The sequence below is a fragment of the Patagioenas fasciata genome, chromosome 1 (genome assembly GCF_037038585.1).
Source record: "Patagioenas fasciata isolate bPatFas1 chromosome 1, bPatFas1.hap1, whole genome shotgun sequence".
NCBI classification, from domain to species: domain Eukaryota; kingdom Metazoa; phylum Chordata; class Aves; order Columbiformes; family Columbidae; genus Patagioenas; species Patagioenas fasciata.
This window is the reverse complement of record NC_092520.1, coordinates 164443160-164587338: the sequence shown is the minus strand read 5'-3', so window position 1 is coordinate 164587338 and position 144179 is coordinate 164443160. Positions and strand designations below refer to the sequence as shown.

Genomic DNA, 144179 nt, shown 5'->3' with positions numbered 1-144179 from the left:
CCTTCCACATTCAAGGACAAAATAACTCCTCATCAATGTTACATACTCTATATGTAAGGGGTTCTTTTGGGGTTTGAGACTTCTGTCTTCCCTTTCCTCCCCTTTCTGAAGGAACAAGAAGAGTATTTGCAAAAAAATAGCCTAGTCTATGTTCCTAAGAGCCTAAGAACACTGTCTCCTTGTGGATTACAGCTGGCAGCTGTAAGGTGTAAAGTTTTACAATTTACAGTGCTGGGATTTCTTCTTCTTTTTAATCTGTACTGCACAAAAACCTTTCGTTTTCTTGGCGAGCTGTGAAACTTTAGATTGCTGGTTAAATGAAATGTTCTGCCTGCAAATATTATAATGCATATATATGGGCTAGAGGGAGTGTATGGTAAATGAATGCAGAATGCATTAATATTGTCTAGCACAGAGAGAAAGGGTGAAACTATAGGAAATTTTAAAAAACTACAATAACTGTCATAAGGATGAAGGATCATTTAAGATGTGAGTTAACCTTTCTCTCCGTATAGAAAAGTCCTGTTACAGTCAGTATAGAATTAGCATGCACTATTCGCAGAATGGGCATATTGCTCCATTAAATTCTTTAGATTGATTTTAGATATCTTCAGAAATTATTTCCATACCCTTTTAAAATATTAATTTTATCAGAAAGAGCAATTTAATTTCCATGCCATTCCACTGCATTTGTCCCATTGGTTTCATTATCATTATTTTATAAAAATACGTTTTAAAACAGCTGGACCACATCACCCCCTTCCATGCTACGATCCTGAGAAAAGAGTTCTAGAAGACAAAGACTCGATGAGGACCTCTTTGCAGAGACACTTGCTGGAGGGTGTTGGTCTCTTCTCCCAAGTAGCAAGTGATACGATAAGAGGAAATGGCGGCAAGTTGTGCCAGGGAAGGTTCAGATTGGATATTAGGAAAACGTTCTTCACAGAAGGGGTTGTCAGTCATTGGAACAGGCTGCCCAGGGAAGTGATGGAGTCACCATCCCTGGAGGTGTTTAAAAGGCATTTAGATGAGGTTCTTAGGGACATGGTTTAGTGCTAGAGTTAGGTTATGGTTGGACTTAATGATTCTGAGGGTCTCTCCCAACTGAAATGATTCTATAATTCTATGCTCTCCCACTGAAGGGCCCAGTTTTCCCTCAGTCCAAAAAGGGTACTGCACTATTAATTCGTTCAAACTCTTAAGCAGCTGACTTTGTCTATTCCTGCTTGCTTTGGCCTCAGGCAAGCCTTCTGGCTTATTGGCAACGTTGCTGTATTGTACCTGCACTGTATGGGATTTCCTCTGGCTCCGCCTGACCCTAATAAAAGCCTGAAGAGGCAGAGAAGAAATAATAATGCCAGAACCCTAAAGCAATTGTGGCTAGAATGGATGCTTGCCATTTCCCTAAGCCCCATCCAATTCAGTTCTCCTTTAGCCTGTCCTATCTTTCCTTAATCCCCACCTAGGAACCATGTCTCCTCCTGTCAGTCCTGTCAGCAAATGAGAGTGTAGGACAACCTATCACTTAAAGAAGAAAACCTCTGTGTGGAGATCCCACATGCATACAATAGGTGTCCAACCAGAGTTTTTCAGTGGAAAAACAGACGCATTCCCCCCCTTTCTTTGTTAGGAGAGGGATCCCACTAGCTAATTTCTACAAGTCTAAACTGATTGTTAACAGACTTTGCGCGGATCCCAGTTTTACTTTCATTTAAAGGAATGTTTCAGCAGTGTTCAACCTAGGGTTACCACAACGGCCAAACAAAAAACTTCCATAAATTAGTCGTGGCTACAAATCTCAAAGCTAATCTATGTGTCTGTGCAACCGGTCCCGCAAGGCTCCTCACTGACACGTACTTGGTCACTCCCTCTCCTTCAGCCTGACTGCTGGGCTTCTGCGCTGGTGTCAAAACACACAACATAACCTAAGGACAGAAACACAGCTGTACTTGCAATTTCCTCGTCTTTATGAGATGGGAGCCACATCTTGACTTCAGTTTAAGGCTGGGTCTTCTTTCATCTTATGCTTGTTTAAAAAACAAATGGAGAAGCCTCTTCAATGAAAAGCGTTAGTAGACATTACATACAAAATGTTTCACCACAGTGTTTTCAGACAACATACCACGTGGGCAACATAGTGTTAACATTTTCATGGTTATTGCACTTAAATTATTGAATCCTCCCACCCTCCCCCAAGATAAGAAAAACAGTATATTGGACATCACTCCAGAACAACTGGTGTAATACCAAAATAGGTAATTATTACAGAAGAATAAAGGAAATAAAGCACAGCTGCAATGATTTAATCTTTCTTTTCTACTCGCTGTTTCTTAAAATTGCCAAACACATTTTACCTAATTTTAGGGGAAAAATTCTTTCTATGCTCAAACTTGGTAAAAGTTACCTGAAAGTGTTGATTATTTGTTTCAGTCCATTTACATGGTACCACAAAAAATGTTCTAGTGTTGAAATAACAACTCCGAAAGGAAAATAATAAAAGTTTGATACAAATGCATCATCCATGCAAAGAATGAGGTTGAAATTGCAGTTCTGTTAAGTCAATAAAGCTTCTATTTACTTCAGAAGAGCTCAAGATGCTATCCTATTATTTTTATAAATTAACCTACACGCTTTTGCCATTGTCATGGATGTGACCGCATCAAAGCACAATTTACAATGTAAGGTATGAAAGCATGAATTTTCCCTATAATTTGTAGATATGGTTACTGTTGTCCTTAGCCTGAGAACGTTTCTTCTGCAGACTCTCCATGGAAATACCCAAACACAGTTGAGTACGTCATGGTATCAGCAGGGAGTTGTACACTGTTCACAAGGCAAGATACAATAGAAGACATTAATTTTAAACTTAGTGAGGGTATGTTCTAGTGAACATAGTTTACTCTTTTCTTCACCAGCTGGACAGCTATACTTAGCATCATGCCAGTTCGTATATTATCTGTAATTCTGCTCAGCATGGAGCTTGAGCTTTACTTTGGAGCTAAAATGAACATATTTGGATTTCACTTTGTTATTAATGAATTTTAAACGGCAGTGATCAGTCATTTTGCAATTTCTTTCAGAGGTATTACACAAATTACAGGGACTAGTATAGGATGACTAATTAAGCAGGATAGTTTTCAAAAACGTTTTGAATTAATGGCAAGCATCTTGAAATGATTATTAATTATAACTACTGTATTATTTTTTTCCTGAAGTCATCTACTGCTACAGCAGTTACAATGTTCCTCCCTCCATATGTGGTCACTTGCTGTCTAGAACTCTTGGAGTTTTAGATCAATTTGAGTCAAGTTTAAGGGAACTGATGCCCAGCCCAGTTCCCAGCTTTAGCATTGGATGCTGGAGGAGCTTGATGCACGGTGACCTCTGCTGCTTCTGCAGTGCTATAGTCATAGAAGGCTCAACAAAAGCAGAGCACTGTGACAACTGTATGTGTTTCACCGTGGAAACACCAACAGAATACTTTTTCTGCAATTCTAGCTTGGACTGCTTTGGGATAGTCTCAAGTAACCAGCTGCACAATAAGCCACTTGAGTCTAGAAAAATCAGTGTATATCAAAGGGTGTGTGTCTCTTTTACAGATTTATAAAGTTGCTATATAATTTCAGCTGAAATATTATTTATTGTAATTCCAGATGTTTGGCTTCCTCTACTATTTACCAGCATGAACATTGTGAATATTAATTGAAATATACTGTGTGTCATTTCATTTTGTGAAAAAAAAATTCATTTATCATTAATATCTGAACCATATATGCCAAGATTTAGCATACAATAAAATAAAGAAGCATGCCAGGAAGTATTTTTTATGTGCAAAACATTATCAACACCGTAACAGCAACCCACAGATCCTCCATACAACCATCGCTCTCACTTCATACTATTAGCATGGAAAGAAAACTGTATCAGTACAAAATTAGGACACCAAGGACTAATACAAAGCCTGACACAAAGTAAGGTGACTTACTAGATCCATGACTTGTACTCACAAGTGTTCTGTTGCAAATTTCAGACTTTCTTTTTTTTAAACCTGAAGCGACAGCTACATGAGAAGATGGAAGTACCCTAGTCAGTGTAAACAGTGCTACCATTTTCACCCTCTTCTTGGAACAAAAGATTTTCCCAGGCTTTCTTTTTTTCTTGTCCAGTCAGTAAAATTTATATCCTTTCCCAGAAGGTGTGACACCAGCCAGTGTTGGGCCAGACTAAGTAGCTGGGACTCCGGCTTTTGTCCAGTAGTCTTTGATAGATTCAAGATTAAAAATATCTTCTCACATGTTGTATCTCTTCCAGGCACCTTTGGCCTGGACGATGTCATTTTGTGTTGGTAGAGGCCTAATAATAAAATAATTGAATAAAATTTCATTCTGATCAAAATATTGTGAAGAATTAATGTTGCCTTTAAATTCCCAGCTTTGACACTTGTCAGCTCTCTTCTTCTACCTGTTCCTTTCCCCTTTTTAAGTGTCAAAAGAGAAAATCAAAGGAGCCAGGGAAAGAAGGTGAAAAAAAGAAGAACATTTCTTAATCCTGAAACTCCCAGCCTGGCTAAGAGCTTGAGGTACATGTATATTTCCACAACGCAGTTGCAGGTCAGTCCTTTGTACTTTAACTCCAGCCCTGTTTCATCTAATATAAGGTAATCTTTAGGGATTATAATGAGATCACCTCAAGATTATTGTAAGACCCCAAAGGAGATTTCAAATGTGCAGCACCTATGAAGAGCTCACAAATGGTGTCTGGAACTCAGCTGCATCCCACAGATGATTCCAGGCTGCACCATGGTCCCTGCAAAGACTGGCACAGGAGCCCTGGTCCTGCATGTACTATGGCAGCCCCTGCTCAGACTGTGTGTGCTATGGCATAACGGAGACACCCAGGGTTGAGAGCACATAAAGACATGATTTCAAGGTAGGTAATATACCCAGAGTTTACTTGTGGGTGTTTTTTGGTTGGTTGGTTTAAAACAAACCAAAACAAACCAAACAACAACAAAGAGAAAACAAACAAAAAAAACAAAACACAAACAAAGTAAAAGAAAATCACATTCACAGTAGGACAGAAATAAGGAAATATTTCCTTTAGAGAACCTGTAAGGTGGCTTTAGTGGAAGAAAGGAGTGTTTTCACAACACTTCTTTCAGCCCACAGACTGAGTACACACAGGGTGTATCACATTGTAAGAGGTACAGGGGAAAAAATATGCTGTGCAGTAAAGAGGTATAACTGGGAAGAAACTAGTCACATCAGGATACCCTCTGAGCAACAGTTGTAAGTGAAAACTGACCAAGAAAACCTGTTTTATTCAAACCTATTACAAATGCACAGTATCACAACTAGAGGATAGATAGTTTAACCAGGATACTAAGCAAAATTGAGTATTATTGCTATTGCTTCTATCTTTCGGAATACAAGTCAAAGTTCCTTAGGGCTTTCCAAGAGACATTGTAGAAGACACTGTAGTGTAGAAGACACTGCGGTTACTTTTGATTAATAGTCTGCACTTAAATCAGGAAAAAAACCCCAAACAATTGTGGGAACATACAGTTATAATACAAGAGCTCATAGTTAAACTCAACAAAGAAATTTTCTTAGAGAGAATTTTAAGTCACTTTTTAAATATAATCAATTTTTAAATAATAATTTTTTAAAAGGTAGCAAGACTGTTCCCGTTCAGCTTCCCACTCAGACTTTCTCATGCCTGCTACTGTCTAGGCAATGAATATTCATGAACATAAACATGATTTGTAACATCTGTATACCATTGGTAGAGTGTTAGCCAGATATTTACACTCATTTGTTTGGGATATATACATGTATACAAAAGAGAAACTTTCCCTTGTGATCTTCTCCAGAGATGATTTCGCAGTCCAAAGTCTGGCCTTAAAAAATTATAATGGATATCATATGATTCTGCAGAAACAAAAAGGGAAGCAGAGTGTCTCTCAGCCCACAGCCAAACCTTCCTACCTTGCCAGAAAACAGAAATAAAAGTTTAGTCTGTGAATCCCTTTAGCAGCCCTCACTCCTCCTCCAAAAAAAAAAAAAAAAAAAGGTAAAAAAAATGTAGACTGCATCTGGGTTTGTCAGTACATAGCAAAACTCATCTTCTGAGTTAAATTTCCCCTTTTATATGGCATTTCTTTATTCCCATTAGGCCAGTTGAGTTAGATGAGGTGGCAGGGCTTGTTACATAATAAAGTCATACTGATTTACCCAACCATCTCTCCTTTAAAAATCACTTGTAACCCACATGAATTCTGTCATTTCAGCTTCCCACTTGTTTTGGTTTGTCTTAAATTAACTCCAAATTGTGAACTTAATTACCCTTTTAAATTAACACCTACCCTTTTGTGACAGGTCCCACAGGTTTAAATTTGTACTTTCAGTTAAGCTGAAAGTTCATCTAAATGGGAAGTTCCTCAAGGTAAAAATCAAATGTAAACTAATTAGTTAACAATCGCTAGGAAGGGTGGTGCAACACTTCACAGTGTGAGGTGTGTTCTGTGATGTTCTAATAAAGACTAAGAAAACAACCACCTGTCACCTCATGACAGTATCTTTCTGGGCATCTGGGAACCAGCTAAACCTCTTAGAAAGTTTTATCAGGTAGCTAATATCCTCCCCAAATGTAGGTGTGCATACATGCACCTGGACATCTCATCTGCTGATGAGTTATCTAAAGCTACCTGACCAGAACAGCAGAACAGCATCTTGCTCAGTAGCCCCTACACACTTTGTAACATGTAGGTCACCCAGCAGTGCAAAAGAAGCTCGAATTTGTCTATTGACTTTTAGCAGTTCAATTGCTAACGTGAAGTGAGTTGGTAATTACAGGTCAGTCACTCAGCTGGCAATCTTTCCAGACTCAGAAGTGAGAGAGAACTCACAAATGCAGGATTCATTGAAACTGAAATGTATGAAGATATAAAGGACTGATGGCAGAAGGCACAAAATTACACAGTAGTTAAACACTTATCACTTGCCTGCATAGAATGAAATATAGTCTGTGATGCACCAAAAGGCTTCCATGGCAGATTTGAAGTTTTACTGCAAATGTATTTCCATGAGATAAAAAGCAGTCTTCCTGTGGGTGTTTTGTTTGATTTTTTCAAACCAAACTGTGCCTCGTGTTATTGTGGTGTTCTATGTGATTTTGCAGTCAGCACACCCAGTAGTCTATCCAGTTTCTTTGCAAGGAGAATTCTTTATTGAGCCTTAATCTTTAATTGGTATCTGAAGCATTTCTCTTCTGGGATGTGAGCTGTTGCAAATGTGCTGAAAAACGCCATTAAAAATTTCATCTGTCATACTCCTAAATCTTAATCTGAGAAACTTTCACATTCAGACTTCTCAGTCAGCATGAAAATAGTCTATCTTAGCCCCTGTATAGATAAGAGAGGTAGGCTTGAGTGGAACATTACGTCTTTTTCTGGTCCTTAAGTGTTGCTACATACAAAATACAGATTCTTTGCTAGATATAACTACATGCTATGAATAGTCAAATGGCTCAAGTTATCCTACTGTGTCCACATTTCAAACTGACTCAAACCTTCTCTTCTGGAAAGCCTGTAAAAGAAAGATGAATGGTAAATAGAAAGCTTTAGAAAACGTAGACATCTGGAAGTAAAGATATCATAATGGTGTAAGCCACGGTGGAATAAAACATTTGTTTAATTCAGCCTTTAGTCTCTAAAGCCAGTAAATGGGGAAAGAGAGCCAACAATTTAATGGCACACATTTGTTTATGTAAGGTCTGCTGTGCAGAAGAGCATCCAATTTAGTTTGCAAACTCTCCAAAACAGCAGGTGCTGGGTGTGCTGAGCTGTCAGAGCACCCAGTTACAACGGGTAAATAGACATCATCACTCGCAAAATCCTTGAACCTCTTCTGTTTGGCTGATGGTCTCTGTCACCTGCACCAGCCCCTTCTTGCTCAGCCTCTTGCAGCAGTGCAGGGCCAGAGAGGGGCAGGGAGGAAACCAGCAGCACCAGTTCCATAGGGATGGCCCACATCTACTCCTGCTCAATGCAAACCCTACAGCATATCTCATCTGGATGTGCAGGTGCTGCACTATGGCAATAGCTGGCATAGGTTGCTGCAAAAAAAAATCAAGTGCGGATACGCAATAATATTAACATAAAACGTTTTGAACATTTTAAGTTATTTTGCTGGTGATGTTTACATTGTACTGCTTTTAATTTCCCACTCAGCAGGATGAAATATTTTCTTCCAGACTGTCTTTCCCCTTCATCATATAAGTCTGTTTCTAATTAAAGCTGATATTAAAATAAAGTGATTTTTTTTCCTTAATGTCAGTTCATGCAGTGCATTAGTGTTCTCAAACTACAGTAGCATTGTCAGTAGGTAGTAGAACAGCTAGAAGGACAATATTTCTTAGCATCTTGATTTGCAACCAGTTTTGCACCGTGAGAAGAATCTCCAGACTCACTTATACTCTGTGATCCTTTGGTGAAGAACAAAGGTACAGCTCAGTATTTTTTAGACTTTCTAAAAACAAAAAGACTTTATCTAGTAGATGACTTGGTAATAGAAAGTACATTAGACCATCAATAAATCACACTGACGGATGGAACCTTGTCAGCTACTAAATTTAACTTGTGTTAAAGTTAAATCCAATTTAACTGTGTGTTAAAGTTAAATCCAATTTAACTGTGTGTATAGGCAAGGTTTGAGAGACCAGCTGTGAATTATCAAATACTGGTCACCGTTCTGTAATGCAGAGTATCACCTCCATTTTCATTCGAGTCAATATAAGTCAAGAGGATTTAGCAGAACTGAATGACAAGATGAAGGATTATTCTATGAGGAAAGAAAATTAACTGTTTAAAACTCATGAGTCTTTTTAAGAAGACTCAAGACCACCTCTCATTTTCGCTATAACCTCTTTGATTAGGACATATTCCTATAAAAAAATCTTTATTTACTGTCAGAGAAATAGAAAAACCTCTTTCCTAAATGCAAATCAAGGGTGAGGAACAGCAACTCTTTTAGCCATTGCTACGGAGTACTATAAGATTATGGATCAAAAGATTATGGCCATTCTGGTATCCTTATATAACGAAACAGAGAAGCAACTGTGGAGCATGGTGTAATAAAGGAGCCAAAAAATCTCTTATCAAGGCATCTTTACCTATGTGAAAGACCACAGTAGAGTCTATTTCTTTTTGAGATGAAGACTGAAGAAATAATATTGTCAAAAGTTTCCTCTTGCAAAAGGTGTGTGTCACACAAACAAGCATTTCTATTTGTATGAAATCCTAAAGCAGTCATGGAGCTCTAGCTCCAGTCTCGCTGCAAGCTTATGATTAATTAAGCGAAACTGTAATGTGTATATTCAGTTTGGGTGGGAAAGTGGGTACAAATATGCAAAAAGAGGAAGGATGCAACTAAATTGCATGGAAAGAATACTGGATGGGCAGCAATTTTGTAGCCTGAAGTTTGCAACAGAAGTTAGCGAATTTCCAGTGTAAGCCTAAGAGTGCAATGTAGACATAAAATCTCATTTCCTTTGTTCAGAATCCTCCAAGCTCATTTGACATTTTTCATCTTATTAATTTAATCAGAAGGAGAAAAAAATAGACTACCAATAGCAATTAAACAGTTCAACATCTTAAATAAGTTTTACTTTATCTGAGAGAATGAGATTTTTTTTTTTTTGCTTGAGAATTATATTTGATTTCTGAATATAACATAAGAAGCAAGTGGCAAAAAATAACAAGGTTAAAAATGTATTAGGACGGACTGTAAAAGATTGATTATTTTACTTTGAGCAATGCCAGGTTTTTCAAATGCATTGAGAAATTCCCAGCAAATGAAAGCCAAGTATCATGTAAACTGAAATGAATGTGTCATAACTTATACCTCTCAGTTACTACATGCTTCAAACCATGAATGGAGGCAATTTAGTAGAATTTCACACTTACACTTCTAGGGTAGCACATGGTTAAATTATAAAATGTCTCAATGTTACCCATTTCTTTGAGAAACAGTGCTGGAAGGGGAATGTGATACATTTCCATTTTAAAGGCTCAAGAATCTCTTTGGTTTTTTACTTTGCTGAAAGGACAGTCCTCACCCTCACAGCGGGATTGTGAGACCCGGCCTACAAGGAATGAGTTGCTGTCTCTTCTGGTGTTAAGCAGTCAAAAATCTTCTGTTGGAAGGAAGTCAAAGGTACAATTGATAAACCAGATACTTTCATTATATAATCAGGATGTCAGTAGAAATGTTATTGCCAGTCTTCTCTGCTGAGTAAAAAGTACAGTTTTATCTCTTCACACAAAGACATAGTAAGTAGATTCTGTTCCCCACAAACACATTTCTCACAGACGTTCAGCTAAGACTGCTGTAAACTAAAAAAAGTAGTGAATACATTTAGAAATTATTTTTAAACTTCCTTTTGCTTCATTCCCCTCCCCTTCTGTAACATTTCTATCTGCATAAAAGTCTTCCACCATCTCTTGAGAGCTATTCTTGGGCTTTATCATTCCAGAAGTGCTTATATCACATGCTAATTGGCTTAATTAACTACAAGTCATAGCTCCAACAAAAGCATTTCCTATCTAGTCAATGTGACCATTAAAAAGTGATTTGCATTACATTTGGAACAGCAGACACTTAGCTTGTGAAAGAGGCTAATGAAGCATGTGTTCTGGGCACACAAATCAGGTGCTAGAGGTGTAGAAAGCAATACACAATTCCTTTGCAGGAGTAATTTAAAGAATTTTAACTACTGGTTTTCCAATAAAGACTGACATAATTTTTTTGTAATGATAAAATAATTAAGAGAAATGGAGAACATCTTCCTCAAGCAATTTGACAATTATAAGAAAAAACGCAATCTTTATTTGTAGTAGTTCACAGAAGTGATTCAGCATGTATTAGGTCAGAAATATATTCTGTAAATGTTATTTTGAAAACAGAATTTGGAAGGGCAAGTGCAGCATTCAAGTGTTGCTAATGAGCTGCAGAGGCAAACCGGCACAAACACATGGCTCTGCTCTTATATGCAGTAACAATGCAGCACCACACACACCAAAAAAGGACACCATTTCAAGTGAAATTTAGGTCACATGTAAGTGCCAGTATGCAAAAATATAATCCCGTAAATCTCCACACAGCTGCTAATAGACCTTGGACTTGCTTAAACTCTGTAGGCACTCTTGTTTTCAATACAGAATTCCATCGATATCTGTAGCTCTTATTCTTGGCATGCGCATATATATTTCATGTTGGCAGGGCTGAGCAGTGTTGCCTGTGGCTGGTGCTAGATCTAAATTAGATGAGAGGGATGGGGTTCGGAGCCTCTGTCCTAGGCTCCAGCACAGGTCTGGGAGGTATTCTCAGAGCATACTTGAAATGTACACACTCCACACAGCACACAGGTGAAGGTGGGAACCCCTTCAGAGTCCGACCAGGAGAAAGAAGTGTTTGAATGTCTCCCTCTCCTTTTCATCTTTTGCCATTTGGCTGTTATGGCAGCCCTGCAGATGTGAGGAAGGCTAGACTGAATTCCATCCACCTCCTGAGGAACTCAGGCATTCTGGCCACTCACATTATAAATGGAGACTGCATCTTCTTCATTTCAACTTTCATCTGACTTTGGCATTAGCCCTGCTTTAGGGTCAGACCTCCAGAGGTCCCTTCCAGCCTAAATTAATACATCATTATACCATCTCCTATTTGTGTTTTAAAAAATCATGAGTAGCCCTTGCTAATTTTCTGGAAGAAAAGCTGTAGACCTATTTTGTGAGATGTGTCCAAAATGAATAAGGGATAAGTATGAATAAAGAATAAGAAAGAAAGAATAAGGAAAGTAAATCCTGTCAGTGGAGTTTTCACACTTGTGAGCTGTAGATGGTTCTCTGTTCTCTATGGGTTCAGGCATTCCTTAACTTTCTCAGGTACTGCTTAGGCACCCGGACCTCCTAAATTTGCTCATGACCCAAAATCTCAGTCCCTACAATTCAGATGTGACACCAGTAGGATTGCCCCTGGGAAAAGGGAACTCCAACTCCAGATGCTCTGGAGTACCAGCTAATGCAGACTAGTTTCTCAGAGATCCATTAGTCAACGAGTCCTTTTCTGATTTTGCTGAGGAGAAAAAAGGGTCTGGTAGAGAGCTCTTTCACTCCTGCCCTATTTTGAGCCAAGCAGCAAACCATAAACCAAGTGCCCATGCCCAGAGATTATGGTTCTGGTTATACAAGAGTTAACTGAAGTTTTAATTCCTCACCTCTTTTCTTCCCCAGCTGAATGTAAACTGAAAATCAACAACTGCCCCCAGTGGGGCAGCATTCTAAAACAGATGAGGACCGGGTGGCCTCCTGTGCCCCTAGGGAGAAATTGGTGTGCTCTGCTCGCTCCCTGAAATGCCTGTACACCAATGCGCGCAGCATGGGGAATAAGCAGGAGGAGTTAGAATCCTATGTTCGGTCGGGAGATTATGATCTGGTGGCAATTACAGAAACGTGGTGGGACAGTTCACATGACTGGAATGTGGTCATGGATGGCTACGCCCTTTTCAGGAAAGACAGGCCAGCCAGGCGTGGTGGTGGAGTTGCTCTCTATGTGAGAGAGCAACTGCAATGTACTAAATTCTGCCCAGGAGCGGATGAGGAACGAGTTGAGAGTGTATGGGTCAGGATCAAGGGGCAGGCTGGCAGGGGTGATACGGTTGTAGGTGTCTATTATAGGCCACCAGATCAGACTGAGGAAGTTGATGAGGCCTTCTATGCGCAGCTGAGAGTGGCCTCACAGTCGCAGGCCCTGGTTGTTGTGGGTGATTTTAACTTCCCTGATGTTTGCTGGAAGGACCATTCAGCCAGCCAGCCACAGTCCAGGAGGTTCCTCCAGTGCATTGATGATAACTTCCTCATGCAGATGGTGGAGGAGCCCACCAGGAGAGGTGCACTGCTGGATCTCATCCTCACTAACAAGGAGGGTCTGGTCGAAGCAGTAAAGGTTGAGGGCTGCCTGGGTTGCAGTGACCACGAGATGGTGGAGTTCAGCATCTCGTGTGGCAGGAACAGAATAGCAAGTAGAATTGCAACCCTGGACTTTGGCAGGGCTAATTTCGGCCTTTTCAAGCAATTGCTGGGGGAAATCCCATGGGCAAGACTGCTTGAAGGAAAAGGGGCCCAAGAGAGCTGGATTGCATTCAGAGATTGCTTCTTCCAGGCTCAGAGCATCCCCACACGTAGGAAGTCGAGGAAGGGAGCCAGAAGGCCTGCGTGGTTGAATAGGGATCTGTTGGGTATGCTCAAGCAGAAGAGGCGAGTTTACAGGTCATGGAAGCAGGGACTGGCCACTTGGGAGGAATATAAGGCTGCTGTTAGAGGATGCAGGAGGGCAGCTAGGGTAGCCAAGGCCTCCTTAGAATTACAGCTGGCGAGAGGGGTCAAGGACAGCAAGAAGAACTTTTTCAAATACATAGCAGATAAAACTAATACCAGAGGCAATGTAGGCCCACTGATGAATGAGGTGGGTGCCCTGGTGGCAGAAGACACAGAGAAGGCAGAATTGCTGAATGCCGCCTTTGTCTCTGAATACTCCGCTGGAGGCTGTCCTGGGGAACCCTGTACCCCTGAGACCCCGGATGAAGCCAGGTTAATGGAGGAGTTTGCTTTAGTCGATGAGGACTGGGTTAGGGAACAATGAAGTAGTCTGGACGTCCATAAATCCATGGGTCCAGATGGGATGCATCCGCGGGTGCTGAGGGAGCTGGCTGAAGTCATTGCTAGACCGCTCTCCATCATTTTTGCCAAGTCTTGGGAAACGGGAGAGGTGCCCGAGGATTGGAGGAAAGCAAATGTCACTCCAGTCTTTAAAAAGGGCAAGAAGGAGGACCCGGGTAATTATAGACCGGTCAGCCTCACCTCTGTCCCTGGGAAAGTAATGGAACAGCTTATCCTTGGTGCCATCTCAAGGCACATCAGGGATAAGAGGGTCATTAGGGGCAGTCAGCATGGCTTTACCAAGGGTAAGTCATGCTTGACCAACCTCATAGCCTTTTATGGGAATGTAACAAGGTGGATGGATGATGGCAGAGCGGTGGATGTGGTCTACCTTGACTTCAGTAAAGCCTTTGACACAGTCCCTCACAGCATCCTCACAGCTAAATTGAGGAGGTGTGGTCTAGACAATAGAGTAGTGAGGTGGGTTGCAAACTGGCTTAAAGAGAGAAGCCAGAGAGTGGTGGTCAATGGTGCAGAGTCCGGTTGGAGGCCAGTATCTAGTGGAGTGCCTCAGGGGTCAGTACTGGGGCCAATATTATTCAATATATTCATTAATGATTTAGATGAGGGAATTGAGTGTACTATCGGCAAGTTTGCTGATGACACTAAGCTGGGAGGAGTGGCTGACAGGCCAGAAGGCTGTGCTGCCATCCAGCGGGACCTGGACAGGCTGGAGAGTTGGGCGGGGGATAACCTGATGGAATTTAACAAGGGAAAGTGTAGAGTCGTGCATCTGGGCAGGAACAATCCCAAGTTCCAGTATAGGTTGGGGCATGACCTATTAGAGAGCAGTGTAGGGGAAAGGGACCTGGGGGTCCTGGTGGACAACAGGATGACCATGAGCCAGCACTGTGCCCTTGTGGCCAGGAAGGCTAATGGCATCCTTGGGTGTATTACAAGGGGGGTGGTCAGTAGATCGAGAGAGGTCCTCCTTCCCCTCTACTCCACCCTGGTGAGACCCCATCTGGAATATTGTGTCCAGTTCTGGGCCCCTCAGTTCAAGAAGGACAGGGAACTGCTGGAGAGGGTCCAGCGTAGGGCAACAAAGATGATTAAGGGAGTGGAGCATCTCCCTTATGAAGAAAGGCTGAGGAAGCTGGGGCTCTTTAGTTTGGAGAAGAGGAGACTGAGGGGTGACCTTATTAATGTTTATAAATATATAAAGGGTGAGTGCCACGAGGATGGAGTCAGGCTCTTCTCAGTGGCAAACAATGATAGGACAAGGGGCAATGGGATCAAGCTGGAACACAAGAGGTTCCACTTAAATTTGAGAAAGAACTTCTTCTCAGTGAGGGTGACAGAGCGCTGGAACAGGCTACCCAGGGAGGTTGTGGAGTCTCCTTCCCTGGAGACATTCAAAGCCCACCTGGACACATTCCTGTGCGACCTCACCTAGGCGTTCCTGCTCCAGCAGGGGGATTGGACTAGATGATCTTTTGAGGTCCCTTCCAATCCCAAACATACTGTGATACTGTGATAACTGAAAGTCATGTTAATGCAGCAGAAAACTTCAAACTGCTCCAGCCTATCTGTAAGCTATCAGCAGAATGCAACTAGACTTGAGACCATGTCTGTATTAAAAACCAGCAGTAAGAGGACAGAGGTTCAAGCCAAAGTCTTAATGAAGCAGCTCTGGAGCAGCGTTGGACTGTGCGGTCATGGCTTCAGCTATTGTTCAGGGTGCCAGAGTGCTGTGGGTGCTGGGGCTCCCATCCCACCCCCATCCCACCGCCCCAGCCAGAAACGGGGCAGCTGAGAGCAGCTCCATGCCCCTTCCCTCCATGTGGCTGAGGCCACAAAATGGACTTGTGGGTGGGCCCAACTCAGCAGGGCCCATGGCTGGGCAGGACAGGGCTATGGGGAGCTGGAGACCAGCCCTGCTGCAGCATCACTGCTGCAGCAGCTGACAGCCCTGGGGGGTTGACTTGAGATCCTGGGGCATGTGTGGGTGTGGGAATCTTTGGGGAGTGGGGTTCAGGACCGTGGTGCCCTCAGGACCCTGAGATAAGGCCATGGACCATTCCAAGTAGGAAAGCATGGATGAGGCTGGTTCTTTCGGAGCAGAAGTCAGCCTTGTGGCTACAGGCTTTGCAGACCTTCTTCTCCTGAGGCCTGAGTTCATCTTTTTCACTAGAATGAAAAATAAACAGACATAGTTGAGATATCATGTGGACATCTCCTGTGACAACAGCTGTTGCCTGTTGTAAAGTTTATCCTCTTATGCATATATACAAATCACAAAATCATAGATTGCTTTGGTTGGAAAAGACCCTTAGGATCATCAAGTCCAACAGTTATCCTAGCACTGCCAAGTGATCTTCTCTTAATAATCTTTGAGAAACCCAAAGCACCTTAGGCCTGGCCCTTCTAACATGTTTTAGAAACCTTGCAAGGAGCTGCCTGTGTGCTTTATCATGTTCATTCCTTGCTTCTGTTCCTTATGCTCAATTTAAATCGGGAGGTTTTAGATCTGTATCTTTGGTACTGTTTGGAACAATACAAAGCTTCTGGTCTTCCTCATATGTTTGTTTCTGACGGCTAAGATGTCTTGCGGGGATCCCTAACAGTAAACAGAGCTTCACTGGAGGTGTGAACTGTCAGTTCTGCCAGGCTTGGCACTTACTGCTTTGAGAAATACATTATCTCCTGGAAAGCATCCTTAAACTCTTCCTCAATATTTGTTTCTGTCAACAATGCATCTTCTCAAGAAGACCATTTGAAAAAAGGAAAAGCTTTTTTTTTTTCCTTTAATTATGAAGTTTCCAAGTTCCTTTTACCTATATACTTATTTTTCTTGCTTTCTGAATAGGGGAAAGATCACTCCTATAAAACTGTGAATCTAAACATCTTCTACTAACTGTGGTTTTTTTTCAGTGATATGATGGTTTCTGGCAGCACACAGGCTTGTGCACCTGTGTCCAACTTAAAATGAATAAATGTTTCATTTGCTCTTGGCCTGGTGGTTAATTCATCTTCTGCAATTATGTCCAAAAATCCCTCTTTCTTCATTCTCTCTTCAGACTCTCCTGGCACCGGTAAACTCTTAGAAAGTGATGTAACTACTTACAGTTTCTGCATTTTCTTCTGAAGGCCAGACACTGTGTTGTTTATTGCAATGCATGGAACTGTTTCATGTATGCTGATTTTCATTTCCACATGCTTTCCTTCTCTCATTGCAGTAATTCATCTTCTTTGGCATCTTCTGTGTCAAAATTGTCTTCAGCCTTTCATGTAGCTCAGCCCAGACTGGATAATAGATTTGCATGTTCTGTTGAAGTAAAAATCTAAGTAAATTTTTTAAAGAGTTGAAACTGGATCTCCTATTAATTACTGTGTTCTAATTCAGATTTAAAACATGATTTGCTATACAGTAACTTAGCCTCCAAGATTTCAGGTGTTGCATTCCTCTGTAAGTCAGAAAGTTTTGTATCTTCTCCTTTCATTCACTTTCATTCAGTGATTAAGAACACCTCTGTCATTTCATCTAACATGAAACGGAGTATTCCTCCATCTCTGTGAAAGCGCTTCAGAGTCTGCCTTCTCCATCCTGGTGTTTGTGAAGACAGTCAAGTTTTGCTCAAAGTACTTGACATTTCAGATAGTTTTAAATAATTCTATTTATTATTCAAGTTTTGTTTGGTGGGGTTTTTTTGTGTGGTTTTGTTTTGGTTTTGTTTTGTTTTTTATTTTGCTCCCCTCCTGGCATAATGCATTGATCAGAAATCATAAAAATCAAAGTGCTTGACAAATGTCTGGTTTAGGCTTTAATATCCCAGTCATTAACACTTGATCAGTTAATTTCCAGATCAGCCAGTAATATATTTTTTAACTAGATCATGTGTGGGAACGCAGACACTGTTTCATAAAATTAAGGGCATGCAACATGGTGCTAATGCTGTCTTTACATTGCAGGATTTTTGATCTTGCACTGTAGGCTCTAAACCTGACTTTAATGTGTAGTCAGACCATGACCTCAGCAGCTGAGTTGTTCGCTAACAGCACCGTGTAATGTGAGCCTCAGCAGAACACAATGTGTTCCCTGTGGCTTCTGCAAGAGTATCTGAAGTGTATAACACCCCACTAGTTTAGCTGAGTTACACAAAGGAACCATGGTCAAAGATGAAGGTGTGTAACAGTGTAGTTTTGTCCACACACAATGATATAGCACCTCTTGACTCTAAATCTAATTTTTTTTTTTTTTTTTTAATTTTTTAGGCTATTTCTCGTTAGTCTGGCAGTTTTTTTCCCTGCCTACACGTTTCAGAATCCAGAATCATATCATCACATTGGTCTGAAGGCCAATTTAAATATACATTTAATGAATGTCAGTATATACTTAAATTGACTTTCAAACCCAAATAATTAAAATGCTCTTTAATTATTACCAATTTGCTCTTTCTTGTGAGCTATGCCTTTTACTTATATTGTAGTTTTAATCTATGAAGTCACTGTTGTAGACAAGGAGAAGATTGCAGGTTAACCAAAGAACATTTTACTTCAGAAATCCTGTCATGAAAAGATTAACATAATTGTCCTCAATGTGAGCAAGTGGATGTGTAGGAGGAGAGCATCTATATTTTTGTATCTCTTCTGCAGAGCACAGTTTATTATATTTGTCTCCATTCTCTCATTTACAAAACAGGTGTGGAAATGTATTTGAATATGCTTAGGGTGAGAATCTGGGAAGAAACACCTATGAGCACATTCTTTATGTCACTGTAATTCCAATACTAACCTCATTTTATAACTTGCAAAAGTCCTCAGTGGTCAACTAGGGGGTTGGAATATTTGAAACCTGACATTGTGGAAATTGCTGCTTCCAACTTCAACAAGGAAAGTAACTTTTGGAAGATGATATGCTGGGTCAGAGACATAAAAATAAGGATCTGATAAGGGTCTCAAGAAATCATTTAGCCCATTTGTTTCTAGTGGGTGAAAGTCACCTATTAGATTGGATATGAAGCTTCTCCAGGTCTGTGTTGGCTCTGTGCCAACTCATAACCTTCAAGGCCAGCATTTTTGCATAAGAGTATCTGATTGCAGTGGAGCCTGAGCGCCCTTGGATGCACAGGGAATGGATTCAGTGGGGGGTGAGGATGCAGGGGTGGCAGTCTCATGTGTGGAGGTAAAGCGGCACGCAGGATGCAGAGACAACGCTGAACTGGAATAGGCTGAAGTGAGCACTCGACCCGTATTAATGCCCATCTTATCACTGGCTTTGTCCTCATTACTGTGTTCTTTGACAGGCTGCATGCTTTGAGTTACTGCGGACAGAGCTGGAAGACAATCTTACAAACTAGGGGATGCGAGGTGTTAGAACCCCGTGCCTTTGAAGTCAGATTGTATAGAGAGATGTGGGAAGCCTGGGGTTAGGTTAGAAAAAGCTGATTATCTATGATGATCAATCATCTACTGCACACATCACTATGAAAATCATTATTTTGATCGCTGTTAGATGGTCCTGTAACATCTCCCTTCCTTACCCTCACAGGAGAGCTCTGCAGATTTTCTCTGAACATTCGCAGGTATTCTGCCTGGATTTGGGGGAGAGAATTTGTGGATATGAACAGGAAACTTTCAGTTCTGAACTAAATCTATGTGCAAATGATAAAATTTATATTCTGTGGGGAGCTAAATGGATTTCTGAGGTCTGCAAGCTTAGAAGACTGGAAAATTGCCAGAAGCCTGGCAAGGTGATGTTGTCATCATTTTTCAGTTACTGCGGTATAACATAACCTAAGTTTTCTTGAGGGGAAAACAATCCATATTGAGCTTGTACAATAAGCCTCTGTCAAGAACTTCCATTTTCTGCAAGCTACAGTGTAGATAGAGTTTTGAACCAGCGTAAGCCATGAGGTTAACAGAGGGCTCTGTGGAACTTGAGATCATAGTTGAAGAAATTCCAGTGGACCAAGAGCAACCTCTCAAACATTTTGAATTCATAGTTTTCTTTTCCGGGAAGACTTTCAAAGCTCAGCTAGGACTTTGAAAATATATAATTATACCGCACGTGGTTACATGTACATAAGCACAAAGGTGAAGTCTAAAAGAAGGGAAAGCTAGCAGATAGAATCTACGCTTTTCTTGGCAGATGTAAGGATTTTACTTATCTTTTAAGATAACATTCCTCAGTAATGTGAGGTGTCGACTTTAAAAGCTAATGCCTTGAAGGCGTGATACTCTGACATTCAAAATTTGTTTTATCCAGTGAAAAAGATATTGTGCCTACGGGTTCATTTTCTTTATTTTACTTATTACTATAATAAAAGGATAATTTGTATTAAAAAAAAAATCCTTAATTTAACTTCCTGTGACAAATGTATGAGAACTAGACTGACTATTGATATTTGTTTGTAAGAAAAAATGCACTGGCATCTTTGCTACATGCCATGTAAAAAGTATTAAGATGAGGAAAATTCCTTGTATTTTCCACTGAGTAAAGGAGTTTATAGGTCACACAGAGAAGAACTATGTCCTCATCACTTCTCTTTTTCCTTAGGCTGTACAGGAGATCCTGGACAGGTAGGAAAACAGAAAGGAATGCTGATTATTTGGCTGGTGATTAATTTTCATACTAATAAAGGAAAATCTAAGTATGTTTCAAGAAAACTGTAAAAAATTATTCAAGAAGAGTATCCACAAAGAACTACATGAAAAATATATCTTTCATAAGGTTCAGGAAATCTTCTTTCAGTAGTTACCTAATTTCAGGAAGAACCTGAATTTAGGAATTCAACCACTTATCTCTGTTTCCTAAAAAAATTGCAAAAATCTTTGTAACTGGTTAAAACTTTGAAACTAATGTATATCCTTTGCGCATCCTTGGTAGAAGTGGTTATAAAACATTATCACAAACATTCTTGTCTACAACTTGCTAACATGCAATGCTTCATACATCAGGAAATTCAGGGTGACTTTCCTGGTACATGGAAGTTGTTTAGTGCAGGAGAAGATAAAGACAAAGACCTCATGAACTCCATTCTTCCTCTGTCAGTATTTTCTGCTTTAAGGTGCAGCACTACTAAATCACATTCGGCAGTTTTCCTTGAAATGCCAGTACTTGGAGTAAAGTGGTTACTAGGGAATCTCTTCTACTTTTTAACAAGCATTAACCTACTTAACGAGTGACTGAGCTGAACCATGCAGGTCAGAAAGCAGAAGATGCATTAAAATAAACAAACAACCAAATAATAAATAACATTTTTCTTCTCACCACTGAAAACATTGACTTCTGAACGCGTGATTGTCAGAAAGAGAGGGTAGGCTGAAGCAGCCTCTGCTCCTCCTTAGGTGTTTCACATTTTTAGTGCAGAAAGGCAATCCAAAAGGACTCTCTCATGCCCAATAAATACAAAAAAGCATGCTCAGACACTAGCCATGGATTTGTCACAGGAGTTATTAGGAAAAAGAGCAGACAGAAAATACATTCTAAGAAAATCCAACAGGACTTTCAACATTGCTCCTTCCCTGAGTGTTCCATATTAAAACAGGCTTGTGTAAGGGGATGGGAAATGGGAAGAAAAAGGCTCTTGGGGTTACTATGTAATGACTTTTAGATTCATATTAATGGTTGATATAATAGATTGAAACTGAGAAGATATTGCTTGCATGGCAGTATTAACTCATCTCATATTCAATAGAGAGCAGTGGGAATATTTACTAAAACAATACAAAAAGACAAGGTGACTCTCTTTTCCAGGAATGAAAAGATGAAATTGAAAATAGAGAAACATGGGGAAACTAAATAGAAACATTATTATGACTTTACCTAAATTGCAACTTTCACCAAATCCTGGCATATTTGTAAAAAAACCATGAAATATAAAACTCAACACAGTAGAATCAACGATAGAAATTCATCATTCTGTGCTGTTCAAAGTACCATGCTGCAAGGTATGTATTTATATACCGTGACAGTACAAGCACAATAATTTTTGTAAATCGAATAGTTATAATCAAGCAGAATTCAAACATGTTGCTTCACATCTTTAACGCCCACTGAGTTGGCTTAGAGTTTTCCCATTAGAGATAATTACTTATAAAACTTCGTGTGTGTTGAGCATACAATGTGTAAAAATAGATACACTAACTGGAAACAATTCTCCTTTCCATTTTGTTCTATTATTTTGGTTTACATTTGCTATGTTCCAAGTGGTCAACATCTTTTTTTCATTAATTAATTAAACTGGTCTTGCTTTTGTTTTCTGTTCTAGCTAAACAAAGTCTAAAAAATTTCCATTGTTTCTGTTGCTGTATTTCCAAAACATCCTGTGGTATGTCCGATTCAGTACATATTTGGCTATTTTTTGTGTGCTCGCTTTGAACGTTCAGTCTGCATATCGTGCAATGTTCTTTCTGGCATCAAATATCTGAATTTCCTTCCTAGCCTCTCTGTTATTGGTTCATGGCATACTAATTTGATCATTATATGAATATGAATATTAAATGTATATATTACACATACCAAATTTATCTTGCAGAGAAGTCTGTGGTAAATATGTTTCAGAAATGTTTACTTTAACTATCGATTTGATTTTTAAAATATATTTCTCTGGCTTTGTTTTTGCCTATTTTGTGTACATGTTCCATAAATACTTCTATAAATGATCTTCATTAAATGAGTAGTTACAACTGCTAATTTTCATCAGATGCTCTAATAGTTGCCAGAAATATAGTTCATAATTCATATTCTACCATTAATCCCCCCTGTCAATTTACCATTCTTGCTGCTCTATCTCATGAACCTCTAAGATATTCCCCACATATTTTTACTGTGATGAAGTGCCTCATGACCTAAACAGGACTAGAGTAGTGAGGCTAAGCAGATGAGCCAGTGTCTGCAGAAACAGATCTTGCTTTGCTGAAGAAATTATCCCGTCAGAAAACAAAGCAGTGGAAAATGTAAATAATAATTCCATACCATTTGTGAACCATCTGCAGGCCAACAGTTATTCTCTGAAGAAATTAATGTATCTTTCAAGACAACAAATCTGACAGATAAATATGATCTGTTACTACGATTCACATCAGGGGGAATTCAGCCAAGCAATGAGACAGAATCAGGTAAGTATCTTGCAGGCTGATTTTTAGCTCTTCAAATGAGGTTTAAATTAGGTATAAGTAGTTCCTGTGTTTTACACCTAGGAGTGGAATTCACATAAACCAAGTAAAAAGTCAAATGAACCAATTAATCTGCCACATACACACTCAGTGTAAAATATTCTTTTTACAAAGAAAGATAACATTCAGTCCAGAAAATGAGAATGTTTTGTAGTATACTTCTGATACTGTTTACTGAAGCGCACTTGTTTTGTTAAGGGAAGTAATTTATTACCTGTGGGCATTTTAGGGCATCTTCTTAAAAACTAATTGCAGAGCTAAAAAAACCCTGTCATCTTAAGCTGACAGCCAAATACAGAATTTTCATGAACTGAATGTAAACACCTCTAAGATCACTTTCAACAGAAGATACATAAAACTTCCTGTCTAGAATAAAGTTCCTTGTTTTTTGGGAGAGTGGACCACTGGAATTCATAGTGCTCAGGACATCACTGTTTTGTTTTTGTAGGCCATACAAACTGCAAGAAGTGACTGCATATATTGGCATTGGAACTTTTTAAGTCTAAAACCATTTGTAATAGGCACAGACGTTCTCAGCAAATACAAAACAAATTTCAGATTTCTGTATGAATGCTTATTCAGATTACTTGAAAAAATATGTTGCAAACTTCAACTGGAAAATGGCACTTCTCTCCAACACTCCATTATCACACAACTGAAGAAAATAAACCATAAAGAACAGGTGAAAAGTCCATGGAAGATAAATATTAAAGATAAAAATGACATTTCTAATAGAAAACGATAGTTTCCCCAAGGAGATGTTTCAAGAATGAAGGTCAGTTTTTGAAAAGCACTTCAAATAACATTTCGTTTTGAAGAGGACTGTCAGAATGCAAATGCAGTGATAATGCAGATAGTGTACATCCAAGGTGCTTTTCTGCCAACAAAGGGGGATGTTTATGATTTATCACACATAATAATACTTACCTGTCTGAACAGATATTGGGTTTATTTATTTATTTTTTGGTTCTTTTTAATAATGTCCTCTAGGCAGTCTAGGAACAATAATATGCATGGCAGTGCTCACTGGCAAGCCTGTGAATTAGCTGTTCAAGGGAAGCACTCTAGTTCAATTAAAAAAGCCCTCAGAACGACCTGGAATTGGATGCCCCACTATATTGCAAAGCAGCCTGTCACCTCTCCTAGAAGACAAAGCAAGTCCTGCAACAATATTCTTGGGAAAGAAAAAGACAATTAGAGAAAATGAAAAAAATTCAATTATTTGCAGTGAAAACTTAGCAGATTTTAGACAGTATTCAGCCCCTAGAAGAGGTCCACGCATGTACTTTAGTTTTGATAATACGTGATACATCTACCTTTACAGAAAAACTTTTAGCATACTGAGCTCCAGATGTTGCTGCTGATATACAGTTGTGCTTATATCCTTCCCAGCCTTCCATGAGAACAGTAAGTAGAAAAAATATTAAGGAAGCAAGGAGAACTAATGAGAAACGGTGTCCAAAAATGAAAACTGGAGTAAGGGTTCTTAGAGCCATATTTACCAATGGATACACCAAAGCATATGTATTCAAACTGAAGCCCACCTACTTGTTCCAAGAAAATAATTGTTTTCTGATATAACACTTTGTTTTAGTTTTAGTGATGGAAAAGAGACATGATGCTTAGACCTGGAGTGTTCTAATTGAAGGTATTTTACTAAGACAGAGAGCCTTTAGATCACCAGATTTTTTTATTATAGTGCATTTGTGTTTCTGTCTACAGTGTTTAACTATTCTCTCACCAGCTGGACCCAATCATCTGTACGAATATAGTGAAAGCATAGAAAAGAAAATATTGTCAGGTGAGTACGTGAGGTGCTCAGCTTTCAGGACCTTGACATTCCCATGCCAAAAAAATTCCTGGAGCTAAGATACAGAAAACCTAAGCCATTCTTAACATGAGCTAAGGACAGGCATAACTTGGAGAAGTTCGCAGTAGAAGATGAGAATAGTTCCCTAAATGACTGACCACTCTGCTGCATTGATAAGGCTACTTGCTGCAATGACTGGACAAGTCAGGTACAAATCAGAATGACTTCCACAACTGGAATTACCTGGTGTTTGGTAGCAGCATGACCCAGACACTAATTACATGAAACAGCTCTACAGGGGCCGTGCTTGACCTGCTCATCAGCCACACGCATCGTGCGAGCTGTTCCTCACTCCTCTTAGAGAGTAAGAGAAAGCTCTTAGCCCAAAGTGCTCGCAGACATAACACAAGCGATAGAGGGGAGAACAGAAGTAATAGAGTTCTTCCTTTATTCCTCTAGAGTAGGGGTGTTAAATTCATCTTCAGCAGGGGCCACATCAGCCTCACGGTTGCCTTCAAAGGGTCAAATGTAATTTTAGGACTGTAGAAATGTAGGAGTACATGCTTCTGTCTTAAAGCCTTTGACTTGAGGCTCAGAGGACACATGTGCTCCTCCCCTGTATGATGCAGGGGTACAGCCAAAACAGGGCAGCCACCATCTCCACCAGAGTCAAGTGGTGATGCTGCAAAGCACAGAATTCATTTGTGGCAATACCATACTAACAGGTTTACGTAGCTTCTGGTACACAAGGTAATAATACTGCAGTTTTACATGGTGTAAAGCAGATCTATCTTTCCTTTACTGAGCTGGAGAATCAAAATCTAAAGCTGGTCTCAAACCTTAACTGACTAAAAAGCAATTAAGTTGACATTAACTTCTGATGACAGACTGGTAAACAAACTAAGTGCTTACTATGAATTGTAATCTTCTCTTGCATGTATCCAGATTTGTTTTGGCAGGTGTTTTAATGGAGAAACACTACATTATTTACCATACCACAACACTGCTAGTTAATTCAATGAAATTGTAGAACACTAATGCACAAAAATAATGAATGTTCCTAGATTTGCTCCTCCAGAAACTTAGATACAGTTTGCCAAGGAAAAATAAATTAGCAACATGTGAAACTGCAATATTTCAATAATACGCTAAAAGTGACTGAATACTTGGGATACACTTTATGCTTAATTAATTTATGTTGCCTTAAACCTAAATGCTAAGTCATAACAAACAGGAAAAGAATTGAAAATTATTTCCACTGACAAACTGAAATATTATTTTCATTCTTCACTGAGAACCTGTCTCCAGTTACATAATTTCCAAGTCCTGCTGGAAAATATTCTCAATAAAATCACATTTAAAAATTTTTTTCCATAGAAATCCATTCTGAAAATACATTTTTCAAGGAATTGCAAAAATGAAACAAAATTTATGTCTCACAGTCTACATTTATAGGTTCTGTATTGAATTCATGGGTTGTGCAGTAAGAGTTATTAATTAGCCTCACTTTCTTTAACACATAGTTCATGAATAAGGGATGCACTCCCTGTAAAGTGCTGATAGAGGTGGTTAATTAGGGAAATGTACCATTTAAATAAATTCAGTTCTTTGTTTTACAATGTTCTATAAAATTTCTGCACAGAGGAAGGGAAGGAAGGGAAATATTAGTTAACGGTGAAATCTTGCTATGAAGATATTCTGTAAAATATGTTGCTTCTTGAAGAATTAAGGCTGAATCTTGTCTTCCCTATTGATAAAATCAGTTACAATAGAGTTCACGGGAATTTTACCATTGGCTTCAGCGAAAGCACAGACTGTGATGCTTGACATATACTTAGGAACAATAAGTGTCATTTAACTATGTATTTCTGTAATCAGTGCTCCCATTGTTAAAGGACCAGTGAGTGGAGAAAAGAAAATCCTGAGAGTTTTAATGCATTAAAAACATATTATCTGAATTAAAAAATAAATAAAAACGTATTTGAACCTTCTCTTACTATATGTGAGGAAAATTTCAGTGATGAACCAGAGTTCATGATAATTTCTATACTGTTCATCTTCAATATGTATACATAAGGGAAGCATACACAATCTCTTTGCCTCTACAAATGTACATTTAGAACTGTCTTTGTACAAAAGATATTTGATCATCCACACTTTGTCTTCAGCAAATGCTTTTGTATCCAAGCCTGCTCCTATGGAAACAGCTGAAATTTGCCAGTGGCTCAAATGAAGGTGAGCCAGGTCTTCACTGCATCAGTGTATGTAATGGATTGTTTCACATTAATATCTGCTAATGTTTTATCTATGGACTTTTTGTATAATGATGAATGATTGGAATTGTCCTTCTTTTCTATACAGACAAAATACAATTATTCAAAGGATGTGGATGTCTTCAGAGAAGTGATGATTTCAATTTCAATGCTATTTAAATGTCTGATTTAGGAAATTATCTTTTCTCCATAACTCATGGTTTCAATAACTTTTGTTTAGATAGATGACAATGAACTTGATTCATGTGATTAACTAGTACAAGTGGAATGGGTATCAAAAAAATCACCTCTTAAACACACTAGTTACATTTTCTCTCACTTCTGCAATACTGTTTGAAGATAAGCACAGGAACAAAGTGGAGCTTCTCAAATTTTTTTTTTCTTTGAATGCCTTTTTCTAAATAAAATCAATTGAACTCTATTTATTAAAAAAAACAAGTTCAACATCACTACAAAAGTGTGACTTTTTAAAAATAACTGTGACTCTTAAAGTAAATGAGCAATTCTCTAAAGCTGTTGTTGGCCAGACATTTTTTGTTTAAATCAAGAATCTGTCTAGGGGTAATCTTAATGGTATAGATTTTCACCACATGACTCTGTAGCATTGTTCTGTGAAAGTAAGAGTTTGCATGGTTTTATTTGCTTTTATTTAAAATTCTTTATTAGAAACACCATAGAAGCAATTTTGGTGAAATCACCTTTATAAGCCTTGCAAGCTAATAACAGTTTGCCAATAAATAAACACTGAAGAGCTTAAAATGGATAAAACTTGGTTTGTATGCTGTCCATCGAGTATTTTGTGAGTTGTCGTCTTTGAATTGATACCCATGCCTTTGAGTATAAAAAGGCTAACAAATGGCACGTTTATCCAATTAAAATACAACTCCTACACTTTTAAACATCTGTGTGTCCTCTTCATGACTTCAGCCTTTCTAAGACTAACAAGCGAATTTAGGATTTATAGTTGAGAAACAGCATGGCTGCTTCTGCTGTCAGTTTTTATTCGTTACTCTAATAATAGGAAGTGTAATAAACAACACAGATTTACAACTGTACATTTTAATTATCGCTTCTGAAGGTTTACATAATCAAGAGAGGTGATCACTGCTCCTTCTTATTTGGAATTTTCTCTTTTGGTTCCAGACACTACTGAGTTATTCAGTAAGCAGACAGCTTTGCTCTTTTCATCAGTGATTCATGAAAGAGTTGACAGTTTGTGTGCTAAGGCAATCCGAGCTTCAGTCTAACAATCTGATTTGTTGGCTCGGTAGATTTACTGCTTCTTGATTTTCTTGATAAATTCCACGTGAAACCCAATATCAGCTGCCCTGACAAAACCTTTATCTACATGAGTAAGTTCATATTGGTCCACATGCAAAGAGAAAGAGACATAGAGGGTTCACATGCAAATTTTTTAAATCCACAGATAAACTGTAGTTAAATTTAGAAGTGATATTTTGCTTTTGGACAGCCTTTGTTAATTCCAAGCAAACATATTAAATACCTGTATCTTGTTAGCATGTGTTACATACACAAGGAAATGGAAAGTTCTTGCTTACTATACATAGCCACTGTGACTGTAATTGTAAGAGACTGAAAAGACATAATCTAATGATAAAATATATTTTTAAGAGCAAGCATAGACCAAAACTACGGATCATAAAACAGGTATGAAAGAAATGATAAAAAGTAGCTTGATTTCCTGGGTGAACAGTATATCAGATTGTTGCCCTAAAAAAAAATGTTTCAATTTTGCAGCTAGTTGGGCAAGTTCAAAATCTGAATCTCCCATTAACTTGTTGAAAGTTCATGCTTTCCTGTATTTCCATTGAACCACTGAATAAGATAATTACATTTCTTCCTACAGTTTATAAAGTATAGTTATACACTTTACGGTAACTGCAAATCTTTCAGATATTTTGTCCATATAATCTTGCCTATGTGTTTTGTATTTGTGAGTGTAACAAATTCTGGCCAACAGTGTGCCTCATCATGTAACCTGTACATAAACTGTACTTTCCTACACAAGAATACACTTATGTAATACAATTTTCATTTCTTCTAAATTTCACTGGCAATCTAGAAACCATTTTCTGATTTCCTTCAAATCCACAGTTCTGAGGAAATGATGGTATATAGTAGAATTCCACTCAGATAAAACAGCTCAAAATTGTTGTAAAATCAAAAAATATACATATTTAGAAGTAACTCCCACTCATAGCAAATAGTTGAAGTCATTTACTCTTTTGATGAGTAAAAAACATGTATTAGGACAAAGGTCCATCTGTGGGGCATAAACCATAGGACAAAATTTTGTAGACTCGTTAATGACAGTCAGTACTGACTGAAGTACCTAGCAGACTGAACTGACGAAGTCTGGTAAATGGATTTCAATAACGATACCTGGAGAAAACTTTGGATGTTGGACATACCCATTCTCAAAGTTCCGTTGCCTTTTAACACAGAGCAGAGAATAGAGTGTCATTGTCCTGCAGATTTCATGAACGGCATCACTGGGATGGTGAGAAAAGTGTCTTTTTCTCTCTGGTTTGATACAGACAGCGCAGACAGCCTTAAGGAGGATGTAGGTGTATACTGGGAAGACTGGGGTACAACAGCATGTTCTAACAGTTTGAGGCAAATCTTCATTACGTTGGTGGGTTTTCGTGGATGTTTGAGTTTAATGATAATGTGCACTCGAATTTCTGTGAAGAAAATGCCTCAGAGCTCTTGAATCAAAAAAGACTCCTTAAGAGAAGATACTGTACTTTTAAAATATTTTTTTAATAACCTATGCCTCTCAGGCTGTCTGGTGGTTATTAATCTGTTTGATCATCAGGAAATCATTTCAAGGCTTTAAGGGAGAAAGCAACAAGAAGCATAACTGCAGTGTAACTTCACTGAGGCTTCCTAAATCGCAGAATGATTTTACTTCTTTTCTGAGAGTACTCTGAAACACAGCATTGACAAAGATAACAACCAGACACAAGCAAATTCAAAGTAACCAACTTATGCGACAGTTGCTTGGAGATAAAAAATATAGAGCCACCAAACTTAGCTGGTTATTATATTTCAGATGAACATGGTGAGGGAACTGCAGCTGGATCCCAGAGAATTAGGCTGCACTCCTGTCTGGCAGGAAATATAGGAAACTTGGAAACTGCAAATTTTCAATGGATCTCAGAAACCAAGGAAGCCAAAGTCACAGATCTAAGGGTCAGGTGTCCAATTTAAATGTCTGGGCAACCATACTTCAGTTCTGGTTTGATTACTGCCACTTAAATTTCTTCATGGTTCATAGCCTAGCATGTATTCCTCTCCTTTCAGAACACTAGGATATCAGCGAGATGGAGGACATATATATGGGTAAAAATGATAAAATGCATGGGATAAAGAGATTTAAAGATGCTAATAAGGACTGAGTATTCACCTGCCTCCCAGAGAAAAGGACGTCTGAAGCACCATACTAAGCTGGCTGTTTCACAGGTAAGCAAGGCGGACTTTCTCGGTGCTGGTCCTATTTTACTACTTGCCATTAGTATTAGTTATCTCTGTAAATATGACACAAAGTAAATCTGAACCAATAAATACTGATAGGAAAGAATACTCCAGTCATCAAAGAGATATATAGCTGCCACCAAGCCAAATACGTTTACAACACTTGCCCTGTGCAGATTTTAAGTCTTCATAGAATGCAGAGATTTTGAGTCTCAAGATTTTAATTCCATCATGACATTGCAAAAGCATTGTAACTCTTAGCACATACTTGTTGTTTTAACAGTAAATTTATGAATAATGTCAATGAAGAAGATAGCTTGTAATAAAAAAATACTTAATATTTAATCAGAAAAACACGTGAAACTAAAATCCCAGAAACTAAAACAGTGCCAAAAGTTTTTGTGGTGTGCTGTTCCAAGGCATGAATCAGAACTGCAGAATTAAAGTTTACTGTCACAAAAGCAGGCTTGGAGATCTTAGGGTTACAACATACTCTTGGATATTAAGGTTGCACACATACCCTGCATATACTCTTGTTCCTCCATCCAAGAGCGGGTTTCAGCCCTAAGGAAAATAAATAAAACACTCTGAATCTGCTACAGAATGCAGAGATGTGCCACAAACAGTCTCAGGTAAACACCTGAGGCAAAGCAGGCATACCAACTATTCCTTAGGAAGCACATCAAGATAGATAGCTCTCTGTCACACTGAAAGAAAATGGAGATTCTTTTCTATCAAAAGACTTCATCATATTTAGGATACGGTTTAGATTATGGAAGAACTTTCGGCAATAACCATGAAGAAAAATAGTTTTATTCATCTTGATTACTGTCAGGAAGTTTTCCATTATGTAAACAATAGCTCATAGGTATTCAGGCATCCAATGCTTCCACACAGCTTTGAGAGCAGACAGCAACTGACTCTGCTGAGTGTAAAATCACCATATAAACGTCTTGATAGTTATAATTCTAAGAAGCACATCGCCTCTGTCTTTGCCTGCATAGACTACAAAGTGCGTGAAAAGTACTGAAAGAGCCTGAGAAGTTGCTGAGGGGGGGGAATGCAAATTTATTCAAGCTACTTTGAATCAGTGAAAAAGCACTTGGGCTAATCCTAGAGATGTGCTTGTTATTCTAAACTGTTGCAAATGTCCTCTTAAGATAGCAATAAGAATTTAGCTTTGTATTTAGATAGCATTACGCACATGAAAATATCACATGAAATTACCAGTAGTCCAAATACCCTATGCAATTTTGACTGGCCTCAAAATAAACCAGGTGGAGCTTGGTAAAACATATTTCTGGGCCATAAAAGGGTACTTTTAAGCACTTGCTTTCAGTGAGAAACTGTTCTTTCTTTGTTTGGTCATCATACTTAGCCAGTTTTTAATATTTATTCTGAAAAAAAACAGAAGAATCAATTTGTGACATGAAAAAAGGCAATTTCATCCCCAAGTAAATTATTCCAACAGCCCATAAGATTGGGATGACAACACTCTAACATTTCACTAATAATTAGTCATCATGTCTCAGTAGAACATAATATAATAAAACCTAGCACTTTTGTTCACATCTTTTTCTTTTTTGACATCATGCACTTTAGATTGCCTTTTTATATCAGATAGTATTGAGGTTTTTTCCTTCCAGATGCTTAGAGGTTAGGAGAGGATTTTATTTCTTTTGATTCCTCTCCCGGGAAAATAATCTACCAGCTTGTTAGTTTCCTCAGTACTCCCTATATAACAAAAAGACACACCTATGAAGGGCCTCATTTTCTTTTCTTAGCTCTGCTCCAAAGACCCTGTGAGCACCTGCAACTTCTCTTAATTTTCTTGGGTATCACAGGCGCTCAACAGCTCTAAGAATTGAATGTACTGGGACCAAAGAAATGTGAGAAGTTCATTCTGGATCCATAGAGCTAATAAGGACTCTGAGTCCTAAAATAGGCAGCAGTGAACTTTCACCACCGAAAACAAAAGTATTTCTTCCAAGAGGACACATCAAGAAAGATGTGACTTGTTAAAAAAATACTTCTCTCTTCTTGAACAGCCATGTGCACAAGCTCTCATATTTTGCCAACTGAAACAGAATAAGATTTATTCCTACTCACATCTGAATCTCAGTCTGATTCCCATAACTATTACTATCACTATTCAATGAATATATTTTCTGTTATTTTCATCTTCCGCCCACCAAAGTTGAATTCTCCCCTTTTCTTAACACTGTATTTTATTATTTATTTGTTGTTCTTTTTTCTTTTTCTTTTTCTTTTTTTTTTTTTTTTCTGTGCACTGGTAGTTAATTATATTTAATATACTGGAAAATTCTAATAAAAGTACCAAGACTTAAAATAGAAACTTTTTTTTTTTGATTTATGGAAAATCTGCAAGTTTAATTAGGCAACCCGTTGGGATAAGTGCCTTGACAAATAAAATTCCCACTCATGAATGCAGTACAGCCAACGAGAAAGTGCCTAGCAAGTTTCAGTTCACTTGGGTACCAAAGTATTTATACTCAACACATTTGGGTCAGATAACAGCTTTCTGATAAAACCCAAGGATTACAGAGTGAACCCCAGCAGGGCAGCTGGCTCTTAAGCACTGGGAAATCTCTTGCTGGATTAGAGCACACACATATTTTCTTTCAGAGTGACAGGCGAACAAGTCCGTGCCAGGAACATCTCTGAAGGAAAACGGGGTTAATACAAAACTGCTCTTTGCAGGTAGTTCCTATCTAGGCTCTTCTAGGTTGCTGTATAAATAAGCTGGTCCTGATGACTTGGAGAACAGGGAAGCACAAAGACCTGTTTAGTCTATGAACCTCTTGTTTACAGCGCAGGTTATTTTTTTGTTTAGACTATGCACCACCTGAATCCAGAAAAGAAAAAGGCGAGGTCAGTCTGAGACTGCTGATGCCAGCCACTGGTAAAAATCGAGAAGGTATGATCTTGTGATTAGAAACATCAAGAGAAAGGGTACTGACACATGGTAAAGGGCTTAAAAAGAAGAAACTTAAAATTATTTAAAAATAATAATCACATAATAGGGGTCATAACTTTTATAATAAAGCCAGATGTTCAACATTGCTTAATAACTGACATAATGAAGCAATGGTATTTATAAAGAAGATACAACTCACTATTTATTTCTCATTATTCAAAAAGGCATGGCATTTTTTACTTTTGCAGCTGAAAAGCAAACAGTCAGTGTACTTGAGGAATCAATTAGAAATAACAATAAAAATGAGGAAACAGCAGTATCCGTTCAGAGCTTTCAACCTATCTGCAATTTGCTTCCACTTGAAAACACGACTGTTTCTTCAGAGCAATAACTGCATAGCATCTGGGGGATTTCACGGGATCAAATAACTTCACAAGTCCAGACCAGGCAATGTTGTCCTGTAAAATGATATATGATGGAAGTACATAAAAATGTGTTTGACCTAAAGGCTAAGATATGGTAATAGGTCCACATTTTGAAATATGAAATTGAAAAAAAAATATCCATAATGCAAAGCAGGAAAAACACTTATCTAACAAAAACAACACAGAAAGTTTGTTATGAAATAAAGGATACCCTCATCAGAACATATTTTAAAGTCATTAAATTATTTCTGTCACTACCAAATGATAGTTTACCACCCTCTTTATCAGTAAAGCTTTTTTCAGTTGAACTAGAGCAAAGAAATTAAGGATCAAGTCTCATCCATTTTATGCAGCACATTCTACTACTGAAGCTAATTAACTGACTTTTCAAATGAATCAGGTCAGCTGGATCTGGCCTTCATGTTGCATATGGCTTTTATAATTTTTATTTTTTCTTCCTAAGCATGTGAATCAACCAGTACAAGATTAAATCAGTGCTTATATTACATTTAGAAAAGGTAAATTAATACTAAATGCAGCAAGTCTGATCTCCTGTCTCGGAAATCATACAGATCTCTATGTGATTTATAACTGGTTGGCATTCGAGAAAATACATCATTATTTAAATATTTCAAGTTGCCTTTCTGTAAAAATACAAGTGAGAAGAAAAGCATACATTTACTACAGCTCAGTTGTTCCAAGTGCACTGCGGCAGAGAATAAAGTGAATTTTTACTTATGATAAAATGGAGCTGTTAAAATGAAAGGTTTATGGTGGAAAAACAGAGTTATTCACATGAATGGGTTTAAAACTTATTTTAAAATTTTATTTTGACCATGGCCCAGAGCAGAAGCTGGAAGACACAACCATTTCCTCCTGGCAAATTATTATTTGTCAAAAAAATGTTTACTGGTGCAGAGAAAGTATGGTTGCTGCTTCTGTGTTAATCAGACCAAGCTCCATATCAGCGTTAGAAGAAACATTGTAGTATCAATAATTATGGAGTAAATATAGTAGCATTTGATTATTATATCCCAGATCTACACTTGTAAAATATATCCAGGTTGTATGTTAGTCAAATGTACCTCAGTTGACCCATACAGTTGGAAAAAGTGCACCCTCTCTGATAATTGGTCTTAATTAAGAAACAATTAAAAAAAAATCATGAACATTTTGGACATAATTCAAAATTTCTTGAATTATATGTTCTAAAACATATTCATGGGGAGCTCTGGCATGTGCAGCACAATGTTTATTTAGCATTTCAAATATTCTTTTTAATTATTAAATATCCCAATATGTTGTATAAAATGAGATTTGTTGCATATTTAATTAATTTATTTTTACTGTCTATTGACTAGTAATTACCACACAATTAAAAGAACATAAACTTTACTGTTGCTGCGTTGCTGAAAATAAAAACATCTGCTGGGCATATGTTTATACGGAACGGAATGAATGCTTATACTTTTGCAAATATGATGAGAATAACAATTCTGCAACAGAGACTTTTGGTCTGCAAAGTAATAAATTGGTTGAAATAGTCTCATTTCACTTATGTAGCCTTTAGGTATCATAAAATATAATGCAAAAATACCTGCTCCTTGAGGTAGCAAAGACGATCCAGAAGTATCAAAACTTCTATGCAGGGAGCCAGAACAACCTTCAGCTGAAAGAAAGATTAGATACTATAATGATTTTGGGAAAGACAGCCAGTACACTTCCAAATGGCTACACTTCCACAGAACAATTCCAGGAAGGTCAATCATTTGCTAGTGCTTCTGTTGTACAAATGTCACCTTGCCAATTTTCCCCGTGGGATGGACATCTTCAAAACAGATTATATTAAAGATCAAAAATACACGGGATGCCATAAAGCCAGGAAACTATGTTATTTATTTGGTCCAACAAGAAAATGATATTATATGAAGCAGAACAAGTTTAAAGAGGGAAATAATGAATTTTAATAAAAAGAATTTTTATGAAATAACTGCGTGGAGACCACTCTAGGTTTAAAAGGAGACTGACATTTCATTTTCCAGGGTAATAGTCCCTCTTGAAAAAGAATCTTCCACGTGTTTGCTTTATTATTTTACTGACACCTAATATAGTTTTGGAATAGGATAAGCTCCAAAGTTTGGAAGGTGGAGCTGCTTTGTTTTTGTGATTGCATACCACAGTGTAAGACAGTCCACCTCCATATAAAACTTAACAGGACTTTGTTCTAGACTAGCACATACATACAAGGTAATAGTATTAATCCTATATCTTTTACCATATTAAATGCTTCAAGCTCATTCATTCTGTGCTTGTATTTTTCATAGTAATCCATTATACAGCTGTCTGGGATCTGCAAGGAATATAAAAAAATATATCAGAGTCATTCTAGTTACATTTTCAAGAGAACTTTAAAATGAAATATTTTTTTCCTAATTGAGAGTCACACTACAAAATCAATTTTCTGTTTTGTTTTTGAAATTAGCACTTCCATACGGTTTATAATAATTTTCCAATGCCAGTTTCTTAGTTCTCATTTACAATAACTGTTCTTCAGAGAGCATTTTGCACTGACATGAAATACTGGATTCATTCATTATTTAGAAAGCTCCAGCCATTCTTAAATTAGTGTTACACAGTAAATTGGAGATAACATTCTCATTTCTTTTGCCATGTATCTTATTCCCACCTCACCCCTGTACCCAAGAGATTTATTTAAATAGCTGTGGAGTGGATTCTGGTGTGAGAGTAACAGCCTTCAGTCAGGACTTCCGGATGGTATTTCACATTACAAAACCTGCTATCAGATTCTGGAAATCATACTTCGTTCCTTTGTGCCTCAAGTTACCCATGTTTAAACCCATGTTCAACTTTTTTCTGTTTACTTTGCACCACTCCATGTTCCCCTCTTCGCAATCACCTGATGCAACATTGCCAGGACCGCCACTGATTGCAAATGCTGTGATTTGGGGTTAAATCTGACACAGAGGCAGTTCAAGAATCCTTCCTTTTTCAGCCCTTAGTGGCCACTGCCCCACCACAGGTAGCCAGAGCTATGGCCATACCTGTTCTTCACAAAGTATGTTCTCTACAAGGCAGCCTGACCACAACATTCTCCAGTTTTTTAAGGTCGTGACGTCTCTACTCCTCTGCTGTCCACAGTCCTGGATGCTAAAGAAGATGGTTGAGCTGGGCACTTAAGAAACCTGCCAGAGGGGTGGGAACTAGGTTTGCAATATTACGGGTGATGGAGGCTGCTGGAAAGAGCAGTGCTGGAAGACTCTGATGTATTTCTGCAGTACTGGGAGTTTGCAGTACGGCTACTCTGTTATGGATATGGAAAGAGCTAGTCCACAGCTTAGTAGAAAAGTAATGGTACTGACAGAAGACTAGGAAAGCTGAGGTGTTTAATACATTTTTGCATACTTTCATTAGAAGAATCATCTGAGATCAGGTGGCTAATCCAGATTCAAAGCAGCAAAATCTCACCCTAAGATAGGAAAACAAACTAGAAAGCATTTCCATAACTTATAAGTTTTCAAATCAGGTATGTATTATGAACTTCATCCTACGACAGGAATGAAGTGACCTCCGAATTAGTACTCATTGTCACTGAAAAGTTCTCAAAGATATTATGTCAGACAGCTAGTAGAAGTTTGTCATTTATTATAGAGCAGTCAGTTCAAATTCAATGCGCTGGAAAAAAATGGAACAAATGAAGAATATAAAAGCACTAAAAGATAAGCGGACAAGTAATAGCCAATATGAATTTGCCAAGAACAAATAACAGGTCAGTCTACTTTGTTTGGAAGGAGGGTGAAAGGATTTGCAACAGCAAAAAACAACTGCTTGTAATATATTTTGATTTCAGCAAGATTTTTGACACCATTTCACATAACAATTTCATAAGCAAATTTAAGAAACAAGGTTTAGATTGAAGTATCATAAAGTGGCTGAACACTGAATGGCCATAATCAGAGGGTACTTACTAATGAGCCTTTGAACAACTGAAAAGACCTGCTGACTGGAGGTCCATTACAAAATGCAGCGTTTCCATTAAGAACTCAGACAAAAGAGCAGAAACCACATTAACTAAATCTGCAAATGTGCCACAGGAAGGCATTGCTGGAACTTAAAATAATTTTCAGAAATTGGAGCATTGCTTGGAAAAGAAGCCTGAAATGCTGTACAGAAAAGCAGAAGGGACTACACTCAGGCAGAAATGATCAGCTGTTCAGCATGGGGAACACCAAATGACGGTCTGGAGATGCAGCGCCATGTACGGGAGAGCAGCTGCAAAGCACAGGAAGCAATCCCTCAACTCTGCTGGGCAGTGGCGAAGCTCTCGCTGGGACACTGCATGCATTTTGTAGTATTAGATTTCAAAGAAAGAAATGAACTGTCTGAAAAAGCCCTGAGAGAGAAAGATCAGAGATCTAGAAAACATGACCTATGAAGTAAGACTGAGAGAAGCAGAAGGCATCAGGCTAAATTAGGGAAAACTGAGAGTGGGCATAATAACAGTTTTTACAAGGCTATTGCCAAGAAGCAGGGAACAGTTTGTTCACTGTGTCTGTGGTGGATAGGATACAGACTCCTTGCAGCAAAACCAAATTCAGCCAAAAACTTGAAGGAACTTTCTCTACTTGAGGTTAATTAAGGACTGGGGAGGTTTTTAGTCTCCATCACAAGCCACTTTAAGGTTTGTCAAATATTTTTCAGGAATGATACAAAATTCTCACTCTGTCTTAAAACAAGGGGATGGGTTAGAAAAAATTTTGTAGTCTTTCTGTCATTTTTTTTTTTTAATTTAGAAAGTACTTTTTTACAACTACAGAGGCAAGGTTGAGTAACTCATCTGGCAGTACTAATGTGGACTAACAGGATTTTCTTGGTTTTGTTGCTATTTTATTTTCAGTAGAGCTGTGTAAATATCTGAGTGGTTTTTTTTTTCTTTTCTCTTCTGAAGAGTCAAACCAACTAAAATATATCAGTCATGAGATAAACAAAATAGTTTATTTAACTTCTGCCCTATAAGCTTTTCATTTCAACGGAGAATTAAAAGGGTTTTAGTATAATGGATTTTTGAAATTACAGGCTATTTGGAATTAAAATACAAAGACCTGTATTTGTAAAAATGCCATCATGAAACCTTTCTGCTTTTGCTTCTTTTATGTTTTTCATTATTCAATATGAAGCATTCAAATTAAAAGCAAACAAGCTGTGAAATGTTTGGCAAATAAAAGGCCGGGTCAAAAATGTCTCTTGGATGTTGCCATACTCGAGTACTGAGCCTTTTGCACTCTGTCCTTGCTTAATACACATTCCGACTGAATGCATCCTGCTGTCATGGATCGATTAGGCAGAATTCCAAACTGTGCCTCAGTTAAAAGTTTGGTGGGGGAACCAATTCAATGCAACAGCCCAGCTGGAAAAGAGAGAAAGCGTTCACCAAAAAGCATTGATAGAAAAGGTCATGAAAAGGGTAACTTGTAGCTAGCTACGTGGTCAATTTACTGGACAAAGACTAAAACACCGGCTTTCTCTGAAACTGCAGCAGCTTCAGTTCTTTAAAGGTACCCAACACAATCTTCAGCTGCCCTTCCCAGGTGAGGCAGGAGTGGATTATTGTTTGTTTTCAAGACCATGCAAAGCAAGTGCCATTTAGCCACTGGAGCTGTCTGTGCAATTGTTCTCTATGCAGGGTTGCCACACGTTTCTATACCCCAAAAAATCTCATGCACTGAACCCAAATACATATATCAGGCACTTGTCTTAACAATGGTTCTGCACTCAAAGATCTAGTTTACGCTACTGATATTCAAATAACCTTCAATACATACAGAGAGGGTTTGGCCAGTATTTCTTTGCTGATTTGGCTACAATGTCTTCTGGTCTTTATTGGGTTGAGAACAAAAGCATCTCCTCTCTTTGCACTGTGATGGTGGTACATGCATCTTTTCAAACTCATTTCTTTGTGGATTGAAATGGTTGCTGAGGGGTGATTACATTAATGTTTATAAACATATAAAGGGTGAGTGTTACAAGGATGGAGCGAGGCTCTTTTCAGTGACAACCAATGATAAGACAAGGGGCAATGGGTACAAACTGGAACGTAGGAGGTTCCACTTAAATATGAGAAGAAAATTCTTCACAGTGAGGGTGACAGAGCACTGGAACAGGTTGTGGAGTCTCCTACTCCGGAGACATTCAAAACCCGCCTGGACACATTCCTGTGTAACCTCATCTAGGTGTTCCTGCTCTGGCAGGGGGATTGGACTAGATGATCTTTCGAGGTCCCTTCCAATCCCTAACATTCTGTGATTCTGTGATTCTATGATTCTGTGATTCTATGATTCTGTGATTCTGTGAAATAACTGAGACAACCAAGCGAAACTGGTGGACAGCAAGGTCTCCATTGACTTATTTATAAATATACCATATGCTGGAGATGGCACTAAAAGTATACCATAGGCCAGACTCATCTGCCAATGAACACTAGGTGACTATCAACAGAGGCCTGAGAGCACAGGAGATACTACACACCTGAGCACACCCAGGTTAGACTGTGACCCCACAAACATGCGGAGTGAGCACAGGATGAAAAGAAAACATTAAGGTACAAGGTGTGTGGCAAGTAGTGACACCACACTTAACACATCTCCAGAGAGTTTCAGAGTTGTGTCTTTCCCTAGACTACAGTATTTTGACTGAATGGAAGTCTTTTACTGTCCAATACTGCACATGTTCTACAGAGGACAGACAGAGCCCAAGGATGCTGTTCCACGTCTGTTTAAACAGATATAATTCCTCTTTGCTGCCTCAAAGGGACTGCTTTGCCCGGCACTGACTGCACATTTCCATGTTTCGTCTCTCTTCTGGTACCAGCATTATCATGAACATTAGCAAGAGTACAAGAAATCAGCAGGGCAACCCTTTTAGCAGAGCAGTGTCTTTGATCAGTTCAAAACACTTGGGAGACCATACCATGCAGAAACTTCGTACAATTTTACCATGACCAAAGTAGTTAAAAATAATGTAATGTAATGTAATGTAATGTAGCATAATGTAAAAGAATGTAAAACAGATAATGGAATTACTGAGAAACTTAAGTTTATTTAGAACTTTGTGTAAAATGCATTTCAAATGAATACAATCTGTTATTTATATCTAATTGAAATAAAAGTCATATCTCTTAAGATTCTTTGTCAGACTAAAACATTACACTACCATAATTGGGGTAGCATTTTGCTTGTTTGAAAAACAATTATACTTGAAAACAGTATTATGCACATACACTTTATAGGCTGTAATGCAACTCTTAGCTGCGCCTTCATTCAGTTTTTTCCTGACTAACAAATGACCCAGGAAACCTGTGAGCTCGAATTCCTTCTATTTAAGAAAACATTGAGAATGTCAACTCTTCAACAACTGTAAAATACATTAAGTGTGTAAATTCATTTAGTGCCTTCATTTTTGACTGTTTAGACTCAGTTAATTGCCATGTTAGAATTCATGGGAAAGTGGAGAGTATTGTTTTGGCTTTGGCTCCATGTTTGCCCAACAGCTGTACACAATAAAAAGCATCAAAATCAGAAATAATCTTAGAAAAGACCAAAGAGTCTGAGGTATTCACTGTCACTTAAAGATATCAACATTGAATTTGGTGCAGGGTAGACATTAAGGTTATAATAAATCTCAGGTTAAAAGTCCCTCTCAAAATTCTCCTTTTTAGTTCCCAATATAGTTGTATATATTCAGGTTAGTTCCCGTGTTAACATATTATACAATTCCACTGCTGACAGTTCTACAGTCTTAAGTGTTTTTTCAACACTTTTTAAAACACCAATAAAATTAAGCCACACAGTAAGATTCTTCCTCTTCTCTTTATTTGCAAACTGCATTTTATGACACTCTACTAGTAATTGCTGAGGAGACGTTACAAGTCAAGGGACACTCACTGGTAAGCTAAGAGAAGCACATATGCTTTTACCCAATGTCATCTTCTCTGTCTTATTGAAATAAGTTGTTGTAAAGAATTGTTCTCTATGAAACACTGACCAAAATGATATCTGCATTTTTTCCTCATTTAACATGTTAATAATTGGTTAACATTATGACATTATTCAAATTTTCAGGCAACCATGGAAACAGAATGCATTACATGATCTGCAGAAGTTCAGGAAGATCCAATGCAGATCCCACAAGACACGTGGCACGATTTTATTGGATCACCAGTTACAAGATCTATATTTTTCAGTATCACCCCAGGATGACTTCCTATAACCTTTGTTGTTTGGGAGGATTAAAGTAGTGAGGGTTGTAACACATTAAGTCAAAGTGGGCATGTTATTAACTTCATAATAGAACACAGTGCAATGATGCTCTTGAAAGACACCGATAAATTTCAAAGAAGGGGGGAAGGTGCTTTTAAATATTTTGTCATAGCAAAAGAGCCAGTCAGACTCTTTTCAGAGTAGCAGCAGTGTTGTCTACCATAATAATATTTAATTTCCAAGAAAGTAGCTTCTTTCAATGCAATTCAGCTGACAGAAATGGAAAAAAAAAAAAATGAAAACCATCATAAAAGCCACCAAGTTCTCAGAAAACATTCTGGTGGCACTCAGCATTCTTTCAAAAAATCTATTTGAAAAGAAAATTGGTTTAGCCCACTGGTATCTCAAATAGCACACCACACTAAAACCTAAATTATGAATTTGCCAGTAGTAATCCTCTCGTTAAGACTCAATTTTCAGAAACTGAGAAACATTACAGATGAGAAATCAATAACATATTAAACCATTTGAATTTAGGAAGCAGAATAAATCCAGTTAGTTAAAGAGTTCATATTGGTGCAGAAATTTAGCTTAGAAATTTTTCTCTCAACTAATCCTTTGGGATTAGAGAACACCACGCTGCTTTGGTCAAAATCTTGTAAGGTCGGTAAATCAGAAATTCATATGAAAAACTAGTTTTGCCTACAAAAATTTAAACAAATCATCACATTAAAGGTAGAAGAAGTAAAATCAGTCTATCACTTTAGAATGTTCTCACATGACTGTGGAAACCTTATTAAGCATTTTCTAGGAAGGATGGAACTGCCTAAACACCTCATTTTAAAAAGTGAATCTTTCTAAAGACTGTAATACAACTTATCCTGACAAGCTCCATAAGGACAGATGCTTTTTATCTTGGCCCAGGCTCACCTGCTCATTTAATTAGATCATTGCTTGCCAATGATGTGTACAGAGCACTGTGTCTCTTAATTATATGGTTTAAAATTGTGAAAAAAACATGTGAAACATTCTGTTCAACATATTTTAACATAGTTTGTGAGCAATGAATCAGAAGAACATTAGAACATCTGAAGCACAGACGGTGTAGGACCAGACTAGGAAATAAATGTGATAAATTGCACATGGTTTTGTACGAGATGCATAGATTTGGAAATGGGAAGGAATCTCCTCAAAGCCTACTCACCATTACATGAGTAGAACATGATTAGGGACTAAAACCAGGACAGCTCATGACATAGGTCAGACTGAGAGCCAAGATGAGGGGGACAGGGGTTCCACTTGCATGTTCCTCTCATAGGGACTACAAAGTTTGTACAGGCTTCTCAGATGGCTCCTGGTTTGATCTGGAAACGGGGAAAACATGATCTCATGGACAGATCCCAAGAAACTCAAGAGGGGTTTCCAAATATTTTTCCAGCCACTGACTGAAGTTATCTTAAATGTACTTTTACCACTTCATTTTCACAAAGGATATATGGAATCAGGACACCTCAGTCTCTTAGCAGAAGTCCCTGAAAGTCTCATCTTTAAGTTCTTGGCTCTGCAGTGCTTTAACTAACGTGTTTCCATCTAATACTGTAGGAACCTGAACAAAGCAAATTGGAACTATTTTTGTATTAATTTAAAAAAGAGCAGTGTTATCACATAAATGAATGCAAGAAAGCACAGCATAATTTATGTCTGCTGAAAATTTATTTAGGACTGAGCTCAATAAATTAAATATAGATTTAGCTAACATGAATAACTGCTTCATCATAAAATAAGAAAAGGCATCTCCTTAATTCATGTTCACTCTGACATCTGAGCAATTATAAAAAAGAAACATATTAAAACTAAAGTTCGAAAACAGTGATAAATCATTGTAACCTGTAATACAACCATAGTTATACTCCAGGTGTAAAACCAGTTATTTTTTAAATTAATAAAGCTTTATTTTATTTAAAAAACAGAATCACTTATTTTTTTATTGTCTTAAAAAACTCTGAGTTTTAACTTTACTTTTTACTTGATAGTTATAGCACTGAGAGATCAGCTCAGCTACTTAGTTTTCAGGCTTTACATGTATGCCAATGCTATTGGTAGGCATTTGCATCATCAAGATGAAATAAAAAAGTCTCATTTGCATGCTCTTGTGTTTTCTTAAAAAGTTTCACTGTTTTAAAAGAACACTACTCCTATATGAAACATATATCAAGTATTCACACTAACTATACAAAAAATGTCCAAAGACACATGAAAAAAAAAAAAAAAGTCTGACAAAAAATAACCAATTCATGAAAAAAATACATATTCTCACACTAATTCTGATTTCAGTATTACTTACCAGCTTTACCACTCAAAATTAAATAGTCTGGAGTTTGCAAAAACACAAAGTCAACGTAGCAAAGGAAAGTACCTGAGGAATTCCAGTAAAACTGATCTAGTAAGCCAAATGTATATCAGTTACCTTTGGATTTATTTGATTATATTAAAAATGTAAGCATAATATAGGAAAAGGATTACTTTACAAATGAATTATATGTAATATTCTTATAAAATAAGACAAAACTATGTAAATTAATTATTAATTATAAACAAACCTAAAAGTTTTTGGTTTTGTAGAGAAAGCAAGCACTAACACACTTCTTTAATTAGATATACTTGTAAATACTTAACCTTTGCAGAATATCCAAGACAATATGACTTATACCTAAATTTAGCTGCATAGCTACATCAAGACTTTGAAATATTTTTAGTCGAACATTGATAGACATAATGTATCAAATATCAAAGTTGTTTAAATTACTTATGATGATAAATGAGCTTTTTAGAGGACATGAGCTTCTCTTACTGTGTCATTAATGTCAATGCTACCGTGATGGGTACAACACCTCACAAAAGGGTCCAGTGCCCTTTACTGACCCACTGGTTGAGACCTGGCAGCTGCACATCATTTTGGGGTGCTCTACCTGAAGCACAGGATCATAAGAAGACAAATGGGCAGCAGCTGTTTTTAAGAAGTCTGGTCAGGGTTAAAAAAAATGGGGATGGTGGAAACTGAGCATTACCCATCTGTTTATTGTTGCAGATCTCATCTCAGGCTGTTAGATGGGGCACCAGCCAAATAAATGACTTTTTCTTGGTAGGGGAGGGCCCCAGCAACTTCAGGTTATGTGCAGACTGTTTGAAACTGAAATACACCAGTCATGGGAGACTTAAAAGCTTCATTAAACAAAACCAAGTGAATTTGCAACAACACACTGGCAGGCACAGAAAGGTCTCTTTGTGTGTGAAAGCTTAAGGTGACCCTACCTCTGAAATTGCTATCGTATATCCCCAGCATAAGCCTACATTTGAAAGCGTTAAGTGAGTCATGAAGTATTTTGACTAAGACAAAGTAACTACCTTACATGCTATTAGCCCATAGCAGTAACTATAGTGTGAACATAGCAGGAGATGAAATCAAAGTGACTAATAGCTTTTCTTTGTGGATGTGTCAGGAGCGTTTCCAGCCCTGTATATCTTCCTGCAATTGGAGGTGGCATTAAACAGCATTCTCTCCTTACTCCCAGACTGCACTTTACATGAATCCTGGCCAGCTTCTCTTTGTCCAACAGCTCCACCCGCTGAGGCTCTCACTCACTCACCCACCAGCAGAAATGGATCTGAGCTGAGTCATGGATCACAAAGTTTGCCAGACACACATCCAGGCCTCAGCCTTCTAAGCACTTTCTCCCTTAAATCACCTTAAAGCCAGGTTCTATGAAAGACCTTTTACTAATCTACTCCAAAAAGCACAGGACACCAGGCAACTTAAGAATGTTTAAGAAATCTATAAATACTTATACAAGGACTTTTTGCTGTGGAAATGCTACAAATGCTACAAATAGAGCTGGAACATGTTCTGCTGAAGAGGAAGGAGTGATTGCTCTTGCTGTTTGAGAGAAGAAAGGCTAAAAACTGATAGAGTGGCCAACTTCTGTAGGAGAAAGAACAGGGATGAATGCTTCATTCTCTCAAGTGAGAGTCCCACAGTCAAGTTAAATTAGTTAAAACAGTGAATGAAAAGGAAAATAAATTTTCTCATAAAATCATTTCAGTTGGAAGAGACTCTCAGGATCATCAAGTCCAACCATAACCTAACTCTAGCACTAAACCATGTCCCTAAGAACCTCGTCTAAACACCTTTTAAACACCTCTGGGGATGGTGACTCCACCACTTCCCTGGGCAGCCTGTTCCAATGACTGACAAACCTTTCTGTGATTTTTTTTTTTTCCTGATATCCAATCTAAACCTCCCCTGGCGTAACTTGAGGCCATTTCCTCTTGTCCTACTTTGGAGAAGAGACCAACACCCTCCATGCTACAACCTCTTTTCAGGTAGTTGCAGACAGTGATCAGATCTCCCCTCAGCCTCCTTTTCTCCAGGCTGAACAGCCCCAGTTCCCTCAGCCGCTCCTCACCAGACTTGTGCTCCAGACCCCTCACCAGCTTCATCACTCTCCTCTGAACTCTCTCCAGTACCTCAATGTCCTTCTTATGATGAGGGACCCAAAACTGAACACACGATTCAAGGTGGGGCCTCACCAGTGCCGAATACACTGGCACAATCACTTCCTTAGTTCTGCTGGCCACACTATTTCTGATACATAGAAATAACTTCTCCCGTATCTACTCGACCCTGAACACTCTGCCCATATAACATGGAGTGTATAAGAACAGAGTGAGCTCTGACAAACAACCAGGAATAAAATATTGTCTGGGTGTAAATCCACACCAATGACTAAAGCCCTGTGCAGGTATCCATGGCCCACAAAGAAATTCCATCAGTTCTGAAGTCAGAAGCAATATAACCATACCTGTGAAGCATCAAGCTCACACTAAAAGACCTTCCTCTGCCCTCACAAAATGAGAACATTGTGTCAGACATTCAGCAGTCATGGTGTATGTCTCAGTTTTATTACTGAGATGGAGAGACGTGTGAAAGGAATGATCCTGTACTGAAAGGCAGAAAAAAATAATTCATTTGCATCTCAGTGTTTAATCTGGACTTGACAGGCTCTTCCACATTGAAAAGAAACACAATGGAGAAAATTATTTTTCTAAGGTAATAGGAAACTTCAGTCCCTGTACAGTAACTTGTAACAATGAATGGCCCTAGGTGACTGATAAATGCTATTTTTTGGTAGAAAAAACTATTCTACTATTTTGTCTCACTCTAAGTCACTTCTGATTGAAAATCGTTTCACAAAGGGCCTCGTTCTCATTTCAAATAAGCAAGAACTTATCTTTACTGAAAAACAATAGCAAAAATTAGCTTACTGTTTGGATATCTATACCTGATAAGGGTCTTCGTCAGTTCTATATTTAGCAAAAGCCATAAATGAGTATCAAGGCAGGTTAGATGTCTTATGTGCTTCGTCTCGTTATCCTGCCTCCACATTTGTCCAGACTGGAAAATGACTGGATTGCACCAGGGTTACCCCTTGATCAGAAAAGAGATGTTGCTGTGTATAAAGGAAGCAGGTGTGGAGCTCACCATGAACCATGAGTTTGGAAAGATCTTTATGTCCCACAGCCCAGATTCAGCCACAGTGACCAAAACCATCCATGACTTTACCATGCATGCCAAGCTACCAAACCCTGGCAGTGACTCCTGAAAACTTAATGCCAGTACCCCTCTACTTCTCAGTATGTGTCATGCGGAGATTAAACTGTCTTCAGTTTTCTCATGAGCACAGTAAAAGACCTGTGACTCAGTTTTCAGACTTATCTTTTTTAAAAAAAATATTTTTGTGTATGTAATCAGAGATTTGTATGCAAACATTTTTTTTCTCACAGTTCTCTGTTTGTACTACACAGTGTTACTAAGTTTTAGATGTTTTTTCTAACACCACCTAAATAAACTTATGCACAAAGACAATTATTACCTTCTTTTTTCTGTGAATGACAGGCACATTTTTGATTATTCTGGAAGTATCCTTCATATATGCTTACCCTTGCTTTGTATTCTTCCCAAGACATCAGTATTTGGCCACTGTCAGAGACAGAGTAGACATTTGGTCTATGCAGTACAGCTGCTCTTTTGTTAATTTTTAAAAACAGAGCTTGAAAACAAATTCTGCATAAATTTCTCTTTGATTTTTGTTGTCTTTGAGAGCAAATGTTTAGGCTTCATCACATTTATAGCTATGTAAGTATATTTTTTTCTGAAGAGAGGAATTTAACACATTCTCCAATATTGTGTAGATATAGTGCTGACTCCACCATGAAAACTGTGGTGTCAGAACCACTGTTGAGGGAGCAGTAACAACTTTCCTCTCAGTAGTATGAAAATAGAAAAAGTTTTGTGCTGCTGCAAATTTCAACATAGCTGGGAAATAAGAAATAATATTGTTTAGATCAGCATAAAATTCAGTCTTCAATATGCAGCCAGCTCTACATAAAAATACGGAGAAATATAAGCAAAAATGAGCATTTACTTGAATCAGGTGTTTAGCAACCACACAAAAGTGCAGCCTGAAGCACTGTTGACAAATATTTTTCTCTCAGGGCAACTTGCATTTATCCAGACACTTTCTAGCAGAAGGTGGTGTGTCTAAAATCAGACATACGGATACAAAGGTTCTATGCTCACTGGTTTTAAAAAGAAGGTATAACTCTTTACCAGCAGACTTTAGTCATTGATATAGTGAACTGATTATTGCACAAACATTCCAATTGCTTTTGAGTGATTGTACACATAATGAGGAAGACACCACTTTAGTAGTTACTTTCAGCTGGGGTAAATGCATGATATTAGTGCCTATTTATCCAGAAAATCATATGGGTAACTCAATTTGCAAACAGAATTAAATATAACAGTTCTAAAATACAGTGATGTTCATATACAAGTCGTTTTCCTAATGCTGTAAGCATGATTCGAATGTCATTTCCATTTATGTATTTATTTGGTTTTTCATTTTTCTCCTAGTTCATGGTTTGGTGTGCCTGGTAAATGTGCAGTGATATGAGATTTTAACTACAGATGTTAAGCATTGTTTACTACTACAGCATTTGCCTTAAGTATTTTACATCCTTGCGAGTCCCACTTTTTCATTTGCACTAAGCTTTTTAATAATCATTCTAATACTCTCCAGTGTCTCCATTGCTCGACTTCTTCTCACAGAGTGGTTGTGATCGTCACACAGTTATATTCCATGCCTAATGCTTTGTTGCCATCTGTTGACCAATATAGCAGTTGTAGTACTAAGACAGGACACTTAAGAACATAAAAAAATCTCTGGAAGATTTTATGATTGTAAATCTCAATTTTGTATTCACTTCTTTTTCTCTATCTAGGGTAGTAATCTAAAAATCTTAATATTTCTCTTTAACATTTTTAAATTAAAAGACAAAGAATTAGGTCTTCAAAGACCTTCAAAGGCTACTTAAGGAGAGTGTCTAAAGGCTGAAATAAATTTGAAATACTTTGGGAACTAAATAGTAAGAGAAACATACTGGACAGAATCACCTATCTTGCTCTAATGTTGCATTTTTCAGTTTCAAAAGGTGTCTAAAGGGATCAAGATAATATTGCTGCAGAAAAAAATGAAAATAAAAAGGGGTCAAAGTGTTTATTATGAGATTCATTATTCATGGTTTTTTGGATCACTTTCAGTTTAAACATATGTACAGACAAAAAAGTAGCATGTTTGTATAGGATAGTATTTCAGCTGGATTTAAAAGGGTTCAAGAGTTTTATCAGGATGTATAGTATCAGCATAGGCAAGAGGTCCTTCAGGACTGCTTCACTTGGCATCTAAAAAGTATATTTACCTCTAAATGAGAGCGTGTATAAAATAGAGTATGTATACATTTTTTTTTTTTGTGTCAAAGGAGATTTGTAGGATTAACTTCAGAAATACAGGAAAGGCTTAAAAAATTCTGATCATGAGCACCATGTATAAAAAAGGATTGTTTTTACATCAAGTGATTAGAATAAAGTTATTTTAAACCAAAGTATTTTAAATAATTTATACACAGAAGTCTATTCTGAAAAAAAAAAAAGAAGAAAAAAAAGAACTTTTATATGTTTTTAAATACATAAAAATATGTATGGATTGGCTCTGTCAGTATCAATAAAAATGAGAATGCTTTGGATTCATACATCAATACACAAACTAAATAACCTCAGTGGCTTAAACATTGAGTTGTGGTGCTGACTTCAAGAACTTACATGGCTATAAGAATTTTATGCAGACTGTATGTAGTGACTCACCTTTGAATCATCCAGTTCCAGCTTTTTGAGAGACTTTCTGACATAGTCTATGAAGGAGGATGATTTGGAGAAAGTTTTTCCAACATGTCGATCACTGCAAATACAACATTGAGATGCACGCTTTTGTATATCCAGCAACTGAAATTTACACATTTTTTATTCCCTTTAATTAAATTTTTACTTCAGGAAAAAAAATCAGCTATGACTGCCAAGTTAGCAACAACTTTCCTTTCTCCCTCTTTTACTTAAAACAAGCTAGATACCATTTGAAGAAATGTCTACATACAGCAACTGTACAATTGTACAGTTATTATTTTACCTAAAAATTGGAGAGTTCAAAGTTTCTTTTTAATTTCTCCCTAGCATTTTTATTTTCCTACATGAATGACAAAATTCTTGTTTCCACTGACAGATATTTCCTTCTATAGTTCTATAATACTTCTGTAATTCCGCTGTAATTTATTTACTATCAACCTCTGGACTGAGTAAATGTCAAGTTGGAGTAAAATTTCACTTGTGTTTGTTACCTTGTGTTGTTACCCTCACTATTTTTATTTCACTAAGTGATGCTACAGTTTTCCCCTGTTTACAACTAAATGGCCTACTTTTGAAGCCAGCCAGAAATGTAGATTGTTTCAGAAAACATGTTAAAATAATGCATGAACACTAAAAAACACATATGAAGACTGAATCCTAACAGGCCACTTACATTTGTTCTCTGTGTTTAAAATATCTTGGAGAAACAAGACATAACTTTATGTTAGTCTGAATTTGCTTTCTTGACTGTGTTTTAACTTAATTCCTCTTCAAGCTGTGCAGTGCAGGAGTTACTTTTTCAGCTACAGTAGCTGTTTGTGAGTATTCTATTGCTTAAGAGGAAATACACTTTCCCCCCAGTGAAATACTAAATAGAAATATTGTGGGTAAACATTTCCCCCCTCTTTATTCTCAGTAAAACTCCTTTCTCCTTATTTGAGCATAAGGATTAACATCTACTGACGTCAACAGAGACTTTTCCTCAGTGGCAACTCTAATCTCTTTAGCTGGCAGGGTTCCCCACTCACTGAGTATCAAAAGTCACATTTATTTTAAAGAAAGAATTAATTTCTCTAGTCATACTTAATATTCAGACATACCTAAACATTTGGGCTGATGCAGTCTGAAAATCTGTTCATGATTATGCCATTATGTCATTCTTTAGAAGATCAGCATCTGCCTCCTAATCACAGGTTACTGGGGGGATGCCAGTGTCTGGGCCTGGATGGGATGGAGGTAACTTCATAGTGCTCTGCTTTGGATTAGTGACTAAACCAGTGCTGGTAACGCACCGATGTTTCAGCTATTGACAAACTGTGATTGTGCAGTATTGAGGCCTTCTCTGTTTCTCCCTCTGCTCCCCAGGGAGTAGGCTGGGGGTACACAACTGGGGTGGTGGGTAGGTTGACAGGGAGTCTTTCCAGTGTAGCTACTGCTTTTATTTCAAAACTAAGCGGGTGAAAGGTCTGGAGCACAAGTCTGATGAGGAGTGGCTGAGGGAACTGGGGCTGTTTAGCCTGGAGAAAAGGAGGCTGAGGGGAGACCTTATTGCTTTCTACAACTACCTGAAAGGAGGTTGTAGCATGGAGGGTGTTGGTCTCTTCTCCCAAGTGGCAAGTGGTAGGATAAGAGGAAATGGCCTCAATTTGCACCGGGGGAGGTTTAGATTGGATATTAGGAAAAAAATTTTCACAGAAAGGGTTGTCAGTCATTGGAACAGGCTGCCCAGGGAAGTGGTGGAGTCACCATCCCTGGAGGTGTTTAAAAGACACATAGATGAGGTTCTTAGGGACACGGGTTAGTGCCAGTGTTGGGTTAAGGGTTGAACTCGATGATCTTGAGGGTTTCTTCTAACCAAAATATTTCTATGATTCTATAATCTTAATTACTTCCTCCAAAGTATACTTCCTTTTACAAATGGAATGTATTATCATCTTTCTCACACTTCTTCTTTACAACTTAGTCGCCATGATTTTATATGCAATATTTTATACAATTTAAAAATAAAAAAATCTTTGTTCTTTGAGGAGTTTGACGTTCTGAAGGGTAAGCTCTCTGGCTCTACATTCACCAAAAGATTTGGGAGTATCTGCATTAGCAGTTATTTGAGATCAGGAGTATACTTCTGAAGAGAATTTTCTGTTTTTCCCTACCTCTCACGCTTTGGTTGACACTGTGGAATAAGATTAGAGCTCAAAAAATGGGTTCTTTTCAAATTAAATTGAACTCCAAGGCGTACTTCTGGATATGCCCCAAGCACTTCTGGATGCACTCCAAGAATTAACAAGCATACATCCCACAGAATAAGAGAAAATCTAATCCAAGTACAACTCCAGGAAAAGAAGATAGTGCAGAAGTCAGGTCCTCCGCACCGGCTCTCCAGATCCCACCCTATGAGCGCACAGTACTTGCCAGCGTAGGCACAAGCAGTAAGTAGTTCTTCACAGATATGCTGGCCATTGAGTTTTTAGCAGTTTTTCTAGGGAAAAATGGAAATGTCTGTCTGCTGCACTATTAAGCTGCCAGAACCTCTGCATAACAGGGTAGCCCAGGACCAGGCTGACTTTTTAGTGAATTTGCAAGGGGTTCTCTGGTGAAGTACGGTTTATACATGTTTCCAGTACAGAAGGATCTATTTCAGCTATGGGTAAAAGAAGGGCAATACATTTGAGATGTGGATTTAGGATGAATAAATGTTTCTTGCATTTTAATATCAATATGTACATACCGACTGATTTTTACACTCTTCTGCTTTCTAATAAATACCTTCTCTATAGAATAGAGGTGGCAGAGAATCAGAGCTTTAGTTTGTTACCTATGAATTCAGAGCTTCTTACCTTTTGGAGACACCATACATTTCTTCTATAATAACCTGAAGAACAGCTCGATAAAACAATGATTCTGTGGGCAGCTGCAAAAAAAAAAAAAAATTACAGTAGCAAGGATTTAAAATTGGCATTGAAATGAATATCAGAGTAACAAAAAGAGTATTGGCACCCTCAGCCTCTTATTGGCTTGTATTCTTTACAATCAGTTATAACAGGTTTAAAAGTACAATTTACTAGTGTTTCTGCATCCAGTTAAAATTATGGTTTGGGGTCAGATTCTAACATAACCATGAATGAAAGAAAAACAATGAAACCCACACTCTGAAGTAGAAGTCCAAAGGTTGGCAGAGGGAAAATGAACAGAGGAAAAATCTACTGATCATGATCCAAATTCTACTATGCAAAATAAATCTAACAATTTACTTAACCTGTTTTGAAGGCAAAATGCATAATTTCTTAGCTTAATCATCATACGCCGTAGTCTGAACCATACGGAAGATACTATGCTCATAGAACTAGAATACACTGAAAACTTCATACCTTTGTGTATGAAAGATCTGTTTCATAAAAATAGTTAATGCTTGCCAATTAAAAATTCACAGTAAAAGGCATTTACAGTAAAAGGCTACTGGGGTCAGTGGACTTACATATGGAAATCAGAGGTCTCTCAGACTTGCCTTTTAAATATTTGCACAGTTGGTGTCCACCATTCCCAAAAGGATAACTTGCACAACAATAATTCAAAGTATTCACAGGGGAAAAATATACAGGGATTAAAAATGAGAATGATGATGTTTCTAACAGGTTCAAGCCTTTGTCATAACAATTTCTATTTTTACATTAGTTGATAAAACACTAGGAGAGTGATCCAAACCAGGGATATCAGAAGACATTTGTACTGAATTTATGTATTAGCTTAAAGATAGCAAAAGACATTAAGAAGGGTAGTTTAATGCCTTAAACTGTGCTTTTTTTACAGACTTTTAATTGTCAAAAGAAAACAGATTCGCTAAGTACAATCACAGCAATAAAAAAGTGATTTCATGATGACACATGCTATCTATCAGGATTTGATATAGTATATGCTAGTATTTTAGATTCCAGAAATGCAGAAGTTCAATAAAAGGTCATGGATTAAAAGCATTCAAGGAGGAAAAACACATTTTATCTTAAAATGGCTAAAATAAACAATACTACTTACCATTTGGCCAACTGCAACTCGCTCCAAAGCCTTTAAGAGTGAAGGAATTAAATTGCTGATATGTTTATTCTTTATCAGAACATTTAATAAACACATTGTATAAAAGTCAGAGGAGATGACATTTTAAAAGATTAATAGTGTGACATAACACGAGCTTGCACACTTTAAAGTGTTAATACCTTTAGGGACTCATAATCAGCTCACTCCTGTTACTTTGGTTTATTTATAGGAGAAGCAATGATAACCAACTGTATGGAAATAGATGCACGAAAAATTTGTTTGTTTTTCTTAGTATTGTAAAAGAATTGCAGAGGATTAGTTTTTACGAAAGTGCTAAAAAGAAATGCATTTTCCTTGAGTCTGTTTCTACCAAAATATAAATAATTCACTTTGCATATTCAACCACATCTTTAAATACTTTTAGTCCCTGGTATTCAGACAAACTGAGCTTCCATATGTAAAGTCAAATAAAATACAAACTCCAGAGGGACTGCAATTTAAGACGCTTGTTCATTATCTTTCACTAGATTCTCTATACCATAAATCCTGATGTAGGTATGAGAGTACTTGATTTTTATGATCCATGGTGACAAAGAATGACAATTAGAAGGGTGAAATATTTTAACTACAGTTGAAAAGATACTGTACCTACAAAAATTTCAGCTGAATATTAAAGATAGTAGTATAAATGAAGATAAAAATTCAATTATCTGACACTACAACAAACTAGATAGCAAACCAAAAATGCCTCGCCACTGGTGGGTCATCATCACCTTTATTCCCCAGACTCCACTACAGTCAACAGGACTGCTTGTCTCTGAATGACCCACTTCTCCTTCTCCTAGTTTTAGAATCCATCTTGTATTTCAGACTGATCCTCAGACACGGTCCAAGTAGTTGCAGTTCCACCATTTCATCACTTTGCCCAACTCTCAGATTTGACTTCTGCTGTAGAAGCTATGGCTCTCACACCAGCATATATCTGCTGCTGCTTAGAAGATGGATGTGAGTTCTAGCATGTGCTGTAAGGGCCTGAAACTAAAACTCTTGTCCAGAACTTTTAGTCCTTGGAACTTTAACCAATTTGAATGATATGTACTAATGAACATCAGTAATAATGCTCATTGATCAGCAGACTCAGTTTGCCCTACCCAACCATTCCCGCTAGGAAGATGAGTGCCTGGCTGCACTGCATTTTCTCCCTTGTGCCTCTGAGAAGGCAAGGAAAATCCTAGTCATGAAAAATGCAAAGAGAGGGTTACAAACGTAAGAACAGTAGGTGTATCTGGTAACACAGGAGACCTCTGCCTTTCATGAGTGTTTTAACTAAAAAAGTTTTTAACTGCCAATTTTCTGTGATTTCTCTGAAATCTAAAATAGATGTATATGGCAAGATCAGTACTGTCTCTTGGGAGTCATTTGCTTACAAAATTTATCTTCCTACCAAACAGCCTGAACTTTTCCTTTCCAAAAGAAATGGAATGGGAAAGGAAATAGCTAATGTGTCAGCTGAGGAAGAATTGGTGTTTTAAGACACTGACAAAAAAAAGAGAAAAGGCAAATCCCTTTTAGAAAGAACTTCTTACGAAAAGTTTTACAGTGACATCTCTAAAATGAACAATTTTTTTCTTGTACCTTGCCAAGGGTCACACCTTTCAGCCTTATGTATACTAAATAACTGGCATCTTATACTTTCTCCTGACAGCACTTAATTATCATGTTGGTTCAAGTTTACATAACCTTGATGCATTAGCCTATACTGAGTCTTCAGTCTACACTATCCTCCATAATGAAGGTACAAAGGCAGCAGCAGGGGCTAGCCAGAAACTGATGTGATTCATCTTGATACCAGAAATTAAAAATTAATAGAGGAAAGGAATAGTGGTCTTCTAACTGAAACAGTGGATGAAATTTTCAGTACCTATCTGTTTTTTCAAATTAGACATCAGTTCATCATCCTGCCTTGATGAGGTTAGGTCTTTAAAAGCACTTCATCTCTTGGTGCAATGTTAAAAAGATATTTCCAGGCCCTTAAGCCACATGGATATTAGAGCTCCTCTAGTTTTTGGAATAGGTAGGTTTGTTTAGGTTTTAAACAGTCAGAACATTCAATATTATGAATCATGAAGGTGTTGGGGGAGTTACTGATTGCAATCCTTCTACAATTACCTTGTTCCCCCCATAATCCTTGGCCAGGAACTATTACCCTGAGGGGTTACCTTGTTTAGGATTTTACAAAGGTTTGGCCTTTCTGTCCACTCTTAAAATACGTTTCTGTCAATACTCATTTTTTCATGCCTTCAGCAAGTATAAAATATATAAAGCTGGAAGGTCAAGACTATTTTTTTTAGATATAATTCATCAGGCTTACAACATTAATGATGTTATTCTGTAGAGTCTTGGATTAAAGTCATGGCTTTAGGATTAGAAGCCAAAAACAATGAATCCTATAACATCTGGATAAAGCTCTTAGTAAGAAAAAGAAAAGAAAGGGAATCATACCAAGCACGCTGACATTCTAGCATTGCGACCACAGCACCAGCTCTTGTCCTTCAAGTACTGACACAGGGGAAATCCCCACACTTGCTCTGGGCGATCTGCAAAATGAAGGAAGAAAAAACAGTCACAGCTTTCATGGGCTATTTTTCTCTTTCTTACAGAATACACAATGTATTGAGCAAGATGAACAGTAGTTAATGGTAGCAGAACTGCTTAAATGTTCTAGTCCAGTAACAAGAACTGTGGTAATGTAATAAAAAACATTTTTTTCCCCAGATGTTTTGTGTTTATGTTGAATTTCTGATAATTTCACATTTTCCAAAACATTTTTAAGTGAGTGCCTTTTATGAAAATCCACTGAAAAAATCTTCCAAGGGACAAGAGAAGTTTCCAAATCCTCATGGCGCCCTATGTCATGCCATGAGTCACAAGATGTAAGCTGGGCAGCTGTTCAGTGTAGCAGGACTTCAGTATTGCTTCTCATTGGGTTCTTCTTCTATCATAAACATCTTTTAAACATCACACAGAACAATGCGTATTTGTTTATTTCAGTTCTGAAGGCCTGTGCTTTGCTGTGAGGCAGAATGTTTGTTTTCCAGAAAAGAGCAGCTGCAAAGTTTCTTGCTGTTTCTTCCTAACACCAAGAAGCATTTGCATCACAATCCATGCTTGGTTTGTTTCATTATCATTAATATTTTCAATAACAACACAATTCTTCATGTTTAACACTCATGCAAATGTGGAAAAACTAAAGTATGGGGATTACTTTATAGATGTTCATAATATCCAGTTTTCCAAGGAAGAAAAACTCTACAATGTTTTGAACTTTCCTTAGCACATTTGTAAGCTGATTATTTAGAACACTGAATAAGAAGTTTAAAATTAAAAAAAAAATAGAAAAAAAAAAAGAAACAAAACCAAATTGGCTAGCATCCTGGGTTTTTAGCATAGAAAGATGAACTGAGGGTATTTCAAGATAAATCCATGCAATGGGGTTAAAGAAAGGACAGCAGAAATACGACTCTTCAAATTTACCAAAGGACTGAAATACACACATGTAAGTAGAATTCATTTTGTGAAAGCTAAGCAAAGAAAAACTACATGGGATACGACCCTTCTCCCACAGCAAAAACACTCGGTTTTCTGTAGCAGTCCCCAGTCTTTGCTGCCCTCTAGACAGCAAGAGCAAGCAGATCTTCTGCAGGCAACCTCATGCTTTGCTCTCCTTTTAGCCCTGAGAAATGTCAGAGGCTCTTAGGGGATGAATACCGGTTTGAGGACCATGATTTAGGAGTAGGATTTTAATTTTGCCTAATTAGCAGAAAGAGAAAGAAAAGAAAAATCCTTTAGATATAAAGATAAAATTTGATAAAACATATTGCAACTGGCTTCAGCACTAGGAATGTACTAAGAATTTGTAAGTGCCTCATGACAAGCTCTGAAACTTTAATTAACTTCAAGTCTAGTTACTGAGTACATAGAATAAAACTGAGCATTTCTACTGCAGGGATGGTAATAAGAATTCTTTTTTTTTTTTTTTTTTCCCAAGTGAAACAATCAAAGGCCATGGTTTCTATTGTATGATTCACACTAATAAGTCTTTCTAACATATATGTTACAATATTTCAAAATAAAAATTTGCAGGCTGAGTTAGAAAGCTGAAATCATTGGTCTTTTCAAGTAATTCCTTCTAATTTACACCCTGTTCTCTAGGCAAACTTATCATCCATGCAAGTGAAAGTTGCTTCCTGCTGAGCTACAATCTCAATATTAGTGCACTGTACTCATGCATAATTCTGAGAAATTTATGATACCTTTGGAAAAGTACCGTCTTCATTTAAATTATTGAACCTGTAAAGTAGGAGAAAAAGAGAGGGAAACTAATATGTAGATTTTTTTGTGTATATCCAAAGTTGACCATGTATCTACAATACTGCCTTGAGTTCTATTTAGTTTTCCATATCCAGGCCACTCTCAGGCATACTGCTGATTATAAAGAGAGAAATTGTAGGATGACTATATTGCTATGACATTCATTTATTTATCAGATATATTTTAAAATCTGATAATTCTTTTAATGCCTGCAACCGTTTTCAGATATGTTTAATAATATATAGATCACAAATTACCATATTGTGTTTCTATCTGACAACACAGCAGCTGTTCTGTATTGTATAAATCTCCAAAAACATTCCAGCAACATTTTAAGTATGGGTATTCTACGGAAGATTTGATACCAAACAGCTTAAGTGTTCAACAGTGCATGAAGCAATCATGTTAGAATTCAATGCAGAGGAGCCAATCAGGCAGATTTCTTCTTTCCACAAAAGTTTACAAAATGGGGAAGTTTAGGTAATCATTTGATAAGCCGAACTGAAGCTATGCTTGGGTGTAGTCATAGAACCTATTAGTTAAATTGCTATGACCTTACTTCTAAACTAACCTCTTTGACAGACTAGGTCACACATTTAATAAAATGAATTGCTGCAAATATTGCACCAAAACAAATCTTTGCAAAAAATAGTAATGCTGTTACATTCTAGGACTAAATCTATTAATATAAACCAAACTGTAATTTAAATGTGAATCATTTCAGAAGAAGAAGAGAGGAAACACGATAGATTTAAAGTAGCATCAAGAACAACATGAAAATTTGTATCCTAGCTCAGCTTTGTGGAACAGAGTGGTTCATTGGAAACCTACGCAGATACAACACTGATTAAGGTAGCTTGAAGATCTGTGCTGTTATTGTTCACTGTCCCCATAAACTGGATACATATGGTAAGAGTGAGAAGACATACCTATCAGTATCACTCAGTTACACAGAGCAAGGTAAGACAAAGTGTAGATTACACAGAAATGTATAATGCTGAATAAATCAGAAAAGAACAATTCCAGCCATTAGTTACAGAACAAATTCATATCATTTCCCTCTGACTGAGTTTACTAACATTCATAGTTTCATGGAAGAGCTGTTTAAATGTATATATTTAAACAAATTATTCCTTTCCTCACCATTGTTTTTTTCATAGTAAAGAACATTTTTCTGGTAGACATAACATCTCTCCTAGAAAAGGAATTTAATAGGAACTTTCAAAAATGTCACCTATTTTTTCCATTACCATTTTTTTACGTCTTTTGACAAACAAAGGAACTTTACAGGTCTTTAAACATAGGCGGGAGAATCCTTTTAAATATTCACACACTTTAAGCAATCCTTCAATGGATTTACTAACTTGATGTGACCACATAGATGCGTCTCATGACTAACCCTTCAGCAGTTCATTTCTCACACTCCTCTAACATGCAGGAATGTCATGTTTTGAAAAGAATATACTATATGGAGAAGCTGTCTTTGGTTTATTACATATTGCGGAGGATATTAACACTTTGAGAAATAAAGTTATTATGATATTAAAATGTTAATATTAAAAATTTGAAATGTATTTCAAAATGGTATGAGTATTGTGAATAGTTCCTAATAATACCATTCAGCGATTTATTATTGCAGCATAATATTGTCAGTTCTAAATGCCTAACTATATCTTTGTTTCTTATGACTTGAAATAAAAACACCTACTTCTACATTTATTTATGAAGTGTGATCCATATCAGCCCATGTAAAATATTGCATGGAGCAATGTAGTCAGTTAATGTAGAAGTACTCCTAAGAGAAATTAAATTTCCTTTTTATATTTTCTTTTTTTTTTTTTTTAATTACATTAAAACAGTCACAACTCCTACTCATGCTATTACTTTGATATTAACATCTATTTCAGCTGATTCCTTCCTGATGCCTTAGTGACTCATATTTGTTCATCCTTACAGTCTGTACCTCTAATTTCCAAAGCATTTTTGGAAGTATAATTGCCCAGCATGCTTCTCTACTTCAGTGCATGATTTAGATATTTATGATGGTAATTCCCACTGATTCATGGAGATGATTTTCAAAGGCTTTCTTGTTGTTTTTTTTTTTTTTTTTTCCATTTTCTTAATATCAAAGCACGAGAAACCTGGAGTTCAGACACTTGTTAATTAACTTCAGTTGCATTTTTGTACTTCACATCCAATGCACTTGAGTATCTATGATCTCTTTCTGTGATCATGAAAGAAAAACAAAGTTGAAAATAAAAGGAATGTAAGACTATGTGAAGGATCCATTTTGAACCACTCCTTGGCAGCTAGAGAATACTCAAGGCAAAAATAAAAGGAGTGCCAATTGTACAGAAAAAGTACAACTGACTGAAGATCAGACACAGCTGTCAGTGTGAGGTAATTGTGCAAGGACTGCCAAGAACATTGAAAATTCTCTGTATTAATCATATACCCGTTGGCCAACAATGCTTTGAGACTCTTGCCAAAGACAAGTAGATAACGGTAACATGACATGGCATCTAAAATCTGTACATGACTCAGTCCACAAGGCTACCACTAGGATCTGCTCTTCAGTTATTTTATTCAAAGAGCCATACTTGAGAGGTAACAACCATAAGAATCATGTCCTTGCTTGAGTAGTTCCTGGTGTATTGATGGCGAGATAAAAAAAAAAAAAAGCTATAATAGACAGTGAGGGGCCCAAAACTGAACACAGTATTTGAGGTGTGGCCTCACCAGTGTCTAGTACAGGGGTAAGATCACTTCCATAATCCTGCTCACCACACTATTTGTTATCCTTTTTTAAAATTAATCAGATTCCTTAAAAATATTCTTACTAAAATGTTCTTTGTAGAGGAAGGGATTTTTGTATCTGTTACTTTGAACATAATAACACATCCCCCCACTACAAGAAAGACATTGAGGTGCTGGAGCATGTCAAAGAAGGGCAATGAAGCTGGTGAGGGGTCTGAAGTACAAGTCTCATGAGGAGTGGCTGAGGGAACTGGGGCTGTTTAGCCTGGAGAAAAGGAGGCTGAGGGGAGATCTTATAACTCTCTACAACTACCTGAAAGGAGGTTGTAGCATGGAGGGTGTTGGTCTCTTCTTCAAAGTAGCGAGTGATAGGATGAGAGGAAATGGCCTCAAGTTGCAGCAGGGGAGGTTTAGGTTGGATATTAGGAAAAATTTTGTAACAGAAAGAGTTGCCAGGCATTGGAACAGGCTGCCCAGCGAAGTAGCAGAGTCATCATCCCTGGAGGTGTTTAAAAGACATGTAGATGAGGTTCTTAGGGACATGGTTTAGTGCCAGTGTTAGGTTAATGGTTGGACTTGATGTTCTTGAGGGTCTCTTCCAACCAAAATGACTCTATGATTTTGTGATTAATAACAGAAACATATTACTGAAACCTAAAAGGAAATCTTGAAGGGCAACATCAAGTGAAAGATGAATACATGGATAAATGGTTACTGACAGTTTTATGTCAGTACTGGAATTTCAGTAGGGGCCACAGTTAGGTAGGGAGGGACATCTGTTCTTCTAGACTTGTTCCTACTTGCAGGGTTTTGAATAACTTAAAATCCAGAGAAATCAAAGCAGCAGAATGAGGATGGAGACGTCAAGCTCAGGCTGAGAAGTAGCTCAGTGAAGAAGAAGCCTGGATCCCAGGAGAAAAAAGAGTTCATTGCAGTACTACCAACAAACCCAGAACTGCCATAAAAATTGAGGTTAGTAGCTGTGACAGGAAATTAAAATAAATTCTTTGCTAACACTGTATTAAAATATTGCTTTTGAGATCTGTTACCTTATTCTAGGAACTTGGTGCTAGTCATATTAAAAATCAACAGCAGAAGCACAGAACTCCAATTTGAACACCCAGTGAATGAGAAATAAATATGGTCTTTGATTTGAAGATACATATATATATATACTATAATAAATACTATACTATTTCCACTAATATGATGATTCAAGAGACAGTAGTCATTTTCCAAATGCACAAACCAAAATATTTACTAGTAAAAAGAACACTACATTCTGACACTCAAAATTGTAATTACAATATTAAAAACTTTACATTTTTTTAAAGTGCTAATTATAACTCTATTAAACAGGAAAGGAAAATTATCCCTAATTTTTCAGCTAAATTACCTGGAAAAAATCTTATCTTGATTGCTAAATATGGTGAATGTATAAAGTCTCTTTAGCATAAAAATAAAATGGGATTATAGGATACAACATTATACATTTGGAAAAAAATGTAGAAGCTAAAGGAAGAGTGTCTTTATATAAACTCTTTATATGGTGATCAAATATTTTTCTCATTTTTCTTATAAAACATTTTCTTAGACTGGACAATGGAATATCCTGCAGTTCCTTGTAATAAACTCAAAACAAAAGGGAGATGAATTTCAACACTGGCAAAGGCTGTTTTATACACTAGACTTGTCTACATCTTTCAGTTAGAGAAAACTCCCACTGAAGCCAATTACTGCCTTTTCATACTACCAGACATCTCTCATAGCACTCAGTCAGCAAAGTGTGACACAAATTTTAAATATGAAAGAATTTGTATCTTAAATCAGACAAGTCACATTTGCAAAGTAGAAAAAATAGATGTAACACATGCATAAATACAATACGTAGCTATCATTTATATATCTTTTAATGGAACTGGTAACATTAATGTAACTATATTTTATACCACCTACTTCTAATTCTCCTCATCCCAGTCATCATTAGCTGGCAAATCTGTGTCTTAGTGGAAATAGGTCTTCCATAACAAACATGAAATGTGCCTGTGTGAGAACTGTAGTAGTGGATATACCATTATTATAATACATAAGAAGTCTTCTGCACGTCAAACCCTGTAAGAGCCAAGTTGGAATTAACACTCAAAGGTCACACTGTACATTAGATTTTTCTCATCGAGGCCTTGAAATTGCAATACTTAGTGTAGAATATTATGCTTAAAAGGAACCCTGCTGAAGTAATTCAAATTCTACAAAAGGTTTGGCCTACTTATATGCTGTAGACGGAGTGGAACAGATACAGTAGTATATTTATGTTGACATTATACTACAAAGATGTGTAAAAAGGTAATATCCTAAGAGTTGTAAAAATCAATCATCATCACTAAAACTGTGGAAGATATATTAAATGACTTCATAGAAACTACATTTCAAGATGGGAAAAAGTTTTCTGAAGTTCTGTATTTGAAAATGGCCTTTGCTTTCAAAAGAAAGCTTTCTCTTTTTCTTATTTCAGTTTGAAAGATTTTTTTTTATTTGTTCTCCCTTGTCAGTTACGAAAATGTGTTTATTTGCCTAGTTTGGTGTAAAATGTACAAGGTAAGCGATTTTATGTTGAAACAACCCATTTTTTTATGTTTCAAAGAAGGTAAATAGACAATTATTTGATACTTTATTTTTTCAAAAGACTACTATTACATTCCTGCAGATGTTACTGAAATAAGTGGTATATTGAACATGTGCAGTTCATCATTTTAATGATATTTTGTTTCCAGAGAGTTCATGTTAGAGCCCCGAATGACTGCTGGAGAAACAGGCATTAGTTCACATACCATAAGCTCTCTGCTTTTGACAAACAAAGGCTGTCACTGTGCACAGACTCAATTCTTACACAAGTCCGGGAAGGAATTACCCTATTCAGACCAGCAGAAAATATACAGCGACATTATGCTTCAACAATGTTATAAATACTACCATCCAGACAGGAGAGTAAACATGCCTATTGAGGATTTACAGCTTTATAATTCTTCCCCCAGTATAATTAGTCTTTTTGTACTTTATCTCAATAACAGTCATTATAAGGAAAAAGTGAAGGGATTTTTTTCTTTTTGGCTATGTAATTTTTCTTATGTTCTAAATATTCTGACTCCATTTCAGAGCATGAAATTGTTAGGATATTATTCTGAATCTCCTTGAGAGAGCACAAGCTATTCAACTGTGCTCTGCACAGTGGCAAGAAAACAGGTTATTAATAGATAACTTTCTTAGGTCAGTAGTGTAATTGGCACAGGCAAAACAAAACATTTTTCTTTCAATGTTTATAAAAGTAAAAAATAATTCTGCATGTTCTTTCAATAACAATTTGTATGGACCTCAATTTTTCTTCAACTTTAATCTCAAATCTCTCGACCTTTTGCAGATATCTGAGTGTCTACAGACTTTTTTATAAATAGATAGTAGTTACAGGACTACCATTGTGATAAAACTCTAAAGGACTGCTCAAAGAAACAAAGCATGTAAGAAAAGCTAAATGCAGTTCTTAGGCCACAGTCCTGCTTCATAGAACAAACTCATCAAATGACGTATCTAAAATTGAAGGATCCCTAGAAGAAGTTATAGAAAAACAGAAGTGGTAAACACAAAAAAAAATTGCCAAGGCTATATTGCATTAATCCAAAAACTAAAACCAGGATGAAATTGCCAAACTGTAGTGCACAGCTTCTTGATGAAAATTCTTTGGTTCTAGAGATCTGAAAAACAGGTAATGTAATATTAATGCTAATGAAGAGCTCTAGGCAAGGTCGAGGGAGCTTCCAAACGGGAAGCCTCACATTTATATGGAGAGAAGGTATTTTAAAGAATAGACTCATTGGATATACAAGCAAATACGACATATCTGGAAAGAGTCAATGTGACTTTCTTAAAGGGAAGAAGTCATATATCACAAACATATTGGAATTTTTTTAAGGCTTCAAGTAACACTTAGACAAGAAAGATAGAGTGGGTTTCCAAATGGCATTCAACAAGACCATTAGAGAAACTATCAAAACACAGAACAAAATAAAAGGTTTTCCTATGGGTAAGTAATTGACAGAAACAAAGGATGGAAATAAAACATCATTTTTCACAGAGGACAGAGATCACCAGCAAAGGCCTAAGGAGACTTGTGCTGGAACAGGTTGTTGATCAAATTCATAAATGATCTGGAAAGGTTTATGAAGAGTAGGAAAAGTTTGCTGATGATCTTAAGTGCAACAAAAAATAGTGCCATTTCTAATAAAAAATAGAGATGAAATGGCATCTAAAATTCAAGGTAGATGAAAGTGATTCAAACTGGATAAAATATTAACTTTAAACATACAATGAATGGCTTTGAACTGAGAGCTGACAGTTCAATAAAAAGATAAGCCCAATACTAAGAAGAGGAAAACAATATTAAGAATTATTAAGGAAAAAAACCCACCATTATGCTACTATATAAATCCATGCTGCTCTGAATCTTGAATACTGCATTTGGATTTGTTTTTATCACCTCTGATAACAAGTAATACCACCCAAAAAGGTGGAGAGAAGACAAACAGGATTGTTACAAGTAAGGAACATTTCAATAACAGGAGCAAGTAATAGAAAAAATTCAAGCTGTAAAACAGATAGAGGGAATGAAAAATCTGTAAAATCATGAATGGGATAGAGAAAATTAATAAGGACAGGGGTGTACTGTATTTTACACCCAAATTTAAGGAGTATAATAAAGAAACTTGCAGTTAGCGGCCCTAAAACACGTAAAGGGAAATGCTGCTTCATACAACAAGCAGTTGATTTCTTACTGCAGCAGGCTATAGATGCTAAAAGTTTACATATGTTCAAAAGTAATCTGAAGGATTCAAGGAATAAAAATCCATCAAGGGTTGTTTAATGCAAATGTATCCCTTTGTTCCAAGAAGCTCACGACCCAAAACATAGTGGAAGCATGAGAGTTTATTTGGAGGAAGGAAGTTCCTTATGATTTTATACATGCCTGCTATTGGCCTCTGTGCAAGACAAGATACTGGAATAGACAAACCTTTCATGTTAACAAATTCCATTATTTCCATGTCTCTGTTAAACAGAGGCTGAAGCCGGGCTCGCTATTTTGTATCTTCATCTATTGTGCTATCAAAATAATATTTTAAACAAAAATGAATTAGTCTTCTTTCACATGCTGATGCCGCATCAGTCAAAAAAAGGTCTAAGAATGTGATATAAACAATGTAGACATTCAAACTACACTCTCAGGTTTACCAATGTAGCAGACAGAGTGTGAAAGCAAGCTAATTCATTAACATATGAAATTGTATTTTGACAGAAAAGCAAAGAATTACAGATATTCATCACCTGTAGAACTGGAGACAAAGAAGTTTGCAAAATTCTCAGCTATTCCAAGTACTTGCGAACCTTGAAAAACTCAGGTAAAGATGCTTCTAATATAACATCATGAATATGATTAAAGTTTGGTGTTTATTGGAAAATTGGGACTATCTCAGTGGATTTATGTCAATTTAATCAAAGATCTGTTCCATAGTGTGTTTCAATCATAAAAATAACACAGAAATTATGTCACTCAATCTCTTCATTCCTTTAACAAAATCTGTTAATATAATAAAATTACCACAAAACTGTATTCAAAAGTATTTAGCTTGGACCATAACCAAGGGACAATTAGTGATTTTGAAATCCTTGAGGATTCGTATTGCAAAGTGACACCAAAATCTTGTATGTATTTACCGGTGCTGGGACATAGACAGAGTAACTATTGAGTAAAGATTATTTAAGAAGAATAAGTAATTCTAAACAATGATAAAAATTTCTTGATAGTGTCTTCTGAGATTGTCATTAAATAGAATTAAATGTCATTTTTCCTTCCCCTGAGATTTTTCAGTGGAAAGTAATCTTTATTACCCTCATCAAAATCCTTCACGCACAGCCTACTTTGTCTCTTTGTACACACTGCCAGACTTAGGCAAGGCACTACTGAAACACAAATAACTCAACTTGTCTTATTTTATCCATGGCATCTATCTTCCATAGCATAGTAGTATCTCAGTCTACTTCTAGGATTCCAAAGAAAGCAGAGGAACTACTTAAACTGCCATTTTCCTTCATGGGAAAGATTAAATCTTCCTTGACCAAAGACTTCACAGTTCCTTGAATTCGTATTATTTCTAAAAACCCCACCACTAAATGGGATTTTACTGGGGGAGTGAGGGAGAAGAAAAATGTTACTCCATTTGAAGTAAGAGAATCAGTTGTCAGCAAAATAATTTAAAAACGCCATACCTAGGGTACATGTAGTTACTGTGCCTTATACAAACCTTGGCTTTCTCAATTATAATCTCTTACTGTGTAAACACACAAATGAGAGATAGTTTCAGTTTTTAATATATTTTTGCTACATTTATTCATGGAAAATACTTTAATAACTTAAATAGGTAGTGCTGTCATTTAACACCTGTAAGATTTACCTATTTAATATTTTTTTCAAGTTTCATATTTTTTTTCAGGATCAATTTTTATAGAAAACATCTGGGTTTTAGTGACTAGTTAGCTCTGTCACAAATCCATGGAAATGTGCCCTGTGCAGCAATGTCTAAAGATGCCTTGGGAAGGAAATCAAGCTTTTTGATCTTTTGCTTGGAAGTGTTTTCCTGTGTTGCCATGGTATCAGTGATAGCTATTTTAAGACATTGGCTATGGAATATCTTTGAAAATAAACCTAGGCAACAGACAAATCACCTGTCCTGTAATACTTCTGAAACAGAGACTAATCCTTCCATATTTCCATGGAACAGGGTGATATGAACCCATTATGTTTGTCTAAGGAATCCTTTAGAAAATCCAGTTTTGAAGTCTTTGTCCATGGAATCCACCTTATTCAAGGTCTTTTCAATATTCACAAATGTGATAAAATTCTCTATGTGAATTTTGAGTACCTTTTGCATCCCTTTCAGTTCTCTTAATTATGTTCACTAGCTTTAAAAAGTTAGATCATAACAAATGTATCCAAAGTTTGTATTCAAATAACTTCACAGTCCAAGTCTCTCACTCTTCTGGAAATGTTTGCTGACTTCTTCCAAAGTGCCCTATCGACAAGATACTCTTCAGAGCTTCAAGATTAGAAGTTCTAGAGTGGCTCTAGAACTCCTCTAGCCAGCATATCTCTTCCTAGAACTCTTCTTCCTAGAACTGTGACGTGACATTTCAAATCTGTAAAAAAGCTGGAATTCAAGATGGGCAATACTCAAGCTAACCTCAAAAACGGTTTCTATCACACAGCTGTCATTGAAACTACCTGTACAACTACACCTACGTCGTATTTCAAATTAGGAAATGCTTACACCCATATTTCCTTATCAATAAGTAATGTTTATGTGCTTTTTCCTCAAAACAGAGAATATTAGACCGAAGAATTTTACTGCTTTCTAGACCAGTGCTGATGTGTTTGGTGGTACACAGGATGAAGGGAAGAAAATCAGAATACAGAAACACATCAATTCCTTTTTAAGGAAAGCCAAGTCCTTATGAAAATATCTTAAGTTTCCAGTTACTGTCTGTTAACAGATAATTACAGTCCAGCTGGTACATTGCCCCAGAAATGCATTAGTTGAATGTAAGATAAAACAGCTCCCAAAAATCCTTATAACTGCTCCTGAATAGATGCTCAGAATTTGTTTTAAACTAAAAATCATTAGCTAACTGATTTTTTCCAGAAAAATTGCCATAATGGCTCACTGTGTAAATAGGTTTATGTAAAAAGTCTCTAATAAATAGTAATATCCTTACTATTCTGATGTAATTGACTATCCAATGAAGTAACAGTGAAGAAAAACCCCAAAGGAATCAATTATACTAATGGCCAAGTGCATTTTATCCATAGAAGAATCTCTGTATAAACAGCCAATTCTCCTTAGAGAAAGCCAAAGTAAAACTACTTAGAATTTTCCAAGAGTTGTCATAATATTCCTTATTAACTGAAATTTAGTATTTGGTACTGCTCATAACAGCAGTGAAATTTAAAGACAGGTGTTAAAAGTCACTGGCTTCAAGTTTTTCTAATTGAATTGAAATCTGACATCACACAGCACCTCTTGGTTGTTGTAGTTACTAATAAATCAAAACAAAGGATTTCACAATCTTGAGACCAAATTTTATTCCCAGCATAATTGGAAATGTGGTCCCATTACAAAAATTTCCAGGTGAATTTAGCTTATTTATAGACACATAGAAGGACACTGCATACTGATTGTAATAGTCAAGACTGTGACTCCTGGCACCTACTTTCATCAGAAATGCTCCCAGAGTATTCACTGCAGGACCAATGGCAAACTGAATCAGGCAATCTTGCAATATCTTTGCTATTTTTAGAATATAAGAGAAATGTAAGGCATTATTCCTTGTAGTCAGCTCCTCAGAGACAAAAAAAACAACCTTGTGATAACCAAGGTGACTCAAGAGCCTGCCAAAAATAGCACAGCAACATTTTTTTGATATTTTGTCAACTCACCACCTCAGAATTATAAACGCTACATTAACCACCAAAACGAGTAAAACTTCTTCCCATCAATATAAATTAACCCCAGTTAATACAATGTGGAAAAGCGATTTTTCGCTGGCCTCAAATAAGACTGATTTTAGTATTAAATAAAATGCAAATGCCAAACAACATACAGCCTGGCCATCTCAAGTTATGGCAACCATCAGTCCACAGAAGCTTTTTTGTGAGCTGGCACATCTGCTTCAACTAGGCTTATGAGAACAACCATCTGCTTTTACATAAAAGAAAAAGAAGCAGCAAAGATGGAAAATGTTGCTACTTTGTGGGAAAGAGCTTTGAGATGAACTTTCCTCAACCTTGTCCTTAAGGGTGAGCTTTTAAACTAGGCAAACCAGGCAAACTAGGCAAAAGTTTAATATAAATATAAAATAAAGCAATCGCATTTTTAAAATACATTTTTTTTTAAAATCTTCAAAGCCTTGAAGCTACTAAGTCAAGATAAAATAAGTATAAAATGCTTTATAACAGAACTTCCCACTGTGTCCTCACAGGTGAGCCCTTGCTTCCTGGACTGATTTCAAACATATAAGTGATTTCCCGTGTTGCAGCAAATTCTCTCTGTATTTTAGGAAGATCTTCTATCCACCATTGTAAAGATTTAGCTCTCAGTCTGCATCCTAACACTCTAACTGGTCTCTCCACGTGAAGGCTTCTACAGGTCTCTGCAATTTCAGGTTGATGCCTAGATTAGCCAGTAGCTTCCCTGAGTTTAGCGGTAGAGCCTAGGTAAGTGAAGGACTACCTACAGTAGAGATGATAATGGGTCAGGGACCACACAAGCAAACTGGAAATACTCAAGTGAGTGTGACCAGATAGGATGGATTTCAGTGAGTTGGGTGGTCTCACATGAAGATGACACTTTATAATATTTGACAGGTTATGTATGTCCATCAAGGGAAGTTCCTGATGACAGGACAAAGGTAAACCACACCCATCCTCAGTTTAACCTCTCTTCTAAATAAGCTTAGGGAGCAAGTTTGCCTCGAGGCCATGCCCAGGCCCACAAAGACCAAGAAGAAGATCAAGGGACTGACAAACTTTATTGCCTTCTGTGGTGCAGTGACTGGTTCCAGGAACTAGGGAAGAGCAGTAGTCACAGTTTACATTGACTTTAGCACAACTTTCAGCAAGGTTCCTTTAGTGCCTTCATAGCCAAGTTGTAAAGGTATTATTCAGACAGGTGGACTCTTAGGTGGGTAGAAAATGGATAGGACTTTGATGCTTAACAGTGAAGCCTGCAGGTTAAGAGACGTGTTTATTCTTCCTTTTTAGCACTTGTGAGAACGAGAGTATCTAGAGTGCTTCTTTGAGCTCTACAGCCCACCACACTGACTTAGTGGAATGAGTTCAATGGTGGCAAGAAGACTGTGGCGCTAAAAAGAAAGTCAAGGAGGAATCTAACTACTATCTTCAACTACCTAAAGGAAAGGGAACAGAAAAGATTAAGCCAGACTCTTCTTGGACGTGTACAGTGAAAATACAACAGATAATGCATGAAAGCTTTAAATTCTGGATACAAAGAAAAAACTTTGTGGTGAGGGCAAACATTGGAATGGGCTGATTAATCTCTGCCTTTGAAAATATTCAAAACATGGCTGGACAAGGCCCCGGACAACCTGATCTAAGTTGCCCTTGCCTTGTGCAGTGATCTTGACCAGATGACCTCCAGAGACAACTTCCAAGTTAAAATATTTCATAAAAATTCTATGATTTGGCCCATTTTGGCAGCAGTACCAAAATTCACTTGCCTCAGGCAGCTGTAACAGGAATTAGATTCCTTCTTTTCCAAGAAAATTCTTGGATCCATATAATCTGATTAGTTACAGAGTCCTCTAGCATCCTCTAGAATGCTTTGTCAGTTTGAAATCCATAGCATAGGAAGTGTAGACACAAGCTATAGTCATAATTCTTTCACGTTTTGCCTTTGAAGAAATTTTAGCTCTGAAATAGTCAGTCCTTGTGCTCTTACCCTTCCACTGTGCATTTACAAACAATTCATAGAGCAGATAACTCTTCCAGGGGAATACAACAGCATTATAGATTTTAGAATATGTACCCTTATAGTACCACTAAGAAAAATCACTTTTTTTCACTATGTACTCTCATAGTAATAGTAAAAAAACCTTATTTTTTAATATCACTGAAACTACTTATATGTGTTTTCCCCCAAAAAGAACACTGTAATTTCCTTTTATTCTGCCTAAAGGTTCTTCTTTGAGAATAATTTTTATCCTCCAAGCTGAGGAAAATCAAACAGCTAGAAATTCCAACATGTGACTTGGCTTCATTTCCACACTGCTATGAAACTGCAGTATCTCTTACCACCATGCAGGTACATCTGTTTGTTTGAACTTAGATTTGTTGGTGCCGTCTGAGTAACAGTAATTTAGTAAAGCTTTATGCACTGGTCTGGAAAGAGTAATCCTACAGTTAGAACAGGAAGTCTTGTCCTCTTCACAATAACAAGAAACAATGAAATGTTTCAGACACACAACCTTAATGACAAGTGTCTGAAAAGTTCATAACTTTTTAAAACTCTAATTGCATTTCTACGATTTCCACTGTAGCTTCTTTTTCTTTGTTTTTGGGGTGATCTGAAATATTGTGAAATAACTGAAAGTAATACATTTCAAACACTCTTAAAATTGTTGCAGAGCAAGAAAAAACCAACGTGGATGGATCATTAAAGCAAGCAAGAGCCAGCACGTGTCATGGTCAGTCTGGAGCTGTGCCTTAGCTGCCTGAGCAGCCAGCAGTTAAAGAGGAGCAGCTGGGTTCCACCTGTCTTTCTGTCCATGGAGTTCCTCAAAAGAGCTGAAATAAACTTCGCCAATCCACCCCCTCTGAAATTTGGTGGATATGATGATCAGGTTCTAGGACTTCGGCAAACGGTCATCTAGACAGCTCAGTTACTTTCCTCAGGAAAGCCAGCTACTTAATGTTCTTCATTCTGTAGATTTTACCTTTCAAGTAAAGATATCAACTTTCTATAAAAAAATGAAAAAAACCCCACACTGGAAGGAAAATTTGCCTGTAGTGTGGATCCCCAAATAATTTTCAGGTTGTTTCCCCAAGAAAAACTGTTAAATAGGTACTCTTCCACAATATTCTAAACTGGCAATGCCTCAGAGCATAGAACTCGGATGAGTGTTTTTGCGAGTAATAACTTACATTACAAGGACTTAGTTCTGCTTATAGTTGTATATGTACAACTCAACATAAATGGATGTTGCACGCAGACAGCCAAGGGCAAAATCTAGTACAAAATATTTCAAAAGGATGAAAACATTGGACTAAAAAAGCCCCACATTTTACAAGTGAAGTATTGGAATAAAACCAGCTGTATTCATAATCATATAAAAACATTCTGCATTAATGTCCCTAATTTCAGGAAGGATATTAGGAATAACAGAAAAACTACAGGGCATCTGGGAGTGAATGACCCACAGTGTAATTAAAACCAGTACTAAATAAACCACTGTAAAGGAACAAACACAAGAAGGTTATTAATTAAAAGGTATAATACTCAATATGCAAATGGGCAGCTACAAGTTAGGCTCAGAAGAATTACCTTCTTGGTTTTCAAACTGTTCTGACAACAGATGGTAGCAGCAGCCTACACTGCAAACTGCTTTGATTTCAGGTTTGGCAGTAAAAATTCGTAGTGTATTTGCAGCAAGATCGCCACACGTATGCAGACCCACTATCATAGAGTCCTAAGAAGAAAAAGAAATAAAAATAATCAACAATAAAGCATCTCCCTCTTCAACTGAAAGAGCAAGAGTAACAACAAGAAACTCTAAAACCCAAACATGCTACAAATGGTTATTGAGCAGCAAGGTTTAAATACACAACTCAGTGAGGACTCCTGGTGCTCTGTTCTGGAATTTTTCAATGCATAATAAAAGCTCTTCAGTGCTAAGACAACAGGGTGCATTGCCTCTGAGGAGCACCAGACTACCCTTTGCTTTGCTCAGGTAAGGAACTACACGTCTCTGCACTTCACCTTCACTACCCAGGAGGAAGCAGAAGTTCAAGACTATAAATAGCAGCTGGTTTACCTGCATAAAAGGGAACATCCATGTGGTGACTGGACATGGGCCACTTTCTTGTTTTTCTGAACTTTCTTGTTAGTAGTATTATTATTACAACCACTGCTACTTCCTTTTGTTCCTTCAGGTTTACTGCTGTAAGTCTGGCTGGACCTACCTACGGCATTTCTGCTACTTTGAATTGCTACAATCAAAACAATTTCCTAAATGGAAGTGTAGTACAAACAGCAGGCCCTTCTGCATCTGTTTTGTTATTTCCAAAACTGCAGTACCACTGCAGTTTTGCAGTGTGCCTACTACTATTCAACAACAAATTATCCCTCTTCTCACCATTCATGAAAAGATTTTTCCTTCTAGTGTTATGAGTTGGAATATACATGGTCAAATACGGTGTTGCTTTGAATTTCGGTTTCATTTATTAACAAGGTTATCAACAAGGAATTAGCCCAGGGACATTCAATTGTGACACTTTTCTATAATCATTCTGATTTTGCTTGCACATCTATTTTTGCTGCTCTATATTTGATGTTCTCACACATCTGTATTATATATGTACGTGTGAAACAGTAAAACCTCCCCTTCATTCCTGTTTTGAATTCTTCATGTTCCCCTTCTCACCTTCCACCTTGTGCTACTTCTTTGTGCTTGCCCTCTCCTTGTCTTAGGATCCAAAATTTTAAATAGCAAAAGTTCAGTTTCAGTCCAGCTTAGTTTTTAATGACTTTTTTCCTATCAGTCAGCTTCAGCTCACCGTTCCAGGAAGGCTTTTTTTCCACATGCAATTACAGAAATAGTGGAACAAGAGTAAAGTTTGGAAGCTAAGGGAAGATGTGCACTTGCAAGGGCAGCATCTAAACCTCAGGACAGAAAAAGTTAAAATTTTTTCAGGAGAAATGCAGTGGAAAATAGCTATCACATGCAATATCAGGGCAGTCTGTCTGTGTCAAGTACACTTTTGCACCACATTGACTTCATTGGGGTTGCCTGGGCATAACTGAAAGTACTTTCTGGATCATTGGTGTAAGTGCAGCAAAATTTAATCTCTCAATATTAGGCCTGGGCTACATACAAACATGCATTCTTTTACCCATATTTCATCAGACAATTAATTTCAGAACTTACTGTATAAATCAGTAAATCCTAATTTTCTCCATTTCCTATTTGTCTCCAGTTTAGGAAAAATTGAGAAAAAAAATCCGTTTATGGTTACAATAAAAGCTTGTAAAAGTTTACAAAACTATTGCTAAAAAAGATATTTTATCCTAAAAAAAATCTCAAAATACTTTTAAAACATGTAAATGATTGCATATTTTAAAGTGTTTTAATTAAACACATTCACAACATGTAGTGTGCAGTTTGGTTTTTACTTTTTTAACACAATGAGGCTTTTACCTTTTCTGACAGTAATGTGTGAGGTTTCTTGTTTGTGTTTTGTTGTTGCTTTTTAATAAAGTTTTTGTTTTAATAAAGAAAGGCAGTGATACAGGCCTTCTGTCTTTTACATCAAACAGATTGAATGCTAAGAGGATACAAAATCCAACTGTGCAAATGTAAAAGCACATGCTTCATCAACAAACCCTGCTGCTTGGGATGTCTTTTGCAGACAGACATGAGTTTGCTCCACACGTTCTCAGATACTCAGTCAGATTTATTAGCTCTAGTTACAAGGCCATCAGCATAAACCTATGGTCTTGAATCAGAGACTAATTATACCCCTGAATATAATGGTTCAGTGACTACTGAACACAGGCATGTTTTTATCTTTCCATAAAAGACCAAAGGTATCTACCCAATTAACGTGTGTTAGCTCAGGAATAGGAACTGAACAGCTTCTAGACTTGTGTCACTGTCTGTTTGAACACAACCCTTGCCAGCTAGTAAATTTCTAAATGAAATCAAAGTAGTCCTGAAATGTCAAAATATAGAAAACTTTCTTGGGAAATAGGGCTCTTTACAAACTCTCTATGTTGAGTACTATATTAAATAAATTCTCTTATGACTTCCAAGTTTAAATATATAACTTAAAAAAATCAGCATTTTCAGGAAAATTGAAATTCCAGTGCTTAATACATCCATCTACCTGGTAATTATAGCTCTTTTCATAATAAGTAGATGTTATCTATAACCACAACAGTAAAATACCTGAATGTACTAATATATATGCTGTTAAGTTTGACAGCTGATTATTATCTCTACCCCATAAATTCTAAAGGCTGCTTTACATAATAAATATTTTCAAAATTATCCTAACACATATATTAAAAAAGAAAAACAATCTATATCTGCTAGACCTACTTCTGCTAACTGGTTGAAAAAAACATTACTGGGACAGAATATTCATTTTTACCACTGACAGCACTCCACATGAATATGGCAAGATAAAAACAATGGACAATCTACTTCAAATATTAGTAAAGTAACCTCCAGATCTGTTATGATGTCACTGAGTTCTGTTTCTGCTGTGATGCAAGAGGTCAAAGGAAAATACAGGTTTGATTCACTTGATTTGCTTGCTTTAGCCTTGAGAGATGCCATTTTTCTTTGTGCCTTTTCCTCTTCACAGAGTTCCCTGCAGTTACACTGAGATGAAGAAGAAACTTCTACAGCATCAGCAGGCAGAACATTTAGAATAGCAAGAACCTCTTCAGAAAGTTTGCTCTCATCAGACTGTGTCCGAGCCACCAAATCAACTTCAGTTTGTTTGCTGGTTTCAGATGTAGCTACTTCTGTGAAGCCACAAGAAGGAACTAAATTTTGGATAGCCACTTGATCCTGACTTTGAAGACTGCTATCATTATTTAAGGGTTTTTCAATGACTGTTTTACATTTAATTTCACTTTCCACTGGTCCGTCATTTGACTTTTCCAGCGGTCTTCCTCGACTCTGATATGCTCTCCAGTGTTTCTTCAATTTTCTGTTCCTTTCATGAGCACCATTTGTGTTGGTGTTTGAGGAGTCAATTCCATAAACTTTTAAGTTATATTGCATGGACAAAAATGAACTCAGGTAGCCTTTTCCAGAACCTATATCAATCACCTAGATAATAGGGGGAAAAAAATTGCTATATTAATGAGCAATGAGACACACTTCAATCAAATGCAAAATAATTCCCTAAAAATGTAAGCATGGATTTCATAATTGCGTTATCAGCTAACCCTCTTAATACACTTAGTTCATTTGCTTTGTCGATCCACCTTCTGGCTTTAAAATATAGAATTAAGTCTTAACTGATTTGCTCCAGAAAACAGACACTGCAATGCTAATGTGATGCACATTTCCTGACACTTCTGCAAAAGACTTTCAGTATATTTTTTGACACAGAACTTCCTTCTGCTAAAGAAAATAACAATAAACATCACCAACACTGCCTGCCCTTGCTAAACTAGGTCAGGACACAGACTTGGCAAAGAAAGTATTCACAGTATTTAGCTTTAAGCAACTAGCTCCGGAACTGAGGAGTCTGTGTTTCACTAGGTATATGGAAATAAGCATCTTCAGATTTGCTGCCTAACTTAACCACTTCAGATGTGACCTAAAGAGAGGTGATATTAATATCCTCCTTTATGTCAGAATGCTTATTTATACCACTTTCCCGTTCTGTAAAAACGATCCATATGGCTTTGATTAAAATAAGGATGCTTTTGTCATAAAACAAAGGAGATCAGTTGTCAGATGTGCTTTACACTGCTTGTTCTGGAGGAAGGAGAGAATAGAGGGTATAACGAGCTGATATTTTTGTTTGTCTCTTAGTTAATAGTTTGTGCTACTTCAGTGACTGATATAGCACAGGAAGAAAAACACTATATAGAGTAGTAACAGAAAAGAGGCTTTATGTCATGTGTTTCTTAATTTGTAATAAATATGTAATAAAATTTTTTACAAGAATAGGCAGAGTGATATTTCTTTAAGGAAAGAAAATTATAATGTTCATTTTCATTCAGATATCTACCAAGAATTATAATGACTAGATATAATGACTTCTTTGTAGATGTTCCTGAAAGTGTTTGATTCAAGAACATCATGTCTTGTTCTTGGTCTGTCACACATTCATAAGAAAGCTTACACTGATATTTGTAAGTCCAAATAGCAGCATACACAACACAGATCCATCTTAAAGTCAACTGCATGGTTTTTTACCAAGTGAGAATATTCAGTACAGCAACACTCTTCCTGAAATGAAAAATTTATTCCTTACTCTATGAACGTTAATGATTTGTACATTCATGGAATTAGAAAGAAAAAATTGAACCAGTGTCACTAAGAACTATGTAAAACAGTGGAGAAGACACACTATTAAGTAAAAATTGTTTAGCCAGACCGCATGTGGCTTTCTCATCTGCTCTCTCAGTGTGATATTGCTGCATGTTTGCCATCTAGTTATGGTATAATTCTCAAATTTCTTGAATGACATCAGCATAGGAGTGGATTTAGTGAAACAGAACCAAAATAATCCAAGCAGACTTTTAAAAATGTCATTTATTTATCTATCACATTTATCACAAATATTCTCCTAGATTATTTATAAATGAAGGAAAGAGAAGTGTGCAAGGAATAATTTTACCCACTATTTTATGTAACAGATACTACTGTTATGCAGAATATGCACATTTCCACTTTGCAAGGCTTTTGTTTCTGGGGAAGGCAGCATTTGGACACAGAGTAAACCGGTGAATTATTCCTCGCTCCTAAGTGTGACCTCTAGTGGCTCTAAAGACAAACTGCCGTTTGGGTTTCCTTAGATGTTTCCAAGTCAAAAGAAAACAGTCATATATTGTTAAATTAGCACTGGGAGAATAGTTTTAAACCGAAAGGAAAATTTGACTAAAAACAAGCAGGCAATGATCTTGTGCTAAACAAACAGACTGCATGAAATTAATCCCTGCTTTACATTCCCTTGATTACATAAGGAAAGGCAATCAGCAATCCATAGCGTATCTGCCAAGCATGAACTTTTAAAATGAAATTTCCATGATACAATGAACTCCAAAGGTCTTGTCCATAGTGAGTTGGGTACTATGCTTAAACACAATTTCTGGCACAGTACAATCCAGAACTTTGTTTCTAGAAGAATTCCGACATTTCCCAGCACCAAATTACAAATTCAATGTGATGCTGAATGCAGAATTATATCATATTTACTTTACACATTGCAACTCTTGCTGGACATGCTGAAATTTCCAAGGAAAACTTTCTCAAATACATTAAAGAAAACAAATGTGCATTTAAAGAAAGAAAAATCACCACTAGCTTCTTCTCAGAGTTTAATCAGAACTTTTTTATAAAATAAAGTTCCACTTGTACCATGAGAACAATGCTTAAAAAGGGTGGTAAATAACTGAAAGCCCCCTTTTAGGTAGTTTCGTTTAATGTTTTAATTCAAATCCCTAACCTAGAAGTAATTACGCTAGTAATATTTTTTTCTTTTATTCTCATTTTATTCTTCATTATACTACATTATAAAACAACACAAAAGAGTAATATCCTCTACCACCCATTACACATCATGGGACGGAGGCGAAATGGAGGGCTTTTTTCAAGCCGTCAGTGATCTGTAATATCTGAAAGAAACACCCTGAGGACACGTGCTGTTGTAAAGCATGTGTTGTGTTTTCATAGCTCCAGATCTTTTAATTAAGTGCTGTATATATTTTGTTTTGTGAGAAGAACAGAAAAAAAATCAATAAGAAAAAAGCTCTCCTAAAACTTTACAATTTCTATATCTTTTTATGTTGAAAGGTAACCAAAACCAAAAGAGTCGCTTTTTTAATAACTAAAAAGAGACCTTTTTTTTTTTTTTTTAATGTAACTGGAAAGCTCTTTTCATATATTAGGGATTTGCAACTTTGCACAAATAAATTTTGTTACAGTGTATGGCTAAAATGGAAAAAAATAATATAGAACAGTCAGCATTTCATATTCAGTGATATATTGCAATGATATTTTTCATTAAATGTTACAATTTTTTCAAAAAATAAACAGAAAATAATCCTTTGTCTAAAGACATTCCAAGTCATCTGATAAAAGTGCATAATCACTGGATGAAATGGCAGCATATTGACAGATACTTAATAATGATTGGTTTGAGATTTTATTGGCAACCAGCTACAAGGGGACTTAGGCTAGGTCATTAAGGTGGCTCTACTTTTTTAGTGTCTGAATATGGGTTTTCCTTTCCTTTCATTCCTGAATCTCACAGGAACTATTTAAAATCTAAATGAAAATGCTATATGAAACACCACCTTCCAGCAAATGCAGGGAACATTTTGTATTGCATTATAAATAAACTACACTCTCCGGCAGCTTTTTCAGTATGTGGAAGTCTTCAACACTTAAAGGACTAATACTTGCCTGAAGCAAAGGTAAGCAAGGCAAAAAAACCTGCTAATGATGGCAGAAACTACTTTCACAAATCTGCTGCTACTGGATTTTTATTCTTTACAGAGTGCATCCACTTAACAGCTCTTGAGGGCACCCACACTTGTCACTGCGGGTGGCTCTTGAAAGACCTGTGGGAGAGATCACCTTCCATCGCTGTAAGCCATCGCAGATGTTCACAAATCAATTGCATCTCATACAATAATACTTGGCCTTAACTGCAGCTCTCTATTTACCTGGTAATCCTGGTTGTAAGGAGAAGACTGCCTAAAACTCTGCCTTCATCAGTTGCTCCCCACAAAACAGATGGTCAGGATTCAGAGTTTTGATCTCTGTTTCCAAGGATGCCACAGGTCTGACCCGAGCCTATTGAGAGTACTGCATCATTTATATTTTATCTAAATTAAACTCAGTCTGAGCCAAACAACTTCCAAATCAAGGCTCAGCTTCAGAAACTCAGAGCCGATTCCAAGTTTTGGGGCCTGACCTTCAGTCTATGGTGGCAGCAGCAGTAACTTGGGATGCTGCAGTTACACCCCGGTACTAAACTGAACACAGCACGGCCATGTACTCCACCCCAGTGCAAAATTGGCCATACCATTAACTTTTAGCAACCCCTCTGGCACAGGTATGAAGCAGACCAACGAGCACCCTCCCACTGCAAAGGCCAGGCACAATGTAGGGAACAAAATATATCAGAGACCAGAGTAATATGGAGTCAGCAAGCCCAACTGCAGCTGTCTATCCTCCCTTACCCACGTCTGACATTTTAATTCTAAACCACACTCAGACATACTCAGGGAAAAAAAAGGCTCAGAGGGAATATGTTTAGAATAAAATCTGGGCAGATACCTTATTCATCTTTGGTTTTAAACAAATGTAGTTTGTTCTCCACAAATATTAGTGGGAATGAATATTAGGCTGGAGAAAACTGGTCTCCATTTATACTTAAAGCCCTTTGTACAGAAAGCAAGTGCAGCTCAGATGTAGAAAGGAATCAAATGCAGTGTCCAGAGCCACTAGCCATCCACAGTTTAAAGGGAGGATGAAGGTAGACTAGCCAGTTATTAGCATTACAGAGATTAAGATTATCAAACCAACTCAGTTGACCCAGATACTTGAAAATTTAGTCTTGGCACAACAAAGGTCTAAGATGTGGAATAAAAGAGAAAGTTTAACATTGAAAAAGCTTACAGAAAAGTACATGTATGTAAACCAAAGAAATGGTATTGCTGTTACTTTTGTCACAGAGAATGTGAAATACAGTATTGTTGTGGTGCTTATGTTTTGTCAACAGATCCATAAGTAAACATCTACAATGTTCTAATGCAACAGTGATCTAGTGCACTGTGCAATCATTAAGTACCTGTAAAAAGGTAAGTTTGAGAAAGGAATCCTGAAATTCTTCATGATCCAAGGATGAACTTGCCATCTGATGTATGAAATGCCCGATTCATAACTGCTGGGTGTGTTATGGTGTTGGTTGCTCAGATCTCACGTGTTCTACCAAATATACTTCATGCACACCCAACTACATGAATCTCTGCCTAATCTGGTCTCTCTTCAAACTGAAAAAGTCCTAAATGAATTTCTAATTGAAGATATCAATCCATGTTAAAGAAAGGTGGACAGCATTAAACAACAGGAAACACTTTAAATCCCTTGTACCAGAAGAAGACATGCTTTCATAATTTCTCAGATTTTCTGCTTTTGTCTCTATGTGACAGCCCTTGACAGAAGAGTGGTTTTACTCTGATGTCTATGGTAAATTGCCAGTAATATGATACTGATAAAAAAGGCAGTACCCATGCATAGCAGAAAGCAGTACAATTTTTAGCTGTTCAACATATAGAGGATTATTACAACCCATTGAAAGGCAGCTCCTTTGGAATGACACATTTGTGCATAAAATGGGTCTTCAGCTTGGCCCTAAAGACTCTTCTTAAGCTACAATTATTTCCAGGAAAAACAAGAACATCAGAATATAAATATGGAGTATTCGAACACAGTAAGGAGAATAATATGGAAAGCACACAGTAACATACAGTAAGAACTGCTTCCTTACCTGCTTTATACCACAATGATTTGCTATTTTGTCTACCAGCTCTGACATCACCTGCACTTCATGTGATTTCTTATTATTCATAAACTCATCAGTTTTGATACCTGTACCAGATTAACAAAATAAATACACATTAATGTAATACATAACAATAGAGACTCGCAATCAATCAGAAAAAAATGCCAGGCTAAAAACATGTAATAGCACTTTTATATTTTAAGGATGGTAATTTTTAATTAAAAACTCACCAGATTATTACAAGATTAAACTTATGAATTATAGATGAATTAGTAACATTGAACACGCTGTAAAACTTAGCACTGTGAGTTTTCTTAAGATGCAGCATATCTAACACCAGACCAGATACTAGACAATAGGTACTACTATAAAACTACTATTTCTTCTTGTTCATGAAAATATTTGTTTTCATGTTGTTTAGCTCATTTACTTTTACATATATGAAGTATAAGAGCAGAGATAATTAATCACACTGTACAGCTGTGTACAGCTGTAGATTTGCTCACAATATTAAATGGCAGATATCTCAATTAAAATTTATGAATGATCCTGGGGAAATTCAAAGGAAGATGAACATTCTTTTTCTCTTTATTTATCCTGTGGATGGGCACAGGAAAGACATGGACCTGTTGGAGGGGGTCCAGAGAAAGGCCACCAAGATGATCAGCCAGCTGGAACAGCTCTGCTGTGAGGACAGGTTGAGTTGGGTTTGTTCAGCATGGAGAAGAGAAGGCTCTGAGGAGACCTTATTGCAGCCTTTCAGTACTTAAAAGGGGCTTATAAGCAAGATTGAGACAGACTTTTCAGAAGAGCATGTTATGACAGGACAAGGGGTAATCGTTTCAAACTAGAAGAAAGGAGATTCAGGTTAGATAGGAGAAAGAAATTTTTTACAATGAGGGTGGTGAAACACTGGCACAAGTTGCCCAGACAGGTGGTAGATGTCCCATCCCTGGAGACATTCAAGGCCAGGCTGGAGGGGGCTCTGAGCAACCTGATCTAGTTGAAGATGTCCCTGCTTATGGCAGGGGGGGTTGGAATAGATGAGTTTTGAAGGTCCCTTCCAACCCAAACTATTCTACGATTCTATGGGCTATAGAACTGCTACGTCTTTCCATTAGAAAATTACTGGAGAATGGGAACAAGATGGAGTCAGTCTCTACCATGGGTTTACTGCTCGTGGAGCACACCAGGCACCCACATGTTGATCTCTACATCCCCCAACCAAAGGAGGAGCTCAGAAGTTGCTCCCTTGTATGAAACCCACACATTTCTCTTAGGCCACCAACACTGCAGGACACTTTGCCCTAGTTCAAATGGATGGAAATTTTTGTACGTCTCAGTGAGGGTAAAAGAAACCAGACTGCTACAGATGAGCATGCTCCTAGAAAACTAGACTTTTTTTTTTACATGACTAGGCAGATTAATGTATTTTCCCATTCTCTGCTTTTTACGCAGTATGTGTTCATCTGTCCAAAAACTGATCATTAGGCAAAACGCATGTGCATTCCTTGATCAGATCATGCTGGGAACAGAGCCAAGTGCGTTACTTCTTTAAAAGAGAGTGGGGAATTGAACGGAGCTCATGAGAAACCTAGTGTTTTCTCTATTTTTTGCGAAACGCGTAGGATCTCTCTGTTTCTTAAACATGTGGTTTTTTATAATAAACTGTTAGGACAATACTTAAAATCTAATATAGACTCTATGAACTGACAGAAGAAAAAAGAGACTAAAAGACTTCTAAACAAAACAAATAGCAGAAAAAAGTATTTGTCATTTCACTAAAGAGTCTCCTTAATTTTAAGATGGTGAAGATCTCCACTGTCTCCTAAAAAAGTCCTCATTTGTAAGCATTTCAGATGAAAGAATAAAACCTAGAAAACAATCAAAAAGTTCTCCTTTTTTGTTTCTACTTGAATATTTTTGCTGTGTGAAATAGCATTTCACACACCACTTAAGACAAATTCAGTATTTAAAACATGGAAGGAATTCACAAATCCAGTAACAAGACTCAACTTACAACTGCTGAGGTTCCAGGCAGAAGAAATTCTTATACTAGATATGTATTTATCATCTTAGCTACTGATGTTTCTTTAGTATTTTAATTTCTTAACTATTTTTTTCCTACTTTTTGTAGAATGAACACTCCACTTACATTTCAGCTCAGGGAAAATTATGCTGTTTACAGAAAATTATGGATTTTTAATAAATTTTATTGTTGCTACATTTTCTGTAAAATTCTGATAGTTCTTTTTACATAATTTTGAAAAACAAGCAGACATATTACAATCCAATAGAAAACCATATTTGAGGACTGTTTTATATTGCCAAGACATTTCCAAATTTGAAAAAAAAAACCCTGTGTAAATTCATTTTGCTATCACAAAATTATTTTCTTGAAACAAGTAGAACAAACACTAATTTCAAAAACTATAAGAAATTTAGAGATCCAGCTCCTTTTATGATGAAAAAAGAAAGCGGGGTTCAAGAACTTCACAGAAGTACCTGGATATAACAGAAGAAAAGAAAGCTTAATGTTACTAGTTTTAGCTAGTACTGAAATGTTCCTTTACATTGTGAACCCCTAGCACAGGTACCTATTTTCCATTTGAAAAACTGCTTCAACTCTATAATGTCATTTACACCTACATCTTCAGTTGTGAAGCTGAACAGATTGAGAGAGACTTTCATAGGGGGCTAATGCAGATTTGCCCAAGATCTCCTATGGTAGTATCACAGAATCATAGAATAGAATCATAGAACAGAATCATAGAATAGAATCATATAATAGCTTGGGTTGGAAGGGACCTTCAAAGCTCATCTAGTCCAACCCCCCTGCAATAAGCAGGGACATCTTCAACTAGATCAGGTTGCTCAGAACCCTGTCCAGCCTGGCCTTGAATGTTTCCAGGGATGTGGCTTCTACCACCTCTCTGGGCAACATATTCCAGTGCTTCACCAAGATCAATGTAAAAAATTTCTTCCTCATGTCTGTACTGAATCTGCCCTCTTCTAGTTAAAAACCATTACCCCTTGACCTGTTGAAACAGGCCCATCTGAAAAGTCTGTCCCCAGACAGTATGCAGGGTTTTTACATCCCAGCTACCTATGGAAAATCAGAGACACCAGATAAAAAATGAAATTCACAGTCCACAACAGACACCACCACCTATACAGAAGTTGCACTACTATGATTCAATTCCACAGGCCAGACTGAGGGACTGGGATAACCCTATGCTAAAAAAAAAACATCGAGGAAGACTGATTCTGTCTGCCTCACGTGTTCCAGTATGTGGAATTTAACAATGGGTTTATTAACTGTCACTGCATGACTATTATTTTGGCCATATACACACGGCAAAGGTAGACAGTAGTCTTAATCAAATACTCTAGCAGCCCTTGCTTCCTATATCAAACATGAACCCTCCAACAAGAAACTGTCTGTGCTGGCTTCCTCCCCTTGGGCCAGGGTCTTCTGGATCCTGTGTGCTCAGTGCAAGAAATGTGATGGTGCAGCAAGGACCACAGTGAACTTCGTTACAAGCAATGGAGAAAGCCCTTTAGACTCAGAACTCCATTCTGAGCAGCTGCATCCACAACACACCTAAAATGTTTGTGGTTACCAATTATTCCAAGGAAGGAGAGCAATATGTCTACATGAAGATGGTGAAGAAGTCAGAGAAGTATGCAAGTACGCAAACTGTGGGAATAGGCTCATAAGGATGTTTGTCTTAGAACAAGAAAATGAATTAAAACCATCTGAAACATAAACAGAACTATCCTGATGCATACTTTTCAGAATAAGAGCAAGGCCATCGTAAAGTTGCCTGTTTTCTCAGATTTACACTTCTCTTGACTTGCAGGCTTTAGTATGTAGGAAATAAATACATTTTCTGAAACACGCAATTAAGTCCAACATATCTGAAATAGCTTAAAGTTAAAAGATCACAACTCTCATTTGGCAACTTGCACATTATGAATCCATAATTTGGTATTTTACTTCTGCCAAATGATTACCAGAAACTTCAGTTAAGTTACTTTAACTGATACTTACTGCCAATTCAACACAAAGGTTTTGAATTATAATACCGATGTATACATTTGGAATACATTTTATTTTTCCTATGAAGTATGATTTAGAATTACTACATCACAAACCCAGGCCCCAGCTACCCAACCGAGCAGCACTCCTTCAAGACACAAATTAAAATATTTAGCAACTGTCTTATTCCTGATGTTCCATTCTGCATGGCAAAAAGAAGAATGAATCCTTGCATTTTTGTCTAAGAAAGCTAATCAAGGTATGAACTCAACTATAACAAGGTGTAACTACAGAATTACAGAAAATTAAGTGCGAATTGAGAGGATCATAAAAATGAAAAGAGCTAAAAAGCAAGCAAAAGAAAAGCAGCATGCCATTGTCAAAAAAGACAAAAGGGCTTCAGATTAATTAATAGTGAAAGGAAAGAAGTCAGACAGTAAACTTATAGTTTTAGACCAATACAGAACCAACTATCAAAACTATCTCAGCTATGGCATCTTAGCAATTCTGAAGAAATGGAAAACGGAGGAATCAACCATGTAAAGTAGGAAAATTAGAAAGGAATCGCTGTAGAAAATGGGAGCAAAAGTCAGAGTTTTAACATATTAGAGAGAAAAAACACACTAGAAATCAAAGGCCGAGAGCTGTTCCGTCTGTCTCTGAAAAATTAATGAGGAATCTGAAAGACAATAACAAATTTATAATGACTGAGGACACCATGAGGAGCACACTTTCAGTGAAAATGACAGTAGTCAAAGTAGGCATAAATGCCAGTTTATCATCTGATACAAAAAACGTAATCAGGGGCAAGACTTCCAGAGTCCAACTTGATGCCAACTTGAGAGTGTTTTAATTCAATTTCTTTAACGATAGAAAACGAAATCACTATAGTTTTATGACATCATTTTTTTTGGAGACATCAAACACTTATTGGGCCACATTCAACTAAATGCCAAAGCACATATTCAATATGAAACACCAGATGTAACAAAAATACCACTTGCTAGATTTTAGGGTGAGACTTTTTTTAAAAAAGCAAGAATAGGAGCCATGATTCCTGCTGCTCAGGGAGAAGAAAAACAAAGAGAATTAGCAAGCAATCTCAAAAAATGATGTGTCTGCTTGCCTATCTCATCCCCTTTAAAACTGAATCTCAGAAAGAGTCTATAGGTAATGAATGCTGTGGCCCCTCTGCTGAAATTTCAGCAAGAGAATCCATTTTCTAAACAAAAGCAATGAAGAAACTATCTAGGAATACATGAAAATTGAAGTGAGAAGCATGTAGGGGGAAACAAACAAACACACACACAAACACCCTCCAAAACCAAAACTCTGAAGGTCCTATAGTGAAAAATAAAAATTTAAATACAAATGTAAATGTAAATATACCTGTTGTTCCTTGATTGTCTCCTCTCAGTGCTTCAAGCACATCTTCTAATGGGGTACATACTCCAAGGTTAGCAAAAGAATAATACTGAGCAGCCAGGGCAAATAAATGTACATTGATAAGCTTCCCAGAGTTTTCACAAAACACATTGGAAAAAGTGTCATCATCTGTATGGAAAAGAAAATAATTTCTGTTAGCAGAGCTTAACATCTCTGTAATAGTGCTGACACAGAACTACAAGTGATAAATACAGAGTGTCAGACAGAAACAACCATTTATTTTGCTTGCACCAGTGGGAAAATTCATTTTTTTTCTTCAGCTGTATTCCCTCATCAGAACTGAGGTCAAATTTTGCTCTCAGTTTAACCAGTGTAAATGTGGAAAAATCTATTATTTTAGCAGAGCTACTTTAGTATAATCGACAAGAGAATTCAGTCAACATTATCACTTCTCTTTGTTTGCAAACTTGCTCATTATATATTTCCTAGACACTCCCATCTGACAATATATACTACTAGAGATTTTAAGAAATACAGATGTTCAATATGCAAAATGATTTGATTTACAATCACTATATTCACATATTTTCCAAGCTGTTTTGTAACTCGTGAATCTGCCGGGAGAATCAAATTAACTTTTATTACCAAACAGGTGTGAGCCAAAGTTAGATTCCAATGCATATTTTGACTCGGGATGAAATGCTTCAGTAAAATGTATTTTTAAGTGAAACATATTGGTATGAATAATTTATTTAATCTGAGATTGTTTTGCATTGTTTAATTCCTCTCAATTTTAGTTAAAACTATCGTGAATCCTAAACAGTTTTGCCAATAATTTTTAAATATTTGTAATTCTGTGAAAATACACAAAACCTAGCAAGTCCAGCAAACAAAATTGTTACAAAGATTTGGAAAATGTCTCCTGGTTTCCCTTGTGTCTCATGGGTAGATGTTGAGCAAGTGGATACCTAACACGGTCACTTTCCTGAACCTGTCCTACCCACCTGCATGGCAACAGACAGACATGTTAGTATTAACCTCACTTCTAATGCTCTTAATTTTCTTGCATGACCACTAGTACTGGTCATGCATATATTAGAATTTGTTGAAAACAGTCTCAACAGTGTCAACATATTAGATTTCGTGGTATTAGACTACAAAGCCATGAGTCCAGCAAACAAATTTTGGACCTAAGAAAGAAAAAATATTGTCTAAGCTATGATCAGAATTAATATAGTTTCAGTGTTTGCATGGCACTTCTTACTGTACTTCTCTCTGCTACAAAATGACAAAACAAAGGTAGTTTTCTCTACAAATGACTTATTTGAACGTCTGAACATACAGCAACTTTGATAGTGAACCTGCAAGAATGATAAGGGTGTAACATGCTGCTAGAGAACAGAAATGAAGAGAAACACTAAACCAGAATAGAACTGCAAAGTTTTTGTGCAGAAGGGGTAATTTTGCTTTCCAGTGCCTCTATAAGATATGTTATAGAAAAACAAGAAATCTTATGTTCTCCTTTTGAAATGACTGAAGAAAAATAAAATTCCTTTCTGACAACACCTTCAAATCAAGCAAATAATGGAAGAGATTAATATAATGGCATAAGGTAATCAAATGCTTTTGGACAGAATAGTAGAATTGCTTTTTTTTTCCCAAAAAAATTTTCACAATGATAAAAAGCGGTGAATATCTACAAAGACTATTTTTGCTTTCTGCTGGGTAAATTATATGCAAGGAGTTCCTAGAAGAAACGGTCTCAGCTTGAGTTATTGCTGAAGAAGAAAAATTACAGCTTATTTTTAAGGGTTGTGCAATCATTTCACTCATTTTAGATTTTCTAGGAATGAACAGCGTTCCAGAAAATTTAGACATTCACAAAACGAATGTGCCTGAATCAGTAAAAATACATAGAAATCTTTAGATCTGGTGCAACAGGCACAAATAATTAATCTGTCAAGAAAAAAAACAAGGTTTAAGAAGGGACTCATCAAGCAAGTATGTGCCAACAATTACTGAGAAAGCGATAGAGATGAGACATTAAGTCAAAAGGGGCAGAGGGATAATTTGACCAGACACACATTCAGCAGTTTTGCCAGGTGAAGAAATCTAATTTTCTTGATAAGAAGTTGCATTCCCCTTTGTTTCATGTATACCACAACCTCTCTGAATTAGTATTTAGTATAATACACTTCAGAAAAATTCAGCTCATTCAAATATACATTTATGTTGCTCTTTATCTACAAATCTTATTTCCTCACTGACCAGTATGTTGGTTTAAGGTGTTTTTTGTTTTGTTTTGTTTGTTTGTTTGCTTGTTTGTTTTGGTTTTGGTGTGTATGGGTTTGGTGTTTTTTAAATTTTATTTTATTTTAGAAAATTGAGGCACATTACAGTGAAACATAAAATATTTTTAGCAACTCGTACACTTTTTTAAATATACTGGTCAATCCTGCATGACGAAACAAAACAAAAACCAGTCAAGTAAAAACCTTTTCCCAGGAAGTAATTTATTTTCTTCATGACAAAACATTATACGAAATAAAGGACTTTTCAAAATACATCAGAATGTCGTCCTTTTACAAAATATTTATTTAATATACGTGTAATGCAAGAGAAATATCGGAATAAAATTTATTTTCATAATTTTCATTTCCATACATGTATAGTACATATCTATCAAATATATTTTGATTTCTAAGCAATATTATTTCAAAATGTCTGGCTGGATATTATCTGTTTTTCATTGACTTTTATATTTTAAATACACTGAACTGCATCACCAGTGGAAAAAAAATATGCTTTCTATCATTACACTGACATCAGATACTCAAGGCTACAAGAAGAAATACTGTCATTCTTCTTCCACATAACAGGATAGCAATAAAGTTCATTAAAACATGTCACATCACATAAGTCTATTAGAAGATAGTTTTGTTGATGAAAAGTATATTGATATATGCATTCTTTCAGAATAATTAAGCAGCTTAGAATTGTTTTAATGTAACCTTTGTAGCAGTATTAGTAGAAATAAGCAGAAAAAACCCCAAAACACCTGGAATATCATACAGATGTCACAAATACTACTTTTATGTATTTGGTTTAGTTCAAAAGGCAGAAATTAATGCAAACTTTACTGGCAAATCAGGTACCTATATGTCGTTTATAAACATCTATCTATAAAGATCTATATCTATTTTGATACGTGAGACATGCTTGTTTCACTACATTTCCTTCATTGGAAATAAACTTGCTATGCCAATGTTATTGCCAGTCCTCCAAGGCATGGTATGAAAATAGATACTGAAAAGGTTTGTTTCAAAGCACCAGACTTGCCTACCATCTCAAACCAGAATGGCATCCCAGTCCAACAGAAGCTTCTTTAAGGTCCAGGCCAGCGTATTTATGTCTTCATCCAGAAAAGTGATTCTGAGCAGACAACAGGTAAAAAAATGGGCAAAAATACCCCCACACAGGTGATAGGCCTGCACAAGCTACCACGAGTTAAATATTTTCTTTAAGTAATTACACCAATACTGTACTGAAGCTACACCTGGAGTGAAAGCTAGGGCGCTCTCACCAATTTCTACTCCAAGGTTATAGAGACCTTTCTTCAAACTGGATCAACATCAGCTTCTTGGATACTGTAATGGCCAAACCCTTCACATCTGCCAAAGGACTCAATGCAAGAACGCCACTGACCTGAAACATCTTGCTTCTACAACACCTGCCATCATCCAAAACACGGCAAAAACAGTATCTCTCATCCCTTCTGCAAGGAATGCATACTATATACCTCATTGACAACTTTCACCCAACAATCAATGAGGGTGGTGAGACCCTGGAATGTTGCCCAGAGAGGTGGTAGATGCCCCATCCCTGAAGACATTCCAGGCCAGGCTGGACAGGGTTCTGAGCAACCTGATCTAGTTGAAGATGCAGGGGGTTGGATTAGAAGACCTTGGAAGGTCCCTTCCAACCCAAACTTTTCTATAATTCTATGAATCACTGTGGAAATAAACATCATGTGAATTACATAGACAGAAAAGAAAACTATCATCAACCATGCACATATCCATCTGATACCACACTACCCTGACACTGATATGGAAAGTGATGAAACCTATACCCTGAAGAAATTTACCCTTGCTTTTCCCATTGAACTTTCTAATACCTCACCAAGATCCACAGCATAAATAAATATTCTGCAAATTAGCAAGTATCAAGTGAAACCACTATCATGCTAAGAAGTAAAACAGCAGCCCACACAACCAGACCCTCCCCATACTAACAGGAGTGTCAAAATCCATGGACCATCCATCGTCATCCCAAACCTCAAACTGTTTATTCTGATTTTTCAAATTTCTCTCAAGGAAATTATGCAAGTGAAAACAACTTCCTCAATGCTTCAGAACGAACTCACACAATCATTTAAGAGAAATCAGTGTCAGTGAGATAAATTATTCCACAGAATCAAAACCTTTCAGTTTTGAGTTTAAAGAGAGACAATTACATTTCTTCGGGATACAATAATCACAGTATCACAGTATCACAGTATGTTTGGGATTGGAAGGGACCTCAAAAGATCATCTAGTCCAATCCCCCTGCTGGAGCAGGAACGCCTAGGTGAGGTCACACAGGAATGTGTCCAGGCGGGCTTTGAATGTCTCCAGGGAAGGAGACTCCACAACCTCCCTGGGTAGCCTGTTCCAGTGCTCTGTTACCCTCACTGAGAAGAAGTTCTTTCTCAAATTTAAGTGGAACCTCTTGTGTTCCAGCTTGATCCCATTGCCCCTTGTCCTATCATTGTTTGCCACTGAGAAAAGCCTGACTCCATCCTCGTGGCACTCACCCTTTATATATTTATAAACATTAATAATGTCACCCCTCAGTCTCCTCTTCTCCAAACTAAAGAGCCCCAGCTCCCTCAGCCTTTCTTCATAAGGGAGATGCTCCACTCCCTTAATCATCTTTGTTGCCCTACGCTGGACCCTCTCCAGCAGTTCCCTGTCCTTCTTGAACTGAGGGGCCCAGAACTGGACACAATATTCCAGATGGGGTCTCACCAGGGCGGAGTAGAGGGGAAGGAGGACCTCTCTCGATCTACTGACCACCCCCCTTGTAATACACCCAAGGATGCCATTGGCCTTCCTGGCCACAAGGGCACAGTGCTGGCTCATGGTCATCCTGTTGTCCACCAGGACCCCCAGGTCCCTTTCCCCTACACTGTTCTCTAATAGGTCATTCCCCAACCTATACTGGAACCTGGGGTTGTTCCTGCCCAGATGCAGGACTCTACACTTTCCCTTGTTAAATTCCATCAGGTTATCCCCCGCCCAACTCTCCAGCCTGTCCAGGTCCCGCTGGATGGCAGCACAGCCTTCTGGCGTGTCAGCCACTCCTCCCAGCTTAGTGTCATCAGCAAACTTGCTGATAGTACACTCAATTCCCTCGTCTAAATCGTTAATGAATATATTGAATAATATTGGCCCCAGTACTGACCCCTGAGGCACTCCACTAGACACTGGCCTCCAACTGGACTCCGCACCATTGACCACCACTCTCTGGCTTCTCTCTTTAAGCCAGTTTACAACCCACCTCACTACTCTATTGTCTAGACCACACCTCCTCAATTTAGCTGTGAGGATGCTGTGAGAGACTGTGTCAAAGGCTTTACTGAAGTCAAGGTAGACTCACTACTATTGAGAACTCTACTGGATATTAAAACTGTGTACTCAGTAAATTGGTTTTATGGTGTAAAATAATATATCTGTTGAGTCCACAATATTGAGCAACCCAATCTTCACCTTACTTCCTGCTGATCCCACTATGTCGCACAAATGCAACTTACCTTGAAACTTCATAACTTTCCTGGGTTACAGACTGATTATTGAAATTCAGATTTTTCTGTTTCTTTTTCAGAACTCATTAAAAGCTTGTAAACCCAAAGCTTGCCTGCTTTCACTTTTTCATCACCTGATGGAGTAACCGATATTAACACTCCTTACAAATCTCATTTAAATAAAACGCAGTAATACCCACATTCTGTAACAACCCTGAATTCAGTTATCTGATAGAACACAAGCAGAACTAGTTGGATCTCATGCAAGATCACGAGTATATCATCTGTAATAACACTCCCACAAAATTTAAACTGTTGTCACAGGTTGCCAACTAAAAGAAAAAAAAACAACAACATTAAGGTAATCCACAGCAGGACTTCAAACTATGGAATGGCAGTTGCCTATGTATTATCTATTAATATTAAACATGTTAGTTTTCTCAAAATATTTCTACTTTGGCTGCTCATAAGATGAAATCATAAGATGAATTGTCTTTTAACCAGTCAGTCCATACAGTTGCAAATAAATTTTCAGAGGAAAGAAACATATGCAAAAAAATTGGAATTATATTATAAACATTAATTTACAGTAAAATATGAAAATACTTAAACACAGATTTTCCTGTGCCTGTGTCCAATTTACAGCTATGACGTGATAAAGAAGACGCAATATGGCAAATGTCATCTTTTTGATGTACATAAACATTAAACAGTTTTCTGTATCTAAAAATGGATCTGAAACTTTTCTGTAGGGTACAACTGAAAACCAGGATTCCACCCTTTATATGGTCATTATGGTGAAACATCATCTGAGGAGCATCTGAAAATATTCTTTGAAACTGATTTACGGAACGTGTAATGTTCTATAACATGCTTATCTTATTGTATATAATACTGTACAACTGAATAGTAATTTCTTGCTTGCTGGCTTATAAAACTGCAGTTCAGCATATGTATTTGTCAAAACCCCTATAGTAACATAAAATAGTGTGCAGAATAACAGCTTTGTGCCAATCTGCAACAATGTTATTTTTAAGTTTGCAGAACTATGTGAGCATGAACTGACAACTTCACATTTTCAGATCAATTCTGTCGAAAGTAGCTTATGTTTCCATATCATTCAATTTGGGATCCCTATTAGAACAGATTCTAGAAAACATTTCATAATAGTTTGGGGATTGTGCATGTATAAATGTAAAACTTCTCAAACTCTCAAGAAGCAAAGGTTTTGCCATATGAAATCAAAATGTCATTTTACAAATATTTTGACTGAGGTATTTGGGGTACATGACCACAATGTCATTTGACCACACAAAACAGATCTATTCTTATAGCCACACTCCAACAAAAGGCAGTTCTACTAATGACAGCATGTTATGGGAGCCTTTTAGTATCCATTTCAAGGTATATATAAATAACATTTACATATCTGATAATTTTGAAGAACAAGCACACATCCATGTAATATTTTAGGGGAATATAAGAAAAAGTGATTTCTGTTTATGTTGGGTTTCAAGATCTTTAGTGGTTTCTGATCTCTGACGTTATTAAGTTGTACTAATGCACTCAAGCTACAATATTAAATTTCTCAATCCTAACTTTAATACAGATTAACAGTGCATTAATTTGCAAATATAGGTAGATGTTCACAGTCATCTCCAGTGAGAAACTCATATCCTACTATTAATACAATGCATTTGTGTCATATGAATGGATGGACAGACACCATGCAGTCAAATGAGCCAGGCAGGAACCACCAAATCAGCAAGCAGATGCCCATTCCATTACAGTGCCTTCAATTTTGTCATGATACTGGAGAAATTTTGAGCGTGTCTCAAAACCTTCCAAATGTTAAATTGCATACTATAATTTTGAGGCTAGAAAGAAAGGACAATTATTATTATTATTTTTAATTTATTTTTTTTCAGTGAGGAGAAATAATCCCTGCAGAAATCAAGGAGAAATCTTATATTTCAGGCACAGCACGAAGGTTTCATACCCTTTTAAAACACGTTTCATTTTAGCCATATATCATGTCTTTTGTTCCAGTAATTTCTGTATCAGATTCTGTAATATGCATTTTGAATAAAGATCATTAAATGATTTCCCAGTTTTAAAATCTACAAAACATTACTCCACCTTCCTGATTCTCCTTCTACTCTACAGGCCACCACTTCAGTGTCCCATAGAAATAGGTAAGATCAGGGTAATATTTCTTTACTGTTTTTTGTTTGTTTGTTTTTTTTTTTTAATGACTTCATCTAGTAGTTAGTTTTGTTCCAGCCTCTGTTTGCATTTAATTTTATGTCCCATTGCTCTGAATTTCTTCTGACTCTGACATTACCTGTCAAAAACATTAAAAGTCTTTCCTCACTGCTTCCCAACACTTTTGCTTGCTGACTGGACCACTGTCTTGTTTCCATCTGTCTCTCAAAGTTAATTGATAATCCAGTGTCTTTTTCACTTTTTCATATACAAATAAATTCTGGTGGGGTTTTTTTTGGTGTTTTTTGGTTTTTTGTTTTGTGTGTGTGTGTGTGCGTGTGTGTGTGTTTTTCCCCTAGATATCTCAACCCTTTAAAATGAGTCTTGCAGTTAATATTTTGGAGGTCTTTAGATCCAAGAAAGAAATGTTGCAAATGATGTAGCAATTCACAGTTCTTCAATCTCTTTCAAATCCAAATCATTATCTTAGCTTGCCTTCTATGCCAAAAAGTATACAGCTCCATATGATACTTTTTGTGGACCTTTCTGTTACACCCAATGAGCTTTTCTGTCTCACATGTCATTTCATGTAGTATTTCAGAGCTAAGGCTACACAAGAGCTATCTACGCTCCATAAGCTTTGGCATGATGCAGATTTTTCTCAGCTAAGTCCTTTTTCAGAGATATTACCTTTAGTTTTGAAACTGATCTCTTTGCTGGGGCTCAGTCCCCCCAAATAATGTACCTTTCAGATGCTTTATCTTCATTTCTGTGCTCTGCCTGAACGCATATTGCTGGTATGCTTCCCTTCTACTTGGACTGCAGTAAATTCAGTAATACAGTTTCATAGCTGGCTTCCTCCTGAGTTACTCAGAAATAACTAAAAATATGAAGTGCTTCTTAAATAGGTCTTGTCAGAAATAAAACTGCTTTCTGTCTTCCTTTGCCAGACATTCATTATTACAGACATATAGGAAAGTGGTGTTTAAGCCTTTTCCAGCTGTTCTCCACATTTCCAGAGGTTCAACATTTGGAGGACTTTTAACTGTTACCTCTTTCCAACTCATGTGGAGGGGTCTTTTTTGGCTAATTTTACTTCTCCTCTTCAGAAATTAGTCACAGCAAAGGAGTTTGACAGTTAGGAGCTTAATTTCCTTTCTAAATGAACAGGACAAAATTTATAAAATGAGACCATTGTCACAGCTGTCAGTACCAAGACCCTCCTGAAGTGCAATTCCTCCCACCATGGCTATACTTCATCTGAACCATGACGGTTCCAAACACACCCCGTCACCCTGCAGAAGATGAGCGCTTCGAGGGCAGACACAGGCATGAAAAAGAAGAAGTGGCTTCAGCTGAAGCAGACGTATGGAATGAGAATATGGGAATGGCTGTGGAAAGGCAGCGAGTAAAGGCGCAGGGGGAAAAAAAGCAGCTCAGCAAAGTGGTGTGAAATTCTCTCGTTTTATTAAAGGAAAATAATTTTAAACGTAGAATCATAGAATGTCCTGAGTTGGAAGGGACCCACAAGGATCGAGTCCAACTCCTGTCCCTGCACAGGACAACCCCACAGTTCACACCATGTGCCTGAGGGTGTTGTCCAATCTCTTCTTGAACACTGTCAGGCTTGGGGCCGTGACATCTCCCTGGGGAGCCTGTTCCAGTGCTCCACCACCCTCTGGGTGAAGAACCTTTTCCTCATGTTCAACCTAAACCTCCCCTGGCACGTCTTCCTGCCATTCCCTTGTGTCCTATCAATGGTCACCAGAGAGAAGACAGGCTGAGAGGGGATGTCATAAATATTTATAAATATCTCAAGGGCGGGTGTCAAGAGAATGGGACCAGACGCCTTTCAGTGGTGGCGACAATAGGACAGGGGGCCACGGGCACAAGCTGAAGCACAGGAGGTTCCATCTGAATATGAGGAAAAACTTCTTTACTCTGAGGGTGACAGAGCACTGGAACAGGCTGCCCAGAGGGGTTATGAAGTCTCTTTCTCTGGAGACATTCAAAACCCCCCTGGACACATTCCTGTGTGATTTGCTCTGGGTGAACTTGCTTTAGCAGATGGGTTGGACTAGATGATCTCCAGAGGTCCCTTCTAACTCCAACCATTCTGTGATTCTGTGAAGAGGAAGTGGGACTCCAGAGTGAGCAAAGAAGCCGCTGCCATGAGGAGGGTCTCCCCCCGCCCCGCTCAGGTCCCTCCCGTGGTGCCCCTGACCCCTCGCCCCGCCCCGACTCACCCCACAGCGCCGCCGGGGCGCCGGAGGCCTCCGCCAGGGGGCACCGCAGCGCCAGCGGCCCGCGCGCGCGCAGCGCCTCGAGCACGGCGGCGGGGGGCGGCGCCACGAGCCGCTGCCACAGCCCGCGCGTGTAGAACTCCACCGTGTGCGCGCGGCACAGCGGCAGCGCGCGCCCCAGGAACCGCGCCACGCGCCGCAGTGTCCCCGCCGCCGCCGCCGGCGACAGCTGGGGCGGCACCGCGCCGGGCGGCCGCGACATGGCGCCGCGAGGGGCCGGGCTCCGCGCTCGACTGGTCGGGGCTGCCGGCCGGGCTGCCGCCGGCATATACGAAGGCGGGTGAATCGAGCGCCGAGTGCCAGCGGCGCAGCTCGGTGACGTTGACTCGCTGCGCGGCGACGGGAGAGCGATGGCGGCGGCGCGGCGGGACGGGCCGGGACCGGCAGCGGAAGATGTGTCTGCCACGGGCCGCGGTCCCCGCCGAAAGCGGCCGTGGAGGCCCTTCTTGCTGCGCAACGTCGTAGGCAGCCTGCAGGAGGGTGAGTCGGGCGGAGGAAGTTGCGAATGGACCCAGCGGGGCTGAGGTGGCGTCGTGGTGGGAGAGACGGCGCCGAAGAAGGCCCGGCCCGGCCCGGCCCTCGGGCTCTCAGCGGCCGCTCAGGTGGCTCCGCTCTGGCTGCCCGGCTGGGGCCAGACCTGCTGCCTTAGTGCGGGGCTACGTGTCGCCTGGAGATCCTTCCTGCCAGCTGCCTGAGGAGTAGTTAAACACTCATAGAGTTACAGAGTGGTTGGGGTTGGACAGGACCCCTGGAGATCGTCTAGGTCAACACAACTGCTAAATAAATCATGTTCACCAGAGCAGATTGCACAGGCATGTGTCCAGGCAGGTCTTGAATGTCTCCGGGGAAGGAGACTCCACAACCTCTCTGGGCAGCCTGTTGCAGTGCTTTGGCACTCTCAAAGTAAAGAAGTTTCTCCTCGTATTCGGATGGAACCTCCTATGCCTCAGTCTATAAAGTGGTCTGTTATTGTCAAAGTGGCTCTGTGGCAGGTCAGGGTCGATGGCTGCAGGGTTGGTTGGTGGCAGCCTGTGTCCAGCTGCAGCTCCCGGACCTCGACATTGCAGAGACTGCTCTTTGGTGGCGTGCTCAGGCCAGGTAGTGACAGTTTAATGTAGTGACAGCTCTTCTCGGTGACAACCAGTGATAGGACAAGGGGAAACGGGTACAAACTGGAATACATTTAAGTGTTCCTCCTCTGGCAGAGGGATTGGACTCGATGATCTTTCGTGGTCCCTTCCAATCCCTAACATTCTGTGATTTTGTGATAAGCTGTTATATAATGACTGAGGCTGAAACAACCATTATTTGGTGTTTTCTTTAAGGCTGAATCATTCTATGGTGTAGTATACTTCTGAAGTTCTAGAAAAGCTCTTCTTGGAGAGGTGGAGGAAGAAGGTAGTAGCAATAAAAATACTATTTGTGTGAAAAGCTATAGTCGAATAATTGTATAGTATAATAGAGCAGTTTAGCGAGTCTTTCCTGTGTCACTGCAGCTACAGAATACTTAAGCAACCGGTACTACTGTTATCACTGTCTTCTTTAGACTGTATTCAGGAATCTATTTTGATGTTGCTTATGAAGCTGTTAAAAGTAGGAGAGAAGTGAAATGTTAGTACGTCTTTTGACTGGATTTGAAAGGCATTGACAAAGGTGTATAATGTTGAGTGTGCATTAAGTAGCATGTTTGCAATGACCTGTTCTCTTAAGGGTTTAGGTGATAATTGTCAGGAAATCTGTACAAGCTGGAATGCGACGGTCGGGAGCAGATTTATAACAATGTTTTTTCCTTGAGTTTTTGACTGACCCTTATTAAAACTAGCACAACTAGTGTTTGTTTTTATTTTGGAGAGAAAATGGATTGAAATGGTCCTGGCAACATTTTGGTACTACTTCAGTGCAGGTGTGTTTAACGTTTTTCCCTATGTTTTCAGGACGAGGATTTGCATTTCGGAGAAAACAACAGATTGAAAGACAATACAGGAAATTACTGAAAAAAAGAAAAGTCCCTTCACAAGAGGATAATCAGTTTACTGATACTTATCCAGAGCACTTGAAGCATCTTTATCTGGCTGAGGAAGAAATGCTTAAGAAACGGCAGAAACGGCGCAGGGCTCCAGATGCTGAAGTTTTGTCAGAAGAAAAGCTTAGTAAAGCAGAGGAGTAAGTTTTTGAAATAGGTTTTGAAAAACAAGTAATTGTTTCCATCATTAAAGAAATGTTTGAGCTCTTATACTTTACATGGACTTCAGTTTGGTGATTTCCTTTACTAACCTATACCATTAGTTCTTAAATGTTTTTCCTAATTGTTAAAAAATGTAAACACACAGCTTTGTTGTGTTGCATCAAAATCAGAAAGCAAAATTGGTAATGTTTAGGGCTTGATTCCATTAAATAATATGACAGTTACTATCCTACTTTAAGGATGGGCTTCAGCCCAAGAGTGTTTGACGAGTTTCTTACCACATTTGTACAGAGAAAAACCTGTTTTTCAGGTAGTATGCTTTTGAGTCTACAGAGTGTTCCTTTGAGTGAATTCCAGTATTTTTAAATTAATGTCACTGTTTAGAAACATTTTGTGCATTATCTTTCTGTTCCCAGTTTGACAAGGTATTGTTTTATCTCACTTTTTTCTACTGGAATGAGTGATACTGTGTGCAGTTACCTTTTTGTAGTATGGCTAGTTTGGGGGGAATTTTAACGATGAACTTTAAAAAAAAATGAAATTCTATGTCAGTGAAGTGTTCTTGATCAAAGTAATAGTAATAGAAATGTTGCAATAGTTTGCTGATGGTGTTTGGGTTTTTTTTGTTTGTTTTGAATTTGATTGTAATAACTGTAAGAAGTTAAATCGAGTCTCACTAGTGGTCTAACAAATGTCAGACAACTGAAACCATTTTTTCCTTATGTGACAGTAATTCCTCCTGAAATTTTGGTTAGGTATGTCAGTAAAATGAAAAGCCTAGTTACTCAGGTCTGACACTGTCATGGCAGAGTTTTTTAAAGAGCATTCAAGTACGATGATTTGAGATAATGCCCTTTCATCCTCAGTAGAAGGAGTGTCACACGTCTTTGAATTCCACGGTGTGTCTATATCTAAACTTTCCTGGGAAGAACACTCAGGAGATGGGGAAAGGCAGTCAGGTCTAAGCCCACCACTGGGAGAAGAGTAGAGTTTTGTCTGCAATAGGCAGCTAATTCATGGGGATGTCTGAAATAGGACTGATGTTTTCCTTTAAACCAAAGGGGTTTTAATTTTGTTTAAACTATGGTCATTGTGATTGTTACCCAGAATTAGTAACTCTGCAAAAATGTGACTGGTAATCCGTGAGGTGGTGTGATGTGTAGATGCACTTCAGTGTTGTATGGCAATGTAAAACAAGTTTTTGGTTAGATAATTCTCTTTTTAGCATGCATTGCAATTGAAGTAGTTTTGTACTTGAGACAGTGTGTCATTACACAGTATTGCCACAAGATGGAGATGAGAATAAAGATTTTTTTTTTTTCCATAAAAGAGTAGTGTTTCTGAATGAAAGTATGAGCAAATACCTTATCTTTCCTTTTTGATCATCTGTTTGAAATCTCCCAGATGATGATGGCTAGTTTTCAACTTTTTGTAGTGTGGTTTATAGGGTAATCAGAAACTTATTTTGTGAAGAGTTGTCAAATATATAGCAAGGCTTATATTTTTGAAATGTGGAGTGTTTTTGCTACCACACTGTTTATGTAATGGCTTTATCGTGAATCAGAAAAAACAGTAATTTAGAGCTAAATAACCAGAAAAATCCACTCAAAGTAGTGTGACAGTAAATGGCACTCATGTTCTTACACTGGTTTTGTGGTGAAAGATAACTGGGCAGTTTTTTATACTGAAATTTGGAAAGAACATCATTTCAGTTCCTAATTTCAAAACATTAAGGACAGTAATATTCGCTTTCCTTCAAGAAGAAACTTTTGGAAAGGCTTTGTTACTCCTCTCCTTTTTCACCTTGCTGTGTCAGGCTGACTTCTCTGGCAGGCAGTCTGCTAACAGCTGCCTGCCTTCCTGTCTCTGCAGTTGCATCCATATGTCAGAACTAGAAAGAGATAATACAGCTCTAAGCTAGTGGTTCAGTTTTTCTAGCTCTGAAGAGCTCAGATGGTGGGGAAAAAACCTCTTTTAGACATTCTTTAAACTTCATGAAACATCATCCATGTGAAGATCCAGAAGATAAGGTGTATATGTTGCTGAAAGTTGTGTACAGTCCGGTCTTCAGTATGCTCAGCATTGGAGGAGTTTAGTTTGCTATGTTTTCATGCGAGCTGCTCACTACATTATGTGTGATGGTGTTGGCTATCGTGTGAGAGTGGTGCAAATAGGTATCCATTCAATGCAGAAGGACGAGCCTTTTGAAATCTGTATTTCTAATTAACTTCCACAAATATATGAAAAATAGCAGAAGAGTGGAAGACTGTGCTCTGATTCTGCAGTGACTGAGGGATGGATGGTTATGTTGGCTTGATGACAGTCCATATCTGAAGTACATATACTTTTTCTTACAGGTCGGTTATGACTGAAGGGAGGTCTAAGAAGAAAACGTCCAATCAGAAGGCAAAAGAAGAGTATGAGAAAATACAGGCTGAGCGTGCTAGAAAGAAAGAGGTAAATCTTAAATGGAGATCTTTCTTGATTGTAGATGAAGACTAGATTAATATCATTTTTATCTGTCAGTCTCAAATAGGACCATAGGAGAGGAACACAGGTGTTGGTTATTCTTTTTCAACTTGACAGTGATATTCAGACATGCAGGTATTCAGACTTATCATTTTCTTTATTCTTACTGTTTTGGTTTGCAGTGGGATTTTTTTATGTTGGTACATCAAGAAAAGCTTCAAGCTTGATCCCAGTGGATTATACTAGACTTCTTAAATATTGTAGAGGAGGAAGGAATAACAATACCATCATCTTGTGATGAAAAATGAAATATACATCCCATTTCTTATGATGGTACCATAATGCAGTCTTCATTTTACCTTTTATCTGCTTTGACCAACATTGAAACAATTAAATGTATCCATGACCAAAATCTTTAGTAATTTTTCCCATGTTCTAATTTAAATGGACTTCTTCTTATAGAGTGTATCCTAATATTATAATTGTTAAATAACTCAGTTGAGGTATTCACTTAAAACATCCTGATTTAAGTAATTTTATCTCTCAACGCATTGTTCGTTGCATTGTAAAATTACACACATAACATTGTAAAAATTGTGTAACTTGCTGCTGACAGACTAGATTTCACTAACTACTGTATAAATATTGCATAAACTTACAGCTGGATAAAACATATTTTTTTCTTTGGTATGGAAGCTGATCCATGATTCTGGGTGGGTTACATTGTTGTTCATCTGGGAGCTTCTTTTTTGAATATTAGATACAGATCATACTAACAGAAATGGATGTAATGGCCATCTTATTTAGAGGAAATAGAAACAAACAATAACCCAGCAAGACTGCAAGGATTTTTCGTTTAGCAGCATGTAAAAGTTGCCTGAAGGGAGGTATTAACATCTTTGGCCTTATTGAAGATATTTAGGCAAAATGAGCAGTAGCTCAGTGCCACAATAACAGTAATCATTCATGTGGAATACTGGTATGATGGTGACCTACCTTACCCTCATATATGTTAGCAAACACTGGATTTGCTGTTATTTATTTTGGGTAAAGAAATAAGCTTAAAGGCACAGTTTTGGCCTCCAGACTGTATAAAAAAACTAGGATTTAGTAGAGATCAGAAAAAATACAAATGTTAAGTAACAACTGCCTAAGATGAATGTTCTTGCGTTAAGTAAGCTTTTGGTTGGTAGCTTAAATGGATGTTTGCAACAGTACGCTGAGCAGCAATAATATTATTACGTACGATCAGGTAGTGAGGTGGACTGTGAGCTGGCTGAAGGAAAGAAGCCAGAGAGTTGTGGTCAATGGGGCGGAGTCCAGTTGGAGGCCTGTATCTAATGGAGTTGCTCAAGGATCGGTATTGGGACCAGTGTTATTCCTGACAGTGCACTCTATTCCCTCATCCAAGTCATTGATGAATATATTGAAGTTTGCTGATTACACCAAGCTGGGAGGAGTGGCTGACACGCCAGAAGGTTGTGCTGCCATCCAGCGAGACCTGGACAGGCTGGAGAGTTGGTCAGGGAAAAATTTAATGAAATATAACAAGGGCAAGTGTAGAGTCTTGCATCTGGGTAGGAACAACCCCAGGTTCCAGTATAAGTTGGGGAACGATGTCTTAGAGAGCAGTGTAGGGGAAAGGGACCTGGGGATCCTGGTGGGCAGCAGGATGACCATGAGCCAGCACTGTGCCCTTGTGGCCAAGAAGGCCAATGGCATCCTGGGGTGTATTACAAGGGGGGTGGTCAGTAGGTCGAGGGAGGTTCTCCTTCCCCTCTACTCTGCCCTGGTGAGACCACATCTGGAATATTGTGTCCAGTTCTGGGCCCCTCAGTTCAAGAAGGACAGGGAGCTGCTGGAGAGAGTCCAGCGCAGGGCAACCAAGATGATTAAGAGAGTGGAGCATCTCCCTTATGAGGAAAGGCTGAGGGAACTGGGGCTCTTCAGCTTGGAGGAGACTAAGGGGTGACCTAATTAATATTTATAAATATGTAAAGGGTGAGTGTCACGAGGATGGAGCCAGGCTCTTCTTGGTGACAACCAGTGATAGGACAAGGGGCATTGTGTGCAAACTGGAACATGGGAGATTGCCCTTAAATATGAGAAGAAATGTCTTCACAGTGAAGGTGACAGAGCACTGGAACAGGCTGCCCAGAGAGGTTGTGGAATCTTCTTTGGAGACATTCAAAACCTGCCTGGACACCTTTCTGTGTAACCTCATCTAAGTGTTCCTCCTCTGGCAGGGGGATTGGACTAAATGATCTTTGAAGGTCCCTTCCAATCCTTGACATTCTGTGATTCTGTGATAGGAAGTGAATTACAGGTAGGTTAGAGTTGATGCTACTCTGATTTAAAAAAAAAAAAAAAAAAAAAAACAAATAAAAACCAACAACCACAAAAAACAAAACCAAAACAAAAAACAAACATAAAACACTCAAAAAGAACAAAAAAGGGATGGATTATAATAATTATCATTATGGTAAAACAAGTGAAGCATTCTGAACAGAGAGATGTTATCTTTGTAGGCTTTTTTTCTCCCCCCTGCTTTCTACTTATTTTTACTTATTTTCTTATGTTATTTCTGGTTAATTTTATTTTCTACATTATGGAGTATTCTTACTAATTTTTGTACATCATAGAAGCTATCCATGCCATGGAAACAAGAACATAATTGATAAATTATCCTCTCTCTGGACATTCTGCAGAAACATTTGTGGTGCCTTTGTGGTCAGCATGGCCCAGCATTTCAGATAATAAATTATGCAAATAAACTCTGATTTGTGATGTCTTGCATTTTTTGATAGAACATAATACAAGTGAATCAAGCTAATTAGTTTTCTTGTTGTGGATGTTTGCCCAAATTACTTACTAAAATTACAATACTAGAGAAGGGGCTGTAAGCTGTTTGATTAAAATTTGAACATGGTATCATGGTGATTATCCATATAGTGCAAATGCCTCCGTTAGTCTTTTGGTTGCATGTGTGCTGTCCCCTCAACATGGAAAGTTCATACAGTTGAACATTTGGTAAGGTTTGGTTTTGTTTTTTATCTCTTAGTCTGTTTTTTATCTCATCAATCTGTGTTGCTTTGAAGAGGATGGGTCACTAATAGTTTGGTCCTGATTAAGTTGCCTTGGGTAATGCTGCTTGTGATGCTGCCCTCATATCACAAACCTGTGCAACTTCCAGCTCCAGATAAATCCCATATCCATCTGCTAGTCCCATGCAGATGTGACCAGTATGTTAGCATATCTGGATTAGCAAAACATTTACATGGGAGCCGCTGGATCAAACTCTTTCTCTCTTTCTTGGACTCGAGGAGAAAGTGAGAATTTTTTGCCACTCATTTAAGGAAAAAAGTCAAGGAGCTCATTTCACATAAAGGAAGTAGTACACATTTTAGTGACAAACATTATAGCGAGGTGTTAATTCTTAGGAAAACTTGGCTCTTCTCTTGGAGCTTTAGGCAATATAATATGTTTTGATTGCTGAAAGAGAGTCCTGACTAAGTTTTTAGGAGTAATGGTGTTCCTAGTGTCAGTACAATACCTAATTGCAAGTATCTTTACAAAAAGAAGTTCTGCTGCTTATAGATGGCTTCATAGTTGTATGAAGTGTGTAATTATTTCATAATCATATCTATTTGTTTAATTTCAGGAAGCAGAAAAAAGAAAACAACTAAGGGAAGAAGCTCAGCGGTTGTACAAGCAAAAGAAAATGGAAGCTTATAAAATATTCAGTAAGAAGACAAAAAGAGGACAGCCAAATCTAAACTTACAAATGGAGTTTCTTCTACAGAAAATACAGCAAAATACATAAACATCTGCATACATCTTAATTACAGATTTCGAGTTACCTGTGGACATTTTGTTAAATGACTTTCAATAAATAATGTCTTTTTGCTTCTTTATGACTTTTGTCACTGACTTCATTTATGTCATCAATCCAATAGTGGAGGATATTAATCCCGAAAATATGTATTGTATGCTGAGAGTGAGAGAGATCTGGTACTTTAAAAATATCCTGAATTCCAAATCATTAGGGCCTAGTACCAACTGAACATGAATCTACATAGTGGGGAGCATTTACTTTGTAGCTCTAACACTTCTGCAAGTATGACTACTAAATTATGCTTACTTGAGTAAAATACATAATATGTGTAATGTAATGGATATCTCATAAACTGCCAAGGATAGGAGTATATTTTGTGTGCTGTTGGGTAGGGTTTGGCACGTGAAAACAAAGAACGTAAACTATACTTTGATGTTTTTTATTTATCATTCTCCACAAGGAAGAAAACTTAACAAAGGTCCAAAAATGGTTTGAATGTAAAGATTGTGTGATTTATACTTTGCTGATGTATTTTGTTTGTAAACTAAGTGTGACTCTAGCTATGATGGATCAGGTAGATGGGTTGAAGTTTTGATATGCTGAGTACATGAGGTTTCTTATTTTTGTTCTTTGGAGCATCTTTAGAAAAATAATTATTCTAAATCTTGTTATGGAGATGGAATTGTTGATCTTTGGCCTAATAAAATGAAGGCATTCTTAGTAAAACTGAAAGTTTGCAATAAAGCAAGTTAACTGTTTTCCTTAAGTTTATACAGGAGAATACTATTATGCTTTTGCCTCAGTCTACTTTGGCAGCCAAGAAATAATACTGAGCTTTTTTCTGCATATAATAAAGTCTATTTAGGTGTCAAAGTAAGGAATGTCTTGGAATAAATTTCACTGGACAATGCAGTATTAAGTTACTTACAGTATTATCTCATTTAGAAGTTGATGTCAACTGCAAAAAAATGCCTTATTTGAAATACATGAGAAAAATAAAACAGTTTTGAATTGTGTGACAAGTGCTGTTAAATGAGGAATAGTTTAGGAGTGTGAGTTAGCTAGTGTGTTTCTTGTGTCAATATCCTGAGGCTTCTTCCACCTCATCTTTTTATGCTTTTTGCAAGGATTTGAATTCTTGTGCTGTGAAGTCATTTAGGAAAAACTGAACACAAGTCAAACGGCAGTGCACCAACAGAAAATGTGGGAGCTTTGCTTGAATTGGGCAGGTCCATTCTAGGAGAGAAAGGGAGTGTGAATTTGACATGCTTATTTGGTTTTACACTTTTCCTTCAATGTTATTTTTCTGATAATTGCTGTAATTGCCAATTTTGAATGGCTCCACACTGAAACGCTGCAAGAATCTGCAAAGTGCCCAGAAAGTGGGAAAGCAAGTTTTGGCATTCACAGTATTTTTCGATTCTTGTCATTCTTGGCTGTCAGCTCTCATTTAAAAAATGAAAACTGCACTATTTGCCATTATTATTTTTCTGTCACTAGTGCAAGAGACTTAAAACATTAGCTTCATGTAACTTGTGAATAACGTGAAACTATTTCCATTGTTAATACACGATTGAAGTGCTTCGATTTTTTGTTTATGTCTGTCTTTTACTCTGTATGATCTTTCATTGTCTTTCGTTAAGGAAATTATAGATGCAAGTACTCTGAATTGTCATCTTAAGAAGATATCTTCTCAGTTTGACATCAGTTCCTTTATAAACCTGCTAGGCAGATGTTTGCTAGGAAATCAGCTGGCTGGAAAAGTTCAGAAAACTGTTTATCTTACACCAGTTATTCCATTGGTCAGCAGCCATTCTGGATTACTGATGTCAGTATAGGTACGGGTATAGTCTAAATCCCAGTGGACTTGGAGATAAGGGATTTATCTGCAAAGCATTTAGATTGCTTGAATGATGCATTTGAAATCCAGGTTTTCTTGTGTTAAATGTTAAACTGAGTGAAAACTTTACTTTCAAGATACTCCATATACTTGATTCTTCCTGGAGAACAGGGTAGGTAAAATGCACTAGTAAGTTAATCTTTGTGAGTTTGGGGTTTTTTTTAGGACTTATGATATAATTTTCCTGTATAAGTTGTTTTGCGAATTGACTCTAAACATACATGTGTATCATGTAACCAGTTAGCATTCTTAGTACACTCAAGTAATTTAGTGGTTTTGTATCATTCCTCCTTAGCAACGAGAAGTCTCAGTGGTTAATTAGTGCAAAGAACAGAATTCTGCTCTGAAATCTCTCTTTTTACTGGCATTATTCTCTGGTTTTAAGAATTAGAATTCTGAGAGAAATTTGGGATTCGTAGTATCTGTTCCACAGTATTGGTAATGAAAATTAAATCTTACCTCATTCTGACTGTAATTGTTGCCCTTTTCTTTAGTCTTTTTATTCCGTGATCTTGGTGGTAGCTAATATGAAACAGACCAGGTTTGTCTGAAAGTGCCCCCCTTTCTCCCCAGTGCTTCAGCAAACCTCACCAGGCAGAGCACTGGATCAGAAACCAGTGCAGTATTCCTCTCGTTCCTCCCCGTCACTTTTTCTCCTCCATTGCTTCGTTTGATTTGGAGACAAAAAGAGGCGATGACCAAGCCCAGCTTCTCACAGACATTTTTCTCCCCACTAGAAGTTAATTCTTGATGTAAGAGTTCTGAAGAGGAAGAAGTTAAAATTACGCATTTCTTCACGCTGTGCTTTGCTGATTATGAGCAAGGAGCCGCCCAGGACAGCAGGAGAAGCCTGTGCGCTCCGGCGTCTCGGCTGCTGCCTGAGCCCACGCTCCTGCCCTGTCAAACCTGACATTAATTCAGTGTCACTGGATGGCAGTGACAGAGCAGCAATGGGTGGCTCAAGGTCATCCAGGCAGAGAAGGGAGTTGAACCTTTCATTTACAGAGTAGCACTGTAACAATTGACCCATCAGCTTTTTATTGTGGAGTCTGACCTTTTCATTTACGTCCTGTGCTTATATTTATCGTGACCATAGTGACTAAACCCTTTTCTTCCTGAGAACAATGCAGCAGCTTGAAATTTTTAGCGATAGAAGTGACCTGTGTCACAAAATCATGCAGCTCGTTTTTCTAATTGGGAAGTCCACGGAAGTGCACAGAGAGGGACTAATCTGTTTAATCAGATGTGACTTCAGGCAACGCTGAAGATGATAGAAACTACAAAATGGGCATGAATAAGTGTAGTGATCCCGTAGCTACCAGCAGGATTTCTCTTTGAAGTAGCTGTCACTAATAATTTGGGAAGCAGTGAACAAATACAAGCATTATGGAAACATATGCAGGTATGTTCATTCAGGAACTGTGGATGAGAATTCTTCTATAATACCCATAAACAGTACAAGTGTTGAAACGTGGCATACAGGAGCCACGTGCTGTGTTCTGCATTGAAGATTTAATTCCATGGGAGCTCTTCAAAACAACACTATGGTGCAGTATGGATGTGGATTGCCCTGTGATACTGATGCACTTTTTCATTGTTTCTGTGTTACTTGGGAAAAAAAACCCAAAACCATAAGGGAACTACAAGAGTGTTGTTTATTATTTTTGTGTACTTTAGAGATCACAGTTTTACAGCTGCTGGCCCTGCCATGTAGTGAAAGGCATTCCGAGACGTAAGAAGTAGGAAGTAAAAACAACAATCAGGGAATTCCTGAAATGTTTTTTAACAAACTGAAGTTAGTTTTATTTGTCCTATTTTAAGAATATAAATGTAACAATCCAACTCTAGTGTTCTTAAGGTTTTCTGCAGTCAATGAGGATATCATCAAGGATCAAATAATCTTATCTGAACAGAAGTGACAGGTATTGCTCTTAGAGATACATACCTATACCTAGGGAGCTTTTGGTGCCGAGTTTTGACATCTAGACTGCTAGAGGTAGGCAAGATGAATCCTATCTTGGGTTTTTAAGAAGCCTTTGCAAAGGTCATTCAGCAACAATGCTTAATTAGAAGTCTGTGATTCACAGAGGAGTTCTGTTGAAATTCAGACATGGAGATAATGCTTTCTGAGCAACAGAACAGTAAACCAGCCCTGAATGTATCTCACACAGCTGACTGGGACAGGGCAGCAGGGTACTGTGTTCCTCAGATCCCTTTGAGCAGGGAGCTCTTCATTTTGTGACGTTAGTTTCTCTCTTTGTCCCTAGATTTATTTTTGTTAGACAGTAATGATTTGCTACAAGGTAGTTGTGTTGGTTTGGTTTGCTTTGTGTTTTTTTTTGGGGGGTTTGTTTCTGTGTTCTTTTGTATTATTTTGTTTGTTGTTGTTTTGTTTTAAAATTTTATTTTTTACTCTTTTATTTCCTTCTGTGATATAATAGAGTACGAGGACTTAAATTAACTGCCTGTAGCAGATGGAAAGTACATTGCTGACACATCATCCTAATCTAGAAGTCAAAGACATACTGACATGAAACTAGAAATAATTTTCCTTTTTGACATTTAAAAGAATTAAAACTGTACTTTAACACATAGCATATTTTAGGTCAATGGCCAACCCAAATCAGTTACATATGTGGTTTACAGTGCTTTAAGGAGACCCAGGCAGTGAAACACATACAGTAGCAAGTTAATGTTATGGTAAGGCCTTCGCATTCAGTTTTTAATATTTATGTCCAATTTCTTTTATTGTCCAGTTAAGTCAGATCAAATATAAGGTAAAAGAAATATATACATATATATATTTCAGAATAGAATCCTAATTGAATATTTAATAATGAATTTTTTAGTTTGTTCTTAGTTTCAAGGGCTGATTGTAGTTTTGTATGTAGAAGTATCCACCACACTAATCAGGCTGGCGCTGTTAAGTGTTCTTTCCCCAAGAGCCATATACACCGAGTGTTTATGATTAAAACAGTCTTCAGGCTGAGATAATTTATGCTTCCTACCTACACCAGTTTTTGGTTTGCTCCCTGATGACAGGACTGCTGTATTTTTCTGGAGGATTTTCCAGGGAGGAATGGGAGTAGCTGCCCTCTACAGACGGCTGTGTCATTAGCAGGAAATTCATCTGGTCTCAGCATTTAGGATTTACTGTGCGCACACGAAGTCTGCATTCCTTGCACACATAGCATGTCTGATCTGGTGCAGACTCATCAGTTTTATGGCAAGAAGCTTTACAGATGATCTCTACAGATAGTGAGCATTTGAAGCTTCTAGGAAATTTACTTCATGTTTACATATATGGCACAAAACTGCTCTACTCAGCATTCCTGACAGATGGCAACAGAGTGTTCAAGTCTGGATCCACCCTACTGGGTATTTATCAGTCATGTGAAAATGTTAGGTCATGAAACTTCATCAGACAACATTATTAGATACAAAACCCCTACTAACACCAAATATTTCAAAACCCTTTCTGTTAATAAATTGAAGCCAAGCTTTTTCTTTTTTTTTTTCATAATTGTGGTTGCTTTTGTGTGTCCTTTTCCAGTTTTGCATCTTATTTTCTAGTGATAACTAAAAAAAAAAGCAACATTCTGCACTTAGGATCATAAATCTACTGAAGGTAGGACATCTCCTCTCAGTTTTAAAATTGTAATATATGATATTTTATATTCTGCTATCATCATTTATGTGCATTTTTGTCATCTCAGATAAATATCCTGTAATATAATTTCTGCTCTTGAGTACAACACATACATTTCATTCTCTAAAGACAATGCAGTGAAAGCTTTTTAATGTACTGTTTTGATTTCTCCAAATAATGGCCCGTCTGCAGAAATTATAGATATAAAAAGAATTAATTCTTACTGTGTTACAATTTCTACTGATGTTTATGTTTTTTTCTCTGCTACTTTTTTTTTTTTCTATTTTTTTTTTCTCCTTCTAGATAGTATAAATAAAACTGGTGCCCTCAGTGGAAAACGGTGTCTGAGTTTAGTGAGGTAGACAGAGTTCCTTTTAAAATAATCTGGTATGCGTTAAAATACATTTTGCAGTTGACAAACCAATACACATTAAAATATCAATTTATTCAAAGTGTGATTTTTATAATTGTCATGTAGGTGTCAACATGTTCAATTGCACTGCAGATTTGAAAACACAAAACAGTATTTCATGTGCACGGTGCTTAAGATTAAAGCTAAGGAAAAGGGATATAAATTACACATCTATACCCACACACAGGTACCTGTAAACACAGGTCTGATTTTCAGGCAATTCCTTAAGATGGCCATTTTTTTTATTTTAAAACTATGCCTTATTGTCCAGGTAGTAGTGATTTCTATTGTCAGTGTTATTTTTAAAAGTAATTATACATATAATTTTGTGGCAATTTCACTTTCCCAACCTGTAAGTATAGGAGCTGTTGCTCCTCAATCCTTTTTTAAAGTATTCTGCTCTGAAGGCAATCTGCTCTTAGATGAATGGAGATAATGTATGGAGGTACACTGATAAATTGCCTTTGCTCTAAGAGCAATAAATCGTGCCAAAAATGACAAATACTTTGTAGTTAACAGATGCTTTCATTGGGAGTACACAGAGAGGACAAAACACAGTTAAAACAGACAGAGGGAAATCTTCCACTTGTTAAAATTCCAGTTGTGTAAGTGGGGGCAGGACAGATCTTCCAGCCCATGTCCTCATTTCCCGTCTTTGCTCAGAGTAAGCACACATAGAAATGGGTTTAATCTTAAATCAGTGGGGCTTAAGCACATGCTTGAAGTTGATCATACGAAGTAAGAGAAACTAAAAAAGAAAAGGCCACCTTGTTCATCCTCTGACCTCTTCTGTTTTGGTTTGTTATTGTTGTGTGTGGTCTTTGTTTTTTGTGGTGTTCTTTGTGGTTTGGTTTTGTTTTGTTTTGTTGGTTGTGTTTTGGTTTGGTTTGGTTTGGTTTTTTTTTGTGTGTGTGTGTTTGTTTTTTTGTTTGTTTGTCTTTTTTTGTTTTTCCTGAAGTTGGAACCTTAGTCTTACAATCTGCAGTTATTTCTGACAGAGTACTTTTCATTACATCATACCTGAGTGCACCAGAAAAGCAAATGAGCAGTTACACAGTGACAGCAGCAGCACAGCAGGAGCTCATTAAGAACAGTACTATGTTGGAAGCTTTTTGAAACACCAGATTTTTGAGGCATTGTCAGAATTAAGCATATTTCTGTGGGAAGCCTGAGCTAGCACAGGCAGTAACTAGGGAGGAATTTTTCACAAATGTTTCGCATTTTAAGTAAATTCTGAATATTGCTTATAACTTCAGCCTTTACAACTGACAAAATCTTAAGGCTTTTTGAATAGAAAATGGACTTACATTTAATGTCCTGTATATGGTGATAATGAAGATTGTTTGCCAGCTTCCTTGGTTCTGAAAGGTAGAGGTATTTTGCAAAAGTAATATATTGCCCCAATTTTCCCAGTAGCACCCCTAGTTTTTAAATATTTTTAACTTTCTGAAGATTCTTGGCTGTATTGTGAACTCTTTTACAATAGTCATCACCTGCCTGGGATTTAGATTCTCAAAACAAAAATACAGGTATGGTATACAGGTATGGTGAAGTTTGAATGTACACTATTTAAGGAAAAACGTTAACTGAAAGGCAAAAAAAAAAAAAAAAAAAAGGGAAAAGAAGTATTCAGAAGTGAGCTTAACCTGAAACTATAATGTGCAGGTAAGACTGTCATAGTTTTCTATTTCTTTAGAATGTTATTTGGCAAACATGAAATTAAACCACCACAGACCTTAGTAAAAAACCCACAAAAAACCCCACAACACCACAGAACAATGAAAAACCCTGAAAAGAGGGACCAGCTAGAGGCATTTCTGTCAGTCCGTTTGCTCCAGGTGTCTCTCAGAAAGATGTGGTATCCTAAAAATTATGAAGTTGATACAGAAATGATTCGTTGACCTGTGCTATAAAAAACTCAGAATAGATGATTAGTGTATGACTTGTTTGCAGTTTGAATTACTATCTAATATGTTTGAGGTATTATTCCTGCTCCACCAAAATCTCATTTGTGCTGAAGATTGCAGACTTTTGCATCGCTTAATAGCTGCAGATTAATTACAGGCTGAAAAGCTTTTCGTTATCCTTTAATTTCATTGTCTTATAGTTTCAGTTCTATGGTAGCATTACTAAATCATGAACAGTTCTTAGCAGACAGTTGCAGGGTTCTTGTATGTGAAAGAAGAGGTTTATTCTGAAGTGGTTTTGATATTAGATGTAAGGAAGGTGCTGTCGTTAAAGTAATGGGCTATCAGAGAAGTGTGTTTTCTACTTCTCTAACCATCGTGGAAGAAGAGATTTTGTTCTTCTTCCTGGCTTGGAACAAAAGCATTTCCCGAAATTATGTTTTTTTCTTTGATGCATTAAGAATGCCATTCGTCATCAGCCTGTGTTTTTTAATGGAAGTGACACATCTCAGTAAAGTTGGGGGCCCAACAGGGATGACAGGTAAAGACAGATGACATAATTGATAACAAGTATGTGTGTTTCTTAACCCTAATAATTTTCAGAATCCAGGTTCAGATGAACCACTGTTTTACAAAACCAGTGCCTATATGTCATAAAATAACTCGCATAATTTAACAGATAAATACACATTTAGATAACTTGTTTTATCGTAAGCATTTCAGGGTATATATCCAGGATATTTCTTTCAGTTTAAAACAGGGATGCCGTTGCAAGTGGCTAAATAATCCCAAAGAAAAAATGTAGAAAATACTTTTCTTTAGTTGGAGTGAGGAAAATAGGTACTACAAAGCAAAGGGTTATGTATTACCAAAAGACAACGTTGCATTCTGTTTTGTATTTATTTTAAAACACGGAATTAATTTTGGGTTCTTAGGTTAAAAGTAAATAAATACAACAAAAAACCCCCACCAAACTCTGAAATTTCCATGGTGCCAACTGGATTTGGATGTTTCCCAATGACTGTTTCTATAGCAACAGCAAACATATTATGAAGACAATTTTAAAGCGTTTTCAAACATCTCACATTTGTGGCTATCTAGCTTCAGAAGGTAATAGCAAATACTTGTCTATATTGCAGCTGAGCCACTCACAGAAAAGATGGAGCAAAATAATTTGCAGCACCAATCTTTCCCCTGGCAAAGCATGTGTGCAAGCACCTTTCAGGGGCTCTTTTTGTTCTTGGCTAAGAAAAGTCCACTGGGTGGAGGTATGGAGCTGAATTTCATGAGGAGACAACAACTCATGGATTAATAGAAGTGAAAAAAAGGAGGGGACATCAAGATCAAAATCTGGTAGATGTTTTTAATGGAGGCTGTAAGAACTGGTCATTATTTGAAGTTGGGCGGGCCTTCCTTAAAACCTACTGACTGTAACTTCTGTCACTGGAGGATTCATGGAAAACTTTTGTGAACTGCTCAGATGAATCCCTTATTTTAAATTCTATGCTGTCCAGTTACAATTTTTGCCATATCCTGCTCTAGCTTCGCCAGTCACACAAGCAATACTGTACCAGTTACATATGTAATTACATTTCCTAATCTACATAGAAGGAAGCATTGAAGTCTTGCAGCATAGAGTCTACTTTGGTAATTTTTTGGCTCTTCTGAGAGCTAACTGCGAGTTTATGAACATTTTTCTCTCAAGAGGGACACCAAAGCTGAGCAAGGCTCATTGTTCCACAAGCTATTGTAGGTTGCACAGCACTCTGATTTCCACTACATTTTTAACTTCTCCCGTACTAAGTAACAGACTTGGCCACAACCCTTCAGTCTCTCATCTGAACTTGCTGCCTGGCTAATAGTATCAACAGCCAACCCTTCTTGCAACAGAGACTGGAGCAGTAGCAGATGGTAACCACAACTCCACAGCTTCCCTGGGCTCAGCTTTCTCCTGCAGGTGTTGCCAGCTGTGGCTGTACATTCTGGTGGCCCCAGTGTCACAGGCAGCTCACATACTCTCAGCCAGGTGACCATCTGCTTCTGGGGACCAACATGTAATGACACAGAAGATGTGCCTGCATCCTCCTGCAGCATTTTGGCTGGAGACCTCACAGACAGAACGGGGGTGGAAAGCCAGAAGCCATCTACTGACATCCATTTCATACGTATACAGGGACTTTTAATGGAACGCTGTGAGGTGCTGGGCTTTGCTAATCTCTGCCTAATCTGCTTTCTTGAGCCTTGGACACAGCTTCAGCTCAGGACCTCTGCCTGTCAGCTAAAATAATAGTGACAACTGCCATTGACTGTTTCTCTGTTGATGTATCTCAAAGCAACTTTGTATGAGATTTTCTCTGTGGAACTGTGTGGGAAGGAAAAACAAAGTCAAATGAGACCTAGTTAGAGGCTTGACAAATATCCTCATAGTCAGCTCTAACTAGTAAAGGCACAAGTACCAGAAGGTCAGGCTTTGTAATTTTGCCTTTAGATGCCTATTCTGTGTTCTTTCTTCCTGGAAAATGCTTAGAGAAGGTCTCCAGGGGAATTCCAATTAGCAAGTGGAGTCTTGGCAAATATTGACCCATCTGTGAGACAAGTCAATGCCCCAGGGTTAACCCAAGTGACTGTTGTGCTGCTGCAGTGTTTTTATTACTCTTCTTTGGGTTCACACATCTTCAACCAGGGACAAAGGCATTCTGCAGTCAGGATATACTTTAAAGTACAAAGCAAAAACGTATTGGTTAACATATAAGATATCTGGGAGTTAATGAGCTGTTAGTCTAAGCATCAGCATGCCCACCACAAGTATGAAGAATCTTTGCTGAGAGGCTGGCATCAGTCACACACAGGCTCACTGCTTCAAGCTGTCATCTGCCACGAGCTGCATCAACCCTGATGACACTGGCAATTTGACCCAGTGCTTCATATCTCATTGCCAACTGAACAAATCAGCCTGACTATCATTCCTGCTTTTTCTTTTTTTCTTTTTTTTTTTTTTTTTTTTCCATTAGGACTTTAAGCTTTTCCATTCTGGTGTTTTCTTTCTTGTCTCTTCGAACTATTAAAGATGCTGTCTCAACAATCCTACCCCTGGATGAGACTTTTTTCTGTCTCTTTACAAAACTTCTCACAGAATTTTCACAGTACTTTGAGCCCAGGTTATTCTGCTGTGTCACGTGAGACCTGAGTCTTTGAGTCACAGTTCACTGAGGAGAGTGGGCTCAGCCTTGGGATGGGGTTACGGAGGAAGGGTTCCAGCCTGTGCACTGATCCAGGGAAAGGTGGACAGGAGTCCATTCCTCCGGAGAATTAAATTGATCGTATTACTAGTTCTAGTCTGCTACTGCTTCTCACAGCCCAGTGTAAGCTGCAAACAGACTGGGAATTTCTTGTTGCTTGAAGTCACTCTGGATTGTGGAAGCAGCATTTTCATCCAGGTGAGGGTGCTCTGCCTTCAAGTTCGGTGATGGATCACATGGTGTGGTGTGAGGTTCTCCCAGTCCAGGTCTAGGACTCCCATTTGCCCTCACTCCAAACATTTTTATTTGCCCATTCCTCTGGCCTGCCAAGATATGAATCACAACCCTGCCTTCCAGTACATCAATTGGTACCCCCAGTTTGATGTCCAGGTCCTTAATAAAGATGTTAGATGTGACAGGTGCTAGGACTAACCCTTGTGGTACTCGTCACTGGCTCTGGGTAGCATCCCACGACTCTCTGAATGCAGTCATCCAGCAGCTTTTTCCCCTTCTAGTAATCTGTTTGGTAATAATTTTTTGAATGGGAAATATGCAATACATATCTCACGTTGCTTTTTCCCCAAGTAGAGAGTAGAAATATTTATTGAAAATTTGGGTCCTTTGTGTTTGGTGTTTTTTTTTTTTTCATTTTGTTCCTGAAATAACATGGGTAGGATTTCTTTTCTTCTAAATAGACCTTAGATTATTTTTATTTTCCTTGTTACCTTATATAGAGCTTCCTTTTTATCCTTTAATTTCCTCTATTGATTTTCTACAATTTCTTATTAATATTCATTTCACTATCCTCCTTTTTTTCTGCTCTCTTGAACATAAAAAGGATTTTTTTATTAATCTGTACAACTCTGTGATGCATACATGCAATAAAAATGAAAATGCAGTACTAATTTATGTACATAAATTCAGCTCATTTAGTATTACTGAAAATAATGAGCATCATAAAAGAGGCAGTGATACTCCACATAAAAATAGTAATAGCTGTTATGCTTGTAACACCTAACAATCCTGAAATACAAGAATATTTTCAAGACTGTTTTTTACTGTTTTCTAAAATCCACTATGTCACCCTGGAGAGCTCTAAACATCTAGTATGTAGGGAAGAAAGAGGCCTTTCCACTGAAGATTTTAAAACCAATGTTATCTACTGTACCAAGATTATTCTAAAAATCTTATATAATTATTTTGGAAATAATTTCATTCAGCTCTGTAGTATTAGGTCTTATCCTTCATCCTGACAGACGACGTGTAAGATCACAGAATTATACATTTTTGTAGCTTAGTTCCAGTGATCGTGACTTGGTTATATTTGTTATGTGCAAAATATAGTACTAGCCTGGCATACACTTCCTACTCAGGGATCTTTCAATTCTAGCAAAATAATATAAGGTTACTACAATATAAGACTGTAAAATAGCTAGATAACTTATATATGATATCTGCTACTTTCATCTTGTAGATTTATGATGAATGAAGCCAATCCAGAAATTTACAAGAAAAAGTGCTCTTGTGAATTTATGCAGACTTTTTCCTGACTGTTCTCCTGAGACAAAATGTATATTACATGTAAATTGTGGCAACTTACAAATTTGATTTTTCTCATGAGGTTTATGGGTAAATGGATGTTTTCCAACTGAACTCATCACCAAGAGCTTGTTTACATAATTTGATTGACAAACACCTCAGTACATTTGCTTATACACCATGGAAAAAGTCCTGGAGAAAAAAACAAAATTGAAGGGATTATTTTGTTTTCTGGAGCTCTAGCAGTATTCTAACAACAACAGTGTATGTACAACAGGCAATGCTTTACATAAAGGCAAGTGATTTTTAAATATCACGTTCCATTCCAGCTGGTTTTTGAAAACACAATCGTGGTAGACCATTGAATTTGAATTTCAGGGGCTGCTGTTTCTTTGACACCCACTCAGGATAATTATGCTTATTTGTGGTTGGAATCTGTAGGCTAGAGCCGCACCTGAGGATGTGCAGCAGCAATTCATGCAGAGCCAGCACGAGGGAGGATGAGAGGCGCCCACCCAACCTGGCCGTGAATTGTCTGTCACATGAGGCTTGATGGGTCATCTTGGTTTGAACAGGGGAGAGGGTAAGGTCGTCTGCATCTCAGCTCCTTTCTGTAAACTTACAGATAATACCCACCTGCTAAATTTAAGGCAAAGGTGTCAAACTCATTTTTTTCTGGGGGCCACATCGGCCTCATGGTTGCTTTCAAAGGGACAAATGCAATTTTAGGACTGTGTAAATGTAACTACTCCTACATTTATATTGTCCTAAAATTATATTCGGCCCTTTGAAGGCAGCGGTGAGGCCGATGTGGCCCCTGGCAAAAATTAGCTTGGTACCCCTGCATTAAGGGGTGAACATAACAGGTAAGAATGACACTGGTTTAGCACCGCTCCCTCCCATGTGGTGTAGATGCTCCTTCTGTCTTTGAACAGCATCCAGCAGAACCAGTCTATTTGTGGGCAGCAGGAGAGAGCGAGGCAAATAATAACTGACTCTTCTCTTTTCTGTTCTATCAATCAGTTGTTCATCACTGCTTACCAAATGCTTTGTGGAAGCACAATTCAGCCTGCACATTATGCACATCTTCTTCCATTCGTGGTGCAATTGAATCTGATGGTATATATTTATATTCTGATTGTTCTACCAAAACATTTTAAATAGCAGAATGATTGATAAGTAGTAGGTAGCAATGATTTCTTTCTTCTTTTTCATTTTTTTTTCATGGCATACCTTTGTAAAATGAATATGAGTATTTTAGGACTGTCTGTAGCATTACACGTTCTGCAACCTTCAATATCTCTGCAGTTTTGGCCTGCAGAGAGAGAGCACAACTAAAAAGACAGTGTGTGTGTGTGTACATGTTTAAAATGTGAAGATGTTACATACTCAGCATTGTGACGTACTTTTCACTGTCTGATTTTACACTGGATCCATGAAGTAATTAATCTGTTTTAAGAATTATTAGTTCCAGGGAAGTAATTGCGTTCTTTACACAAAGGCACAAAATAAAGTTTTAAAACAGATGTTAAGAAACTGTGATAGAGTTGAAACCATACCATCGAAGTTCTCGGTCTTTTTATTCGCCCATCTGCTTTGAAGGATGTTCTTATTTTTGCTGCACTGCTCGATACTAATAGTGTTCAGCTACTTTTCCTTTTCCTCTAACATTATATTGTTTCACTACCTGAAAATTAGAAGCAAGATTGCTGCAGCAGGGCTTGTCATCACCTGGAATTGTTGTGCTGGAAATCAGAAAAACTGATGTTCAAGACTGAAGATTCTGCTTTTCCACTCTGGGAATCATATGAAGAACTACTTTGAACTTTTTCTTAGCCTGTTTCAGAGCAAAAGTGACTGTCAAACAAAGGCTAACCCCTAGGGAACAGAAAAAGGAACCAATAACCTCATGTGATGTTTCTGGTAGCTGGCCAATTTTCTTGAGTGAATAGAGTAGTCTTTCCAAGTCAATATCTTGGTTATGCTCCTCTATTTGGGGTTTTAGCAGCCTCCAAGGTAAAAGAGAAGGAACACTGTCTTTTTTCTACTTTTCCTATTAATAGCACTTTCCTACGGAGCTTTACTACAGTATTTTCCCCAGAGAACCTTAAAACAATACATCTTTTAGAGACTGAAGAGCTTTGCTCTTGGTTCCTCTTCAAGTCAGCGAAGCCTGCCTTCTTGGCCTCTGCTGTTTTTCAATGTGGCATAAAGAGAAATCTCTAATGAAGCAGACTCATTTGAAATCGATCCCTATTACAATTTTAGCTTTGCAATTTACTGGTGTGCAGCCTGCCTCTTAAAAAAAAGACTGAAGAAACAGTGCTGTCTTCACTGCTGGATCTACCAACACTCCTTTTTGGACACACGTGGATCAAGACAGGAGTCTGGTGGCTGTAGTCTCAATATAAGATCAGGCCATTACTTGTAATGGGTAGATTTTAAATACCATGAAAGTCATACTAGGTAGCAATGCTCTGTGCACTTAGCACCTTGTTTATCACATTATATGTTGACATGATCTAACAATTATGATACCTCCCAGAAAAAAAAAAAAAAAACACCAAAAAAAACCAAAAACTTACTTAAACTCACTAGAACTATTTTAATGAGAGAACACCATATTTTCTTTTCAGTTTATTTTGCTCAAAGAAAATTAAAATTGTCACAAAGACATAGCAGTAGTAGAAGTAGTAGTTGTAAAATTATCCAGATACTTTAAAAAAGAGGCATACTCTTAGGTGTGATGATTAGTCATAATTGGAGCAGCTTGTGTTAACTTTATTGTATTTAATTGGTTCATGGAGTAAAATTTAGCTCTATTGAAGGCAATTGGATTTTGTTTGAAACACAACCTTGTGTTTCCAGCATACCAAATTTTCTCCTCTCTGTTTCTTTTGTTAACCTTTTTTTACCCCCATTCCAGCCTTTCATTTCTTGAAATGATAGAGTTCAAAGATCTGATCACAAGACCTGATAGATCTTGTGGACCACAGCCTTTAATTATATGTGTCAGTAATTTTCAAGCTGCAAACGCAAGCTGGCTAGATCTCCAGATGAACATGTTTTATTTCTTCTTCCTAGTGCCTGAGGATAGTAACACCAACACAGTGCCTCAAGATCTTGCTGTCTCTGTGATAGAGTACACACAGACTTAGACAACCCCGAAGAAAAATGCAGTCAATTCATGTTGAACCACTGATTTCTCACTGTTCCACCCCTCCTTTTCAAATAGCTACAGCTAGATACTTCTCTGCTTGGAAATAACAGGTATCAGCACACACGGAGTAGTGCATCCTGTAACACGCATAAGTCACCTTCCCTCTGGTGCTGAGGAACAAATGCCTCATCTCAGATGCGCACCCAGGGCCATGTCTTTGAAAAGCAAATCTGTTTGGTGGTGTGACAGTGGTACAGGACAACATTTTGTAGAACCTGCTTCTTTCATGCTGCATGTAGAGGGCATTTCAGGCCATTTCGGAAAGACATTAAGTTCCAACAGCTCCTAGTTTTGATGCTTTCAGTTCATTTTAGAGGCAGACAAATGAAACGTTCTTGTATCCTTTGCAGAAACTATAAAATACAGGCTTAGCAGAAATAGTATGGTTCCAGATTTCCCTTGCTAATCCCAAACATTTCCTTGAGAGCAAGACAAAATGTAATTTCAAAGCACTGTTATCATCTGAATAAACATGTGTCTGTGCATTCAACCACTAGGTCAAGATGTACAAAACTCAGTTCTAAAAACAAACTGCAAACTTCTGCACAGGAAGCTCAATACTTATGTAGTTACTAATTTTACTGCTTCATGGGTTTAAATTCACCGATGGGCTTCATGATGGTGCAAAATGAAGCATAACTTCAGTCTGAAATAATAATATGTCTAGGTTATTTGTATCCCCTGATGACATCAGTTTTTATTTATTACATTCCTACTATAGCATACTGTTGCATTATGAGGAGGGTGGGGATTGTGTTTCTATGTCCAGTTGTGGACCGCATGAATTTTTCCAGTGATGGTGTAGAATATTTTAGAAAAGAACCCCAGACACAGAAATAGCTGCATAACAATATATGGTCCTGCTTTTTTTTTTAAGGTCATGTTTTGTTAGTTTCCTAGAAGCAGTTAATTGAGCCTCAGGAATCGGTGGATTGCAAACCAAAAAATGATCTTTACTATTGACCAATCCTCATAAATGAGGCCTGGATGCCAAAGTCAAGTTAAAAGCAACAGAAGGTTGAAAACCAGCTACAAATCACATTCAGGAAAGAGGACAGTATATCAGACTTTTAGCTACATCTTTTGACTAGAAGTCTTTCCAGACGCATCCTTTTAAAATCAACCTTTTCTTAATGCAGTGGTTCCATAAACAACATCTTTCCCTAATACAATAAGCAGGATTTTCTGAGGAGAGGCCATTCAGGTCACCTAGAGTAGGGACAGTCACTTCCAGGTAAGAAGAGTTATTTATGGGCATTCACATGAGTACGATAAGGAACAGAATTTTAAACCTTGCTGTGCCACTATATGATACTTGACACTTCCTCTCTTTTGGTGAAGCTTTTGATTTATTTTTTTCTGGCATCTCGCTAAAACTTCTAGGATCTGAGAACCTCATGCAATATCTGGAAACACAAAATGTGGCTGAATTTAGCTTTAACAGACCTGAACTTCTGTGTAACTAATCTGGTTTTATTCTAAACTAGGAAATGCAGGCAACATCGTAAGCAACACATTTACTGCTCAACAATGATATCAGGCTTTCAGTATTCCTAAAGTTGTCATAATAAAGCTGTCTTCTTGTCATAAAAAGGATTGTTCAGTAATGATATATGAAGACTGTGAAGACTATAACAATTTCCTACAAGATCTGTTTCCATCAGGATCACAGCTAGTGTAACCTTTAAAACCCATGGAAGAATTTGTTTGAAACCAAATCCTGAAATTGGATATTAATGTATTATGGTATTGCATTTTGAATGGTGATAATACCAAGAAGTGTTGTTTCTTAAAGGATTTTCTGCTTACATTTCATAATTCAAATATTCACATTGGTTTATGTTTTCTCTTTCCTTGCCTGCATGTGGAGCATTTGGAGAACTAGTGAAAAATATAGAAGGCATGCCGTATTCTTGACTGCAATATTGCCCTTCCTCAGAGGGCATTTTTCCAGTGATAGAACTAGATCGTTAACAAAGAAAACCTGTTCTACTGTCTGTATTTTTATAACAAATTTGATTTGGGCCTTATTTAGATAATTACTTTCCTTTATGTGGATTCCTCAAATATAATGCATAGGAATAAACAACCCTTAAGAACAATTCTTAACAAAACTCGAGACCTTGCTTAGTAGTGAAAGATTGCATTTTTAAAAGGTTTGATTTCCTAACATAATGACAGTTCACACATGACTGAGATCAACAGTTCTTTCAGTCACTGACTGCAGAATTCTTCTGGATGTTGTGTTTTTGGCAAAGAAAATATAAAACCAATTATTCCTGACCTCACAAGTATTCCTTTCTTAGTGAGAGTTCAAATTATGTCAGATTTTGTCATGGAAAAACAATAGAAGAAATATTAGTAACATAAGTCAGTGAGTTGGGAGTGGAGAGAGAACCAATTTAGGGCTCAGTAAGTATCCTTCACAAAATATAACCCGTTTCCAAAGAGGGGCTTCACTTTAATTATTTTTGCTTCAGATTTCATCCATTGAATTACGGATTTCTTAGAAGAGACTTAAAAAAAAGTATCTCACTTCTCCAGAGAAAACAGCAAACTCCTTCAAATAATGAGCTGCTGGATTTGTGGAATTGCCTCCTTTGTTGTCATGGAAACTAGAGTTATGAGAAATTGAATGAAAGAAGCTGATGATGCCTCCCATAGTTTTCCTATAACTCTTGGAGTTGTTAATGTTCCTTAACACAGACAATTATTTGTAAAAACTTCAGAGCAAAGGATGGAACAATATGGAGTTTTGTTGAAGAATAACTGAATATTTACATGCATAATTGGAGCATACTAATGCTTGTTAATAAATATCCTACAGAAGAACATTACAAATTATAATCCCAGTGAAGGCAGTCAAAATTTACCAGTGAAAGCAGTAAGAACAGAATTTGGTCCAAGTGATGAAGAATTAGTGTTCCACAAACCCCTGAGGGTTTCCACTATTTCGAACTGATCTCTTTCTAAAGGTTAACTGACAGTTATCCTAAGACTGAAACATTCTTCAACTTTTGTTTCCGCAAGGTTAGTGTGTAAAACTCTTAAAAAAACCCCAATTCACTGTCTCCTACACATGAATCACCAGAATAAAATCAAGTATGTGTTTTGTTTAAAAGAGCCGTCTTGTGGGATCAACCCAGCAAAATCCTCTAAGTCAATTAGCCGGTTTACAGCTATGGTGTTAAATATATCTATAATTGGCTTTTGAAAAAAAAACCCTGCACTTTAGGCTACTCCCACAGTTCATTAACATGAGCGTTTTATGTTGGCAATCATCTAGATCAACTTCTTTATCAAGAAAGTGTCTTGTATCATCAGGGAAGCAGCCAAGTCAGAGGTACTTTACATCTGATAGTTGAGCATCAACCCAAATCCTAACTTTGGTTTATCTTTTCTTGTTGATTTGACAAGTAATTATTCATTTTTGTTGGTCACAGGAAATTTTGTAAGTGAACACTGGACATCCCAGTTCTGTTTCCAGCCACCAACTCTAATTGACTTCTCACCAAGACTACCAGCAAAATCTAGTTTATTACAGTTGCTATTTGAATAACTTTAATGGATCTGGGATTTATCCGTAGATTCTTTACAATTATTCTAAAACCTACTACTTAAATAGATACCTACAGGCCCCCAAAAATGACAGAAAGGAAGGAAGAAATAAAAGGAATTGAAGTCCAGGCACAAGCACTGGCTTTCTGAAATTTGTAATGATGATAGTTCTTTCAACCATTTGACAAATTTAATGTTACTTGTTTTCACTATCCTACAAACCAATACAGTTACTGCTACTTAAAAATCAGTCATGATGAATTCTTCCTTTTACAACATACCACCATGTGATTTGCTTTTGAATATAGGAAGTTAATGCTTAGAGCACTGGATATATAGCTAACATCTTGAGTTAATTAAAATCTAAACTAAGATACATTCTGTGCAAGTCATTTAATACCTTCTTTAGATGCTGGGTGAAAATATCCTCCAGCTTCTTTGTTGAAGCTTTGCATTCTGCAGCAATTAACTTGTTCTTCTCTTAATAATGAATGGACAGCAGGACCATGATGGATCATGATGGTTTGGGTGTTCTCATGTGAATGAGTAATCAAAAATATTTACCCTCTGCTCTTATGACTGATCACGCTTCTCATTAAGAGGCTTTTGAATACATGGCAGAAGCATTTCTGAGAGGAGGACTCTAGCCAAAAGTCACAGCTCTGTTTTCTGGTTGCTGTGCTGGGGCCTGTGCCTTCTGCCTCCTGTTCTGTCTGGGGAGCTGCTTGCTGGCAAGATTGCGCTGACCATCTCAGGTGTCTGACTTCTCCCAGCAACTATTCTAGTACTTAACATAATAACTGTTTAATGTACCTAAATCTTCTGTTGAATCTGATACTTATTTTTTTCTGCGTTTTTTCTGTTAAGTGATATTATTGTAATATTTCACTGCTATTGTTCACAAAGATGCTGTTAGAAAAAGCCTATAACCTGAGTTGTTCAGGTACTAAATTAATGACTGCCATAAAAATGAAGTAGATAAGAATAGATATAATACAATAAATCACTTCAACTTACGAATCTTAAAAATAATTTCCATAAACTAAAAATCCATTAGAAGGTAGTCTGATGTAGTCCATAAGAATAGTATTTCATTAGAAAATACAAATGGTATTATTAGCAGATAAAATATAGGAACAATGGTGCAAAAATAAAACTGTTCCATTCATTCTTTATAAAAAAAGTCTAGGTTATTTAGAAATTAATAAAAAAATATACCAGTGCACAAGAAAAATCAATTAATATCAATAAGAGTTTTGTGCTGCTTTCAGATAAGTCAGGATTTTGCCTTGTAAGGTTCTTCTTTGACTTCACTTTTACTTTACTCTGAGTTGTTCATCCTGATTCAAATCATGCTCAACTTTAAGTCTTTGTCATTGAAACCTAAAGGCAGGATTACTTGAAGGACACATTTGAGTGCTTTCCTAAATCACACCTTTGCCAAATCCATGGCTTAAATGCATTGCTTTTCCAGAGCCATCTCCTGAATTTGTGTAGTTAAGAGTTTCAACTGCAAGGTTTTTCTGTGTGTCTTCTTTGTTATGTGTCCTGTCTTTATAGAAGCAGATAAAAACTACAAAATATGATTTAAAAAGCTCATAAAGGCACACATTCCAGAAAACAAATAAAAATAACATCAAAAGGTTCTTTTTTATAGCTGTTCTTTGTGACATAGCCTCTTGGAGGTTATACCTGCAGTGATATAGGATCAAAATCGCAAGACACATGTAGGAAACAGCTACGTATTTCAAGACACATAATTTTGTCTCAGTGAAAGGAAACAAACAGTTCCCCAAGTCTTGCATATGAATGTTTTTTTTTCATTATAAAAGCAAGGAAACAAGACTTTGGTTTAATCTTAAGAAGAATGAATACATGAGAAGTGCTACCATAGGTTACATCCTGCATGTAATTTGCACTTCCCAGGCAATTTACTAAGGCAGCAAATTTTAAAACCTATTCTTTTGCCGTTGGCCATCTGTTTATCCACAAACCAAAATGTGCTTTATTTATGGCCACATATAATTCGTTTTAACAGGATAATATTATCACTAATATGATAATTCAATAAAAAAAGGTTGAATTGCTTATAAATCTTACATTTTTCAGAGACAAAAGGTACAAGGTAGGCTTTTAGACACTAAATTGTTTGTTATGACCATTCTACACACAGCATTAAATATAATTCACACAAGACTAACCTTCTACTCTCCCGTATTTCATCTTTCATTGACATAATTTTTCCCACTATTCTGTGGTGAAATTAAATTGAATATATACCTATACACTTAAACACAAATGTATCTCAGAAATTTCAGCATATCTCAGATCAGATGAGGAAACTACATTTAACCACTGGAAGATTTTACAAAAACTCATTCTCCACCGTTGTGTTTCCAGGAGGAAAGAGCTCACTGACAGGACTGCTTCTTAGCTCTGTATCTAACATCTTTTTCAATACCTGCAATTCTGATGCTGCACTAATTAACATTTTGAATTCAAGATTTTTTAAAAAATGTATTCTGTCTTTCAAGTACTACTATGTGATAAGATGGAAAAATTAATTAAACCCTGTGGACTGTTAGTGCAATTCTGAAAATTGGAGGTGATTAATCTCACTTGACTTTCAATTTCTTCATTTTAGGCACCTTGTCCATGCTAATTGTTTAGGATCCCTCTGTATCCCATGAATAAAATAGACGGCACCAGCCACTGGGTCGTCCTTCTGTAAAAGGAATGTCTAAGACAGGACTGCTGAATGTTTTCCAGCAATGCCACCCCTTCTCTCCTGTGATTGTCCCTGGTGATATCTGGATGATGAGCATCAGGCAGATGATACCTAAGTTTTTATTGATAAAATGAAGGACAATGAGTTGTATTCTGTAATGAAGTTCTCATCACCATAGTATTTCAAAAGCAGGAAATTCTAATTCTGCAGAGAAGATATTATGGAAGGGCCAAGAGAAATGTTGAAGGAAAAAAGCTTAAAGGGATATAGAGGAAGAGGAAAAGGACAGCTGTAGCAGAAGAAACAAAGTGTGGGACTAATTTGTGTATGCATAAAACCAAGATAATATACGAAGAACCATGGAGGAAGAGGTTGTTGGAACAAAGAAGGAGACATAATTCAGATTTTATTTTTATTATGAACCTGAGATGTCTTTGAACAGCCTGACTCGTGAATAGTTAAACTGAATCTCTTGAATAACCTATAGAGTGACATTTGTTTCCATAAATCATTCGCTGAATACCTACAAATAACAAACTTATTTGTTACAACTGGCTTTCAAGCAAAAAAAGGGTGAAATTTTCAATACATTATTCAAACAGCTGGAGTTCAGATATGTTTTTATGTATGACAGCCACAAATACACTAGAGGTGTTATTAGATGGCAAGTGTGATAAACTGGGCATTTCCTTTGCATCAAATGCTATTGATTGCTGAGCTCGGAGAGCCATTGTCTACTGAAAATGTGGAGTATTTGAGCTTTTGCCAGTTTCTTGTTGCTGAGCAACGGCATTTGTCCCTTCCAGTTTCCTGTGTGTATGTAGCTTGTACATATGGATTAAACTGAATGTAGAATGAAAACTCTCTTAACTGTTTAATGACCACATAAAATATCTCCTCTGTTTAAAAATAAGAGCTGCCAAGCAGTAAATTTTCTGGATTTTGCTACACAGCTTGGGCCAGGGAGAGGACATGGCTGCCAGGGAACAGCCAGAGCAGGGATGGGGAGTGAGGAGCCCAGAAGTCCCTGTGCCAACTGGGCAGGATCTTGAATCCAGGGTTCAGCCTCAGAGCTGAGCGAGGGAGTGGGGCAGACCCAGACATCATAGCCCGGGCCAACCAAGGGCCCAAATGATAACACAGGATCAAGGTCCAAGGCCCAACCAGGTCATCAGGTCGGGGCAGGCATGGCCCCAGGATGGTTGGGCAAGGCCATGGTGGTGGAGAGGAGCTAAGGCCAGGCTGGGACGTGGAGCCATGGGTTGGTCCAGCTCAGGGGGGCCCATGGCCAGTCAGGGCAGGGCTGTGGGGAGTTGGAGCCTTTCTAATGCCTTTCTACAGCATCGCTGGGGTGGGGGCTGATGGCTCTGGGGGGCTGCCATGGGGTCCTGAAGTTTGGGTAGGCTGAGGGATCCCCAGTCCCCACAAGTCCCTGACAGTGGAGTTGGTAAGCATCTTTAGTGAGAGTCCTGTGTTCTCACTTCTGTGTCTCGATTGTTTTATAATACTGAATTCCTGCACAAAAAGTAAAAGACTTTCTATTACACTTTATGCGGTGTCAGTATTTTTTCACTACATAATGACTGTGCAAGCAAAAAAAAATCAGTGTTAATTAACAATGAACATGTTCTCCAAAGCTTGGACTATCAGCAGCATCTCACCACCACAAGAAAATGAGAGCATTTTTGTGAGATCCACAGATAGGCAGAAGTAAGGTTCATGTAACGGTGCTAAAGATTATTTTGACCTTTTCATCAGTCACTTTGAAATGTCAGATGTTTTTAGCTGACTCCACACAGCACCTTTAGCTCCATTAAGCACCTGTTTTCAATCTGATATTTTAAATTTTAATAATCAGTTCAAATAGCTGTGTGTTAATTAACACAAAAAAGTTATTTCCCTGTATTTCCAAAAAGGAAATCTATAGGTAAACTCAAGTTCACTTATGTTTGAGTATGGAGTCATCAGTGAACACACCTTCCCACTCTTATATATATAATAGCTCATATGAGGTCCACAGCGCTTAATTAAAGCATTTTTGTGACTCACTGATTAAAGTCAACAGCAAACATCCTAAGTGTGATGAGAAACAGTCGTGCTGGACTGAGTTACTCATATTTGGTAGTGTTTTGGTCAGACTCTAATTCACTTTCTTTATTCTAGAAGTTCTAACTGGAGTATTACTGGTGTCAGCAATGTGACTTTTGCCTGCCAGCTATAAAATTAATTATTATTAGTAGTACAACAGATGAAGACTTCTTCTAGAGTATATCTGATTTGATAACTAGAGAGAAACATTGGCTTAAACTGAAATTCTGAAGAGTTATTACGAATTTCCATTAAGAGGTAAGGTTGACTCAGGAAATGCTGGCCCTGATTTTCTCTCTACATTCAGTGTTGTCTGCATCAGTATCTAACTGGTGGCTGCTGTTGCCTTCAAGAGTAGTGTTATGTGTACAAGAAATGCAACCATACAGGATGACTGTCACAGTAAGTGAAGCAGGAGAAGAAATATAGTCAGCTCTAAGGTTTTTCTATGAAAAAGCCTTTTCAGGATCAGAACAAGAGTTTGTAAATGATAGGTATAAAGCAGTGTTTAAACAAATGAAGAACATTTTGGTTTTTTTTAATCTCATGAAAGTTCCAAGTCTTCTGTTCTTCCCCACTTCCACATTGAGAAAATAAAAAAGCAACAAAATTTTTTCTCATATGCAGCTTGTGCAAGATTCCTATACAAAAGATCATAGAAACTGGTCACAAATAGGTTCATTATGCACATCTGACTTCCTCAACCCTCTCTGGACACAAACATACCTTCTTCGAATGTATGATAGCACCCCAAATCTTTGTACTGTTTCAGGCACTCATCACTAATTGTAAAACTCCCTTCTCTCCTGTTCTAGCCCATGCCAAGAACAGGCAAGGCTCATGTCTGCATCTGTCATCATGTTCTCCAAGGCAAAGAAAATCCACCCAGAGTATCTTCTGGAGAAGGCTGGTAACTGGAAGCAGAGATTCCAAAGTACCCAGTAATGTCCATGCTTTCCCCCAGGGTGGTGATTATCCTGTATGTGGAAAGCCTTTTTAGGTTTCTTTGAGGAATGTGATTGTTCTGCTTGAATGCATGCTGTTTGATTTCCTAAATTTTAAGTAAACTGGATTTTTTCAGTGAGGAATGGAAAACTGGTATGTTTAAAACGACTCTTCAAATGTTCCTGTTTATATTTCCCTAAAAAAAGTATTGTGTTTTTCCTTTTTTCCCCTCTAACACAAGCGGCATACTGTAAAATAAGTGCAGATATGATATAAGATGCTTACAATCAGCCATTTTTGTTCACCAAACCAATTCTGCATTCAGGGTCTCCCAGAATGGAGGCAAGATCTGTAGGAGTAAATGATGCAGCATATCAAGTGGAGGAACTTGGTATGACATTTTATTCCCTGCCTATTTTGGCTTTTGATTGCATTTCGTGGTGTCAAGGGCATTATGTTGCTAGGTATACTTGTATATAGCCTGCATGGGTACTTGGATTTATATATATATATGTGTGTGTGTCTGTGTGTGTGTGTGTGTGTGTGTGTATGTGATACATAGAATGATTTAGTCAGGTCTGGAAATTATCAGCTTCATAATAAGGTTTTATCATAAGCTTTAAGTTAATGTGGTGTCACCATAGCTTATGTATTATAGTCATGTCCTGTCAACATAAATTATTAATATATATGATTCAACAGCAGTGATTCTGTTCTATAATAAATACAGGAAATCGTAACTGGATGTGACACATTTGGAAATTCGGCTTTGGAGTTCAGAGGTTGAAACTCCCAGTAGCAATAAACCAACTGGTATTTTTACATATCTGTTTGAGAAATATAACAAAGTATGCAGAGATAAAGTGAAATATAGACATAAGGCTGATCCTAGATCATTCAGATTACTATTATAACTGAAGATTTCTGAAGGAAAAGCGTATGACTGCTGCATTAATACCATTGTTTCTTAAGCTGATGTGATGGTTGCATCCTCTGATTTTTACACAGTGATTTTGTGTGCAGCTACCTGCAAGCTGAGTTCTTTTCTTCAACACTAAGCACCAAAGAACAAGAGAAACATCTGGAGATGTACAGAAAGTAAGAGGGATACAGATATCATACAAATAATACAAATGCTATAATTCAATAGTAACAATGATGAAACACATTTTTTTAGCTGCCATAATCTTAAATCCTTGTTGAATTCAAGAAGCAGCAGCAACTGTTACCAGAACAACACTATTGCTACAGCACAAAACTAGCAGGTGCATACAGTTCTGCAATGTGAAGCTACCAGCAGCCTTGCCAAAGCCAACTTCTGTGAGGAGAGTGCTGGAGTTCTGCCTTAATTGCAGATTTATCCGAGCATGGATTTACCCATTGAGTTAGAACAAGGTTTTGTATAGTTAAGTTGGGGTTTACCTAGGAATTAATGGAATGGACAACTTCCCTCCAGTCCTTCATAGTTATTGCTTTGGATCATGCTGCATATATTTCTTGATCATACGACACAGAAGCCCCTCTAAAGCACCACAGGGTCTGCATTAAAGGTGGTATTTAGTTGCTTGTAACAGCAACACGCATTGTGTAAGGAGAACTGGAATGCCACTTAGCCGACACAATTCATACTTGCAGCCAAAGCAGTTTCAATTTGCTTCAGCTATACCCCGGATTTTGTGCTAAAACAAACGGATCATGCAAAGATCAAAGCTGTATGTTCAGAAATGCATCCAGTTAATGGTCTTATGAAACTAATATTTATATGGCTTTGCAAAGCCAACAGTTTTGTTGCAGTATGAATGGAAGTAATCATCAGTGGTGAATATTTTGGTACTGAGTAGGCATCATTATTTTAAGAACTAACCTTTCTTTGAATAATTTTGCATTTGAACCAAGGTTATTGAAAGAATGGGCTAGAAGGAAGCCCCTTACTTTGGTTTTGGAGACAATATCATAAAATTATTTGCATAAATGGAGTAAACTCCAAGCTTGAAAATCCTGAAGTTAACTCTCATTACAGTTCTGGAAGGCTATTCCAGAGCTTTAGTTCTACAGGAGGCCTTCTAAATTCTAACCAAAATTTATTCATGGCCAGTTTGTTTCTATTTGTTTTTATACCACCATTGTCCCTTAGATTAAATAGTTCTTATTCCTCTGCCTTGTTTATCCCCAAACTGTCTCTAGCAAGTAACTGTATTCACTCTCAGCTTTTGTTTTGCTAGGCTAAACAAGGCAAGCTTTCTTGACAGATGGTTGGCCAGAACCCAGCCAGGCGAAGCTGATACACCAGCTTCAGACAGCCAGGAGCAATCACTCTTTGGAGGCTACCTTCAGACTCCAATGCAACCCATTCGAGATTTGAGAGCAAATAAATGTTCTCTTGGATTGCAGCTGTCTCACTTCTTCCCATTCCCCAATTACCAATACTCCATGAACTAATTTTTATTTTTTAATGATTGTCAGTCAGAAGCTCAATCCCGTTTATAGACATGGGAATTATAATTGTAGCCTGGGCTAACATAACTGGACTACTTTTGATCTAACTGATTAGTTCACCAAAATAGATGAAAGATGAAGAGTCTGAAGAGAAGGTAGTAAAAAGACATAATGGATCCTGAGTTCTTATTTCACTATTTGAGATATAGTAAAGTCCTTGCTATTAGTGTTATTGCTTCCTCTACTCAAAATGAGTTTTCCTATATGTACGTGTGTGACAGTCATGTGTGTACATGGCTGCTGTGTGTACGTATTTTGCCCTGATCCTGAAAAAGACCTCATTGAATGTTTGTGGAAACCCAGAAGCGTACAGAAATTATTGATAATTCCTGCATATTTTCCTCTTCATTTCTTTAATGTGGACCTGACAATGACAATTAATTTGTCCTTTCAAACCACAAACATCATGGCCAAAATTCAAACTAAGGTACTTATGTGCTGCCAATATAGAAAAGAAATTGCTTCTTTCAGCCTTGAAGTTACTCTCTCTCTTCATCTTAAAAATATTTTGCAGTCATGAAGTGGCTTCTTACCAACAGTCCTGGCTGCTTGTCAACATGGGTGAGGTAATCCCTGCATATAGTGCTCAATCTTAGGAACTGGCTAATCTCCAAACTGTAAAAATGAATAGGTTGGGCTGTTTAAACAGGCTTTGAAATACATTTCCTCTAAATCTTACATGGGTAAAATACGGCTTCTGCCACCTATGGGTATTGTTACAATTAAAAAATCTTGTCAAGATTTGCCCCATGCTCATGTTTTGCTTTTAAAGAAGTCAAATCTGGAAGGAGTGTTTATCAGGACCAATGATCCATACTTGGGTTTCTGTTTCCCTCCTTCCAGTTGTCAGTTCCTCCCATCCTTTTTTGCTTCCTCCTCTATGCTCGCTCCCTCTCTCCCTCACTCCCTCAATCCCTTCCCTCCTTTCTAACCACTTTCTATTACCCAGATGTCTCTGTTTTGTCGCACATTGTGGTATGATTTCTACTGCTCCAATGTTTACATGTTTGAATGAGTCAGTGGCATAATTTTCAGTGCAAAATAAGTCCAGTAGCACATTTTCTTGATTTATTAGGATATATATAATCTGATTACTTTATGTTATTTTTTATGTTAAATTTATCAAAATTGTTCTTTTTCAACATAATTTTTCCTTACTTTCTAATTCTTCCTATTTTTCTTTGTTTTCCTGTTAAAACTGCATATAAAGGAATTTGAAAAATGTGAGAATTGAGACAATACGTTCCATTTGACACCACTGACACTTGCTTATATATTATGTCATTTTCCCATATTTCATCCTTCATGTGAGTGAGCATGATTAAATCCTTCAGCAGGAACCAAAGCTTTGTTGGCTGTGGACAGACGTTTTGGCTTTTCAATGCTATTGTGATATTAATAATATTTATTCTTTTTACTACTCTCAACAGAGAATGCTGCTGCACAGAAAAATAACTTTTACCTTACACAGGGGTCTACTAACTGGGTTTTTGCAATTGTATGAAGTTCAATTTCAATAAGGATATGTGCAAGAAATGGACCTAAATACATATTATTTTCAGTATCCTAGTAAACTTTCTTAATAGTATCAATTACAATTCTGCCATTTTCATCAATAAAATTCATATTCACAGGTATTCAAACAGCAGTATTTGGTTGCTGAGACTTTAATATTTGCAAGTGTAATTTTAAAGTAAAACCCAATTTTATTTGGAGAGTGACTGAGCAGGGAAGACCTGCAAAATATGTAATCAGTTCACTTTGAAAGCTGAAATTCTTTAAAAAATAACATGCATTATCACATGTAAAGTCATTCATTAAAACATGTCTGCTTGAAGTGCCTCAAATCTTCAGTGTGCATGTGAGCCGGGGGGACAGGGACTGGGAACAAGACTAGTGCAGGAAGAACAGCTGCTACCAGTGAAGAGGAAGAGGGAGAGAGCAGACAGAAAAGATGGAGGAGGAGGAAATACACCAAAATATCCAAAATAAACAGCTTTCCATCAGCATCTTCAGAGCAGTGACAATGCAGGGCCTGAGCTGAGTGCCACAAGAAACTGGCACTTGAGAGATGTACAAAAAAATCCGTTAAATGTAAGAGCAGTGCTAACCTGCCTGTGTATTGGTTGACACGGACAGCAAGCGACTCAAAATGATTCCTTACATGCAGGTGTTCACAATGCCACCACACATGTACTGTTCCTTCTTTAATGTTTCTCTTTGCCTGACTGGATTTCCATATGTCGCACTCTGACTTACTGCCATATGGTGCAATGAAATGTAATAGCTCCTACAAAAAGTTGTATGCCAAGCATTCCTTAATCAACTAAAGGATCACATTGGAGTCTTCTCCTTGCAAGTGGCCCTTGTCAGTCACTAATGTGATTTTTGTTCAATTTACCTTGACTGCAAACAGGTATTGGATACTGTCACTGTTTCTTCCCATTTATATTTTGAGTGGTTCATTGGAAATATTTAACTCTCAAGAAGATACTTTTGCTTTGGTTTTTCGTTGCTGGCTGTGCTGCTGGTAGGTTTTTTAATAGTTATTAGGACTTATTTTTTTAATCTTGGTTCTTCACAGTTATAATGTTAACAGTAAGATAAAGCATTTCAGTGCTTAATAGTCTCCAGTAACGAGGTTTTAGAATTTTAGTGACCAGTTCTTGATTTTTGCAGTTTTAACACAAACATGTCATTTAAAACATGAAACTGCAGGAAAATAATGAAGAAAGGACTGATCAAATAGAACCATTTATATTTTTGTATTTTCCTTGCTTTAAAAATTGTTCACCACATCTTTCTACACATTTACCACGCATTTTGTCACGCATATATATGTTAGCACAATAACTTCCTCAAATGGGAGATGAGACATGCTGCACTGGGATGAACATGCTGTACAGGCAAGGAAGTTTATAGCAATTCTTGAAGAAATAACTGGTCAAGGTAAAATTCCTTCAAGGGACTTCCAGAAGGTAATACAGCCCTGTTTAATAGTGGGATAAGTGGTTTTATATGCAAAAATACAAGGTCCTATTACAGCGTGTTAAGTTGCCTCTTGAATCTGGCCAGGGACAAAACTGAATCAATTCTGTTTTGATAGTTCAAAGCCAATATTGAAACACAGAAATCTGTTTCATCTGTCAGAGCACAGGAAAGGGAATATAGCTGAAGTAAAGACGCAGATGAGCAGAATGTTTCTATGCTGTAGATATCCCTGAATTATTTCACTTTATGCAGCCCTGAAAAGTTACTGCTATTAGTGGAGGTGGAAAAAGGTAAAATGACAAGGTTTTAGACTTATTTTTTTTAACGTGCATTCATTACATTTCAGTTTGACTGTCACCGTGTTGTACAGTGTAGAAAAATAACCATTTCTGTTCCAGGTAATCTGAAGAGAGTATTTTGTTCCTTCAGAAATGACTGTAAAGAAATTATTTTACTCTTTCTTCTTTAGAAATGATATTGATAAATAGTAATGGATTTTTTATAATTGATTGTGCTTTTCTACACCACCAGATTTGCCTGTATCTCCCATTGGAAATCAGTTTGCTATACCTCTATCAATATTTGGTCTATATTTATATTGGAGCTTGTCTCTTTTTCAAAGTATACTCTTGTTATATTAGGATTACATGCTTAGTCTCACTGAGCTGCTGTCTTTACTGCTAGTTTTTCAGATTTAGCGGCTAGCACATATAAGAGGCTCATGTTGCAAAGATTATATCTTCTTGCGTTTGAAAAGTTTTCTCAAGGAAGATTTTTGTAGGTTTTTTTTGCAAAGCACAGTACTTTAGGTTTACCTTCTTTCATTTGGATGTTTCTCCCTTTATCTAAATCTTAGAAACTCATGACATCATGCTCAATAGGATTTGTAAATTTAAGGTCTTGTAGCCTCTTAACAATCAATCTACCAAGAAAATTCTGATTTCAGCACTATTTGCAGTCACTTCTTAATGTAGTTCCTTAACTAGGGCATGACTTCAATAATACAGTGTACATTTCAGATTTTAAAAGTAGTGTGAAATGTTTTTCATGTTTTACTTCAGATAGAACGGATTAACTGCATTTCTTTTGTTTAAAAAGAAACCAACATTTATCTCTCAGATTAATTTGGCATAATTTAATTCTGCATATTCTCTACTGCATGTTGTTTTATTTTTCTCCAGATATTATTTTTTCTTTCTTTCATAATTTTTTCTAATATATTTCACAAAACTTAAATCACACTACAGGATACTAAATCAATGACTGTCATATCACGTTTCTTCCCTCTTTTTAACATTTTGCTTTCCAGTTACATTCCAGTTAAACTCACTAGACCTCAGAGACCATATTTTCTTCAGAACCCTGAAATGTAAGTAATTACTGAACTCTATTGGTTTCAGTGTGCTTTGCTTGATTCAGTCCTCTCAGTTAAGAACATTTTATTAGCAGCCATCATGTGGACTGTCTCCCTAATTCACAGACTGAACTTGAGTCTTTAGATAGCTGGCTCTTGGGCTATGAATTGTTCATTAAACATCTATTCAGAAATGACTTGGCTATGGTCAGATAAGACTGAGCTCAATGTTTTCTTAAAGATACAAGCTTAAGTATATAACATACATATGAAATTATGATTTTTGCTTACGGTGCTTTGAGTCTTAGCAGTTATTTTTCATTACTCTCTGCTTTATGAGGTATTAAATGTCAAATGACCATGCAAAATACAATTTTATATGAGAATATTGTAGCTCATGGCTTGTGTCTTCCTTTAATGTCTGCAAAGAAAGTAGATGCACTGGAAAACAGGACATATGTACTTTCATTAGTGTATTAATTCAGGTAGTAGCTACTGCAGTAAAACAATTTACTCTCCTATGTTGCATGTAAGCTCATTTAACTGCTTTAATAATTCTACAGATGACTGAAGTTTCAAAATTCTGAGATGTTTATTGTAAATGCCAAGCTCAACCTATAGTTATTTTCCTGTCTAGAGTAAATTCTCAGTATGTGGAGAGAAATGCTTGTTTGAAGTACAGAAACAATTGCAAACAAATCTGTCTTGTAACAGCAAGTACTCTGAAATCAGAATTCTCTTTGCTCTCATAAATGTGTGTATACCGCAGAAAACTCCCTTGAGGACACTGGAATTACAAAGCTGGTGCACAGGAAAAAAAGAACTGAGTTCTGACAAATAATTCTATATTGAACATTCAAGGTACACAGCATCAGCTATCTTTAAAGAAGATGAAAGGGTGGCTTTCATTACTGTAACTGTGTTGAGGGCTGCCCAACAAGACAATGAGCCAGATTAACTTAATTCCACTGTGGTGGTTTGTTGTTTTTGTTTTTATTTGGTGCATGTATTTGTATTTTTGTTTGTTTTGGTTTCTTTTTTGTTTGGTTTGGTTAGGGTCTTGGTTGGTCAATTGGTTGGTTTGGCTTAGTTTTGTTTTTTCTTTTTTTGGGGGGGGTGTTCAGGTTTGTTTGTTTGTTTTGTTGGTTTGATTTGGTTTGGTTTTTTTGTTTTTCTTTTTTTGTTGTTTTTTTTTTTTTTTTGGTCTGGCTTGCCATTCGTTTTACAAGATAATGACATATTCTAGGTACTAAAGACTTTGAGCTTCTAATGCTGCATTTAGTAGGACTAGAACTTTAAAGAAATTTGCTCTGAGTTTGTTCCTGCTAAATTCTGTACTTGCAAATCATAGGTAATTTATATTCAGTACTGTCTCCATTTCTATTATGTTGGTCAGGGTATTGTACGAAATACCTGCCAGTTGCCTGTTTGTAATATGACATTTTCAAATGTTTATTTTGAGTGTAACAGTGATTCTGAAGATGTTGGATACATTTCCCAGAAGTGAACAAATTTATCTCCAGGAAGAGAGGAAAAATATGACGATAGCTTTGCAGTATATTCCTTAGCAGATGTTGCTGTGTGATAGACATTGGTCCATAGGGAAAGCCACAGAAATTTGTTTGTGCACTTAAACAGTGCTTTATGAAAGACAAGAAATGTTCCCTCTGAGTAACAGATACAATCCAAGTCTTTGTGGGAAATGGGCTCTCATAGATAAATATATAATTAGCAAGAAATAAAACCTGGTACTGATGCCTTAACTTGAAAATATATTGCTGTAGAAATACAAAAATCAACACGTTTTTAAGAGGCAGAGCCTTGGTTACTCTGCTGCTAAGCGTACCTTCTCTAGAAGGATCTGGCTGTTCTAATGATTACATCTGGCATCTGATTGAAAGTCATTTATGCTTTTCGAATTAGCTGGTTCTTAAAATACACAGGCTGGCTCTTGGAAGTTATATTGATGACTTCGAAGAGAGAAGCTGATGAGCCACTTGAAGTATACAACTCCGATAATATTTGGTAAAGTATTCTAACTGGGAATCTTGAGGTAGAGATAATAAAGGATTTTAGAGAAAGAGGTGGAAGAACAAGAAAGGATTTAGGTTATTTTAGTCAGGTTTTCAAATAGGCAATTTTTATCTGTGCATCTGAGCTGCAACATATCTCAGAACTCCCAATTAATTTTGAAAGCAATACTCTCAATGAGACTTCACAAAGCAAGTACATTAAACTTGTTCTAATATTTGTTGCATTATGATTTTTTGTTGCTAGTTCTTTGATATCCATAATCTGCCACAACAGCCACAACTGATTTCTTTGAGATAATATACCTGAAATTTAATAACAAAAGCACCAAGAATTCCATAGGCCTTTTGCTGAGAACTCTCTTTTAGACAATATCAACATTTAACACAAAACTACTGTAGAAGTAACTTTGAAGGAAGGAGAGACCTAGCTCTCTTAAGAGCTTTGCTTTTTATTTTTCTATATTCAGAGGACACAAAATTAAATGTGCACTTATGAATAGTAAATGAAAAAATGGCAAAGACACATTTGTTTAAATCTAAATATTCAAAATGGTAAGTTTGAGATTGAATATGAATTTTTTGTTACAGTTCTTTAAATCTAGAGTGAAAATTAAAATGAAAATTGGCTCTTAAATAATGAATCATATTCTACTTAATGAGTTGGTTTTCTACAGCACTTAACACTCTTTTGTATTTTTTTTCCCCCTTATTATTGCTGTAAATTGTCTATTACTATGAACATTACCTACAGCTAATAGGTGTGGCTCCCAGTTTTGATTGCTAAGCACAGGTCTCACTTGTTGCCTTACATTGTGACATCTAATTTAGCCTTAGAAACCTGATTTTGGTAGCTCCTTGTCTCTAATCCACCTGGGAGCATTCTAGCCAGTTTCACCTCTCTGAAGACAGCTCATATTGCTTTCTTCCTTCTAATGTAGCATGCTAAGTAAACCACTGAGACCACTATACTGGAACATAGTCCTACAAATTTGTATCCCCAGTAATCAAAAGTCTGTTTTATAGAAAAAAATCTTCACAATAGAAGAACAGCAGCTTCTACTTGTTATTTTCATTCTGCTGGGATGTGTTCAATGCCCTGATTTAGTGATTTTAGAGTTCTGTTTACTTTGCACTGGAGGAGCAATTCTACTGCTCAGACACTTAATGCTATTAATTAGCAATAGTGCATGTAACCATGAACATTAGAGCCAGAGAAACGCATCCTACCATTTTAATTATATCAAAAGAGGCACAAAAGAAAGATGGACCTATCTATTTAACAGCTGAAAGAGAAAATATTTGTCTGTCGGCCATACATAGCCATTGTATCTGTACTAACAATACCAAACTACGTAGTTAAAATAGGCTGTCAAAACCAAACGTGCGCAGTAAGAATTTTTATGCTAAAAATGAAATGAAATACTTTTATTTATTGTGCTTTAGTTTATTAGCCATAAAGATTTTTCTCTTAATGTGCCACAAGCTCAGTTATTCTTAAGTAACTTGCTTTATGATGCTTTCATTGGAATCAAAGGAGGAAGATCTAGTTTACTCTTTTCTGGACAGAATACAGCCTATTTATCTCATTATTAAACCTCAATTGCCCAGGCTTTAACTATGGACTTTCAATATGGGTTTGTTAAATACCTGTCATAGTAAAACTCAATACAAATTTAACTAGGGATTTTGCTTAAAATAACTCTTTGATTCTGGATTGTATATGAGCTATATATATTATAGGTGTATTTAAACTATTTTTAGTTAACAAAAACAGTATCTCAACTGCCTTTTAAATTTTTTCAGTCTGTATTTCTGCCAAACCTTGGCTTGTGTTCCACTGCTTAAGGGTTGTACATGCTCAGGGGAAGAAAAGCATTGAAAGGTGGAGATTTGTGACACATTCATCTCTAAACACTTATCTACCCATACCTGAGCAGAGCAAGTGGAATTATGAGTAAGCCGGTTGCTGTCTGCCTTAGAGGCATTGACTTGTTTTGGTGTTCGAGATGAAAGTTGGCCATTTGAGAAGGCATCAAAACAACATCTTGGGAACAGAACAGTTTGTTGGGAGACTGAACTTGGACAGCTCTTGTACACTGTGGAGATACCACTCAACAGACGCTACCTCCAGGAACTGAGGAAATTAAGAGCACACTCAGTAAGAGTTTGCTTCTCTGATACCACAAACCTGATAGTAGTCACACTTGTACCACTAAGGCGTGGCATTACATATTTGAGATGGAAACTTATAAAAGAAAGAACATGCTCCTCAGCCTGAAGGCCCTAATGTAGTTGTATTGCTTACTGTTCAACAACTAAACTGCTTAACCAACAGACAATTAATAAAAACTAAGGGTTATTGCTCTGGCTGGATTACATTAAATGGGTATGAACAGGCACAGAAAAAAAATAATCAGTAAACAAAATGGCACACTTGCTAGCACTTGACCCTTCTTACTGGGAAAAGTTGCACCTTTAAGGTTGTTTTTCAAACCAGGATTCTTCTCAAAGGTCAAACCCAGTATTTCTAGATCCATTGAAATGGAAATAATTTCTGCTTCAGGAAGTAGTGGAGCATGGAGGTCAGGGAGGAACAGCTGGCAGGGCAAGGGAAGTTGTGATGCATAACTAGCAGAGCAGAAGCAAACCAATAGCCCTGGGACACTCAGCAGTCAGGGTCACTCAGCAGAGACAAGTATGGCTTGTGCCAGCAGACAGTGGAGCAAGGACCCTACCTCTGGAACGGCTCATGGAGCACAGAGTGGCCTGAGAGTCCATCCCTAGCAGTGACTAAACAAGCAAGAGGAACGAGGCAAGACATGGCCAAGGAAGCCAGGATGGAGGTCAGGTAGTGTTGGAACGATAAAGGACTCACCACTCCGATTCAATGTGAATCACGCAAAGCCATTTATAACAGAAACATGTCTCCTTATATACGCAACTATTCTCTAACCATGAGTCCACGCTCCAAGCATGGATTCGCTAAATGAATATCATGGGCAGTCCACACGCTGGAGCCCCACCGATGATAGGTCCAATGACTCACGCCATGCTGAGGCCCTGTTAATGAAGAAATGCCCCTCTTTCTCACAACAGATTCTGTTCTCAGCTTCTCGAAGTGACCTTGAGACTCCTTTGGGCCTGACTAATTCAACAATATATCTCCTTCTAACTAAACCCCTCCACAAG

At 37.4% G+C, this 144179-nt stretch overlaps 2 protein-coding genes across 4 annotated transcripts; one reads left to right on the top strand and one right to left on the bottom strand.

Annotated features, from left to right (window-relative positions):
- Positions 1-33590: 33590 nt before the first annotated feature.
- METTL25 (methyltransferase like 25) lies at positions 33591-98710 on the bottom strand. 3 transcript variants are annotated; one of them, XM_065842860.2, is made up of 12 exons: positions 98386-98710; positions 88093-88257; positions 82647-82747; positions 76628-77242; positions 73726-73870; positions 56942-57036; positions 54440-54469; positions 53248-53321; positions 50375-50468; positions 36117-36191; positions 35439-35510; positions 33591-33874 (listed from the first exon to the last, which is right to left on the bottom strand). In XM_065842860.2, the coding sequence occupies exons 1-12, from the start codon at positions 98708-98710 to the stop codon at positions 33755-33757; spliced, it is 1911 nt and encodes a 636-aa protein (XP_065698932.1). In that variant the 3' UTR covers positions 33591-33754. The 3 variants fall into 3 exon arrangements, with proteins under 3 accessions (XP_065698932.1, XP_065698942.1, XP_071655728.1); XM_065842870.2 differs by lacking the exon at positions 54440-54469 and having other exon boundaries at positions 98386-98657; XM_071799627.1 differs by lacking the exon at positions 76628-77242 and having other exon boundaries at positions 98386-98657.
- A 45-nt stretch (positions 98711-98755) lies between these two features.
- CCDC59 (coiled-coil domain containing 59) lies at positions 98756-107947 on the top strand. Its single transcript, XM_065829507.2, has 4 exons — positions 98756-98922; positions 100377-100605; positions 102985-103084; positions 106758-107947. Exons 1-4 carry the CDS (start codon positions 98793-98795, stop codon positions 106917-106919), a joined length of 621 nt encoding a protein of 206 aa, XP_065685579.1. The 5' UTR covers positions 98756-98792; the 3' UTR covers positions 106920-107947.
- Positions 107948-144179: the final 36232 nt, after the last annotated feature.

Coding starts and splice junctions, on each gene's coding strand:
- CCDC59 (XM_065829507.2), top strand. CDS start 98,793: ATGGCGGCGGCGCGGCGGGACGGGCCGGGACCGGCAGCGGAAGATGTG. Junction 98,923..100,376: donor CGTAGGCAGCCTGCAGGAGG/GTGAGTCGGGCG, acceptor CTATGTTTTCAG/GACGAGGATTTGCATTTCGG. Junction 103,085..106,757: donor AGCGTGCTAGAAAGAAAGAG/GTAAATCTTAAA, acceptor GTTTAATTTCAG/GAAGCAGAAAAAAGAAAACA.
- METTL25 (XM_065842860.2), bottom strand. CDS start 98,710: ATGCCGGCGGCAGCCCGGCCGGCAGCCCCGACCAGTCGAGCGCGGAGC. Junction 88,258..98,385: donor CGCCCCGGCGGCGCTGTGGG/GTGAGTCGGGGC, acceptor TTTTCCATACAG/ATGATGACACTTTTTCCAAT. Junction 82,748..88,092: donor AGACAATCAAGGAACAACAG/GTATATTTACAT, acceptor AATCTGGTACAG/GTATCAAAACTGATGAGTTT.